The sequence below is a fragment of the Phyllostomus discolor genome, chromosome 6 (assembly GCF_004126475.2).
Source record: "Phyllostomus discolor isolate MPI-MPIP mPhyDis1 chromosome 6, mPhyDis1.pri.v3, whole genome shotgun sequence".
NCBI lineage: Eukaryota > Metazoa > Chordata > Mammalia > Chiroptera > Phyllostomidae > Phyllostomus > Phyllostomus discolor.
The window spans coordinates 160,021,394-160,161,659 of NC_040908.2; the positions used below are offsets into that span (position 1 = coordinate 160,021,394).

General features: G+C 52.5%; 5 protein-coding genes and 1 long non-coding RNA gene across 13 annotated transcripts in view; 2 read left to right on the top strand and 4 right to left on the bottom strand.

The window, feature by feature from the left end:
• The window catches only part of LOC114499091 (proteoglycan 3-like), a 6,129-nt gene extending 556 nt beyond the window's left edge, over positions 1-5,573 (bottom strand). The window contains exons 1-5 of the mRNA XM_028515044.2: positions 5,523-5,573; positions 5,026-5,165; positions 4,285-4,598; positions 1,436-1,567; positions 309-420 (exon numbers count right to left, since the gene is read on the bottom strand). Of these exons, the coding sequence (XP_028370845.1) occupies positions 309-420; positions 1,436-1,567; positions 4,285-4,598; positions 5,026-5,086 (619 nt within the window). The 5' untranslated portion in view covers positions 5,087-5,165; positions 5,523-5,573. The remainder of the gene's footprint in view (positions 1-308; positions 421-1,435; positions 1,568-4,284; positions 4,599-5,025; positions 5,166-5,522) is intronic.
• A 13,581-nt stretch (positions 5,574-19,154) lies between these two features.
• On the bottom strand, positions 19,155-42,773 carry LOC114499093 (proteoglycan 3-like). Of its 2 annotated transcripts, none has more exons than XM_036029448.1 (6): positions 42,730-42,773; positions 42,233-42,372; positions 41,491-41,804; positions 39,126-39,257; positions 20,060-20,171; positions 19,155-19,337 (listed from the first exon to the last, which is right to left on the bottom strand). In XM_036029448.1, the coding sequence occupies exons 2-6, from the start codon at positions 42,291-42,293 to the stop codon at positions 19,279-19,281; spliced, it is 678 nt and encodes a 225-aa protein (XP_035885341.1). In that variant the 5' UTR covers positions 42,294-42,372; positions 42,730-42,773; the 3' UTR covers positions 19,155-19,278. The 2 variants fall into 2 exon arrangements, with proteins under 2 accessions (XP_035885341.1, XP_028370847.1); XM_028515046.2 differs by lacking the exons at positions 19,155-19,337; positions 20,060-20,171 and adding exons at positions 37,324-37,506; positions 38,228-38,339.
• Positions 42,774-54,115: 11,342 nt separating this feature from the next.
• Positions 54,116-70,163, bottom strand: SLC43A3 (solute carrier family 43 member 3). The gene is given in 10 exon segments (XM_036030011.1): positions 54,116-54,338; positions 54,340-54,378; positions 54,890-55,013; positions 55,675-55,767; positions 55,769-55,841; positions 59,941-60,060; positions 60,282-60,553; positions 68,386-68,518; positions 68,816-69,179; positions 70,068-70,163. Coding segments are annotated over 9 exon segments (1,107 nt in total). The 5' UTR covers positions 69,000-69,179; positions 70,068-70,163; the 3' UTR covers positions 54,116-54,269.
• Positions 70,164-92,564: 22,401 nt separating this feature from the next.
• RTN4RL2 (reticulon 4 receptor like 2) lies at positions 92,565-108,026 on the top strand. The gene is made up of 3 exons (XM_028517737.2): positions 92,565-92,967; positions 98,630-99,111; positions 106,697-108,026. Exons 1-3 carry the CDS (start codon positions 92,937-92,939, stop codon positions 107,444-107,446), a joined length of 1,263 nt encoding a protein of 420 aa, XP_028373538.1. The 5' UTR covers positions 92,565-92,936; the 3' UTR covers positions 107,447-108,026.
• Positions 108,027-114,557: 6,531 nt separating this feature from the next.
• On the bottom strand, positions 114,558-138,705 carry SLC43A1 (solute carrier family 43 member 1). Of its 7 annotated transcripts, XM_036029451.1 has the most exons (16): positions 138,466-138,705; positions 136,982-137,148; positions 128,504-128,681; positions 128,329-128,384; positions 128,122-128,198; positions 125,080-125,172; positions 123,292-123,425; positions 122,214-122,380; positions 120,954-121,100; positions 120,826-120,861; positions 120,502-120,640; positions 118,513-118,654; positions 118,166-118,239; positions 116,365-116,488; positions 115,425-115,587; positions 115,203-115,275 (listed from the first exon to the last, which is right to left on the bottom strand). In XM_036029451.1, exons 2-15 carry the CDS (start codon positions 137,133-137,135, stop codon positions 115,453-115,455), a joined length of 1,656 nt encoding a protein of 551 aa, XP_035885344.1. In that variant the 5' UTR covers positions 137,136-137,148; positions 138,466-138,705; the 3' UTR covers positions 115,203-115,275; positions 115,425-115,452. The 7 variants fall into 7 exon arrangements, with proteins under 7 accessions (XP_035885342.1, XP_035885343.1, XP_035885346.1 ...); XM_036029449.1 differs by lacking the exon at positions 115,425-115,587 and having other exon boundaries at positions 114,558-115,275; positions 138,466-138,702; XM_036029450.1 differs by lacking the exons at positions 115,425-115,587; positions 138,466-138,705 and adding an exon at positions 138,161-138,322 and having other exon boundaries at positions 114,558-115,275.
• A 1-nt stretch (position 138,706) lies between these two features.
• On the top strand, positions 138,707-140,111 carry LOC118501360. Its single transcript, XR_004904000.1, has 2 exons — positions 138,707-138,791; positions 139,448-140,111. It is a non-coding gene; the product is annotated as an uncharacterized LOC118501360 (long non-coding RNA).
• The last annotated feature ends 155 nt before the right edge of the window (positions 140,112-140,266 follow it).

The following is a 140,266-nucleotide window of genomic DNA, read 5'->3' on the forward strand; positions in this document are numbered from 1 at the left end:
CCTCATCCACACCTTTCATTTGCACCTGTCACTCCCATGTGTCAATGGGTGGCTTCCTCTTACAGAGGAGAGAAGGGAGCCCCCAGGCTCTGAACCAAGTTTTGTGAGAATGGAGAGCCCCTACCCAACCCACACCCAGGGCAACCCCTCACCCTCCAACTCAGCCGTCCTCACAGACTGGACATTGGTTCTCCAGTTGTGGGGAGGCTGTGGGTTTGGGAAGGTGTGTTCAGGCAGCTCAAAGGGACAGTATGTAAGAGTCCATCTTGCCATCCCTTCCCTTTACCCTGGTGCCCAATCCCCCTCACCTCTGGTGCTTAGAGCTATGCAGTGGCCAAGCCCCCAGGTAGGCTGTCCTGCAGCCCAGTTTGTATAATTCCAGCAGCTTCCATCAATCCAGAGATATCTCCTCCAAAACAACTAGAGAAGAAATAGCTGAGTCAGAGTCAGAGAAGTTCAGGAAGACAGATTCAGGGGTTTCAGAAAATGCCTACTAATATCCCTTTCTGGATACTGCTCACCCAGCTAGGAGCCAGAAATCCTAGAGACCCACCCCTGAGGCTGTGCAGGCAAGGACAACAGAGCCATCACACAGAGCAGGCTTCTCATGCTTTTCTGTGAATATGAATCTCCTGTGGGTCTTTTCTTTAAAGCTTATTCTTCTCTTTTTAAAGATTTGATTTATTTATTTTTAGAGAGGGAAGGGAGGGAGAATGAGAGAGAGAGAGAAACGTTAATGTGCGGTTGCTGGGGGCCATGGCCTGCAACCCAGGAATGATCCCTGACTGGGAATCGAACCTGTGATGCTTTAGTTCGCAGCCCACACTCAATCCACTCAGCTATGCCAGCCAACAGTTCCTGTGGGTCTTCTTATCAGGCACATCTTGATTCAGGATTCACAGATGGGACCCAAGATAGTGTCTTTCTAACAAGCTACTAGAAGATGCTAATAACTGCTTGGTCCATGGACCACACTTGAGGAGCAAATACAATGGCACTTATTTACCCACTAGGCCAAAGCGACTCGGAGAGAAGAAGGACCCCATTTAGACATGAGGAAGCCATTCACCCTGAAAGTGACCAAGCTGGGCATGGAACCTATCTCCTGATTCCAGGGGTATGCTGGCAAGTGTTTAACAATCAGCTCTGGGGGAAGATGAGAGGGCAGAGAGTGGGAGGAATGCTGATTTGTAACAATTGCCAATTTCCTTGGTGTGAACACACCCGCCATGGCACATTTCATACTGCAAGCATGAAGTCACTGAACAGAGGAGTTGAGAGGAGATGTGTACAATCACTGGTTCTCCTGATCCAGCCAAGCCAGCGCCCACACAAGGTCACCTCAGCTGCTGAAATGAGGCCTGATTCCAGGCCAGTGCTCCCTTGAGGCAATGGGAGAGACCTTCCTGTATCTGGGAGTTGGCCCCTCACTTACCCAGCCCCTGACGACACCTCCAATCCAGACCTGGCCTTGGTTGATTCCACTGGTCAAGCGCTGGAGACGAGTGTTGGTTCTGCGATTGTGAATGGAGGCGAGATTGCCTCCAAAGCACTTCTTGCAGGTTCTCTACAGATATAAGAAGGGGTGGGGTAGAGAATTCAGTTTTTTCTCAAGTCCTAGAGTCTCCAGAAAAGAGCTCTGCCTCCCTTGTCCAATCAGAAATCAGGGATCTACTAGCCACCTCATTCCCATCTCCTGTTCCTTTATCTGTCATCAGAATCTTTTTGCAGAAAATAATAATAATACTTAGAAAAATCATAGCCAACATTTATTGACAGTTTCCATCAACCCAGGGACTATATTACAAATACTTTCATGTATTATTTCATTTAACGATCACCACAACTCTAAGAGGTTGGTGCTATAGATCTCCACTGTCCAAGTGAAAATACTGAAAGTCTCAGCACCACCCCCCTGCCCCTGCACAGCTGATCCTCCTTGAAAGGCTGTGTTTGGTGGTCAGTGGTCACACCCAGTCCTTGCAGCTGACTGACCTGGAAAAGTCACTCCCATTGACCTGCAAAAACCAATCATGTTTCGACTACAAGAGGAGGGTGTACTCAGCCCACCTGAAGGACACAGCTCCAGTACCCAGCATGGATGATATGGGAGGCTGTGCCCTGGACTCTACAGGATATCTACTATCTTAGGCCACACTACCAAGGCATGAATTCAAAGCACACTACCTAACAAACAGAAACAAACGGGGGGAGGAGGGGCTGCCAAAATGAAGAGAAAAGGAAACATGGCCCAAATGAAAGAACAGATCAAAATTCCAGAAAAAGTTCTAAGTAAAGTGGAAATGAACAATATATCATATGCAGAGACAGGAAAATGATCATAAGGATGCTCAAGGAACTTGGTGAGGACCTCAACAGCATAAAAAGACCCCGTCAGAAACAAAGCATACACTAGTTGGAATAAAGATCAATATACAGGGAAATAGCACTAAAGTGCATGAAGTTGAGAATCAAATCAAATTTGGAAAAACAACCAATCAGAACAACAAGAAGAAAAGAGAATCCAAAAAAAAATAATGATAGTATAAGCAGCCTGTGGGACAACTTCAAGAGGTCCAACATTTGTATTATAAGGGTGCCAGAAAGAGAAGAGAAAGAGCAACAAATTGGAAATCTATTTAAAAAATAATGAAAGAAAATTTCCTTAATTTGGTGAAGGAAATAGACATGAAAGTCCAGAAAGCACAGATTCCCAAACAAGATGGATGCAAAGATGCCCACTCCAAGGTCCATGGTAATTAAATTACCCAAAAAAATAACAATAAAGCAAGAATCTTAACAGCAGCAAGAGAACAGAAGTTATTTACCTAAGAAGAGGACCCATAAGACTCTCAGCTGATTTTGCAAAAGAAACTTTGCAAGCAGAAGGGACTAGCAAAAAAATATTCAAAGTCATGAAAAGCAGGAACCTACAACCAAGATTGCTCTACCCAGCAAAGCTATCATTTAGAATCAAGGGGCAGAGAAACAGCTTCCAGGCAAGAAAAAACTAAAGGAGTTCATCATCACCAGAGTATTATTTTATAAAATGTTACAGGGAATTATTTGAGAAAAAGAAAAAGATCAAAAGTATGAACAATGAAAGGCAAAAAATATGTATCTATCAACAGTTATATCTAAAAAACAAACTAAGAAAATAAGAAAAGAGACAGAATCATGGATATGGAGAGCATTTGGATGGTTTCCAGATGGAATGCAGTATGGGGGAATGGATGAAGAGGTGAAGGGATTAAGAAATACAAATAAATATTTACAGAATATCCCATGGTAATTTCAGTATAAGAAATGAAGTGGTCGAACAGAGAGCCCAGAAATAAACCCAAGTCTCTATGGGTACATTTACACAATGGAATTCTATGCAGCAGAAAGAAAGAAGGAGCTCCTACCCTTTGCAACAGACTGGATGGAGCTGGAAAGCATTATGCTAAGTGAAACAAGCCAGGCAGTGAAAGACAAATACCACATGATCTCACCTTTAACAGGATCCTAATCAACAAAACAAAGAAACAAGCAAAATATAACCAAAGACACTAAAATAGAGGACAGGCTAACAGTGACCAGAGGGGAGAGAAGAGGGAATTTCAGGGGAAAATCGGAAGGGTTTATAGGAATAAATTTAAAGGACACATGGACAAAAACTGGGGGTGTGGGGTGGTAATGGGAGGGAAGTGGGGAGAGTTGTGTGGGTGGGCTGGAATGGGAGTGAAAGGGAAACAACTGTACTTGAGCAATGATTAAAATGAAAATTTAAAAAAAAGAAATGCAGTAGTCAAAGAACTTATATGCATGAACCATAAACTTGAACAATGGTGGGGGGGTTGCTGGAGGGAGTAGGCAGGGCTGGGTGGAGAGGGGCAAAGGGGGGAAAATCAAGACAACTGTAATGGCATAATCAATAAAATATAGTTTTTCAAAAAAGAAATGACTGAAGCTCTGAAAGCTGAAGCGAATTGCCTAGGTAACACAGCTAATGGCAGGCATAGCCAGGTTTTAACACAAGTATATCTAATACCAAAGCTCTTTGTCCAAGTCAGTGATTCAAAGTGCTGTCCCCAGACCAACAATATTATTATCCTCTGGCACTTTGCTATCAATGCAAACTCTTGGGCACCAAAAATCTATCTCTCCACCAGACCTCTAGGAATGTCTGATGCACCTAGACTTTGGGGACCACTAGTCTGGATGAATAGGGAACAGAAGTTTGAATCCACTCACATTCCCTCCTCATGGTCCTCCTTCCACAGTAGCCACACTGACACTTACCCGAGCTACACGAAACCTTCGGAGATTCCGCACCAAGATGTAGCGGCAGGTCTTGCACCCAGGACTGCCCACTATTTCAACTGTGTCCTCTGTCCTGGGGCACTCCACATCGTTGTCTAGGTCACTTGGATCCGACTCCATGTCCTCATCATCATCAAAGTCATTTTCATAGCCAGAAGCCTCCACCTGCTCTTCTTCTGACTGAATCTCCTTTTCAGTTAGGGCCATCTGTCCCTCCTGATTCCCTGAACCTTCCAGATCCTGGCTCAGGTCTGCATGTGTGTCTTGGCTGTCCAGGTGGGGAGCATGATTCTCTGGGAAGAAGAGATAACTTACCATTAGGTGGAGTTCTGCCTTTCTCCAGGACCATGGACAGCTCTGGACAGCCCCCCTGGGGCCTTCCTAGTGCTGCTGTCTGGAGCCAAGACTGGAAGGATCTCCTCCATGTGGGGTGAGGTGAGAACTCACACAAGGGCATGAGACCCTGACACTGGCTGACACACGTGTGTATTTTGGGGAGGTGAGATATGAACCCTTTCATCTTCACAAGTGAGTGGTTGTTACCTTCTGAAGGAGCCTGACAAGAATTAGGGTCACAGTTCTGAGTCTAGGAGAAATCTTACCAGAGAAGAGCTGGGTCAGCTGAAGAAGAAAAGCTGTGACCTGGCCCCAAGACAGCCACAAAGGTGCAGGAAAGAGGAGGAAAGATAATCTGGATGAGAAGGGAAGGGGAGGACTTACCCAGATGACAAGCAGCAACAGTCCCCAGCAGGAGAAGGGGCAGGAGCAGGGGGTGTTTCATATCCACTCAGTCTTGTGACAGGGACACAGCACCACTTTCCCTCCTTGAGGATGTCCTGTGTGTCCGTGCAGGCCTGTCACTTAACAGAGATGCAAATGTTTGTTTAATTAGTGGATTAAAGGACAACCTAGAGAGCTTCCTTCTCCCCCAATGAACAGAACCTAACCTGGAGACTTGGAAAAGATTGTGGGGGAGTCACCTCAAGTACTGAAGTCCTTTGTACATGAGAGCTCCATCACTGTCCCTGGGACAGCACTTAGTCCATACTATTGTCCCTGCAGGGGCAGGTCTGCTAGGGATCAGAGCCACCTTCACTCACACTGGGGGAGGTTGGGAAGGACAGTAGCCACCACAGTCCTAAGGACAAGCCATATAGGCTTCTGCCCTCTCCCAAGCTGTGGACCCAACCTGCCTGGGAAACAGGAGGACCACTTACCTTGCAAGAGTCTGTGCCTCCACTCTCAGTGCCTCTGGCTCCTGAGCATCCAAGGCAGCCCTTATACTAGGCTTTTGGGGAAGTGGGAAGACACTAGAATGATTGCCCCAGGCTGGGGTGCTGGCCAGTGGAGCTGATAAGAAGACATTTGCTCAATTCACATGCTCTCTGCTGGGACTGCAGGGACCTGCCTCCCAGACCATACTGATACACATGGGTGTCCAAACACCCAGGTGCTGGAGAAGACCCCACATGTCTACTTCAACACTTACTTACTATTGGCACCCCAAATGGGCCCCAGCCTTTACCCCCCGGAAGCCTGCCTCTGGTCGATATCCAAGCAAGTGAAGTGGAGGACCCCAGGATGCTGAAAGACCCTGAGGCAGGGAGGCAGGGGGCCAAGGGGGCCTCATTCTCCTGAGTGGTTGTCTAGATCAGGAATTTTATATGCATTCCATCCCTGAATCCTACCTTCACCCTCACTCCCATGAGCATGCATGAGATCCTCACTTCACAGGTGTGAAAAATGACATTCTGTTAAAGGAAGCCACTTGCCAACGTTGCACAGGAAGTGAGGGGCCTCAGATTTCCAAGTCTTTTTAGCCTCCCAAACCTCCCCTCACTCATCTCCCCCTTCTCCCATTCTTCCCACGCCCTCCTTCCTGTCCTCCCTCTTCCTCTTTCTCACTCTTCTTCTCACTCTTTTTTCATCTTGAGTGTGTGAAAACTTATGCTCTTTCTTCCATGCTATGGGTCAGGATCAAGGTTCCTGGCCTTTGCATTTTTACCATTTGCAGTCAAATAGGTCTTTGATGAGGGAGCTGTCTTCTGCACTATAGAAAGTGTGGCAGCGTCCATGGTCTTTACCCAATAGGGGTCAGGGGCACCTCCACCCAGTCAAACCCATTGTAACGCAATGACAATTGAAAACATCTCTACACATTTCCAGATACCCTCTGAGGAGCAAAGTTGCGACACTGAGGATCACTGATCTAAAATATGCCATTTTGTTCAACCACAAGGCAAATCTCTGGGCCAAAAGGCCACAGCTGGACTGGAAATCTTTGTACAGAATCACTCACACACCCTGTGGGCCACTTGCCCCCCCTCACCACCACTCCCCAGCTCCCACCAGCCCTCCATCACCACCAGGATCAGGACTGGGGGAGGAGAGTGAGGCATTCATTTTAGGCACAATTCTAAGAGGACACTAAAGAATTCAGTAGTCAAGATAAGTAGTTTAATGCAATCTTTCTGAAAAATCAAAATAAATGCAAAAAATCGGTGATGAACAAAATATCAAAACTTGAATCAACCAAGCTCCACACAAGTGCACTGTAGCCCCAAAACACCCCTGCAACTGTGGAGCCCTGACTTAACTGGATATCCCTGCCAGGAGCTAGTGACCTTGCCAGGGTGGGTGTCTCAACTCTGTGACATTCTCGCTGGCCAGTGCCTACTTCTTCTTAAAACCCAGCCCAGCCCTCCAGGATCAGGGCACCAGGGACAGGTATCCCATGGGTGGAAGAGGCTTGGGCTTCTTTCTATCCTTGCTCTCTAAGGACACCTGCAAATGGAGAAGTATCTGAGAGGTCACTGCTGGGCCTCATTGCAAAGTAACTAACGGTCTGAGCTGTTATCTCTCTGACCCAACTGACAAGACCCTCAGCTTATCAACCTGACATGGGTGGTGGGAGTTGGGGTTGGCCAATTCTGGGGTCCAAATTCTTGGTCTGAAATTTAAAACTTGAGGCCACCCTGGTGGAAGAGAGGGAAGGGCCAGACCCCTCCCCCTTCATCTCCTCCCTCCTGGGGCCCAGACTAGGGGCACCCCATCATTCCTAGTTCTGAGACCAACAGGGTCAGTGGCTCTCAAGAGCAAGCCCCACAATGAGCTTTACAGACACTGTTTCATTTCAACAACCTGTGTTACATGTGAGGAATTGGGCATCTCAGAGAGCCTGAACAAGTTGCCCAAATCACACAGCAAGTCAGAGACAGGCCTCAGTGCAGGTTCCAGCTCCTCAGCACCCATCCCCATACTTACCCTTCTTCTGTCCCCTCTCACTCATCTCCCTTTCTCTACAAGCCTTTCCCTTCCCCCCTGCTTTCTTTACACTCAAACCCCAGGCAAAAATATTTCAATGGCTTTGAAGACCACAGTGATGTCTGAGTTAAAACTGGAAATAACATTTTTGAAGGTCCTCCATAGACCAAACACTACATTCCATGGAGGCTTTGACATTCATTAACCTTCATCTTTACAATCATCCTACGAACTACGTAATGCCTTCACTGGTCTGCATACCTTCCAGAGAAGGTCAGAGAGGTTAAATGACTTGCCCAAGTTCATACAATTAGAAAGGAATAGCAGTTACTACGATATTCTGACTCCTATGAACCTGATTCTTTGATTGGTCCCACAGTCCACATTACCCACAGGCAGTCTTTGCAAGCATGCCGAAGTTTCAGCATCAGTGAACCTCCAACTGCCTGGCTTACTCTTTGTGTTTATGTTCATAGGGTTGCAAACTCTGCCTCTTGTCTCAGAATTCAGTCCAGTCCCACATGAAGGAGGGGATGCTTCCCACTCACTGTCTTGAGAGGCAGTGTACTGTGATGCAAATGAAGGACAAGTCCCAGAGTCAGCCCCTCCATGTCTCAGTTTTCCATCTGTGAACTGAGGCTAAGGACAGATCCTACCTCTAAGGAGATTATTTCCAGGAATGTTCTTAAGACAGAGCCTGGCCAGGGGGCTGGGGTGGAAAGCAGGACTGGAAATGTGACCCTTCTCCACAAATGAGCACTGAGTCTTGAGTGCCCTCCTGCAGTGTGCTTGCACGGTGCCAGAAGCCCCAGGGCTTCCATGGTAAAGACACGAGCTAGTTTCACAAAGCTTAGTTATCCCCTTGTTGAAGAAGGGGAAAGTCAGTTTTTTGAGATGTGAGGCCAGTCCTCTTATTTCATTAATTTTACATTTTAAATCTTTTTCTGTGGATGTGTGATATGTGTCCAGTAAAGCTCATAAGTGCTTGGGGAAGTTTTACAGAATGAATGCACCCCAGTAACCATGCCCAGGTCGGGATACAGAATATTACCTGCAGACTCCTCCTTCATGCCCCCTTCTTCCCATTAATGCCCCAAAGGGAATTCTTACCGATTGGAAGTCACCCTTCTGTCACAACAAAGACACCAAACAGAGGATTTATGAGGTATAAAACAAAGCCTACCTAACACTTAATACTTAGCCTGGCACCGGATAATGCTTAATAAATGCAATGTTTTCTTGTTCATGATTATCAACAACCAAATAAAGGGAAACATTGTCTTCCTCCTTCAGGACATGAAGTCCACTAGGGCTGGAGCAACAGGTGGACACATCTACTTTGGCTGCACCCTGCACAGCATTTCAGAACTCCACCAACTCTGCCATGGCAGAGCTACAGTCGGCCTCAGCTTGATTCCTATCTCTTCCCCAACTGAATGTGCAGCCATGAGCAAGTAGCTTCTCAGACCTGGGCCACACTCACAACACTAAAATTCTTTACTTGCCTTCCTCTATAGCCCTGGTCCCATCTTTAATCTCAGAATTTTCAGAATTTGAGGAGTCCAGGCAACGGACCCCAGACTTTCTACCCACCTCCCTGGTGGGGAAAGGGTCCAGAATGCCCTCTTCCTTCCCTACAGGAAGGGAAGTTGGAGATTGGGAATCCCTCATGTCCAACTGGGTTGCAGTCCTATGCCTCACAATGAACCCAGGAATATGCCTGCCTCCCCAAGATACCCCATCCTCACAGGATCATGGACGAGAGGCAGCCAGCATTTTTTCGTCTGCGGGATCCCAGTGGTGAAAAGAACATGCTCTGAAATCTCATAGATAATGAATGATGGAAGAAAGTGATTCTTAGTTAAGATTGCTACAGACTGAGCTGGGCAAATACACCCTGAAACAGGTCACAGGCTGCAATTTTCATACAATAACAGAAGCAGCTGATACTGAAGAAGAACTTTCTACATGCTCAGAATTTGTGGTGCTCCTCAACAACTCCAGGTTGTCATCTGTTAATTGGAGACAGAAACACTGAGGCTCAGACTGGTTATGTTACTGCCAGGTAAGCATCAAACCAGGATTTGAGTGGAGAGCCTGCATTCTAACCCTCCACAGCTCCCTTTCAATGTGCAGAATCCATGCACAGAGTTCTCGTGGGAACCCTAGAAGCTACTGGGGCAGGTGACAAGTTGGGAGGCATGAAGAGTGTCCTTCTTGGAATTAAAAGGACCTTGGATCCATTCCTGGCTCTGTTACTCAGGAGTGGGCTGACTAGGCAGACATCTCAGCTCCCAGGCTCTATTGACCAGTTTGAGAGTTTGGTTAAGGATGATGCCTCACAGTGTTTGGCCAGGGTGAACTGAGAAGCTGGTTGTTCAACAATCTACTAAATGCCTGGCACATGGTAGGTCCTCAGTAAGCAAACACTTCTCAATGTTTTCCCCATTCAGGGACCAGAAAGAGGGAGGCTCAGAAGAGTTAAGTGATGCTCAAAATTTCACATTCTAGCAATTGGTGGAGCTTGAAATTCATCTGTCACCCATGAGGAGAGATTTTCTGATCATTCTCTACATACCCATCCCTGCATGGGACAACTCTCAGCCCCCACCAAGGGGAGCCAAGTCATGAGCACTTGGAGTTATAGCCCTGCTCCCCTCAGCTGGAAACTCAGAGATGAGATTGGAGGTTCCATCAGTGGGAAGAACCAGGCATGGGGCACACACAGACACAGCAGGGAGGTTTGTGCCCATGCCCTTCAGCTGACTCACCCAGTTGGCAGAGGCTGGTGGAATGAATGGGAAAGGCAGGCTGGCCATGGTTAGTGGTGATGGGCTTTCTGCTATGTTGCTGTCAGCACCAGGCTGGCCACACACATCACCCCTGACACAGCTTCTGCCAGACACAGGAAGACTCCTCCAGAGGGCGCTGGGTAGCTCGGGCTCTCCCACCTACATAGTCCATTCTCTGTTGGCCAGGTGTGAGGGGACAGCATTCTGACTCAAACTGTCCATCCTTCCATCCCTTCCCCAACACCACACCCCAGAAATACCAACCTTCTGCAAGGCCTCCTGGCTCAGGCCAGCCTGCAATTTCTGCAATCAAGCCTCTGTGAGTGGGCGACCAGGAATCTCAGGGTGGGGGCAGGTTAAAGAGGCTCTTTCCTCCCTTCCTTCCTTCTTTTCTCTCTCCCTCCTTCCTTCTTTCCTTCCTTCCCTCCTTCCTTCCTTCCTTTCTTCCTTCCTTCCTTCTTTCCTTCCTTCCTCTTTATTCCCTTTTTTCTTCTTCCTTCTCTCTCTCTCTTTCTTCTTCTTCCTTTCATGTAACCTCTTTACTTTTTCCTTTTCTTCCTTCTCTCTCTCTGTATCCCTGCCTGTCCCCCTACTCCGCCTTTTCTATACCCAGTACTTCTTCAGCCACCATTCTGTGCCAAATCCACTGAAAAGCCCTGGAGATACAATGGGTGATAAAGGATACAGCCCACATGGAGTCCCCAGCGTAATGGAAGACACTGATTTGTTGAAATCATATGTAAACTGCCACGGTGACAAGCTCCCTCAGGGAGAGGTACCTGGTGCTTTGAAACCCTGTTACCAGGTTAACAGGCCAGAAGGAAGAAAAATCTGAGCTGGGAGCAGAAGGACTCTAGGAGTTGCCTAGCGGTTGGGAAGGACACATTTCAGGCAAGGAAAATAAAACCAGTTCACTTTAAATAGCACTCTAACCTTTAATGTGATTTTGTTTATAATAAATATTAATAGCTGCTGTTAATTACGGACATACTGTGTGCCAGGACCAAGCACTCTTCATGTGGGGACTCATTTTTCCTCACCACTCTCAGAGGTGGGCACCCTGACCCCCATTTCAGGTGAGGGAACATGGCACTGAGAAGCTAGACTCATTCAAGGGTGTGCAGCCTGAGAAGGTGAGAACCAAGGTGCCCCAGACCTCTGTGCACCCAAGTCCCTGGCTCCACCAGGAACACACAGCCCTGGCCCTGGTGATTGGCATGTCTGTGCTCATGGACTGTCTACATGGACTGCTGGGAAAGCAAAGAGTGGCACTAAAACTGAACAGGAAGATTGATGTCTATCACTGACTTTGGCTTAAGACTGGGTAATTTTGCCTTTGAACATTTCTCATTCTAAACAGCACAAGACAACCTCTGCCACTTTTTCAGGCAGAAGCAAGCTTGGGCAAATGCTTGCAGGCTGGTTTCTGTCTTGAACCAAAGCCACAGCATGGCACCGGGAGCAAAAGGTGGGCACACCTCTCTCTGCTCTCTCCCCAGGCCATCACAGCTGTTCCCGACAACATGTGCAGCCACATCCACCCACACACATTCCTGCTGCCTGCCCCGGGAATGATGTGTCAGGTTTGTGGTGCCTTAGGTTCATTAACTCATCCAGTCCTCACAGCTCCATGATGTAACCCTGTTATTCCCATTTTACAGATGAGGAGACTGAGGTACCTGAGTGCCACAGCCTGCATGGGGAAGAGCTGGGAGTTGGTGTTGGACAGGCCAACGTCAGAGCCCAAGCTGCCTCTACCTTTTATTCTTAAGCTACTCTCTGATCCTCCCCACAGCCCTGTGGTACTTCTTACCTCTGTTCCATGAGAGGAAACTGAGGCTGCGCAGAGCTGGTCACTGCCTGCAAAGCCCAGAGCCTTTTCAGCACCTGCTGCTGGAGTCCATGTTCATGCCTGAGAGGTAACACAAGGGGCCAAGAAGCCGCTCTTCATGGTTAGAAAATACATAGTCCAACCTCCTGGCATCAGGTCAGAGCCACCTGGAAGACCTGGGGAGGTGGTCCTGGGTGTAATCACCCTGCCTGCTGGTGAGTACCTGCACTGTGGGCAGCAACCTGCCAGGTGCCCAGTAGCCACCAGACATGTCCTATCTGGGACCTCCCCATGACTGAACAAAGGATCAGAGCCTGTGCTTTGGAGCTGCTTGGAAGTGTCCTTCCCTAAGAATACTAGAGCATGTGCTCCCTGCTGTGCCTGAGACACACCTGATGCACCTGGAATCCTCTGGCCTCTGAGGGGCTGGCAGAAAATGGGGCTCCAGGAATACCCACTGGAGTCCTTGCCCAAGCTTCCAACTTGGGGACAAGAGTCCAGAGACCCTAGGAAGCCAGCAGCCAACACCTTCAGCTAAAGACTAGATTAACCAACAATGATTAATGGATGCATCGTCAGTCCCTACAAACTCCTAAAGTGGCTCTTTGGCAGCAGCTGGCCCCTGGACTCTATTATCTCTGATGTTCTCCCATCTGCTGACCTCGCTGGCTCTCCTGGCTACTGTCATCTGGGAGCACTGCTTAGGCAGCAGAGGGGGTGAGCAGAAGAGGGGGGCACAGTGTTCCAACTCCTATGTGAAGGGGACCTCCCACCAGGACGGGTGGGTAGGTGATAAACTGGCTGTGATATGGCTGTGGGATGGGTTGTGAGCAGCTGTTTACAATCATGATCTTAGCAACTCTTGGATGCCACCCAGAAAAGCTTACAGGATTATTTCCAGTGTCACCTGCACACGTTCACGTGATTATGGGGGACACGTGCCAACTTGTGAACCATGGCTATTTCTCCGTAGTGGGACTTCTTCTTCACCTAGTTCTGTATTTTCCGATCTGTCTTTCGGCCCCCATGTGTTTCTTATGTAAGGGTGAATGTGAAGAGAAGGGACACCTGCGGCGCACCTGACCTTAGGAGTCAGACAAACCTGAGTTCCAACACCAGCCGCACAACCTGCGAGTAAGATGATCTTGGACACCATGGGCCGCTCGCAGCCTGACTTGCCTCATCTGCAAACGGGGCATGAGGACCGAGACTGTCACACAAAGTCCCTAACTCATGCTGTCAGCTGTCCTTGAAAGGACCGGCGCCCTCCAGCTCATGAAGTGTCCTCTGTCCCCCAGCGATGTCCCTGCCTGGCAGGCAGCCTCCTGCAGAGGGGACAGCTTTGCTCCCGCCAGTCTCTGCTGAGGCTGGTAGGGGAGAGGAGGGTTGTGCTGGGAGCCTGTTGCAGAGGGAGGTCAAGACTTGTGAAACTCCTGGTTGCTTCCTTCCTCCTTTGAAAGAGCAGTTGGTCCCAGTCATGGAAGGGGTTAGAGCAGGCAGGCTCTTCAGACTGCAGGTGGGCGGCTGCTCTCCTCCCCTAGTCATCTTGGCCAGAAGTCATCTCTGGCTCTGGATGTGTGCTCCCTGCCCTTCCTGAGGAATCCCGGCACCTTCTTTGTTTTAAGGAACATCTCTATTGAGATATAATGCACAAACCACACAAGTCACCCATTTAAAGTGTTAATTCAGTAGATTTTAATATACTTCAGAATGGTATGACCACTATCAATTTTAGAAAATTTTCATCTTGCTGAAAAAGAAGCCCCTGCCCCATTGGCAATCATTAGCTGCCCCCTCAGCCCCGGGAAATCCCTACTCTACATTCTGCCTCTAGAGGTGTGCCTACTCTGGACACTTCACAAGCAAAGGCAACCATACCATGTGCAGACTCTTGTGACTGGCCTCTGTCATTCAGCCTCAAGTGTTCAAGGCTGATGCATGTCATAGCTCGTGTCAGGGCTCCATTACCTTTGTACTGCTGCCTAATGCTCCCCTGGGTGCATCGACCACACTCTGACTCTCCATCCGCCACTAGGTGGACATTCAGCATCCTTTCTGAATTTAATATACTAACTGTAAGGACAGCTGTGACCTGCTGAGTACCTACCCCGTGCAGGTACTTGACCTAATTTCTAACTCTAACAACAGTCCTGACAAAGAAACTGCTGTGTAGAGGTGAAGTGGCCCATGCAAGGTCACACTGGTGATGGGGCAGGATGACAAAAAAATTGATCAGGTCCCTCCCTGTCCTTCCCCCCATAGCACCTCACTACCCTGCCACCCCATGTGCTCTGCTCCTTCCTTCCACATGGCTCTGAGCCCAGAATAGGAACCCACTTGCCCAGTGACTGTTCCTGAACAGGCTCCAGCTGGTGCCAAGCTGGTGGCAAATACACGTTAATCACCAAGTCAGACCCTAATGCCTCCTCCAGGACCTGGCACCTTCTTTTACTTAAGTTAGGCTAAACCAGGTTTTGCTTCAGTGACAAGTAAACTGCAAAATCTCAAGGTTTAATAGGACAAAGCAGGTCAGGCCACCCCCTCCTTCTGGTGGCTGTGCCACCAAGCCACATGGACGCCTAGGTCACTGTGGCAAGGAGAGTGAGAGGGCTGGGTCATAGGGGAATGTTTAAAGGCCAGGCCTGGAAGGGCTTGCATCACTTCCAACTAAATGTCACTGGCCACACTCAGTAGTGTGGTGCAGAGCCCAGCTTTATTACAAGGAGTCCCAGGAAGTAGGGTCTCCCAGGGTGGCCATGCAGAGAGTAGGATGCACATAGCACTCCCTGCCTTGTCATCTCCTTTTAATGGACTTTCTTCTCCACAACCCACCCCCATGCCCACTGACAGTTCCATGTACCCCGCCCTCTGTGTTCCGTCTCACAAAACCTTGTTCTCGGCAGGTAACCAAGCAGTCTCCCAGAATAATTAACAAATACTACAGTGAAGAGTTTCTTCTTCTAAGAGTGTTTGCTTTTTAATCAAGGGTTATTCAACACTGGAAGAACTTAAACATCCAAAGCAATGAATATATAATGGTGGAAGTTGAGGCCCATAACAACAGCACTAGATATTTGAGAGATATCTACCCTGTTCCCTCAGACATGCTTCAGACTGAAGGGGTCTGAGCCAGCTCCTGCTCTCCCCTTTCTCCCTCTACCTTGGTCTTGCTGGCAGGATACTGGACTCCTGGGATTGGCTAAAGCCCATTTTCCATCAAGGATGTGAATGGAGGCTGTAAAATGGGGCTTACCCTTTGTTGAATTACCAGTCCCAGAGCTCCCTATGCAGGGCTTCCTGGACAGTGTACCCTTCCCACCCCCCACAGCCACGCTCTGCTGTCCTTTTGGAGGCAGAGCATCAAGAATTAGCTGTGACAGTACTCAATGCAGGGACCTGGGGATGGGATCTGACCCCCCAGGCAGCTCCCCTTCCATGCCACTGGGGAGACTGACATGCTCTGATTAGGAGCTTCTGGACCCAATCTCCATCCAAGGCAGAAAGACGGACCTCTCTACACAGGACAGGTGCCTCCACTCAGAGGCAGCCCCTGGGGCCCAGCATTGGGGAGGTTCATGGTGATGCCAAGGCCCATTGCCCTGTTGCTAGAGGCCTGCTCCTGTTCCAGGGGCTCATCCCTGCTGCTCCTTCACCAGCCTCTTTCCCTGGGCTGCCCCAGTCTTGTTCTGTTGCATCAACTCCAGCGTCTTTACAAACAAAGCATACCTGTCTTTTGTTCCTTTTTGCTCTTTTTATTCCTGAAACTCCATGGCCCATCACATGCCCATATGGATACACACACATGCACACGCAAACACAGGACTGTACACAGGTGTGCTGAGGCACACACTGCCAAAAATGCACAACTCCCAAATATACTGGCCTAAGACACCAGGTACACGCAGATGCAGAACACAGAGGTTCAGGTACAAAGCCACACAGACATGCACATTCACAGATGTACATGGACACACTGGCCTATCCACAGATAACCAGGAATGTAGACAATATACACACACTCAAGCAACACACAGATACACACCCACACACAGGTTGTGCACATTCACCCTTAGATTCCCATATACACAGATATACACAGGTATACGAAGACAACTTGTGGACACACCAAGATACATATACACGCATGTGCACATGAGCACCCACAGAAATACGTGTACACTCTCCCTGGTCCCCATGCAGAACCACAACCCAGGCCTCTCTGCCCTCTGAAAACTCAGGGTCAGGTCAAGCTTCCTGCTTCACCAACTCCAGATCCTTCCTGGACCCCAGCACCCCACCTGGCACAGGTAGCAGCCACAGTGTTCTGTCTCAGTGTCCCCAGGGTCTGAGAAAGTGCGAGGAGGGGCAGAAGTGGGGGCATGAGGCGACAGAACTGGGGTGGGACCCACACTGCTACCAGATGCCCTGCCTTATACTCCAGGGCTCTCCTGGGGGGAGGTAGCTCCCTCCTGAGAAAGTGGTCCCTTCAGGGACCTAGACTGGAGATTGAGGAGAGGGAAAAGGATTGGGGGAAGGAGCCACCCTCCTGGGAATAGGGAATATATATCAGAAGAAGATGGGGCTTTTGAACTCACCCAAAGGTGACTGGGAATTGGGAAATAAGGGCCATTGTTAGGCCAAAAAGACACAGGGCCACACAAGGCTATTCTCTCTTCCCTCCCATGTGGTTACCACAGGTGGGATCTCACTGCTGAGAGAGAGACAGAAACAGAGAGAGAGAGAGGGAGAGAGGTGTTGGGAGCTGACCCACAGCTGACTTTTGACACTGTCAGGTCGGATGAGACACATCTGCACAGCAGAGGTGACTGTGGCCGGATCTCCTGTCTGTCTCCTCCTGTATACCTTTCCCTGCTAGCAATATGTGGTGGGATTTTTGGATACCTGTGCATTATAACAAAAAATCTGCACAATGCCTCTGATTCTGCATGAAATGACTTGCTGACCACAGAATAGAGACCCCTAGTAACCCTAATGTTGCCTGCTTCCCCCACCTGGGAAGTTAAGGACAAAAATTAAAGTATAGGCAGACCCACTGCCAGAATGCTGAAGGAAGCTCTTGCTAGGAATGTTTCTTAGGGAGTCACCACTTGAGAGCTTAAGATTTATTAGAGCCACTACCCCTCCCATACCCTGGACAGGAGTGTAAAGAAGCAAGGGGTTCTAGTTGAAAATAATAATCTCAATACATGGAAACGAACACAAAACGTGCCCCCCCCCAAGATGTATAAATCAAAAATCCTAGGCAAAAGACCAGTTACCTAACTGAAATAAATTTCACCTTAACGGATAACAGTCGATTTCTATATGCCTATAAATCATCCCTTGCACCCTTTTCATTTAGACCAATCCCTAGAATTTTAATAGATACCTACTTACTAATTGGCACCTGAAAGTTTGTGCCTGTATAGCTTTGTTGGGTATCTAATTAATGACCCTCTTGGTCAAAATAACCTTTGTTTAACAAGATTGACTTGTAGGACCTCCTGTAATTTTCGCTTATTTCTTTGTTTAATATGACTGATCTGTAAAACCTTCTGTGTTTTTAGAAATTATTTCTGTGGTTTCTGTTTTAATAATCACACTATGCATTGAATGTTGTATAACCTCCCCTATAAAAATAAAGATTGATTTTTCTCAGTGAGGCAGTCGGGCCCAAAAAGCCTGACTGTCCTCTGGCGCCCCCCGGGTGTCTCAGTTCAGTCTCTTCACCTTAGCCGTGCATCCTTCAGGGACTCTGAGACCCCTCTGAGGCTGGACCCCAGCAGGAAGGAGGAGAGAGAAGAAGAAAGAGAGAGAGAGAGAAAGGGAAAAAAAGAAAAAGAAAAGAAAAGGAAAGAAAAAATATACCAGGCCCAGGCAAGTGTGGCTCAGTTGGTTGGCATGTTGTCCCACAGACAAAAGGTTGTCAGCTAGAGTTCCCATCAGGGCACACGACTAGGCTGTGGGTCTGGTCCCCACACCTGGGCGCATATGAGGGCAATCTGATCAATGCTCCTCTCTCTGTCTCTCTCTCATCAAAGTTTGTCTCTCTTTCCTTCCCTTCCTGTCTCTACAATCAACAAGCATGTTCCTGAGTGAGGATAAGAAAGGAAAAAAAGGAAGGAAGGAAGGAAGGAAGGAAGGAAGGAAGGAAGGAAGGAAGGAAGGAAGGAAGGAAGGAAGTTAGTTCGGTCACAGGCCCCAAACAGAGTCACCTGTGCTAAGCCCACCCAAACCAAGACTCAACCTAACCTAACTGCAGTCTCAGCCTCTCCCAGGAATGTTACCTTTAACCAACCAATGTGCAACTATCTGGTCAGAACTAATGAGGTAATCCTCTTGATAGACCACTGCCAAAGGGAGGTGGCCTCACCTCAACCATCTGTTCTTTGCTAGAACATTCCATCTGATCCCTTCTACCTATAAAAGCCTTCTGTTTGTGCAGCTCCTCAGAGCTCCTTTCTCTTTGCTGCATGGGACGCTGCCTGATTCATGGATCCTTGAATAAAGCCAATTTCCTCTTAAAATGCACTCAGCTGAATTGTGTTTTTTAAACACTCTTCCAACTCTCAAATCAGTGACATCAGCCTCCTTTTGGATAGCCGCCCCACTCCCACCCCACCCGAAGCCCATAGAGAAGCAAACAAAGCAGGGGCCACTTCAGCGACGCCCACCCCATGAGAACCTTCCCCCAGTGGGGAGGGGGTGGGGTGGAAGCCCCAGCCAGGGCTGACAGGGGAACCAGGAGAGCCACCTAATCCGGGCTCCGCCCCCAGGTGGCGCTGCAGTCAAACACCTCAGCACCCTACCCCTTGCACCCACCCCCCCTTACTCTCCACTGGGGGGGAGGGGATGGGCATTCTGCCCTCTTTTACTTCCCTCCAAGTCCCACCCTGCAGGAGCGAGCTTTTCCAACCCCGGGAGTCCTCCAAAGGAGCAATGAAGAGACAAGAGTCAGGAAATGCGGTGAGCAGTCTGGCTTTATGAGCAGGGGAGGCTGGAGGCCCAGCCAGGGCCCAGGGTGGGTAGGGGCAGCCAGGAGGGGTGCAGGCAGCAGGTCCAGGGCAGGATCTCCAGACCACTGGCTTAGGCATAGCAGATGAAGGGCAGACGCCTGTAGCAACTCGCACGCCGCCACTGACCGCCTGGGGGTGGAGAGCACAGAGATGTCAGCTGCCCATCCCAGTGTGGCCAGTGACCCCATCCCTCCTCCTATGTCTTTCTTGTCTGTCACCACTCATCAGGACACATTGGCCACATATCCCCACGAGTTGCAGGCACTGGAACTTCATCCCAGAAGACAGTGTGCTAAGTGCGTGTCTGGGCCCCTGGTGAATCCTCACAACCTTTCAAGGGGGTGGGCCAGTCACCAACCCCTTTCACAGGGGAGGGGCCTGAGGCTCTGAGGCAAGTGCACAGCTGGGATGGGAATGGACTGTGGACACCATACTCCCCCACACATGGCCTCAGCACTGAGCTCCACATGTCCCACAACCAGGCAGGGGAAGCTGGCACACTGACTGTCAGCCATCCCCAGTTCCCACACCTCTCCTTCATCCCTCATCCACACCTTTCATTTGCACCTGTCACTCCCATGTGTCAATGGGTGGCTTCCTCTTAACAGAGGAAAGAAGGGAGCCCCCAGGCTCTGAACCAAGTTTTGTGAGAATGGAGAGCCCCCACCCAACCCACACCCAAGGCAACCCCTCACCCTCCAACTCAGCCCTCCCCACAGACTAGACATTGGTTCTCCAGTTGTGGGGAGACTGTGGGTTTGGGAAGGTGTGTTCAGGCAGCTCAAAGGGACAGTATGTAAGAATGCATCTTGCCATCCCTTCCCTTTACCCGGGTACCCAGTCCCCCTCACCTCTGGTGCTTAGAGCTATGCAGTGGCCGCCGGCAGAGTTAGGCTGTCCTGCAGCCCAGTTTGCATAATTCCAGCGGCTCCGATCAACCCAGAGAAACCTCCTGAAACGGCGCTAGAGAAGAAATTGCTGGGTCAGAGGCAGAGGTCCGGGAGACAAATTCAGGGGTTTCAGAAAATGCCTACTAAGATCCCTTTCTGGATACTGCTCACCCAGCTAGGAGCCAGAAATCCTAGTGACCCGCCCCTGAAGCTGCGCAGGCAAGGACAACAGAGCCATCACACAGAGCAGGCTTCTCAGGCTTTTCTGTGAATATGAATCTCTTGTGGGTCTTTTTAACAGGCACATCCTGATTCAGGATTCACAGATGGGACCCAAGATAGTGTCTTTCTAACAAGCTTCCAGAAGATGCTAATAACTGCTTGGTCCATGGACCACACTTGAGGAGCAAATACAATGGCACTTATTTACCCACTAGGTCAGAGCCACTCAGAGAGAAAAGCACCCCATTTAGACATGAGGAAGCCATTCAGCCTGAAAGTGACCAACTGGGCATGGAACCTATCTCCTGATTCCAGGGGTATGCTGGCAAATGTTTAACAATCAGCTCTGGGGGAAGATGAGAGGGCAGAGAGTGGGAGGAATGCTGATTTGTAACAATTGCCAATTTTCTTGGTGTGAACACACCCACCGTGGCACATTTCATACTGCATGCATGAAGCCACTGAACAGAGGAGTTGAGAGGAGATGTGTACAATCACTGGTTCTCCTGATCCAGCCAAGCCAGCACCCACACAAGGTCACCTCAAATGCTGAAATGAGGACTGATGCCAGGCACGTGCTCCCTTGAGGCAATGGGAGAGACCTTCCTGTATCTGGGAGTTGGCCCCTCACTTACACAGTCCCTGACGACACCTCCAATCCAGACCTGGCCTTGGTTGATTCCTCTGGTCAAGCGCAGGAGACGAGTGTTGGTTCTGCGATTGTGAATGGAGGCGAGATTGCCTCCAAAGCACCTCCTGCAGATGCTCTGCAGAAAGAAGAAGGGGTGGGGTAGAGAATTCAGTTTTTTCTCAAGTCCTAGAGTCTCCAGAAAAGAGCTCTGCCTCCCTTGTCCAATCAGAAATCAGGGATCTACTAGCCACCTCATTCCCATCTCCCGTTCCTTTATCTGTCATCAGAATCTTTTTGCAGAAAATAATAATAATACTTAGAAAAATCATAGCCAACATTTATTGACAGTTTCCATCAACCCAGGGACTATATTACAAATACTTTCATGTATTATTTCATTTAATGATCACCACAACTTTAAGAGGTTGGTACTATAGATCTCCACTGTCCAAGTGAAAACACTGAAAGTCTCAGCACCACCCCCCTGCCCCTGCACAGCTGATCCTCCTTGAAAGGCTGTGTTTGGTGGTCAGTGGTCACACCCAGTCCTTGCAGCTGACTGACCTGGAAAAGTCACTCCCATTGACCTGCAAAAACCAATCATGGTTTGACTACAAGAGGAGGGTGTACTCAGCCCACCTGAAGGATACAGCTCCAGTACCCAGCGTGGATGATATGGGAGGCTGTGCCCTGGACTCTACAGGATATCTACTATATTAGGCCACACTACCAAGGCGTGGATTCAAAGCACTCTACCTAACAAACAGAAACAAACAGAGGGGGGCTGCCAAAATGAAGAGAAAAAGAAACATGGCCCAAATGAAAGAACAGATCAAAATTCCAGAAAAAGTTCTAAGTAAAGTGGAAATGAACAATATATCATATGCAGAGACAGGAAAATGATCATAAGGATGCTCAAGGAACTTGGTGAGGACCTCAACAGCATAAAAAGACCCAGTCAGAAACAAAGCATACACTAGTTGGAATAAAGATCAATATACAGGGAAATAGCACTAGAGTGCATGATGTTGAGAATCAAATCAATGATTTGGAAAAATGACCAATCAGAACAAGAAGAAAAGAGAATCCAAAAAAATAATGATAGTATAAGCAGCCTGTGGGACAACTTCAAGAGGTCCAACATTTGCATTATAGGGGTGCCAGAGGGAGAAGAGAAAGAGCAACAAATTAGAAATCTATTTAAAAAATAATGAGAGAAAAATTCCTTAATTTGGTGAAGGAAATAGACATGAAAGTCCAGGAAGCACAGTGTTCCAAACAAGATGGATGCAAAGATGCTGTCTCCAAGGTCCATGGTAATTAAAATACCCCCCAAAAAAAAACAAACAATAAAGCAAGAATCCTAAAAGCAGCAAGAGAACAGAAGTCATTTACCCAAGAAGAGGACCCATAAGACTCTCAGCTGATTTTGCAAAAGAAACTTTGCAAGCAGAACAGGCTGACAAAAAAATATATTCAAAGTTATGAAGAGCAGGGACCTACAACCAAGACTGCTCTACCCAGCAAAGCTATCATTTAGAATCAAGGGGCAGAGAAACAGCTTCCAGGCAAGAAAAAACTAAAGGAGTTCATCATCACCAGAGTATTATTTTATAAAATGTTACAGGGAATTATTTTAGAAAAACAAGATCAAAAGTATGAACAATGAAAGGCAAAAAATATGTATCTATCAACAATTATACCTAAAAACAAAGTAAGAAAATAAGAACAGAGACGGAATCATGGATATGGGGAGCATTTTGATGGTTTCCAGGTGGAATGCAGTATGGGGGAAGAGATGAGGGGATTAAGAAATACAAATAAATATTTACAGAATATCCCATGGTAATTAAAGTTCAGCATAAGAAACGCAGTAGTCAAAGAACTTATATGCATGAACCATAAACTTGAACAATGGTGGGGGGATTGCTGGGGGAAGTAGGCAGGGCTGGGTGGAGAGGGACAAAGGGGGAAAAATCAAGACAACTGTAATAGCATAATCAATAAAATATACTTTTTTCAAAAAGGAAAAGACTGAAGCTCTGTAAGCTGAAGTGAATTGCCTAGGTAACACAGCTAATGGCAGGCATAGCCAGGTTTTAACACAAGTATATCTAATACCAAAGCTCTTTGTCCAAGTCAGTGATTCAAAGTGCTGTCCCCAGACCAACAATATAATTATCATCTGGCACTTTGCTATCAATGCAAACTCTTGGGCACCAAAAATCTATCTCTCCACCAGACCTCTGGGAATGTCTCATGTACCTAGACTTTGAGGACCACTAGTCTGGATGAATAGGGAACAGAAGTTTGAATCCACTCTCATTCCCTCCCCATGGTCCTCCTTCCACACTGACACTTACGAAAGCTTGAATAAACCTTCGGAGATTCCGCACCAAGATGTAGTGGCAGGTCTTGCACCCAGGACTGCCCACTATTTCAACTGTGTCCTCTGTCCTGGGGCACTGCAAGTCGTTGTCTAGGTCACTTGGATCCGACTCCATGTCCTCATCATCATCAAAGTCATTTTCATAGCCAGAAGCCTCCACCTGCTCTTCTGACTGAATCTCCTTTTCAGTTAGGGCCATCTGTCCCTCCTGATCTCCTGAACCTTCCAGATCCTGGCTCAGGTCTGCCTGTGTGTCTTGGCTGTCCAGGTGGGGAGCATGATTCTCTGGGAAGAAGAGATAACTTACCATCAGGTGGAGTTCTGCCTTTTTCCAGGACCATGGACAGCTCTGGGCAGCCCCCCTGGGGCCTTCCTAGTGCTGCTGTCTGGAGCCAAGACTGGAAGGATCTCCTCCTTGTGGGGTGAGGTGAGAACTCACACAAGGGCATGAGACCCTGACACTGGCTGACATACGTGTGTATTTTGGGGGGTCGGATATGAAGCCCTTCATCTTCACAGGTGAGTGGTTGTTACCTTCTGAAGGAGCCTGACAAGAATTAGGGTCACAGTTCTGAGTCCAGGAGAAATCTTACCAGAGAAGAGCTGGGTCATCTGAAGAAGAAAAGCTGTGACCTGGCCCCAAGACAGCCACAAAGGTGCAGGAAAGAGGAGGAAAGATAAATCTGGATGAGAAGGGAAGGGGAGGACTTACCCAGATGACAAGCTGCAACAGTCCCCAGCAGGAGAAGGGGCAGGAGCAGGGGGTGTTTCATATCCACTCAGTCTTGTGACAGGGACACAGCACCACTTTCCCTCCTTGAGGATGTCCTGTGTGTCTGTGCAGGCCTGTCACTTAAGAGAGATGCAACTGTTTGTTTAATTAGTTGATTAAAGGACAATCTGGAGAGCTTCCTTCTCCCCCAATGAACAGAACCTAACCTGGAGACTTGGAAAAGATTGTGGGGGAGTCACCTCAAGTACAGAAGTCCTTTGTACATGAGAGCTCCATCACTGTCACTGGGACAGCACTTAGTCCAGACCATTGTCCCTTCAGGGGCAGGTCTGCTAGGGATCAGAGCCACCTTCACTCACACTGGGGAAGGATGGGAAAGACAGTGGCCACCAGAGTCCTAAACACAAGCCATAAAGGCTTCTGCCCTCTCCCAAGCTGTGGACCCACGCTGCCTGGGAAACAGGAGGACCACTCACCTTACAAGAGTCTGTGCCTCCACTCTCAGTGCCTCTGGCTCCTGAGCATCCAAGGCAGCCCTTATACTAGGCTTTTGGGGAAGTGGGAAGACACTAGAATGATTGCTCCAGGCTGGGGTGCTGGCCAGTGGAGCTGATAAGAAGACATTTGCTCAATTCACATGCTCTCTGCTGGGACTGCAGGGACCTGCCTCCCAGACCATACTGATACACATGGGTGTCCAAACACCCAGGTGCTGGAGAAGACCCCACATGTCTACTTCCACACTTACTATTGGCACCCCAAATGGGCCCCAGCCTTTACCCCCCAGCAGCCTGCCTCTGGTCCATATCCAAGCAAGTAAAGTAGAGGACCCAAAGATGGTGAAGGACCCTGAGGCAAGGAGGCAGGGGGCCAAGGGGGCCTCATTCTCCTGAGTGGTTGTCTACACCAGGGATTTTACACGCATCCAATCCCAGAATCCTACCTTCACCCTCACTCCCATGAGCATGCATGAGGCCCTCACTCTACAGGTGTGAAAATGAGATTCTGAGAGGGAAGCCACTTGCCAAGGTTGCACAGGAAGTGAGCGGCCTCAGGTTTCCAAGTCTTTTTAGGCTCCCAAACCTCCCCTCACTCATCTCCCCCTTCTCCCATTCTTCCCACACCCTCCTTCCTGTTCTCCCTCTCTTTCTCTTTCTCATTCTTCTCCTCCCTCTTTTTTCATCTTGAGTGTGTGAAAACTTATGCTCTTTCTTCCATGCTATGGGTCAGGATCAAGGTTCCTGGCCTTTGCACTATTACCACTTGCAGTCAAATAGGTCTTTGATGAGGGAGCTGTCCTCTGCACTGTAGAAAGTGGGGCAGCGTCCATGGTCTTGACCCAATAGGGGTCAGGGGCACCTCCACCCAGTCAAACCCATTGTCCCCCAAAGACAATTGAAAACATTTCCACACATTTCCAGATACCCTGTGGGGAGCAAAGTTGCCACACTGAGGATCACTGATCTAAAATATGCCATTTTGTTCAACCACAAGGCAAATCTCTGGGCCAAAAGGCCACAGCTGCACTGGAAATCTTTGTACAGAATCACTCACACACCCTGTGGGCCACTTGCCCCCCCTCACCACCACTCCCCAGCTCGCACCAGCCCTCCAACACCACCAGGATCAGGACTGGGGGAAGAGACTGAGGCACTCCTTTTAGGTGCAAGTTTTAAGAGGGCACTAAAGAATTCAGTAGTCAAGATAAGTACTTTAATGCAACCTTTCTAAAACATCAAAATAAATGCAAAAAATCTGTGATGAACAAAATATCAAAACTTGAATCAAACAAGCTCCATACAAGTGCACTGTAGCCCCAAAACACCCCTGCAACTGTGGAGCCCTGACTTAACTGGTTATCCCTGCTAGGAGCTAGTGGCCTTGCCAGGGTGGGTGACTCAACTCTGTGACTTTCTCGCTGGGCAGTGCCTACTTCTTCTTAAAACCCAGCCCAGCCCTCCAGGATCAGGGCACCAGGGACAGGTATCCCATCAGTGGAAGAGGCTTGGGCTTCTTTCCATCCTTGCTCTCTAAGGACACCTGCAAATGGAGAAGTATCTGAGAGGTCACTGCTGGGCCTCATTGCAGAGTAACTAACGGTCTCGGCTGTTATCTCTCTGGCCCAACTGACAAGACCCTCAGCTTATCAACCTGACATGGGGGGTAGGCGGCGGGGATTGACCAATTCTGGGGCCCAAATTCTTGATCTGAAATTTAAAACTTGAGGCCACCCTGGTGGAAGAGAGGGAAGGGCCAGACCCCCTCCCCATCCTTTTTCTCCCTCCTGGGGCCCAGACCAGGGGTACCCCATCTTTCCTAGTTGTGAGACCAACAGGGTCAGTGGCTCTCAAGAGCAAGCCCCACTATGAGTTTTACACACACTGTTTCATTTGAACAACCTGTGTTACACGTGAAAAAATGGGCATCTCAGAGAGCCTGAACAAGTTGCCCAGATCACGTAGCAAGTCAGAGACAGGTCTCAAAGCAGATCTTCCAGCTCCTAAGCCCCCATCCCCATGGCTGCTTTTCCTCTGTCCCCTCTCACTCACCTCCCTTCTCTACAGCCATTCCCTTCCCCGCTATTTTCTTTGCACTCAAACCCCAGGCAAAGATATTTCAATGGCTTTGATGACCACAGTGATGTCTGAATTAAAACTGGAAATAACATTATTGAAGGGCCTCCACAGACCAAACACTACGTTCCATGGAGGCTTTGACATCCATTAACCTTCTTCTTTTCTTTTATGATTTTATTTATATATTTTTAGAGACATGGGAAGGGAAAGAGTAAGAGAGGGAGAGAAACATCAATATGTGGTTGATTTTAGCACACCCCCCAGTCGGGAACTGGCCTGCAACCCAGGCATGTGCCTTCACTGGGAATCAAACAGGTGACTCTCTGGATCACAGGCCTGCACTCTAACTGCTGAGCTACACCAGCCAGGACAACCTTCTTAAACTTTACAATCATCCTACAAATTGGGTATTGTCATCACTCCTCCGTGTACCTACCACAGAAGCTCGGAGAAATTACATGACTTGCCCAATTCATACAATTAGTAAGGAATAGCAAGTCTAACCCTAGTCTGGCTCCTATGAACCTGCTTCTTTGATTGGTCCCACAGTCCACATTACCCTCAACTGTGAACCTCCAACTGTCTGGCTTACTCTTTGTGTTTATGTTCATAGGGTTGCAAACTCTGCCTCTTGTCTCAGAATTCAGTCCAGTCCCACATGAAGGAGGGGATGCTTCCCACTCACTGTCTTGAGAGGCAGTGTACTGTGATGCAAATGAAGGACAAGTCCCAGAGTCAGCCCCTCCATGTCTCAGTTTTCCATCTGTGAACTGAGGCTAAGGACAGATCCTACCTCTAAGGAGATTGTTTCCAGGAATGTTCTTAAGACAGAGCCTGGCCAGGGGGCTGGGGTGGAAAGCAGGACTGGAAATGTGACCCTTCTCCACAAATGAGCACTGAGTCTAGAGTGCCCTCCTGCAGTGTGCTTGCACGGTGCCAGGAGCCCCAGCGATTCCATTGTAAAGACACGAGCTAGTTTCACAAAGCTTAGTTATCCCCTTGTTGAAGAAGGGGAAAGTCAGTTTTTTGAGATGTGAGGCCAGTCGTCTTATTTCATTAATTTTACATTTTAAATCTTTTTCTGTGGATGTGTAATATGTGTCCAGTAAAGCTCATGAGCTGCTTGGGGAACTTTTACAGAGTGAATGCACCCCAGTAACCATGCCCAGGTCAGGATACAGAATGTTACCTGCAGATTCCTCCTTCATGCCTCCTTCTTGGCACTAATCCCCCAAAGGGAATTCTTACAGATAGAAAGTCACACTTCTGTCACACACACACCTTCCAACAGATTTATGAGGGACAAGATAAAGTCCACCCACCACTTGGCACAGAGTCTGGCACCTGGTAAATGCTTCATAGATGCATAGTTTTCTTGCTCACTATTATCAATAACCAAATAAAGGGAAGCAATGCCCTCCTCCCTCAGGACGTGAAGTCCACTAGGGCTGGGGCAGCAGGTGGACACATCCACTTTGGCTGCACCCCGCACTGCCTCCAGCACGAGGCTAACGCCGCACCACATTTCAGGGATGACTCCACTATCTGTGCTATCGGCAGCCTGTTGTGGCACAGCTACAGTTGGCCTCAGCTTGATTGCAATCTCTTCCCCAACTGAATGTGCAGCCTTGAGCAAGTAGCTTCTCTGAGCTGGGCCACACTCAAAACATTAAAATTCTTTACTTGCCTCCCTCTATGACCCTGGTCCCATCTTTAATTCTCAGAATTTGAGGAGTCCAGGAAAAAGAGCTTTGGCCATGGACCCTGGACTTTCTACTCACTTTCCTGGCGGGGAAAGGATCCAGAATGCCCTTTTCCTTCCCTGTGATTGGGAATCCCTCCTGTCCAACTGGGTTGCAGTCCTATGCCCCACAATCAACCCAAGAGTAAGGGAGTTTGCCTGCCTCCCCACAGGATCCCAGTGGTGAAAAGAACATGCTCTGAAATCCTGCAGATGATTGAATGATGGAAGAAAGGGATTCTTATTTTAGATTGCCACAGGTGGAGCTGAGCAAATACACCCTGAAATGAGATCTGAGGCAAGAATTTTCATAACAATAACAGCAGCAGATAATACTGAGGAAGCATTTACTATTTGCTCAATATTTGTGGTGCTCCATGTCATTTAATCTCCTCAACAGCTCCAGGTGGCAAGTACCATTGTCATCTGTAAATTAGAGACAAAAACACTGAGGCTCTGACTGGTTATGTTACTGCCAGGTAAGCATCAAACCAGGATTTGAGTGGAGAGCCTGCATTCTAACCCTCCACAGCTCCCTTTCAATGTGCAGAATCAATGCACAGAGTGCTCATGGGAACCCTAGAAGCTACTGGGGCAGGTGACAACTTGGGAGGCATGAAGAGTGTCCTTCTTGGAATTAAAAGGACCTTGGATCCATTCCTGGCTCTGTTACTCAGGAGTGGGCTGACTAGGCAGACATCTCAGCTCCCAGGCTCTATTGACCAGCCTGTGAGTTTGGTTAAGGATGATGTCTCACAGTGTTTGGCCAGGGTGAACTGAGAAGCTGGTTGTTCAACAATCTACTAAATGCCTGGCACATGGTAGGTCCTCAGTAAACAAACACTTCTCAATGTTTTCCCCATTCTGGGACCAGAAAGAGGGAGGCTCAGAAGAGTTAAGTGATGCTCAAAATTTCACATTCTAGCAATTGGTGGAGCTTGAAATTCATCTTTCACCCAAGAGAAGAGATTTTCTGATCATTCTCTACATACCCATCCCTGCATGGGACAAGTCTCAGCCCCCACCAAGGGGAGCCAAGTCATGAGCACTTGGAGTTATAACGCTGCTCCCCTCAGCTGGAAACTCAGTGATGAGAATGGAGGTTCCATCAGTGGGAAGAACCAGGCATGGGGCACACACAGACACTGCAGGGAGGTTTGTGCCCATGCCCTTCAGCTGACTCACCCAGTTGGCAGAGGCTGGTGGAATGAATGGGAAAGGCAGGCTGGCCATGGTTAGTGGTGATGGGCTTTCTGCTATGCAGCTGTCAGCACCAGGCTGGCCACACACATCACCCCTGAGACAGCTTCTGCCAGACACAGGAAGACTCCTCCAGAGGGCGCTGGGTAGCTCGGGCTCTCCCACCTACATAGTCCATTCTCTGTTGGCCAGGTGTGAGGGGACAGCATTCTGACTCAAACTGTCCATCCTTCCATCCCTTCCCCAACACCACACCCCAGAAATATCAACCTTCTGCAAGGCCTCCTGGCTCAGGCCAGCCCACAATTTCTGCAATGAAGCCACTGTGAGTGGCGACCAGGAATCTCTGGGTGGGGGCAGGTTAAAGAGGCTCTTTCCTCCCTTCCTTCCTTCTTTTCTCTCTCCCTCCTTCCTTCTTTCCTTCCTTCCTTCCTTCCTCTTTCTTTCTTTCTTTCTTTCTTTCTTTCTTTCTTTCTTTCTTTCTTTCTTTCTTTCTTTCTTCCTTTCTTTCTTTCTTGTTCCCTCTTTCCCTTTTTCTTTTTCCTCCCTCTTTCTCTCTATATCCCTATTTGTCTCCCTACCCGTCCTTTCTATACCCAGTACTTCTTCAGCCTCCATTCTGTGCCAAGTGGGGTGGAAAGCCCTGGGGATACAGTGGGTGATAAAGGATACAGTCACTGCCCACATGGAGTTCCCAGCCTAATGGAAGACATTGATTTGTTGAAATCATATGTAAACTGTCACTGTGACTAGCCTATTGGGGAGAGGTGCCTGGTGCTTTGAAACCCTGTTACTAGTTTAACAGACCAGAAGGAGAGACAAAGAGATCCAAACTGGGAGCAGAAGGAACTGCAGGAGTCACCTAGGGGTTGGGAACCACACATTCCAGGCAAGGAAAATAAAACCGGTTCACTTTAAATAGCACACTTCACTTTTAATGTGATTTTGTTTATAATAAATATTAATAGCTGCTTAAATAGCATACTTGACCTTTAATGTGATTTTGTGTTTATAATAAATAATTAATAGCTGCTGTTAATCAAGGACCTACTGTGTGCCAGGACCAAGCACTCTTCATGTGGGGACTCATTTTTCCTCACCACTCTCAGAGGTGGGCACCCTGACCCCCATTTCAGGTGAGGGAACATGGCACTGAGAAGCTAGACTCATTCAAGGGCATGCAGCCTGAGAAGGTGGGAACCAAGGTGCCCCAGACCTCTGTGCACCCAAGTCCCTGGCTCCACCAGGAACACACAGCCCTGGCCCTGGTGATTGACATGTCTGTGCTCGTGGACTGTCTGCATGGACTGCTGGGGAAGCAAAGAGTGGCACTAAAACTGAACAGGAAGATTGATGTCTATCACTGACTTTGGCTTAAGACTGGGTAATTTTACCTCTGAACATTTCTCATTCTAAACAGCACAAGACAACCTCTGCCAATTTTACAGGCAGAAGCAAGCTTGGGCAAATGCTTGCAGGCTGGTTTCTGTCTTGAACCAAAGCCACAGCATGGCACCGGGAGCAAAAGGTGGGCACACCTCTCTCTGCTCTCCCCCCAGGCCATCACAGCTGTTCCCGACAACATGTGCAGCCACATCCACCCACACACATTCCTGCTGCCTGCCCCGGGAATGATGTGTCAGGTTTGTGGTGCCTTAGGTTCATTAACTCATCCAGTCCTCACAGCTCCATGATGTAACCCTGTTATTCCCATTTTACAGATGAGGAAACTGAGGCACCTGAGTGCCAGAGCCTGCATGGGGAAGAGTTGAGAGTTGGTGTTGGACAGCCCAACGTCAGAGCCCATGCTGCCTCCACCTTTTATTCCTAAGCTTCTCTCTGGTCCTCCCCACAGCCCTGTTGTACTTCTTACCTCTGTTCTAGGAAAGGAAACTGAGGCTGCCCAGAATTAAGGGTTCTTCAAGGTCAGAGAGCTGGTCAGTGCCTGCAAAGCCCAGAGCCTTTTCAGCACTTGCTACTGCAGTCCATGTTCAGGCCTGGGAGGTAACACAAGGGGTCAGAAAATAGTCCAACCTCCTGGCAGCAGGTCAGAGCCGCTTGGAAGACCTGGGAAGGTGGTCCTGGGTGTAATCACCCTGCCTGCTGGTGAGTACCTGCACTGTGGGCAGCAACCTGCCAGGTGCCCAGTAGCCACCAGATATGTGCTACCTGGGACCTCCCCATGACTGAACAAAGAACCAGAGCCTGTGCTTTGGAGCTGCTTGCAAGTGTCCTTCCCAAAGAATACTAGAGCATGTGGTCCCTGCTGTGCCTGAGCCACACCCGATGCACCTGGAATCCTCTGGCCTCTGAGGGGCTGGCAGAAAATGGGGCTCCAGGAATACCCACTGGAGTCCTTGCCCAAGCTTCCAACTTGGGGACAAGAGTCCAGGGACCCTGGGAAGCCAGCAGCCAACACCTTCAGCTAAAGACTAGATTAACCAACAATGATTAATGGATGCATCATCAGTCCCTAGAAACTTCTAAAGTGGCTCTTTGGCAGCCGCTGGCCCCTGGACTCTATTATCTCTGATGTTTTCCCATCTGCTGACCTCGCTGGCTCTCCTGGCTACTGTCATCTGGGACCCCTGCTCAGGCAGCAGAGGGGGTCAGCAGAAGAGGGGGGCACAGTGTCCCAACTCCTATGTGAATGTGACCACCTGCCAGGACAGGTGGGTGGGCGATAAACTGTCACCCACTGTGATGTGGCCCTGGGATCGGTTGTGAGCAGCTGTTTACAATCACGTTTTTGGCAACTCTTGGATGCCACCCAGAAAAGCTTACAGGATTATTTCCAGTGTCACCTGCACACCTTCACGTGATTGTGGGAGACACTGCCAACATGTGAACCATGGTTGTTTCTCCGTAGTGGGACTTCTTCTTCACCTAGTTCTGTATTTTCCAATCTGTCTTACGACCCCCGGGTGTTTCTTATGTAAGGGTGAATGTGAAGAGAAGGGACACCTGCAGCGCACCTGACCTTAGGAGTGAGACAAACCTGAGTTCCAACAACAGCCGCACAACCTGCTAGTAGGATGATCTTGGACACCATGGGCCGCTCGCAGCCTGACTTGCCTCATCTGCAAACAGGGCATGAGGACCGAGACTGTCACACAAAGTCCCTAACTCATGCTGTCAGCTGTCCTTGAAAGGACAGGGGCCCTCCAGCTCATGAAGTGTCCTCTGCCCCCTGGGGATGTCCCTGCCTGGCAGGCAGCCTCCTGCAGAGGGGACAGCTTTGCTCCAGCCAGTCTCTGCTGAGGCTGGTAGGGGAGAGGAGGGTTGTGCTGGGAGCCTGTTGCAGAGGGAGGTCAAGACTTGTGAAACTCCTGGTTGCCTCCTTCCTCCTTTGAAAGAGCAGTTGGTCCCAGTCATGGAAGAGGTTACAGCAGGCAGGCTCTCCAGACTGTGCACGTGGGCAGCTGCTCTCCTCCCCTACTCGCCTAGGCCAGAAGTTCCTCTCACTCTGGATGTGTGCTCCCTGCCCTTCCTGAGGAATCCAGGCATCTTCTTTGTCTTAAGGAACATCTCTACTGAGATATAATGCACATCCACACAAGTCACCCATTTAAAGTGTTAATTCAGTAGTTTTTAGTATATTTCAGAATGATATGACCAATATCAATTTTAGAAAATTTTCATCTTGTTGATAAAGAAGCCCCTGAACCATTGGCAATCATTAGCTGCCCCCTTAACCTCGGGAAATCCCTACTCTACATTCTGCCTCTAGAGGTGTGCCTACTCTGGACACTTCACAAGCAAAGGCAACCATACCATGTGCAGACTCTTGTGACTGGCCTCTGTCATTCAGCCTCAAGTGTTCAAGGCTGATGCATGTCATAGCTCGTGTCAGGGCTCCATTACCTTTGTACTGCTGCCTAATGCTCCCCTGGGTGCATCGACCACACTCTGACTCTCCATCCGCCACTAGGTGGACATTGGGCACCCTTTCTGACTTTAATATACTAACTGTAAGGACAGCTGTGACCTGCTGAGTACCTACCCCGTGCAGGTGCTTGACCTAATTTCTAACTCTAACAAACAGTCCTGACAAAGAAACTGCTGTGTAGAGGTGAAGTGGCCCATGCAAGGTCACACTGGTAATGGGGCAGGATGACAAAAAAATTGATCAGGCCCCTCCCTGTCCTTCCCCCCATAGCACCTCACTACCCTGCCACCCCATGTGCTCTGCTCCTTCCTTCCACATGGCTCTGAGCCCAGAATAGGAACCCACTTGCCCAGTGACTGTTCCTGAACAGGCCCCAGCTGGTGCCAAGCTGGTGGCAAATACACGCTAATCACCGAGCCAGACCCTAATGCCTCCTCCAGGACCTGGCACCTTCTTTTACTTAAGTTAGGCTAAACCAGGTTTTGTTCCAGTGACAAGTAAACTGCAAAATCTCAAGGTTTAATATGACAGAGCAGGTCAGGCCACCCCCTCCTTCTGGTGGCTGTGCCACCAAGCCACATGGACGCCTAGGTCACTGTGGCAAGGAGAGTGAGAGGGCTGGGTCATAGAGGAATGTTTAAAGGCCAGGCCTGGAAGGGCTTGCATCACATTCAACCAAATGTCACTGGCCACACTCAGTAGTGTGGTGCAGAGCCCGGATTTACTACAAGGAGTCCCAGGAAGTAGGGTCTCCCAGGGTGGCCATGCAGAGAGTAGGATGCACATAGCACTCCCTGCCTTGTCATCTCCTTTTAATGGACTTTCTTCTCCACAACCCACCCCCATGCCCACTGACAGTTCCATGTACCCCGCCCTCTGGTGTTCCTTCTCACAAAACCTTGTTCTTGGCAAGTATCCATTAAGTCTCCCAGAATAATTAACAAATACTACAGTGAAGAGTTTCTTCTTCTAAGAGTGTTTGCTTTTTAATCAAAGGTTATTCAACACTGGAAGGCCTTAAACATCCAAAGCAATGAATATATAATGGTGGAAGTTGAGGCCCATAACAACAGTACTAGATATTTGAGAGACATCTACCCTGTTCCCTCAGACATGCTTCAGACTGAAGGGGTCTGAGCCAGCTCCTGCTCTCCGCTTTCTCCCTCTACCTTGGTCTTGCTGGCAGGATACTGGACTCCTGGGATTGGTTAAAGCCCATCTTCCAGCAAGGATGTGAGTGGAGGCTGTAAAAGGGGGCTTATGCTTCAGTTGAATTACCAGTCCCAGAGCTCCCTAGGCAGGGCTTCCTGGATTGTGTACCCTCCCCACACCCCACAGCCAGGCTCTGCTGTCCTTTTGGAGGCAGAGCATCAAGAATTAGCTGTGACAGTACTCAATGCAGGGACCTGGGGGTGGGACCTGACCCCCCAGGCGCTCCCCTTCCATGCCATTGGGGAGACTGACATGCTCTGATTAGGAGCTTCTGGACCCAATCTCCATCCAAGGCAAAAGGACAGACCCCTCTACACAGGACAGGTGCCTCCACCCAGAGGCAGCCCCTGGGGCCCAGCATTGGGGAGGTTCATGGTGATGCCAAGGCCCATTGCCCTGTTGCCAGAGGCCTGCTCCTGTTCCAGGGGCTCATCCCTGCTGCTCCTTCACCAGCCTCTTTCCCTGGGCTGCCCCACTCTTGTCCTGTTGCATCAACTCCAGCGTCTTTACAAACAAAGCACACCTGTCTTTTCTTCCTTTTTGCTGTTTTTATTCCTGAAACTCCATGGACCATCACATGCCCATATGGATACACACACATGCACACGCAAACACAGGCCTGTACACAGGTGTGCTGAGGCACACACTGCCAAAAATGCACACTCCCAAATATACTGGCCTAAGACACCAGGTACACGCAGATGCAGAACACAGAGGTTCAGGTACAAAGCCACACAGACATGCACATTCACAGATGTACATGGACACACTGGCCTATCCACAGATAACCAGGAATGTAGACAATATACACACACTCAAGCAACACACAGATACACACCCACACACAGGTTGTGCACATTCACCCTTAGATTCCCATATACACAGATATACACAGGTATATGAAGACAACATGTGGACACACCAAGATACATATACACACATGTGCACATGAGCACCCACAGAAATACGTGTACACTCTCCCTGGTCCCCATGCAGAACCACAACCCAGGGCTCTCTGCCCTCTGAAAACCCAGGGTCAGGTCAAGCTTCCTGCTTCACCAACTCCAGATCCTTCCTGGACCCCAGCACCCCACCTGGCACAAGCAGCAGCCACAGTGTTCTGTCTCAGTGTCCCCAGGGTCTGAGAAAGTGGGAGGAGGGGCAGAAGTGGGGGCATGAGGCGACAGAACTGGGGTGGGACCCACACTGCTACCAGATGCCCTAAATTTTACCCCAGGGCTCTCCTGGGGGCAGGTAGCTCCCACCTGAGAAAGTGGCCTATTCAGGGAGGCAGATTGGAGATTGAGGAGAGGGAAAAGGATTGGGGGTAGGAGCCACCCTCTTGGGATTGGGAACATATATCAGAAGAAGATGGGGCCTTTGAACTCACCCAAAGGTGACTGTGAATTGGGAAATAAGGGCCACGGTTAGGCCAAAAAGGCACAGGGCCACACAAGGCTATTCTCTCTTCCCTCCCATGTGGTTACCACAGGTGGGATCTCACTACTGACAGAGAGAGAGAGACAGAGAGTGACAGAGAGAGAGAGAAAAGGAAAAAAAGAAAAAGAAAAGGAAAGAAAAGAAAAAAATATACCAGGCCCTGGCAGTTGTGGCTCAGTTGGTTGGCATGTTATCCCACAGACAAAAGGTTGTCAGGTAGATTTCCCATGAGGGCACACGACTAGGCTGTGGGTCTGGTCCCCACACCTGGGTGCATATGAGGGCAATCTGATCAATGCTCCTCTCTCTGTCTCTCTCTCATCAAAGTTTGTGTCTCTTTCCCTCCCTTCCTCTCTCTACAATCAATAAGCTTGTCCTTGAGTGAGGATAAGAAAGGAAAAAAGGAAGGAAGGGAGGGAGGGAGGGAGGGAGTAACAGGCCCCAAACAGAGTCACCTGTGCTACGCCCACCCAAACCAAGACTCACTACCTAACCTAACTGCAGTCCCAGCCTCTCCCAGGAATGTTACCTTTAACCAGCCAATGTGCAACTATCTGGTCAGAGCTAGTGAGGTAATCCTCTTGATAGACCACTTCCAAAGGGAGGTGGCCTCACCTCAACCATCTGTTCTTTGCTAGAACATTCCATCTGATCCCTTCTACCTATAGAAGCCTTCTGTTTGTGCAGCTCCTCAGAGCTCCTTTCTCTTTGCTGGATGGGACGCTGCCTGATTCATGGATCCTTGAATCAAGCCAATTTCCTCTTAAAATGCACTCAGCTGAATTTTGTTTTTTAACACTCCTCCAATTCTCAAATCAGTGACATCACCCTCCTTTTGGATAGCTGCCCCACTCCCACCCCACCCCAAAGCCCATAGAGAAGCAAACAAAGCAGGGGCCACTTCAGCAACGCCCACCCCATGAGAACCTTCCCCCAGTGGGGAGGTGGTGGGGTGGAAGCCCCAGCCAGGGCTGACAGGGGAACCAGGAGAGCCACCTAATCCGGGCTCCGCCCCCAGGTGGCGCTGCAGTCAAACACCTCAGCACCCTACCCCTTGCAGCCACCCACCTCACTCACCACTGGGGAGCATTCTGCCATCTTTTACTTCCCTCCAAGTCCCACCCTGCAGGAGCGAGCTTTTCCAACCCCGGGAGTCCTCCAAAGGAGCAATGAAGAGACAAGAGTCAGGAAATGCGGTGGGCAGTCTGGCTTTATGAGCAGGGGAGGCTGGAGGCCCAGCCAGGGCCCAGGGTGGGTAGGGGCAGCCAGGAGGGGTGCAGGCATCAGGTCCAGGGCAGGATCTCCAGACCACTGGCTTAGGCAGAGCAGATGAAGGGCAGACGCCAGAAGCATCGCAATCGCCGCCACTGACCCCCTGAGGGTGGAGAGCACAGAGATGTCAGCTGCCCATCCCAGTGTGTCCAGTGACCCCATCCCTCCTCCTATGTCTTTCTTGTCTGTCACCATTCATCAGGACACATTGGCCACATATCCCCACGAGTTCCAGGCACAGGGACTTCATCCCAGAAGGCAGTGTGCTAAGTGCATGTCTGGACCGCTGGTGAATCCTCACAACCTTTCAAGGGGGTGGGCCAGTCACCAACCCCTTTCATAGGGGAGGGGCCTGAGGCTCTGAGGCAAGTGCAGAGCTGGGATGGGAATGGACTGTGGACACCATACTCCCCCACACATGGCCTCAGCACTGAGCTCCACATGTCCCACAACCAGGCAGGGGAAGCTGGCACACTGACTGTCAGCCATCCCCAGTTCCCACACCTCTCCTTCATCCCTCATCCACACCTTTCATTTGCACCTGTCACTCCCATGTGTCAATGGGTGGCTTCCTCTTAACAGAGGAAAGAAGGGAGCCCCCAGGCTCTGAACCAAGTTTTTTGAGAATGGAGAGCCCCTACTCAACCCACACACAAGCAACCCCTCACCCTCCAATTCAGCCCTCCTCACAGACTGGACATTGGTTCTCCAGTTGTGGGGAGACTGTGGGTTTGGGAAGGTGTGTTCAGGCAGCTCAAAGGGACAGTATGTAAGAATCCATCTTGCCATCCTTTCCCTTTACCCGGGTACCCAGTCCCCCTCACCTCTGGTGCATAGAGCTATGCAGCAGCCGCCTGCAGGGTTAGGCTGTCCTGCAGCCCAGTTTGCATAATTCCAACAGCTCCCATCAAGCCAGAGAAACCTCGGGCAATGGTGCTAGAGAAGAAATTGCTGGGTCAGAGGCAGAAGTCCAGGGACAAATTCAGGGATTTCAGAAAATGCCTACTAAGAATCCTTTCTGGATACTGCTCACCCAGCTAGGAGCCAGAGATCCTAGTGACCCGCCACTGAAGCTGCGCAGGCAAGAACAACAGAGCCATCACACAGAGCAGGCTTCTCAGGCTTTTCCGTGAATATGAATCTCTTGTGGGTCTTTTTAACAGGCACATCCTGATTCAGGATTCACAGATGGGACCCAAGATAGTGTCTTTCTAACAAGCTTCCAGAAGATGCTAATAACTGCTTGGTCCATGGACCACACTTGAGGAGCAAATACAATGGCACTTATTTACCCACTAGGCCAAAGCCACTGGGAGAGAAGAAGGACCCCATTTAGACATGAGGAAGCCATTCACCCTGAAAGTGGCCAAGCTGGGCATGGAACCTATCTCCTGATTCCAGGGGTATGCTGGCAAGTGTTAAACAATCAGCTCTGGGGGAAGATGAGTGGGCAGAGAGTGGGAGGAATGCTGATTTGTAACAATTGCCAATTTCCTTGGTGTGAACACACCCACCGTGGCACATTTCATACTGCAAGCATGAAGCCACTGAACAGAGGAGTTGAGAGGAGATGTGTACAATCACTGGTTCTCCTGATCCAGCCAAGCCAGCGCCCACATCAAGGTCACCTCAAATGCTGAAATGAAGCCTGATGCCAGGCAGGTGCTCCCTTGAGGCAATGGGAGAGACCTTCCTGTATTTGGGAGTTGGCCCCTCACTTACCCAGTACCTGACGACACCTCCAATCCAGACCTGGCCTTGGTTGATTCCCCTGGTCAAACACTGGAGATGATGGTTAACCCTGTAATTGTGGATGGAGGCGAGATGGCCTCTATAGCACCTCCTGCAGATTCTCTGCAGAAATACAAGGGATGGGGTAGAGAATTCAGTTTTTTCTCAAGTCCTAGAGTCTCCAGAAAAGAGCTCTGCCTCCCTTGTCCAATCAGAAATCAGGGATCTACTAGCCACCTCATTCCCATCTCCTGTTCCTTTATCTGTCATCAGAATCTTTTTGCAGAAAATAATAATAATACTTAGAAAAATCATAGCCAACATTTATTGACAGTTTCCATCAACACAGGGACTATTACAAATACTTTCATGTATTATTTCATTTAACGATCACCACAACTCTAAGAGTTTGGTGCTATAGATCTCCACTGTCCAAGTGAACACACTGAAAGTCCCAGCACCACCCCCCTGCCCCTGCACAGCTGATCCTCCTTGAAAGGCTGTGTTTGGTGGTCAGTGGTCACACCCAGTCCTTGCAGCTGACTGACCTGGAAAAGTCACTCCCATTGACCTGCAAAAACCAATCATGGTTTGACTACAAGAGGAGGGTGTACTCAGCCCACCTGAAGGACACAGCTCCAGTACCCAGCATGGATGATAGGGAAGGCTGTGCCCTGGACTCTACAGGATATCTACTATATTAGGCCACACTACCAAGGCATGGATTCAAAGCACTCTACCTAACAAACAGAAACAAACAGAGGGTGGGGGGGGCTGCCAAAATGAAGGGAAAAGGAAACATGGCCCAAATGAAAGAACAGATCAAAATTCCAGAAAAAGTTCTAAGTAAAGTGGAAATGAACAATATATCATATGCAGAGACAGGAAAATGATCATAAGGATGCTCAAGGAACTTGGTGAGGACCTCAACAGCATAAAAAGACCCAGTCAGAAACAAAGCATACACTAGTTGGAATAAAGATCAATATACAGGGAAATAGAACTAGAGAGCATGAAGTTGAAAATCAAATCAATGATTTGGAAAAACAACCAATCAGAACAACAACAAGAAAAGGGAATCCAAAAAAATGATAGTATAAGCAGCCTGTGGGACAACTTCAAGAGGTCCAACATTTGCATTATAGGGGTGCCAGAAGGAGAAGAGAAAGAGCAATAAATTGGAAATCTATTTTTAAAAAATGAAAGAAAACTTCCTTAATTTGGTGAAGGAAATAGACATGAAAGTCCAGGAAGCACAGAGTTCCAAACAAGATGGATGCAAAGATGCCCACTCCAAGGTCCATGGTAATTAAAATACCCAAAAATAACAATAAAGCAAGAATCCTAAAAGCAGCAAGAGAACAGAAGTTATTTACCCAAGAAGAGGACCCATAAGACTCTCAGCTGATTTTGCAAAAGAAACTTTGGAAGCAGAAGAGGCTGACAAAAAAATATATTCAAAGTCATGAAGAGCAGGGACCTACAACCAAGATTGCTCTACCCAGCAAAGCTATCATTTAGAATCAAGGGGCAGAGAAACAGCTTCTAGGCAAGAAAAAACTAAAGGAGTTCATCATCACCACAGTATTATTTTATAAAATGTTAAAAGGAATTATTTAGAAAAAGATCAAAAGTATGAACAATGAAAGGCAAAAAAATATGTATCTATCAAGTTATATCTAAAAAACAAACTAAGAAAATAAGAACAGAGACAGAATCATGGATATGGAGAGCATTTTGATGGTTTCCAGATGGAATGCAGTATGGGGGAATAGATGAAGAGGTGAGGGGATTAAGAAAAACAAATAAATATTTATAGAATATCCCATGGTAATTAAAGTTCAGCATAAGAAATGCAGTAGTCAAAGAACTTATACGCATGAACCATAAACTTGAACAATGGTGAGGGGATTGTTGGAGGGAGTAGGCAGGGCTGGGTGGAGAGGGACAAAGGGGGAAAAATCAAGACAACTGTAATAGCATAATCAATAAAATATAGTTTTTCAAAAAAGAAATGACTGAAGCTCTGAAAGCTGAAGTGAATTGCCTGGGTAACACAGCTAATGGCAGGCATAGCCAGGTTTTAACACAAGTATATCTAATACCAAAGCTCTTTGTCCAAGTCAGTGATTCAAAGTGCTGTCTCCAGACCAACAATATAATTATCATCTGGCACTTTGCTATCAATGCAAACTCTTAGGCACCAAAAATCTATCTCTCCACCAGACCTCTGGGAATGTCTCATGCACCTAGACTTTGGGGACCACTAGTCTGGATGAATAGGGAACAGAAGTTTGAATCCACTCACATTCCCTCCCCATGGTCCTCCTTCCACAGTAGCCACACTGACACTTACCCGAGCTACACGAAACCTTCGGAGTTTCCGTACCAAGATGTAGCGGCAGGTCTTGCACCCAGGACTGCCCACTATTTCAACTGTGTCCTCTGTCCTGGGGCACTCCACATCGTTGTCTAGGTCACTTGGATCCGACTCCATGTCCTCATCATCATCAAAGTCATTTTCATAGCCAGAAGCCTCCACCTGCTCTTCTTCTGACTGAATCTCCTTTTCAGTTAGGGCCATCTGTCCCTCCTGATCCCCTGAACCTTCCAGATCCTGGCTCAGGTCTGCATGTGTGTCTTGGCTGTCCAGGTGGGGAGCATGATTCTCTGGGAAGAAGAGATAACTTACCATCACCTGGAGTTTTGCCTTCTTCCAGGACCATGGACAGCTCTGGACAGCCCCCCCTGGGGCCTTCCTAGTGCTGCTGTCTGGAGCCAAGACTGGAAGGATCTCCTCCTTGTGGGGTGAGGTGAGAACTCACATAAGGGCATGAGACCCTGACACTGGCTGACACACGTGTCTATTTTGGGGAGGTGAGATATGAAGCCCTTCATCTTCACAGGTGAGTGGTTGTTACCTTCTGAAGGAGCCTGACAAGAATTAGGGTCACAGTTCTGAGTCCAGGAGAAATCTTACCAGAGAAGAGCTGGGTCATCTGCAGAAGGAAAGCTGTGACCTGGCTCCAAGATAGCCACAAAGGTGCAGGAAAGAGGAGGAAAGATAATCTAGATGAGAAGGGAATGGGAGGACTTACCCAGATGACAAGCTGCAACAGTCCCCAGCAGGAGAAGGGGCAGGAGCAGGGGGTGTTTCATATCCACTCAGTCTTGTGACAGGGACACAGCACCACTTTCCCTCCTTGAGGATGTCCTGTGTGTCTCTGCAGGCCTGTCACTTAACAGACATGCAACTGTTTGTTTAATTAGTGGATTAAAGGACAATCTGGAGAGCTTCCTTCTCCCCCAATGAACAGAACCTAACCTGGAGACTTGGAAAAGATTGTGAGGGAGTCAGCTCAAGTACAGAAGTCCCTTGTACATGAGAGCTCCATCACTGTCCCTGGGATAGCACTTAGCCCAGACTATTGTCCCTTCAGGGGCAGGTCTGCTAGGGATCAGAGCCACCTTCACTCACACTGGGGAAGGAGGAAAAGAGCACCTGCCACCACAGTCCTAAGGACAAGCCATAAAGGCTTCTGCCCTCTCCCAAGCTGTGGACCCACCCTGCCTGGGAAACTGGAGGACCACTCACCTTGCAAGAGTCTGTGCCTCCACTCTCAGTGCCTCTGGCTCCTGAGCATCCAAGGCAGCCCTTATACTAGGCTTTTGGGGAAGTGGGAAGACACTAGAATGATTGCCAAGGCTGGGGTGCTGGCCAGTGGAGCTGATAAGAAGACTTTTGCTCAGTTCACATGCTCTCTGCTGGGACTGCAGGGACCTGCCTCCCAGACCATACTGACACACTTGGGTGTCCAAACACCCAGGTGCTGGAGAAGACCCCACATGTCTACTTCCACACTTACTTACTATTGGCACCCCAAATGGGCCCCAGCCTTTACCCCCCAGCAGCCTGCCTCTGGTCCATATCCAAGCAAATAAAGTAGAGGACCCCAGGATGGTGAAGGACCCTGAGGCAAGGAGGCAGGGGGCCAAGGGGGCCTCATTCTCCTGAGTGGTTGTCTACACCAGGGATTTTACATGCATCCAATCCCAGAATCCTACCTTCACCCTCACTCCCATGAGCATGCATGAGGCCCTCACTCTACAGGTGTGAAAATGAGATTCTGAGAGGGAAGCCACTTGCCAAGGTTGCACAGGAAGTGAGGGGCCTCAGGTTTCCAAGTCTTTTTAGGCTCCCAAACCTCCCCTCACTCATCTCCCCCTTCTCCCATTCTTCCCACACCCTCCTTCCTGTTCTCCCTCTCTTTCTCTTTCTCATTCTTCTCCTCCCTCTTTTTTCATCTTGAGTGTGTGAAACGTATGCTCTTTCTTCCATGCTATGGGTCAGGATCAAGGTTCCTGGCCTTTGCATTATTACCACTTGCAGTCAAATAGGTCTTTGATGAGGGAGCTGTCCTCTGCACTGTAGAAAGTGGGGCAGCGTCCATGGTCTTGACCCAATAGGCATCAGGGGCACCTCCACCCAGTCAAATCCATTGTCCCCCAAAGACAATTGAAAACATTTCCACACATTTTCAAATACCCTCTGGGGAGCAAAGTTGCCACACTGAGGATCACTGATGTACAATATGCCATTTTGTTCAACCACAAGGCAAATCTCTGGGCCAAAAGGCCACAGCTGCACTGGAAATCTTTGTACAGAATCACTCACACACCCTGTGGGCCACTTGCGCCCCCTCACCACCACTCCCCAGCTCACACCAGCCCTCCATCACCACCAGGATCAGGACTGGGGGAAGAGACTGAGGCACTCCTTTTAGGTGCAAGTTTTAAGAGGGCACTAAAGAATTCAGTAGTCAAGATAAATATTTTAATGCAACCTTTCTAAAAAATCAAAATAAATGCAAAATATCTGTGATTAACAGAATATCAAAACTTGAATCAAACAAGCTCCACACAAGTGCACTGTAGCCTCCAAACACCCCTGCAACTGTGGAGCCCTGACTTAACTGGATATCCCTGCCAGGAGCTAGTGGCCTTGCCAGGGTGGGTGTCTCAGCTCTGTGACATTCTTGCTGGGCAGTGCCTACTTCTTCTTAAAACCCAGCCCAGCCCTCCAGGATCAGGGCACCAGGGACAGGTATCCCATGGGTGGAAGAGGCTTGGGCTTCTTTCTATCCTTGCTCTCTAAGGACACCTGCAAATGGAGAAATATCTGAGAGGTCACTGCTGGGCCTCATTGCAGAGTAACTAACGGTCTGAGCTGTTATCTCTCTAGCCCAACTGACAAGACCCTCAGCTTATCAACCTGACATGGGTGGTGGGGATTGACCAATTCTGGGGCCCAAATTCGTAGTTGGGGATTTAAAACTTGAGGCCACCCTGGTGGAAAAAGGGAGAGGGGCAGGCCCCCTCCCCATCCTTCTCTTCCCTCCTGGGGCTCAGACCAGGGGCACCCCATCATTCCTAGTTGTGAGACCAATAGGGTCAGTGGCTCTCAAGAGCAAGCCCCACTATGAGCTTTACAGACACTGTTTCATTTGAACAACCTGTGTTACATGTGAGGAAATGGGCATCTGAGAGCCTGAACAAGTTGCCCAGATCACACAGCAAGTCAGAGACAGGCCTCAGTGCAGGTTCCAGCTCCTCAGCCCGATCCCCATGGCTGCTTTTCCTCTGCCCCCTCTCACTCATCTCCCTTCTCTACAAGCCTTTCCCTTCCCCCCTGTTTTCTTTGCACTCAAACTCCAGGCAAAGATATTTCAATGGCTTTGATGACCACAGTGATGTCTGAGTTAAAACTAGAAATAACATTTTTGAAGGTCCTCCACATACCAAACACTACGTTCCATGGAGGCTTTGACATCCATTAACCTTTTTCTTTTCTTTTAAGATTTTATTTATTTATTTTTAGAGACATGGGAAGGGAAAGAGTAAGAAATGGAGAGAAACATCAATATGTGGTTGCTTCTAGCACACCCCCCAGTGGGAAACTGGCCTGCAACCCAGGCTGTGCCTTCACTGGGAATCAAACAGGTGATCCTCTGGATCACAGGCCTGCACTCTAACTGCTGAGCTACACCATCCAGGACAACCTTCTTAAATTTTACAATCACTCTACAAATTGGGTATTGCCTTCACTTGTCTTCATGCCTACCAGAGAAGCTCAGATGAATTAAATGACTTGCCCAATTCATACAATTAGAAAGGAATAGCAAGTCTGACCCTAGTCTGGCTCCTATGAACTTGCTTCTTTGATTGGTCCCACAGTCCACTCAACCCACAAGCAGTCTATGCAAGCATGCCGATGTTTCAGCATCCATGAACCTCCAACTGTCTGGCTTACTCTTTGTGTTTATGTTCATAGGGTTGCACACTCTGCCTCCTGTCTCAGGATTCAGTCCAGTCCCACATGGAGGAGGGGATGCTTCCCACTCACTGTCTTGAGAGGCAGTGTACTGTGATGCAAATAAAGGACAGCCCCAGAGTCAGCCCCTCCATGTCTCAGTTTTCCATCTGTGAACTGAGGCTAAGGACAGATCCTACCTCTAAGGAGATTGTTTCCAGGAATGTTCTTAAGACAGAGCCTGGCCAGGGGGCTGGGGTGGAAAGCAGGACTGGAAATGTGACCCTTCTCCACAAATGAGCACTGAGTCTTAAGTGCCCTCCTGCAGTGTGCTTGCACGGTGCCAGAAGCCCCAGGGCTTCCATTGTAAAGACACGAGCTAGTTTCACAAAGCTTAGTTATCCCCTTGTTGAAGAAGGGGAAAGTCAGTTTTTTGAGATGTGAGGCCAGTCGTCTTATTTCATTAATTTTACATTTTAAATCTTTTTCTGTGGATGTGTAATATGTGTCCAGTAAAGCTCATGAGCTGTTTGGGGAAGTTTTACAGAATGAATGCACCCCAGTGACCATGCCCAGGTCAGGATACAGAATATTACCTGCAGATTCCTCCTTCATGCCTCCTTCTTCCCATTAATGCCCCAAAGGGAATTCTTACAGATTGGAAGTCACACTTGTGTCACACACACACCTTCCAACAGATTTATGAGGGACAAGATAAAGTCCAACCACCACTTAGCACAGAGCCTGGCACCTGGTAAATGATGCAAAGTTTTCTTGCTCACTATTATCAATAACCAAATAAAGGGAAGCAATGCTCTCCTCCCTCAGGATGTGAAGTCCACTAGGGCTGGGGCAGCAGGTGGACACATCCACTTTGGCTGCACCCCGCACTGCCTCCAGCACGAGGCTGACCCCAGCCCAGTGTTTCAGGGATGACTCCACCATCTCTGTGATCGGCAGCCTGCTGTGGCACAGCTACAGTTGGCCTCAGCTTGATTGCAATCTCTTCCCCAACTGAATGTGCAGCCTTGAGCAAGTAGCTTCTCTGAGCTGGGCCACACTCACATTAAAATTCTTTACTTGCCTCCCTCTGTGACCCTGGTCCCTTCTTTAATTCTCAGAATCTGAGGAGTCCAGGCAAAAGGGGATTTGGCCATGGACCCCGGACTTTCTACTCACTTTCCTGGTGGGGAAAGGGTCCAGAATGCCCTTTTCCTTCCCTGTGATTGTGAATCCCTCATGTCCAACTGGGTTGCAGTCCTATGCCCCACAATCAACCCAAGAGTAAGGGAGTTTGCCTGCCTCCCCACCGTGCCCCATCCCCACAGGATCATGGACCAGAGGCAGCCAGCATTTCCTCTGCAGGATCCCAGTGGTGAAAAGAACATGCTCTGAAATCCTGCAGATGATTGAATGATGGAAGAAAGGGATTCTTATTTTAGATTGCCACAGGTGGAGCTGAGCAAATACACCCTGAAATGAGATCTGTGGCAAGAATTTTCATAACAATAACAGCAGCAGATAATACTGAGGAAGCATTTACTATTTGCTCAATATTTGTGGTGCTCCATGTCATTTAATCTCCTCAACAGCTCCAGGTGGCAAGTAGCATTGTCATCTGTAAACTGGAGACAAAAACACTGAGGCTCAGACTGGTTATGTTACTGCCAGGTAAGCATCAAACGAGGATTTGAGGGGAGAGCCTGCATTCTAACCCTCCACACCTCCCTTTCAATGTGCAGAATCAATGCACAGAGTGCTCATGGGAACCCTAGAAGCTACTGGGGCAGGTGACAAGTTGGGAGGCATGAAGAGTGTCCTTCTTGGAATTAAAAGGACCCTGGTTCCATTCCTGGCTCTGTTACTCAGGAGTGGGCTCACTAGGCAGACATCTCAGCTCCCAGGCTCTATTGACCAGTTTGAGAGTTTGGTTAAGGATGATGCCTCACAGTGTTTGGCCAGGGTGAACTGAGAAGCTGGTTGTTCAACAATCTACTAAATGCCTGGCACATGGTAGGTCCTCAGTAAACAAACACTTCTCAATGTTTTCCCCATTCTGGGACCAGAAAGAGGGAGGCTCAGAAGAGTTAAGTGATGCTCAAAATTTCACATTCTAGCAATTGGTGGAACTTGAAATTCATCTGTCACCCATGAGGAGAGATTTTCTGATCATTCTCTACATACCCATCCCTTCATGGGACAACTCTCAGCCCCCACCAAGGGGAGCCAAGTCATGAGCACTTGGAGTTATAACGCTGCTCCCCTCAGCTGGAAACTCAGTGATGAGAATGGAGGTTCCATCAGTGGGAAGAACCAGGCATGGGGCACACACAGACACTGCAGGGAGGTTTGTGCCCATGCCCTTCAGCTGACTCACCCAGCTGGCAGAGGCTGGTGGAATGAATGGGAAAGGCAGGCTGGCCATGGTTAGTGGTGATGGGCTTTCTGCTATGCAGCTCTCAGCACCAGGCTGGCCACACACATCACCCCTGACACAGCTTCTGCCAGACACAGGAAGACTCCTCCAGAGGGCGCTGGGTAGCTCGGGCTCTCCCACCTACATAGTCCATTCTCTGTTGGCCAGGTGTGAGGGGACAGCATTCTGACTCAAACTGTCCATCTTTCCATCCCTTCCCCAACACCACACCCCAGAAATACCAACCTTCTGCAAGGCCTCCTGGCTCAGGCCAGCCCACAATTTCTGCAATCAAGCCTCTGTGAGTGGGCGACCAGGAATCTCAGGGTGGGGGCAGGTTAAAGAGGCTCTTTCCTCCCTTCCTTCCTTCCTTCCTTCCTTCCTTCCTTCCTTCCTTCCTTCCTTCCTTTCTTTTCTTTCTTTCTTTCTCTTTCTTTCTTTCTTTCTTTCTTTCTTTCTTTCTTTCTTTCTTTCTTTCTTCTTTCTTTTTTCGTCTTTCTTTCTTGTTCCCTCTTTCTCTCTGTATCCCTGCCTGTCTCTCTACCCTCCTTTTCTATACCCAGTACTTCTTCAGCCTCCATTCTGTGCCAAGTGGGGTGGAAAGCCCTGGGGATACAGTGGGTGATAAAGGATACAGTCACTGCCCACATGGAGTTCCCAGCCTAATGGAAGACATTGATTTGTTGAAATCATATGTAAACTGTCACTGTGACTAGCCTATTGGGGAGAGGTGCCTGGTGCTTTGAAACCCTGTTACTAGTTTAACAGACCAGAAGGAGAGACAAAGAGATCCAAACTGGGAGCAGAAGGAACTGCAGGAGTCACCTAGGGGTTGGGAACCACACATTCCAGGCAAGGAAAATAAAACCGGTTCACTTTAAATAGCACACTTCACTTTTAATGTGATTTTGTTTATAATAATATTAATAGCTGCTTAAATAGCATACTTGACCTTTAATGTGATTTTGTGTTTATAATAAATAATTAATAGCTGCTGTTAATCAAGGACCTACTGTGTGCCAGGACCGAGCACTCTTCATGTGGGGACTCATTCTTCCTCACCACTCCCAGAGGTGGGCACCCTGATCCCCATTTCAGGTGAGGGAACATGGCACTGAGAAGCTAGACTCATTCAAGGGCGTGCAGCCTGAGAAGGTGGGAACCAAGGTGCCCCAGACCTCTGTGCACCCAAGTCCCTGGCTCCACCAGGAACACACAGCCCTGGCCCAGGTGATTGGCGTGTCTGTGCTCATGGACTGTCTGCATGGACTGCTGGGGAAGCAAAGAGTGGCACTAAAACTGAACAGGAAGATTGATGTCTATCACTAACTTTGGCTTAAGACTAGGTAATTTTACCTCTGAACATTTCTCATTCTAAACAGCACAAGACAACCTCTGCCACTTTTTCAGGCAGAAGCAAGCTTGGGCAAATGCTTGCAGGCTGGTTTCTGTCTTGAACCAAAGCCACAGCATGACACCGGGAGCAAAAGGTGGGCACACCTCTCTCTGCTCTCCCCCCAGGCCATCACAGCTGTTCCCGACAACATGTGCAGCCACATCCACCCACACACATTCCTGCTGCCTGCCCCGGGAATGGTGTGTCAGGTTTGTGGTGCCTTAGGTTCATTAACTCACCCAGTCCTCACAGCTCCATGATGTATCCCTGTTATTCCCATTTTGCAAATGAGGAAACTGAGGCACCTGAGTGCCAGAGCCTGCATAGGGAAGAGTTGGGACTTAGTGTTGGACAGGCCAACGTCAGAGCCCAAGCTGCCTCTACCTTTTATTCCTAAGCTTCTCTCTGGTCCTCCCCACAGCCCTGTGGTACTTCTTACCTCTGTTCCAGGAGAGGAAACTGAGGCTGCCCAAAATTAAGGGTTTCTCAAGGTCACAGAGCTGGTCCGTGCCTGCAAAGCCCAGGGCTTTTTCAGCACTTGCTACTGCAGTCCATGTTCAGGCCTGGGAGGTAACACAAGGGGTCAAGAAGCTGCTGTTTGTGGTTAGAAAATAGTCCAACCTCCTGGCAGCAGGTCAGAGCCACCTGGAGGACCTGGGAAGGTGGTCCTGGGTGTAATCACCCTGCCTGCTGGTGAGTACCTGCACTGTGGGCAGCAACCTGCCAGGCGCCCAGTAGCCACCAGACATGTCCCACATGGGGCCTCCCCATGACTGAACAAAGAACCAGAGCCTGTGCTTTGGAGCTTCTTGGAAGTGTCCTTCACAAAGAACACTGGAGCATGTGGTCCCTGCTGTGCCCGAGCCACACCTGATGCACCAGGAATCCTCTGGCCTCTGAGGGGCTGGCAGAAAATGGGGCTCCAGGAATACCCACTGGAGTCCTTGCCCAAGCTTCCAACCTGGGGACGAGGGTCCAGGGACCCTGGGAAGCCAGCAGCCAACACCTTCAGCTAAAGACTAGATTAACCAACAATGATTAATGGATGCATCATCAGTCCCTACAAACTTCTAAAGTGGCTCTTTGGCAGTAGCTGGCCCCTGGACTCTATTATCTCTGATGTTCTCCCGTCTGCTGACCTCGCTGGCTCTCCTGGCTACTGTCATCTGGGAGCCCTGCTCCGGCAGCAGAGGGGGTCAGCAGAAGAGGGGGGCACAGTGTCCCAACTCCTATGTGAAAGGGACCTCATGCCAGGATGGGTGAGTGAGTGATAAACTGGCTGTGATGTGGCCATTGGATGGGTTGTGAGCAGCTGTTCACAATCACGTTTTTGGCAACTCCTGGATGCCACCCAGAAAAGCTTACAGAATTATTTCCAGTGTCACCCACCCACGTTCACATGACTGTGGGGGACACATGCCAATGTGTGAACCTCGGTTGTTTCTCCGTGGTGGGACTTCTTCTTCACCTAGTTCTGTATTTTCCAATCTGTCTTACGACCCCCGGGTGTTTCTTATGTAAGGGTGAATGTGAAGAGAAGGGACACCTGCAGCGCACCTGACCTTAGGAGTCAGACAAACCTGAGTTCCAACACCAGCCACACAACCTGCTAGTAGGATGATCTTGGACACCATGGGCCGCTCGCAGCCTGACTTGCCTCATCTGCAAACGGGGCATGAGGACCGAGGCTGTCACACAAAGTCCCTAACTCATGCTGTCAGCTGTCCTTGAAAGGACAGGGGCCCTCCAGCTCATGAAGTGTCCTCTGCCCCCTGGGGATGTCCCTGCCTGGCAGGCAGCCTCCTGCAGAGGGGACAGCTTTGCTCCAGCCAGTCTCTGCTGAGGCTGGTAGGGGAGAGGAGGGTTGTGCTGGGAGCCTGTTGCAGAGGGAGGTCAAGACTTGTGAAACTCCTGGTTGCCTCCTTCCTCCTTTGAAAGAGCAGTTGGTCCCAGTTGTGGAAGTGGTTACAGGAGCCAGGCTCTCCAGACTGCACGTGGGCGGCTGCTCGCCTCCCCTACTCGTCTTGGCCAGAAGTTCCTCTCACTCTGGATGTGTGCTCCCTGCCCTTCCTGAGGAATCCCGGCACCTTCTTTGTCTTAAGGAACATCTCTACTGAGATATAATACACATCCACACAAGTCACCCATTTAAAGTGTTAATTCAGTAGTTTTTAGTATATTTCAGAATTGTATGACCACTGTCAATTTTAGAAAATTTTCATCTCCCTAAAATGAAACCCCTGCCCCATTGGCATCCATTAGCTCCTCCCTCTGCCCAGTAAATCCCTAGTCTATTTTCTGCCTCTAGGGGTGTGCTTCCTCTGGACATTTCAGAAGCAGGGGCAACCATACCATGTGCAGACTCTTGTGACTGGCCTCTATCATTCAGCCTCAAGTGTTCAAGGCTGACGCATGTCATAGCTCGTGTCAGGGCTCCATTACCTTTGTACTGCTGCCTAATGCTCCCCTGGGTGCATCGACCACACTCTGACCCTTCATCCGCCACTAGGTGGACATTGAGCACCCTTTCTGACTTTAATATACTAACTGTAAGGACAGCTGTGACCTGCTGAGTACCTACCCCGTGCAGGTACTTGACCTAATTTCTAACTCTAACAACAGTCCTGACAAAGAAACTGCTGTGTAGAGGTGAAGTGGCCCATGCAAGGTCACACTGGTGATGGGGTAGGATGACAAAAGGGTTGGTCTGGTTCCTCCCTGTTCTCCCCACCCTTTGCACCTCACTGCCCTGCCACTCCATGTGCTCTGCTCCTTCCTTCCACATGGCTCTGAGCCCAGAACAGGAACCCACTTGCCCAGTGACTGTTCCTGAGCAGGCCCCAGCTGGTGCCGAGCCGGTGGCAAGCACACGTTAGTCACCGAGCGGGACCCCAATGCTGTCTCCTGGACCTGGCTGTCCAGGTTAGGAGAGGTTGCCATTCAAGCAGGCAGATGCTGTCACCAGGAAGGTTGTGAACAAGTGCCAGGAACTCAGAGCTGCTAGAAAGCCCAAGATCAGATTTCTAAGAGGAAATGGCATTTTGAACAGGACCCCTGAGGACCAGGCAGGTGTCCCTAGCAGAGGTGGGGCAAGCGCCCAGTGCAGGGGAACTGGTATATTTGCAGACCCACAGACCAGGCCCTGGGCCCTTGCGGGTGAGTTCTGGCCCCCTGGGGGTGGGAGGTGAAGAGGGCTGGGAAGAGGAAGAGGTTGGCCTCACATTGTTAAGACCCCTGAATGTCAGGCCAGGATCTAGACTCTTTGTTGGGCAGCAGGGAGCCTTCTTGAAGACAAAACATGGAAGTTTTTGAGCGAGATTAGATGGAAGACATCCATTAGCACTCTGGTGTCTGTCTTCAGACCCAGGATCCTAGACCCTTGGAAATCACCCTTTGGCAGTCAGAGAACAGGTGGCTTCAGACCCTGTGCATCTCACATTCCCAGCATTAGAACCACGCCTGGCCCCTGTAGGGGCTCAATAAGCATTTGCTGAATGAATAACAGTGAATGAATGAATGCACCTCCCCTTCACTGCCTTATCCCAGCCCCTCTCCTGCCTAAGTGGAATGTGACACCTAATGTGTTCCAGGCTCTTCCATCTCACCCAGCTACCATCTCTCTCCCTCCTGATCCCTCAGCTCCTCCCTCTTTTCTACCCTCTCCTCTCTGGCCATGCATAAATAAAGGAACACTCCTGTGAGCCTGCCACGTGCTAAGCAGTAGCAATTACTTAAATTCTCGCCAGTGCCCTCAGAGATAGAAATGATTAACTGAACTTTGCAGGTGAGGGACTTGTGATTCCGAGGGGTGAAGGGACTTGCCTGTCTGCAGAGTGGCAGAAGTGACACTCACACGGGGACCTTCTGATTCTACCTAGTGCTTCCAGCAGGAGTGTGCCGTGTGGAGGTGGCGGTGGGGTGGGGAGGAAGAGGAGGCAAAGGAAGAGATTCCCCAGGAGAAAGCATCTCAAGCCCTTGTCCCAGGACCAGTGGGCGGCCCCAGTCTCAGGGTTTCTGTCCCACCTCTGGGTGCAGCTGCCGCACCAGAATGCTGCAGCCAGACTCCTCCACTGCCATTTGAGCGTTCACTCCCCCAAGCAGGGACACCGGGCAGGCTCACACACGCATGCATGCCCATGCACGCCCATGCACACACATGCACCCACAGTCCCAAAGCTCGGAGAGGCAGAGCACTGGTTGCCTTAGGCAGAGATGCTTTATTTATCTCAAAATTATCCCCCAGAGAAATTTTTTATTTAACACCCAAAATAAGTAATCACCACCCCCTTCTTGGAGATGAAAATATGCTCAAAAGTCTTCGTCAGAAATCCTTCAATCAAGTAGGCCAGCCGGTTCCCAAGGCTCTTTGGGTGGCCTGACCCTGTCGGTGTTCCTCAAGTCTTCCAGGATATTAGAAAAAAACCTTCAGCTCCAGAACCCTCCCGTTTTACAGATGGGAAAACTGATGCTCAGACCAGACAAGGTCTGCGTACAGCTGTCCAGCATCAGTGGCAGAGCTGGGACTTAGGCCCAGGGACCACACCCCTACCCCATCTGCTCCTCTTTCTCCCCAAGACTCATTGCTGTCCTTCACCAAGGTTGCGCCTGTGAGGGCAAACTGGGCACCACCTCCAGATGCCGAGCAGCATGGTCAAGGCCATGACGACCTTACCCTTCACCTGGGAGGTCACCCCAGCAGCACAGAGCCCAGGCGCCCAAGGGCTTCAGTGCCAAACCTCACATCACCTCCCCTCAGGCCAAGTCTGCTCAGGCCTTGGGCTTCCTGCTCCGGACCACGTGCCTTTGCTGCGGGTCTGTATGAAGTCAATCAGCTTGGCCACGGATCAAAAAGTCTTGGCTGGCAGTTAGATACATCTTTTTTTTATTTCAGAGAAAACACTGGCCACTTAACACAGGTACCCTGAGTGGACACAGTCTTTCTGGAAACAGGGTCGGTCCTCCAAGAAAGACAAGCAAAAGCATTGGAAGGGCTGACAAGCGAGGGTTTCTGAACTAAGCGGTTGTGCCAGGAGTTGCTTCTTGCCGGCAGCACTCCCGGTGCACCAGGAAGGGGTGGACGAGCGAGCGTCAGGAGAGTGACAAGCACCAGCATCACATTCACCTGGAGGGGGGAGGGGAGGAGTGAGGCGAAGCCCAGGGACGCGGACACACCCACCACCAACAGAGGGACCAGTACGCTGCCTGGTTTATCTCCCGTTTCCACGCAGACATGAGGGTGCCCCTGCAGAAGCACCCTCGGTTATTCTTCACTCCGCCGGGTGGAGCCGGGTGGGGGAGGGGTACTATGCCCGTTTCTCAGGTGAGCAAACAGAGGCCTCGAGGGCACTCAACGACCTACTCAAAGTCGTGCAGGAACACACAGCTCCTGAGTATCAAGTGAGGCTTGTCCAATGTCACAATCCAGCAGTTCTCCTCGGCTTGTACGTTCAGTCCTTTTTCTTTCCTCCTAATGGCTGATTTGAACTCCTGTTCTAACACTCTGCTGACCTTTTCTTAAATGAGGCCAACAAAGCTGTGCCGGGGTCAGGACACTGCCGTGTTTGGGGGTGCCTTCTGCTGGGTTCCCCCAGAGCTGGATGACCCACCCCCCGCCCCCCCACTCCAGTACTCACGTAGAAGGGGTTGTTCTGAAGGGGGCCTTTGATGAGAGTGAAGATGGGGAACTGGAGCAGGGACACGATGGCTGACAGGGTCATCACCAGCCCAAAGAGCTTCCCAAAGTGCTCTGCAGGGAAACTGGGGACAGACAAGGAGGTTCCGGTGAGCTCCGGGCCCTCTCCCACCAGGTATGGTCCTGGCCTCCGTGGGCCTTTGTCAGCCACTCGCTCCCGACTCCCCTATCCTAGGCCTGCCTTCATCCGCCCACCTTCACACAGCCCTTCCCCCTCTGCCTTGGCTCAACCCTTCAAACTTCGGAACACTGAGAAGACATTTTACTGGGCCCTGGGGAGACAGCAGGGACCCAGACACAGGCTGTGCCCTGGGGAGGTCTCAAGGCAAAGACAGACACAGAAACAGATCACTCTAGGCCAGGCGGTACGTGCCCTGAGGAGGCAAGGCTACAGTGATTGCCAAGGGTGCAAAGGAGGGAACACTCTTTCCTGGGGGATGTGGAAGAGAAGTGAGTGCTGCAGGGCAACTAGGAGTTCACCAGACAGATCACAGAGGCGGAGGGGGAAGCTGATGAGAAGGCTTAAGTCAGCGCTCGCTCTATCCCTCCCACCAGCCCTCCCCCCCCCCCCACCCCCTGCACATCACCCCCTACCCCTGCTCCAGGGCCTTGTCTGCCACACCTGACCACCTCCAGGGATGCCCTCACCTCCGGATTTCTTACCTCCAGCATGCTGCCTTCTGCCCCCGTGTCCTCCATTGTGTAATGCACCCCGAGCCCACTTACGCCAGGGTGAGGAAGGCGGCGTTGCCCCCGTAGAGGAAGGAGCGGCTGATCACTTGCAGGATGAAAGTGGCGTACTGGAGGGGGAGGACAGGGACCGAGGCACAGCAGAGATGTCAGGGTCAGTGAAGGCACGGCTGAGGAAAGGGCCGCGGCTGAGGCTGAAGAACCTGGTTCAAGGGGGAGGAGGAGAGGCTGCCTGGAGGGGGCACCAGGGAGGGCAGGGAGGGGCAAGAAAATGGGGAGAAAATGAGGAGCCACTATGCACACAACCATCCAGCCAGAAGCCTGGGGTCATTCCTGAATCCTCCTTGTCCCACATGCCCCATCTCCGATCCATCAATAAATGTTGATAATCCACTTCTTGAATAACATTCAAATATATCCACGACTCTCCATTTCCATGGACTCAGCTTGGCTGTAGACCATGGATTAGACCATCCATCGCTCATGGATTAGTACAACGGCCCCCGACAGAGCTCCGCATCTGCTCTGGCCCCTCCAGCCCAGAGCCAGGTACTCTCAGGGGCTCCACTGGTAACAGCCAGAGCTGGAAGCCACCCAACTAGCCACCAGGAGGGGAATGCTGTATCCACTGTGCTGCAGCCACATACTAGGGAAGCAGGCAGCAGCTAAGGAAGGAGGACAGACCCCAGACCCCTATGGAGCAGGACAGTGGAGGGGGGGGCCCGCAGGCGTGGAGGGGGTGAGGAAAGAGTGAAGAAACACAACGGAGTCACCACAGTCACCAGACAAAAGTCAGTGTGGGCCAAAACATGAAGAAAACGACTTTATCTAACTTTAGCCCGGAAACTTAAATTAACGTCTGAATTTTTCAGTTCTGCATCAATGCCTGGAGGTACGTAAATCTTTTAGATAATCCTCTGAAGAACTTAGGAAAGAATGTTGACATGTCCAGACACCTGGGCGCCCAGAAGATCTCCAGTTCAAAAGAATGCAAGAAGAATTCTCCTCAAGAATGTGCTTTCTGCCATAAAAACTCTCCACCCTTTTTCCTTCTGTGCAACACTCTAGGTATTGCCTGGTAGCATTTCCAGAACTGTAATGCGCTCACTTAAAACCCTTGAATAGAACTTTGTCATTTCATTCTAGCCAAGTCTCCTGATTCGTTTGCACTCGGTCAACAGAGTTACACAGAAAGAAATCTGCAGAGAATGCTGTGCACTGTGCTGCACTTTCTCTAAGAAAGAGAGAAATTGTATGTACATAGTCTTTCTTTAAGAAAAAAAATAAAATAAAAATAATTACCAAAGGGAGAGGAAAGGAATGGAGCACAGGGAACAGAGGGAAACTAAATGTCTTTGAATATATCTTGTTTCACAGTTTGGGCTTGAGAAAAATGGATATGTTTGACATGTAAATGTTTTTCAAATAAAATTAAATAAAAGTAATAGGGAGGAAACAAGCAAAGTAATCCCCCAAAAATCAGAAAGAAAATGAAACCAATGAACGTAAGTTTATATCAAGTTGGTGACTTGTAACACAGTAATTTGACTATAGGTCTCTTGTGGGAAATAGCCTAGGGATGAGAAAGGAAGGAAGGAGGAAGGAAGGAAGGAAGGAAGGAAGGAAGGAAGGAGCAGTAATTATATTATTACCATATTTGCCATGTATAATGTGCATTTTTTTGCCCAAATTTTGGAGGGAAAAGTAAGGGTGTGCAATATACATGGGTACAATGATTACGTACCACAGGTGCAATAGTCTCGTGTAGAATGTGTGCAAAAATGTAGCTGTGCCTTATACACAGGAAAATACAGTAGTAATACAGGGTCCAGCAGAAGTAACACCTGCTTGAGTGTGGTTAGTGGGGTAGTAATATGGGTGTAATAATTCATAGTTTTAATTTGAACATTTCACCTAAAATGTCATATGGTATGCTTGTGTGTGATATTGTTATGTTACAGAATTACATGCTTATGATTTTGTAGTAAAAAGAGGCATTATTTGTGCTGGACCCTGTATTATGAGGTACACCTGAGACTAACATATTTACTATTGGCTGTAACTGGAAAATTAAAATTTAAAAAATGTTGATATTACTAAACCAGCAATTGCATATAAAATATATATTTAAAATATTATATATGTATATAGTGTATACTATGTGTATATAGTATATGCATATAGATAGGACTGTTCGGAAGCACGGTTTTCAGAAGAAAAGACACACAGATGCAAACTCCATGAAGTACAGTTTAAATTAAAATACCAACACTAGCTATTCATGTATTTTTTCATCCAAAAAATTATGGATATCTTACCTCTGCCCAAGGCCTAAAAGCCATGAGAACCCAGGACAGTGAGACACAGTGGCACCCAGAATGTAGCTTTTAAACACCGTTTCCCATTAGGGGGACCCAGGGCTCCTGGGAAAGATGGCTGCTTCCAGGCCTGGGGCGGGAAACAGGCCCACTGAAACGGACCTGAACCTCCAACTATGCTGGACAGTGAAGACACCGTCTAAAACAAATAGGATAGCATCGGAAGGTCACAGACACTGGACTGGTCAAGTCCAAAAACGAGACAATGTGAGCGTCAAGAATTTTGATGGAAACAGATGGAAACACATTCAAATATATTCCAAATGAAACTTTTAAAGACAAACAAGTAGTCACCCTAGGGGTTGCTATGGCAACCTCATTATTATGAAATGTAAATAGAGGAAAAGCCAAGCATTTACTTCAGGGTAACAAATAGACCATAAGGAAAAGTTTTGTTTTGTTTTTTTTTCTAGAGGAATTCTAGCTATTAAAAGCAGAAGGGAAGATACAAATAGAAAATCACCATTTTATAACCCTAATAAAATAATGGGTCTCAGCACTGATCATCAATGGCTGCTGAGATCACAAGGCAGGCAGCTGATGGGAAACTTTATAATGAGCCATCAGGATGACAGCATTGGAAGCTGCTGATCAATCTTAACATCATAAAACAGGGACAAAGGATACCAGGGGCCTATTGAGCCCTCCGCCCCACCACTGAATCATTCTCACCAAAAAATATTACACCGAGTCCCCTCAGCCTCCAATCTGCCTGTTTACAGGAAATACCCAATTAAAGAGACATTTTTCAATGACATGAAAAGGATGCCAGATCTGAGATTGGGAAATCGACAGACTAAAAGACCCAGTTTCTTCAACAAATAAACAACCGGAGGGGGGAAAAAAGTGAGAGAGGGACACAGATGTTAAAAGAAAAGGTGCCTCAAACAGAAATACACTGTGTGGACCCTACTTTGAACAAACCAACTGTAACAAGACATATTTGCAGCAACTAGGGAAATCTGGACAGAACTACATATTACATGAGAGTAAGAAACTATCGGGGCTGTTTTAGGGGTGATAATATTACAGTGATGCTTAAGTAAAAGAGGCCTTAGTTGTTACAGATACTCACTGAAGTGTTTACGGATGAAATGATTTGATGTCTGAGATTGGCTTTGGAAGGCTCCAGCAGGAGCAGGAGAAGCAGTGCCAGGAAGTGGAGGAGGGCTATGCATGACTCCCCCACCCACACCCCCACCCTCTACTTTACTCTCTACTTTAGTCCCCCCCCCCACACCCCCAGAGGTTGCAAGGCCGCAGTGCCCCTGGTTCCTCCAACCCAAGGATCCTGTCCGCGCTCCTCAGCACTGTGAGCTGCCCGCCCCTTCTGACTTCTTTGTCGCCAGCCCCTTCCCACCACTCCCTAGCACTCGGTGCCCTGGCACGTCTGAATCGCTTTCTGGAATTCCCCAGATTCTTCAATGTTTTGCTCCTTCCTTCATCATCTCAACCCCACTGTATTGCTGTGCCACTCCCTCTTCCAGGGTTCTCCTCTTCATCTCCTCACTTCTTACTCATCCTTCAGCTCTCAGCTCAGATGCCACTTCCTCCAGGGAGCCTTCCCTGACACCAATCCCATCCTCTCTCGGAGCAGGATACGTGCCATTTTTCATGTCCCCATAGCCAACCCCCCATGATTTACTTCATGGACTGCAATGACTGACACTTGCCTTTCTCCAACCTCTAGACTGAGGACAGCTTGAGAACAAGGTTCTATCTGCCTTGTCCATTGTTGAATCTGGAACTGTGGCTGGCACATCATTGGTACTCAAAGACTAGTGGGTAGGTGGGTGGGTGGGTGGATGGATGGGTGGACGGGTACAAGTACAAAAAGATTAAGAACAAAAAAGAAGACACGCATAGAGCTGTATGAAGACCTCTCCCCCTCCTGGTTCCCTCATCCTCGGGAGCCAGGTCTCACTCATCTTTCTCGCCTCCTTCTGGTACTTCTGTTTAAGCCGGTCCATGAGCAGGCCGTTCCAGGGGGCACACAGCACTCCAAAGAACTGAGTGATGGCAAAGGCATTTGTGTAGCTGCTGACTGCAGAGGACAGAGGGGGCTCGGTGGGTCATTCCCAGGCCTTCCCCACAGGAGAGGGCTTTCCCACCCTGCCCTTGCCTGGCCTGACCCTCCTCCCCAAATCCAGACTCAGACCTCCCATTGGAGCACAGAGCCCTGAGGATCTTAGCACCCCACGCCCTCGAGGTTCCGAGCCCCCAGCGGGATGTACAGCTGGGCTGCCTCCCAGCCCCACCACATACCCAGCGCCCTGTCCCCACCGGCCAGGTTGGTGAGCAGAGAGTTGAGGGTGCCGATGAAGAGGTAGTGCCACAGCTGTATCACAGAAAGCCACACCAGGTCCCAGGCAAAGCGCCGAGAGGAAACACAGCTCCGGAAAGAACACAGTTCCTCTGGCTGTGCTGGTCCTGGGGTTTCTGTTGGGGAAAGGAGGGTCTGGGTGTGAATTACAAGGCAAGTGGAGGGCTGGGATAGACAAGGATGAGAGGCCTTAGTGGGACAGCCTGAGGTCCAAGTTCACTTCTGTCCTGGCCCTCTAGAACTCATCCGGGGGGTGCTCTCAAGGCTGACGACAACTCACAAGCCCCTCCCCTACGCCTTTGTCATCTGGCTCTACCACCTTGAATGGCCCACCCCTATGTTTTCTGTCTGCTGAAATCTCATCCGTCTTTCGCAGCTCAGATCCAACACAGATTCTCACACTAATACTTTACCCTGATCTTTCTTAGCCAGGACGGTGAAAAGAATGACAAGGAGAGGAGAACGGAAGAGATGAGCCAAGAGTTCATGGAAGACAACTGCTGTTTCGGCTGCTCCACACACCCTCCCTTTCGTTTGGTCCCAGGATCCTGGTTCCTTCTGGAAATCCCCGCCCTATCCCTCATGGGGGGGGGGGGGGAGGCAGGAGAGGGACAGGACTGTGAATCAGGTGTTCTGTGCCCCACCCAAGGTGGACCAATCAATCATTCTTCCTGGAGAGGCAGGCTGGCTGTGACTTTGGACCGGGACCCCTCATTTTACTGTTCCTGGAACTTGACAAGTTCATTTTCCCTTGATTTTGTGAGCTTCCCAGAATCCTCTTCTTGTTTCTACCTTAGCCAGCAGGGGTTGGTGATGTTTGTAACCAAAGACCCAAAACAGACAGAGTGAGGAAAGGAGGCAGCAATGGAGATGGATGGTGGGGATGGAGAACCTCTGATTCCTGGGTGACCACGTGGTCCCCCACGGTGTGGCCCAGCAGCTGTGTTACAATCAGTCACTAAAGGTGTAATTACCAATACAATTTAGGGACAGACCCACTCTTGGGGAATTGGTTCACTGGATGCATAAGAAAATGCAAACTAATAAGGAAAAGGTAAAATACACAGTCTCTTGGTCATTGTAATGTGTAGTATAGGTCAAATGAAATTAAAAGAGAGGGCTGGTTCAGACCTTGAGGCTACACCAAGTTCAGAGTTGGGTCGGCCTGAGCTGCAGCCATCAGCCCCAAAGCCGCCCTGCCGAGGGAAAAATTATGCGGGAACAACAGAAAGGACCTCTAAGTCCTGCAGGCACGAAGAAGGCAGTCCGTGCGGGAGGAGAGCAGAACCAAGAGACAACCGAAACCAGAGGGCACAGTGTGAAGGCGTCGTTTCATTTCGTGGACCTGTATCATCAGGGTTCCCCAGGACCCTTCACTGAAGTCCACCGCGAGAGGAACGTATCTGGGGCTGCGTCTGGAGTTTGAATGTCTCGGAGTGGAATAGCACCTTTGGGTGGATCCGGGACCCACAGCTCACCACGGAACAATCACAGGTGGCGGTGAGTGACACCAACATGCAGGAGACTGTTCCTAAGGCAGTGGCCAGCCAGGTGGACTGGATAAAAGCCACTGCCGGGTCCGTGTTCCCGTCTATGCCCAGTGGAGCACCCAGATGGAGATGCTGCTACGCTCTGCGTGGGAGTCAGGGGAGCGTGACTTCAGTGATGACCAGGATAGTCGCCCGCCGAGCACGCCTGTCACCCAGGTCACGGCGGATGCTGCGGTTAAGGGCCCCTTCCACGTGGGCACCCCGCACAACCTCAGTGCTGCGGAACCCAAAAAACAGTTCTGGAAGCCTGGCTGTGTTTGCTGTCCCTGCTTCCCTCCTGGGTCTTACAGATGTTAGTAACTATATTCGCATAATTAACAAGAGAATGGGGGAAGGGAGAGGAGAGCACGAAGGGGCTGGTAGAAATGCTAAATTGTTACTAAGGACTGAGGTGAATAAAGCAAACAGCGCAATGTTTTCACCATCAAAACCTAGATCTATGGCCTGTCCAAGGCCACAGAGACACTGGCCACTCTGACCACCTTAAAGCAGACTCCGGAAATGTCACCAACAACACGACCTTTGCAACCGAATCCAACAACCAGAACTTCATCATTTCCCTCGGTAAAATTCCAACAACCGTTACTTGTTACTTCGGGGTGGCAGAATGGAGCTGTCTGGCTTCCACCCCGACTCTTCCTGCACAATGCCCTTTGCCTGGGAAGGGGCTCCCAAGGGGCGGCTGACAGGGCTGAGCCCTGATGGGCTTCCTGGAGCTGCTCCTCCGCCCCCCCTCCCCCATCTCCTTGTGGCCGAGAAGCGTCCTGGCCTTGCAAAAGCCCAACACCTGCCCATCCGGCTAGTGCCATGGGGCCGTACAACAGAGGTTTTGATGCAGCACTGCAGGCAGCTGGGTGGGCCAAGGGGACCCCCTGCTGGTCGCTCCACCTTAAAGGAACCCCAAACCAGCCCAGCTTACTTTTCAGAGGACAATAAGAAACCAGACCAGCAATTGCTGGAGGCAGATTAATCAAGCTAGAGATAGACACAAGGGCCAGAGTCCCTTGACCCCTCGCTGGGGACCCAACACCCGCTGCACAAGAGTGGGTAAACGTTGGCAGGGGTGGAAAAGACGTTTTCAGGGCTCCTTGCGATAGCAGCCTCACGTACCACAGTGCCAAAACCCACCAGGGAGGCCCTTGACAAGGAGGTTTTTCATGGGAGGAGCTGAACGTGTAAGAGTTGATAAGATTACGAAAGGTGGAATGTTTCAACAGCTTTATATGAAGAAGTGTGTTTCCTTTAACCGAATGTTTTTATGAGAATGGCTGATATGTCATAAGGGGAACACTGCCTTTGCCTGCCTGGTAAGACCAAAACCTGATAACATCCCAAGGAGGCTACAGTTAGGAATGTCAGGGTTGGTGAAGTTAAGGTACAAGTGTGCAGGAAGCCTTGGCCACGTGGCTCTGTTGGCTGGAGTGTTGTCCTATACACCCAAAGGTTGAGGGTTCAATTCCTGGTCGGGGCACACACAGGAAGCAACCAATTGATGTTTCTCTCTCACATCGATGTTATGTCTGTCTCTCTCCCTTCCTCTCTGTCTAAGATCAATGAATATATCCTCAGGTAAGGATTTTTAAAGAGTGTGTAGGAAAGTTGGTATGTTTGAGCAGGATTTGTGTGAAGTGGTGGGGCCTCCTCCACCTGATTGCATTATGCGGGTGGACACTGTGTCTGACTGGGGACCAGGGCCCCTACCTGCATGGTCAAACAGAGGCATGGGAATCCACCCGTCAAGCCAGGCTCCCTGGTGCCAGTAAGAACGCCTGAGTTCGCACTGTGAAGTACGAGTGAGAGGGCTGGTAGGGACAAGTTCTCTACACCACAGCCACTTGGAGCCCAGACCGGTGCGTTGGCAAAGCCTGTGGGCACCTCCCAGGGATGACAACTGGGCTTTGAACCAGAGAACTTCCATTGGAGGGCGTCTATGATTTTGTTATCCGACATTAGTGGAAGCTACACTGATGACTAAAGAACATCAAACGATCTTTGAACACAAAATGCCCACAATGTCTGGGCTGTTGTTGGAGACACGTTCTAAAGAGTGTGGCTGTGCCCAGAAGAGTTGCATAAGAGAGGGTTCACACCGGTTCATGCTGCTAGGGAACCCAAGGAGGAGACATCCCCCCAGCAGGGAGCCTCCTCTCTGGTGGGTCCAACTCAAGAACTGTGTGAGAGCTGCTGGATTCCACTGTCACTTGGACACCACCTGATGAAGGACCCTTAACTGGCCCACACAGAGCTGCTGGGCTTGCGGACGGCAGTTTCATGGTAAATGGACAACGTCCCGTTTGGAAAGCCACCACTTTGATCAAAGGAGGTAAGAACGGCCCAGCTTCTTGGCTGAGTTGCAGGAGCAAAGATGGAAAAGCGTTTGAGTTTTTACTGGCTGGTGGGCAGAGGCCAATGGCCTGGCCATATGGTCAGACAGAGAATTATGGACACTTGGTTTATTAAAGGGATGCCCATATGGGGGAATGGCCCTGTGGAAATCACTATGGTATTTGAGGGGTGCATTAAAGTAGGGCATGTCGATGTCTACCCAAAGAACCCCTTTCCAAGTTCAGATAATGACTGAAATGAACAAGCATATGTCCCTATGTGCTCGCTTGATGTGGCCACCTCAGTCCATCATCCGAGTGGACCTGGGACTACTGCAGTAGTGCAGAGAGGGGCTGGACCTACACATGGTCCTCTCGCAGCCTCTGGGGCAGAGCAGTCCAGTGAGAGCTCTTCTGCCTGCCAGCAAAAAGGGCAGAGACCGCAGATGGCCACATGGCAGATCCCCTGGGGGGAAGTCCCTGAACGGAGCTGGCAAGAGGAACAGCTGCTGGAAGCACCAGGCAGCTATGCATGGGTCCTAGCGGGAATTGACACTGACTCTGGCCTGGGCTGTGCTCACTAGGGGTAGACGCGATAAAAGAACCGATACTGTGCCAATCTGTATGGCTGGCCACCATCGCTTCCCACCAAGGAACACCCTTGACAGCCCAAGTGTCCGACAATGGACAGTGATGTTCTCAGAGCACTAGTTCGACAGAGAATCGGAACAGGCAACTGAAGCACTGGTTGCTGGAAATGGAGAAGGAGGAGGGTGGGAAGGGATGGATTGCACACCTTCACAAGTGTGTGCTCACACTCAGCATCAGAGGGACTTAAAGGAGTGTCCCCACTGGATACGTGCCCCTGTTTTTTAAGTGGACTGGGGAAGAGGAGATAGGGGAGATTGTGGTACTCTTTCTGCTCTGCGTCAACTCAACTTTCTTTTTCCTTACCAGCGCAGTGGGTACAAGAGATGGAGACAGGGAGGATTCCTGAGAGAGAAACTGGAACTGTGTTTAACCTTTATGCTACAATTCCTGACAGCTCCATGGGCAAGGACGTGCCTTCAGCCCGTCTGGCAAAATTCAGGGCCAGTAGTGAATGTGGCTAGACTGCCCACACGGTGCTGAAGACAGCCTAGTAGTTCTGCACCTGTGTGACCTGCATAGAAGTGGGCTGAGGTGGGGCAGGGGCATTTGCCCGCAATCCAGACCAGCATCACGGAAACATTTGGGTAAAAATGAAGAGAAGGAGGAGTAGTAACTAAAGGTGAGGGAATGAGTAAGTGCGTTATGCAGTGAAGGAAATCCAATATTACATTAACACCTCGAAAGAGGCTCAGAGCAAGAGACGATGTTGTCTCTTAGCTCAATTATCCCATATGCCTAAAAGGGTAAAGACATAAATTGCTGACACCACTCCTACTTTTGGAACTAGGCAAGATCGAACAAGAAGCCTGCAGACCTGAGTGGCCCTGGGAGACACTTTCATGTGATATGATGATGGCCCAGATAGTTATTAGTGACTGAAGGGGATTAGTAATGTGTCGTGTCTTTTGAACTCTATGATTGCTTTGCTATAAGGAATCCATGCTGCTGCACCAGGGGGCGAACTGTGATACTCTGATTTTATAATAAGAAATATTTATTTGGTCTTTGTTCCCAGCCTCTGTGGCACAGGGCTCCTAAAACCCTCACAAACTCCTAAGTAAAGTGATAAGAGCACTGGAGCATCTTTTGTTTTGATGAAGCAACCCTGGGTGTCTCCCAGATGTGGGGCTGGTCACCAGGAAGCCTGAGCCATGTTTAGAAGCTTGGAGTTTTCAGCCCTGTCCCCCACACACTGGTCTGGAGAGTGGAGAGGGATTAGAAATGGAGCTCATAGCCCTGGCTAGCGTAGCTTAGTGGATTAAGCGCGGGCTGCGAACCAAAGTGTCGCAGGTTCGATTCCCAGCCAGGGTACATGCCTGGATTGCAGGCACGGGCCCCAGCAACTGCACATTGATGTTTCTTTCTTTCTCTCTCTCTCTCTATATATATATATATCTCTCTCTCCCCCTCTCCTTTTCCTCTCTAAAAATAAATAAATAAAATCTTAAAAAAAAAAAAGAAATGGAGCTCATAATTGATTGTGCCTACCTGAGGAAGCCTCCACAGAATCCCAGTACCAGGAGGGCGAGGCACCCAGCTCCGTGGGGACAGAAGCTTTATGTACAGAAGCTGTGTTTCCTTTATCTGCGTGTTTTCTGAGAACGGCTAATATGTATCTCTTCATCTGGCTGTTTCTCTGTATGCTTTATCACGTCCTTTCAGAAACTAGTACGCATAAGGGTTTCCACGAGTTCTATAAGCTGCTTTATCAAATAATGAAATCTGGAGGAGACCATGGGAACCTCTGATCCGTAGCCAGGTTGGACAAAAAAAGTTGTGGGTGACCTGGTGAAAGGGAACAAAGTTTGCCACCCAAAATGTGCCTCTTTAGGACATTGATTTTTTAAAAGAATTTTTTTAAAGATTTTATTTACTTACTCTTAGAGAGAGGAGAAGGGAGGGAGAAAGAAGAAGAGAAACATCGATTGGTTGTCTCTCATACACACCCCAGCCGGGGAGTGGGCCTGCAACCCAGGCACGTGCCCTGACTGGGAATCGAACCGGTGACCTTTCACTTTTCTTGACAGATGCCCAACCACTGAGCCCCGCCAGTCAGGGAAGATCTGTGATTATTTGAAGCTGGTTATTTTTAAGAAACAAAAAAACTCAGAAAGAAGCTTTGACCTTCCCCCTAATTCCCCCTCAAAATTTAGAGGACCTGCTGCAGGATGTACCATCACAGACAGCGACAGTTTAATCTGAACTAGTGAGTGAGAGGGAGGGACCTAGCAAGTCAGTCAGTGGAAGTCCCTCCGGGTGCCATGGTTAAAGATGGTCCAGCAGACATGTGATGACCAAACATCTGCTTGTCCACCTCCCTGTGAACTGCCTTCCTCCCCTTTGAAGTCCCAAACCACTACCTGTCCTCCTTTCTCCTTAGCTCCAGGTGACAGATAAGCCTCACCTGCCTGATCTTGGGCTCCATATTCTCATGGAGCCCCTGTATGTACACATGTAATTAAATATGGTGTTTTCTCCTATTAATCTGCCCTGTGCCGGTTTGATCATTAGACCATCCAGAAGAACTAAGAATGGAAAGAGGGGGATTTTTCTCCTCCCTCCACACAGGGGACCTACCCCCTGGGACATCTGAAATGGGGGCAGTCTCATGGGACTGAACCCTTAACCCGTGAGATCTGACACTGTCTCCCCGCAGAAAATGTCGGCATTGGTGCCAATGCCGGTGTCACAGAATTGCTTGGTGTGGAAGAAACAGCTCACACGTGTGGTGACAGGAGCATCAAACATTGAAGTGTTCTGTGTGAAAGTAAAGAAGAAACCCAGAAAGGAAGACTGAGATTTTCTTAACATGCTGAGGAAGGCTGGGAAGAGGAAGGGGCAAAGGGAGGGGAGGACAGAGGAGGGGACAGGGAGCCAAACACCAAGGAACTGACATAAAGCCCTCGTGCATCTAAAGGCTTAAAGAACAAGGGACTTACTTGCTCTCTGGCTGTTTCCTGGCCCAGCCTGCCCTCCAGTCCCACTATCTGACAAGTAATGTCTCACATGCCCACCAGGAGGCGCTCGCTTCAGGTCCTACCAGCCCCCAGCAGGCCAGTGCTTGTGGCTGAACACGGCCAGCTGCAGGGACATTCTGTGTGAGCAAGATCAAGTCCCCGACCCTCCCCGACTCATCTACTCAGCCTTTGGGGAATGACGGAGGGTAAGGAGGAGGAGGATGAAGCCTGAGCCCCTTGGTGTGAGGCCTTGTAAGAGATTCAGATCCCCAGGGTGAAGGCAGAGTGGCAATTTCAGGTATTGCTAGTTTGGTGACCCTGGCCCCAGGCCTGCCCTCCCAGGAAGTAGGCCTAGGCTCTTGTTCAGTTCAGCCTCCAGATGAACACACGTGCACAGGGAGGTAGAAGGTGAGGAAAGGCAAGGAGGGGTGCAGGGTGTGTTCACTCCCTGGGGCTGTTTCCCACAGAGCTGCCCTGCCGTCTGCCCTGGGTTTCCCTGCAGCCAAGGCTGCTGCCAGAGGGATTCCTCCTGCCCCCCTGTGCCCAGGCTGGGCCTTTGGGACTTACATGGCTATGAGGCGGGCCACGGTGGTCTTGAAACGGTCAAAGATGTAGCCAGTGGGGAAGGTCATGAAGTTGTTCGTGAAGGACGCCAGGGTGAAGATGAGGGAGAACCTCTCATCCTGGGCTCTGCAGTCTAGAGGAGAGAAGGGAGGAGCTCAGAAGCCCAGGGCAGATGGGCCAACAGCGTGCCTGGTGGAAAGGTTTCCCTTAGGTGAGTCGAAGCATGGCTGCCCCTCATTACCTCTCAGAAGCTGGTTCTTCCCTCCCCGGGCACCCCTTAGACTGAGGCTGGGGCAGCGAGGAAGGCTGGCTGACAATCCCTTCCACCACAGAAAGGCTGGCAGGGTGGGCGGGAGGTAAAGTCCTCCCTACCCTTCCCCACCACCTAGGAGCCAGGCTCAGCTTCCTAGAGAAGTCACCACTCCCTTACCATCGTGGCCCATGGCATTGCTCATCAGCCCAGTGCTCGGTTCACAGAGGTCCTCAAAGTAATGCTCTGTTTTGAAGACAAATACCAGGGGTGCCCAGCCAAGGAGGACACGGGCAAAGCCAAGGCATTCCAGCAGCCCCGTCAGCAGGGTGGCCACGTGCAGGGACAGTCCCTGGCTTGGCATGGCCTGAAGTACAGCAGACCCTCCAACCCCACTGGCACCCGTGGCGGATCTCAGAAGTGGCGAAGCCTGGCGCTGGAGCACTTGGAAAATTGCCCTGGCAGGCACTTCCGTTCACGTAGCTCTCTGGTCCTGGCTGTTTCCAGCTTGGGTAGAAAACATTGGTGTTTGCATCTCTGGATCCTATAAAAGAAGGCAGAGATGCCCTGGCCGGTCTGGCTCAGTGGATTGAGCGCAGGCCTGCAAACCAAAAGGTCACCAGTTTGATTCCCAGTCAGAGCACACGCCTGGGTTGCAGGCCAGGTCCCCAGTAGGGGGTGCTCAAGAGGCAACCACACATTAATGTTTCTCTCCCTCTTTCTCTCTCCCTTCCCTTCTCTCTAAAAATAAACAAAAAATCTTTTTAAAAAAAGAAAAGAAAAAGAAGAAGGCAGAGGCTGCTGGGTACAAGGGGCTCATGGGAAAGCCAGAGGTGGCCAAAGTCTTTTCTGTGGGTTGGAGAGCCGGGCCAGCTGTTGGAAACAGCTGCAAAATGCCTCTCCATTCCATCACAGTTGGCAGCAGGTGGGGAAGGGGGACTGAGCCCAATTCTGGGGACTGTCCACGAAAATAATGACAGCAGCAGCGCTGCACCAGTCAGCGGGGTGAGGGGTCTTTGTGTATGTGCTCACAGATCCTCACGGCAACCCGGCAAACTTGGTGTAGAGTTGGCTTCCCTTTACTGCCAGGGAAGCCACAGCTCCAGGAGATTTATGTCAACCTGTCCTAGGTCACCTGGGTCAGTCAGTCACAACCTAGGCCAGGCCAATGCTCGAAATATTCCAACTCCAAAATATCCCTTCCTCCCTGGACTCCCCATGTCCCCTGCTCTGGTTACCATGTGCCAGGAAAGCAGCCGAGAGGCCCAGCCTGCCGCCACCCCCAGCCCGCACCCCTACAGCGCAGGTCTGTCTGCCACGCCCCCTGCGTAGCTACCCCAGTGGCCTCACTGTCCCCCGCTCCCCCCACCCTCGTGGTCTCCTGTCCCCCTGGTCTCCTGGCCGCACAGCCAGCGCCTCCCCAGCACCCTACCGCCTGCCTCCTCCCAGGCTCTCTGGGCAGTCTCTGTGCTCTCTGAGGTTCTGAGTTTCAGGTTCACGCCTTTTCTCACCGCCAATGATGTCCCCTTCCTCCCCCTTCCCACCCCGCCCCCTCCGGAAGGGCCAGGATGGGGCGGGGCCGGGGGGGGGGGGCGGCAGGCAGTGTCTAGGAGGTCCAACACCTCCCACTCTCCATCACTTCCTTCCCTTCCACTGGGGCTGGAAGGCTCTCTCTCACCTTCTGTGATCCAGCCGTTGGATTCCCTCCTGTCTCCCCCTCTAACCCCAGCAGCGGCCCCTTTCATCTCTCCTGCTGCTCTTTCAGCCTCCCAGCTCCCTGGCCTCTCCTCCCTCCCCAACCAAGTGAGTTCTGATACCATGGCACACACAGGCAGACCCAGGGGACCGAAGAGACCACAAACACATCACACACGGAGGACACACAACCACCTGCAGACGCACGCGCGCACACACACCTTATTCCCTGTGCTTTTCTTTGACCATGTGGGTGGGCACGGAATACATTTTCCCCCACTTGCCCACCAGCCCAACTCTCTCTCATCTCATGCCCCCAGCATGTCCAGCAAATCCCAAGCACAGCGGACCCACCAGCACAGAACCCATCAGAGACCCAAGGACCAGGACTGGAGAGCTTTCCAGAACCACCCCCTGTAGCTGCCCTGCCTTTTCACCTCCCAGGGCCCCTTTGATTACTCCCTGCCTCACCCCCCAGCCCAGGATCTGAAAGAGCCTCCCCACCAGACTGCGTTGATTAAGTATTCATTCATTGCCCCATTTTTTATTAATCAAAGACATGTATAATTGCCCATCGGAGCCCGTGATCAGCCTGAGATAGCCAGCGAACCAGCTGCATTGCTCTCATTCTGGCTCAGAGCAAGTGAGCTGCCAGCTTCCTTGGCCTGTGTGGCCATTTCCTCCTCAAGAGCTGAAATGGGGAGAGTGTCTTGCATATTCATGCAGTCGGTAGGACCCCCCACCCCCACCCCAAGCACTGCCTCCTGGATCCCCACCTTGGCTTCCGGGATCCCAGGGACTCAAGCTATGCCAAGTCCACGCTTCTTTTTAATGCAGAAGAAATAAGAGACTAGGGCAGTGGAAGGCCAGAGGAGGGAGTGCTTTCCAGATCGCTACCAAAACGCAAAGGATGGAGAAAGTGCAACCACCGGACTGCATGGGGTAGGGGCAACCCTGGTCCTATGCCTTTATGAGTTACATGGTTCTGAGCAAGCTCTCTGCCTGCCCCACCAGTGAAATGAAAACTATGGTGCTTTAATTACAGTAATTGTCATAAAAGAAATATGAGGTGGGTTTGTTGCTGCAGGTATGAAAGGCAGTAGCCAGACTTTAGATGGCACTGGGTTCTCCAGTTTCCAGGAACGTCCGTAGAGCCAGCTTTGGGAGGGGACTTCAAAGGAACTTGCCCAAGGTCACGCTGCAAAGTTGCAATATCTGCCTGACTCCCAAACCCGTGTGCTGATGCTACCAGACTTAACATAGGATATTTGGACATGAGAGAAGACAAGTCTTTTTCTTTTCCAAAATTAACTGATGGGGAAATAAATAAGAAAATATAGCATGCCAAGACAAACAGGACATAAGATGCAAGATTTTCTATTTTACCGCAAGACACAAAGATGCTGAAATTAATTCAAGCCCTGTCTCCTGCTCTGGCTTACATTTTGGTCTCCTGAGGACCTGGGGGATCAGTTAAGTGTGGAAGTAGCAAGGAAGGAACAGAAAAAAAGTCAAAGCAAACAGAGAGAGATTCTATAATGTAAATCACCAGGAACCATCAGAAAGGCCCAGCTCACCGGCTACCTGTGCATCCAGGACTGGAGCTCAGGACATGGGACAGGTTGTCAGGGCCCTGTCCACCTTGTCTTGTTACCCCTCTCTTGGCTCTGTGCCCCCAGCCCACACCCACATCAATGTCTGCAGCAAGCACTACCTCTAGTGGAAACTGTTGGGACAGGATGTTAGACTATCCTCTGAACCATTCCCATTTCATGCGGCCTGAGTTCCAGCAGCTGGCAGAGGCCTGTGCCATTAGGATCACTCTCACGCCTCACTCCGATGAGGTTTAATACGTAACATCAGAGAGCAGTGATCATCATAAGGTCAGATGGCTCACCCTATGTCTTCATTCTTTCTCCCTTTACTTCCTTTCTTCCTCTTCATCCTGCATCTTTTTAAATTTATTGACCTGCTCTCAACACACATTCCTGGTGCCTGAGGCTTTCTGCCAGAGACTGGGATTTTGAGAAAAGAGATTTAGCACCTTCCTTCATGGAGCTCATTGTCTAGTTAGGGGAGACAGACAAAGAAACCCAAGACTTCTGGAGTGACAAAATGGTCTTCCCAGGCAGGAAGAAGCCAGTGCAACACGTTCAAAGGCATGGAGGCTGGACAGAGCAAGGACATTTAGGAACCGGCTGGAGCAGATGTGACAAAGGGAATGGCAACACTTGAGGCTGAAGTGGCCGCCCAAGTGAAGGCGTTGAACCACAGCCCACGCCAGTCAGTCACGTCTATGGGCTCCACCCCTTCTCCTCTGTCTCCCCTGCCCATCCTCGGCCCCTGCCCTGTTCAGCCATCACCACCTCTCACCATTGCATTCTGCTGCTGGTTTCCATGGTTCCCATTTGATACAGGACTTAGATTTCGGATATGCCGAGCAAACAGACAAATGAAACAGAAACGTGAACTTTTTGTCCTTGCAAAATCTGGGCTCGTGCAAATCAAAATGTCTGGTTTTTCCAGGTTTGGTCTTCAATGAGGTTACAAGAATTTGTTTTGGAAGATAAAAGGTAGACGCAAATATTTTCCATTTCAACTGGGAAGAAAAATACTCATCATGTTGAGGTGATGCCAAAAACACACACACACACACAGATTTTTGGGCCAATTACTGATTTTACAGATTCCTCTGAGCTCCAGTCTCCTCATCTATAAAACTGGAATCAGTTGTTGTATAGATTAAAGATAATGCAAGCAAATCACCCAATTAGTACACTCACTCATTAATAAATGCAGCTATTGTTAACAAAAAGTATTTAATTACTGAAAAACAAAAGAAATTATGAAGTCATATTTGAGGAGGATTGCAAAGTGCTCGCAACCTAAAAAAGAAATCAGTGGGGGGTGGGGGGGATCGCTGTATGATGTGTGAGCCCAGTCACCTGCATTAGAAGTCCCACCCCAGAGAACTGATCTCTGCGTAGCACCCAGACGAACATGAGTGTGACCAGGGTGACCTCCCCACTTGAGCAGGCTTGTCCAAAGCGGAGTGCCGTTTGCCTGCACTGTGAGCTGTGGGAAGGAAGGACATCTGTTCATGGGCCAGAGAGGACAGAAGGGGCGGGAGTCTGACAGCTGGGCCTTCAGGGTGTCTCCCGCTGTGCTCAGCAGTTCTGACAGGGCTAGCCAAGCCTCTACATGGCCCTGAATGAAGATGAGGCCTCCTTATTCTGGGAAGATGTTTCTCTGACCAAGGGTGAATCCAAAAGGACACCCAAAAGCTGCTGGAAAGAGGGGGTGGCTCCAACCAGTCAGGCCAAACAGCTCAGGCCTGGGGGATGTTGGAGTCAGCAGATGATCAGGCCTCCCTTCTACGTGCAGGGGAGCAGGGCTCCTGGACCAGCCACGGGGGGCTTCTGGGCCAGGTCCTGGGAGAGAAAGGAGGCCATATGAGCTCCTGCTGCCCATTGTCCCCCCACAGCCCTAAGTCCACGTTCACCAAGAAACCGCTTATCGGTAACTTGACTTCTCATGCAAACTTTGCTAGAACACCATACCCTGGGTGCACTGACAACTTGTCAATCTCCAAAGCTAAGGACCAGATTGAGGAAGGCTGTCACTGTGGAGGCAGGCCCCACCCCCGAGAGGTACAACACCTGTAAGTAGGACCCGAGATTTGTTGAGTGCTGGCCACCTATCAGGCACCATTGTGAGTGCTTTATGCTGATTCTTTCACTAAATCTCACAATAGTCCTGGGGGGACAGGTGTTGTCATTAGCCTCCATTATCTGGGCCACGTGAGGCCCGGAGGGATTAAGTGACTCCCCCAGGTTCCTAGAGGTAGGAAGTGACAGGGCTGGGACATAAACCCGGATGTCCTGAACCAGTGCCCAACCAGCCTCCCTGAGCCTCACCCTCGGCCCCGCCAGGCCCTGGATGGAGCATGACTTCTGAATTAGGCTTTGGGCTAATATGGGCAGCAATTATTTGTAATAGGAATTGGCGTGTGTACTCCTTTCAGAAGTGTCATTGGTTAAAACGAGGGAGGAACAGTGCCTCTCATTCAGCCACGGGGCTATGTCTCCCAGCTCAATTTTCCCGACAACCCACCCTCTCCCACACACACTCATGAAAAGAGGAAGTGGATCCAGGTGGAGGAGACAGGACGCCTGAGTGAAAACAACAGGGTTTTTTAGACGCACTGCAACCCCAAGATAAAAAGAACAAGAAACCACTGGGGCCAGTGGAACGCTCCCCTTTGCTCTGGGGAAAGGCCGAGGGAAGCAGGACAGAGCTGGAACAGTACCCCTGGTGCAGAAGGAGGGGAACGTTGGGAAGAAGGGGGAAGCTCTCCGGGAAAACTTCCCCCTTCTTCCCAGTTTGACTGAAACCCAACACTCCTCTAGCAGGTCTTTTTGACCCTCTCTTTCCTTCCTCCTTGCATTGGCCAAATCAAGTTCATGGTGACACTACAGCAGCCCCCACCAGGATCTGTAGTCAGGACACTGGACAGAGATGCGGACGTGGGTCTGGAGCACCCCAGCTGGGCAATCTTGAGCATCCTTCCCTTTGGGGTTGGCTGTGATGCTGGGGCTCCGGGCAGAGACTGAAGGGGTGCCAGGGTCTGCTGTGGGGTGCCATGTCTCCCCCTCCCTCTTCAGAGGAGGCCAGCAAAGGCCCAGATGGTGAGTCCTCCCTGGGAGCCTCTGCTTGGAAGCTGAAATGTCCTGACAGTGACTCAGAAACCACGGAAGTTCTCGAGGCTGATGGGTTCCTATAGATTGTACAGGCAGCTCTCCTCACGGGCTGCAAAACCACAGGACAGGCTGTGACCACGCTCAAGGAAAGAGCCTTCCGTGACAAAGAGCTTTCTGCTCTCTGAGTCTTAAAGCAAACACAGGCTCAGCTTTCACTCCTTTGGAGACAACACTGCCTCTGGGGATACAGCAGGCCTCCAAGGTGTCTCCTTCCCCTAGAATTCTCCTCAATGAAACATCACTTGGGGCACTAATAATGGCAATAATAACGACAACCATTTACTGCGTGTAGCTTGCAGGTCAAGTACTGTGCTGAGAGAATTGTTTCATCCCATTACGTGCCCCCCCACCCCATAAGGTGGCTCCCACCATTATGCCCACTTTAAAGGTGAAGACCGTGAGGCCTGGAGAGAGGAAGGAACCTGGCCAAGGCTGGGAAGTGGAAAGGGAGGGACTTCTGACACAGGTAGGCATGCAGACTCCAGAGCCTTTGTTTGAACCCTCTTCTGGTGCCACCCTCATCCTCCTCCAGGAAGCCTTGGTTGACACTCCCTCCACCCCCCTCCCCCACACAGCAATCCTCTCTGTCCTCTTCGTCTTGGTATCGAACAGAAAGTGCTGGTCCACCCGGCACTCGCAGAGCCAAACACCGAGAACTGCAGTGGAAAATACGGGCTGTTTTGTTATGAATGGTGCCACCCAGGAAAATGGAAGGCAACGCTCCAAAGCCAAGCCCCCCTAGGCATATAGGTTACAGATGATACAGGGCTAAATCACAAGACACCATGGGGGAGGGGTCTGGGGTTGTGCCAGGAGCGATGGTGAGGTAAGGGTAATGAATCCTTTCTTCAGGTCTTGAGGACAGTTCTAAGGTCTTTTCCAGTATCTCCCTGGTTTCATGGAAAAGTAGCCAGTGGGCCATTCCACCCAAGGACTCTGGAGCTGAAACCTAACTTAAGGGAAAGGTGTTATCCCCAGTCTGCCAGAGGCCCTGGCCGTGTGACCATCAGTCAGGTGCAGGCTCCTGTCTTCTGCTGTCTCGTTGCCTGCTGATTATCCAGGAAAAAGGCTAATTCTCTGAGAGCTATATATAAAGACATATGATCTCTGGAGCTAGGATCTAAAGCTATATTTAATCAAAGTCGTGAAGGTCCTTGCTTTCGGTCTCATGGCATACCTTTTTATACCATTCTTTAGACATCCTGCTTCTACTACCCCCCTGATATCTCTCTGCCGGCCTTCCTGTGAGAGCTCAGTTGTTGTGAGTAGGTGTGAGGGAAATGACCTACACTAAACGAACTCACAACAGACTGACTGCTAAACCTGGAATGCAATTTATTATTGACACTGAGAAATGAAACCACCCAGCAGACAAGAATCCTGAAGTTGACTGGTCAGCACAATCTCTTTCAGGAATGATAGACTTTTGGGAAAGCAAATCAATACTAGAAGGTTCTTGGTTGAGCACAAAGTCAGAGTGAAGGAAGTTGATGGGTTGACATTTAGGGGAAGCCTGACACGTCCTTCTAAAGCCTCCTACCTGCCCAGGGGCCAATGTGTCCAAGGCAGGGAGTTCAGTGGGTGTCTTCTTCTCTGCACGATGCTGGATTCTTCTGGATCCTATGAAGAGCCGACCTTTCCGGCTGCGTGCATTGTGATCACGGCTGACGGGTCGGTTGCTTATTTGTTTGGATTCATTTCTGCATATTTGATAAGACCGAAAGGCAATTTCCTATTGAGACTTGCTAAGGAAGAGTCAATACGTACCAGCTGTACTGCCCTGTGCAAGGCCTTCACCCCCGAGTTATGATTTCATCCTCATGCTGCTTTGCAGAGAAAGAATGGCAGGTGGAGGAAACCATGGAAGCCAGACAGCCTGGGTTTCCATCCCAGTAAGCAGTGTCCCCATCTCTAAATTAGAGATGAAATTAGCACCTACCTCATCATTTGTCGAGAGAATTCAATGAGTTAATACACATACAGGGCTTAGAACAGTGCCTAGCATCTGGTAAGCACTCACTGCTTGTTAGCCATGATTAATAATTCATTTTATAGATGAAAAACCTGAAGCCCACAAAGATGAAAAGTCAACTAAGATCACACAGCCAGTGAGTGGTGAAGATATAATTCCAAATCAAACTGACTTCCTTCAAGTGCCAAGGTCTTTCCCTGAACCAGCTCCTTATCCTGGATCCTTCATAAAAATCCAAAGGAGAGCTTGTTGGGGAATGGAGCTACCCCACCCCCGCTCCCCTGGATGGGTAAAATTTTAAAGGATAAAAATAAGTAGGTCTGGCAAGGATGCAGAACAACTGGAGGCAGTAAGTAGGAATAGCCACTTTGGAAATGTGTTTGGCAGCTTCTAATTGATTTAAACAAACACCTACAATATCAACCAGGTTCAGCCCGGGGAAGCAGATCCACTGTGTGTCTATGGGTTTGCCCTGGGGATTGGGCCTCCTCAATGTGGGAGCTGCTTTGGCAAATTTGCGAGGATGTTGTCTCTGTATCTCATATCAGAGCTTGAATTCCACAGGTCAGGCAGTTCGAACAGAAGATGGACGGAACATGGGGGACGTAGAGAACAGGCTTGGCCCTCGCTGCGTGACTCAATGGGTTGGGGCATGTTCCATGCACCAAAGGGCTGCCAGTGCAATTCCCAGTCAGAGAACATATCTAGGTTGCAGCTTGGATCCCTGGTTAGGGTGTGCACAGAAAGCACCCAATCATTGTTTCTCTCTCACATTGATGTTCTCCCTACCCCTCTCTCTTTCATCAATGGAAACATGACCTTGGATGAGAGTGAAAAGAACAGGCTGGACCCTGTAAGTCCTAACTGGAACGACACAAGGATAAACTGAACCCCTGAAATTCACATCAGGGTTTGTTTGTTTGGGTGTTTTGTTTTGGTTTGTTTTTTTGTCCTCTGTCATTGACAGTGTGGATATTTTGCAGAAGCCAGGATTTTTACCTTTAAGCTAAACAAACACACACCTGGCTCATCAGGAAAAGAAGCCAAAGAATGCACCAGCTGCTGCTTCCTGCCAACAGGGTGGGTCAGCAGATCAGCCATACCCTGTACGAGCCACAGCACCGCTTCTTGCTTCCCTTCTGCCCTCGAAACCCCCCCTAGAATCTCCCACGTGGCCAACCCTAACCAGAAACATGCAAGACATGGAATTCAGCCTAGCAAAGTTGGCACATTCCTACAACCACACCTGCCCTATGATCAGGCGATTCTACTCTGGATATTTCCTCAAGAGAAATGAGTGCATCTCTTAACCAGCACCCACGTACAAACATACTCATAGCAGCTCTATTCATAATAGCCAAAAACTGGAAGCAACTCAAGTGCCACCAGTAAGAATATGGAGAAGCAAAGTCTCCCATATTCACAGTGGAAAACTGCTCCACAATAAAAAAGAACAAACCAATGCTACACACAACACATTTAACTTCACAGACGTGATGTTGAGGGGGAAAAAAACCCCACACGTGCCGAACATACTCAGAAAGAGTCAGGAGGCTTTGCATAGGAATAAATGATAAAGATTGATTCAAGGGTCTTAGGGTTACAAATCAGGAACCCAACTAGGCAATACCCACAGTGATCAGAAGAAGATAGAAAAGCTGAGTGTTCTTAGAGTAACAAGTACATTCTTGAGAAATTACCAGTCTTGGCCTCTGGGTTGGTCGGAGGTGTTTCCTCCACGTGACCGATGGTCTGGATAACAGCAGCCAGGAGGTATGGTGGAGCGAACATTCTTTCCTCATTCCTTCAGGTGCGGGGGGTGGTTAACCAGAGGGTTATCTGGAGGTCTGATCTATATCCAGGCATCAACTCAGGACTGGAAGGGTCAAGAGCTGAAGTTGTAGGCTAGTTAAAACAAGAATAGAATTGGGGGCGGGGGAAGGATAGAATTGTTTCCTCCCACCTCAACCTACTTGATTTTAGTACTTTAGCAGCTTGGCTAAAGTGAATCCATTTTATTTCTTCACTCTATTTCTCACAAGACACAAAAATTGTATATGTACATATATGTGTATGGATGATGCATGTATATGATTACACATACATAAAACACAAATCTATGTGTGTGAAGTTCAAGAACAGCCAAAACAAGCTGATAGTGATAAAAATCAGAACAGTGGCTGATGACCGCCCAAAGGGAAGAGGTGAGCCCATCGCCTCTATTGAGAAGAGGTCCCGGGTGGAGCCTCCAGGGCACCGGGAAGTGGCCTCTGTCTGGATCTGAGTGATGGCTCTGCAGCTCCATTCACACGTGAAAATTCATGGGCTATTCACTCTTGAGGTTGACGTCCTTTTCTGCACGGGTGATGCAGCTTCCTGGGTCCCAGCCCCAGACGCACCTGACTATTCTGATGAGGCTCTGGGGAAGACTCCGCCCTGCCCCTGAGTTCTTCTTGGGTGTGCTCCCCATCTGTACAGTCAGGTGTTTCTGAATCCCCCCTAAAACCAACATTTTCCAGGACAGAGAACATCCAACGTTAAGCCTTCATCTCTGGGATTTGAAAAAAGGAAATTCCTGGTGAAAAATGTTACCTCAGCATGGGACTTTAGACAAAGCTCCTTCCTGCTAATGGTGTTGGGGGGGGGGGGGGTTGTTAAAAATCTCTGAAGTTGAATCGCCCTTGGCTTTAAGATACCAAGTGGCTTCATGGTCCCCCGCTTTCACGGACCATTCCTTTGGGAACTGCTAGGAATTGGAGTTTCTTTGTTTTCATAATTCTGTCCCACATCCCAGACACCACTCAGCCACCCTCTCCCGTGTGACCTGGGCCAGGGCAGCTGGGTCTGGTGGGCACTGGAGTCTCTTGCTGTCTAAGCGGAGGGAAGCCTCCAAAAAGCTCTTGAAGGTCATAAGGCTCCTGAACACACATGGCCCGAGTTTCTAAATAGCTCAACAGGAGCGTAATTCCCTTTCCTTGCACTGAGGACACAGACGTACCTGGGGAGGAGATGATGGCACCACTGTGACTCAAAGCCCCTGCCCCTCTGTCTCCCCTTCCCAGCCTGCTTTCACCCTTGTTAGCTGAGCAAGGACTTGCTGATAGAGAGAAAGGAAGAGACAGAATAATCATGCACTCATATGGACACCCTTCTCTACAATTTGCCAAACAAAGCACTTCTCCAGGCCCGCCCCGAGCACCTGGCCCACAAGCCAGAAGGGATCCAGGCTGAGACCTTGTGGAAGGGTTTGGTTTCACAGTCCCCAGTGAGAAGAAGAAGAAGATACCTCCCAGAGGTAACTGTGCAGACACGATCAGCTGTTCATCAGCGCACACCTGATAGGTATCTGGGCTCAGATTAAGTGATTGGGCTCAGGCCAAGCACCTGAGTAGGTGAGAGAGGCGGGGGGTGGGGTGGTGATGCCCAGGCTGCATTTCGTAGCTGGTGGCCTGAGACTTCTGCAAGAGCAGACCAGGCTAAGTTTAGTTTCTCTGCAACCTCCCCCTGCCACCCACAAGTCAGCCACAGAGCCTCCCTTTCACCTTCCCAAGCCAGGCAGCCAGGGCAACCAGAGAGCCTGGACTGAGGCAGGAAGGGCGCCTCTCCCACTCTCACCTCTCCCACCTGTCTTCCTCCAGCTCACATCGCTCTCCCTCCCCTGGGGCTGCTGGGGCTAGTCGTAGCTGACCTGCCGCACCCTACAACGTATGTACCTCGAAATCAGGGATCACCAGAGTCCCCCACGTAGGGTCAGTCTTTAAGTCATACTGAGGTGCAGAGGAGAGACCTCAGGTCAAATCTGGAAACAGAGAGGTCCAGAGCAAGTGATGGGCCTGGAGGAATGCTGATAAATGGGATCCGAGAAACCGGGCTGGCAGGTGGAGCCAGGAAGGGCAACTGGAGGGGACTGATCCCCACTGAGCTCGGCGCATGGCCCAGTCTGGACCTGGTCATGCTGCCTGATCAGGTCTGTTCAGGATCTGGGATGTCTGTGGGGTTCCTGGGACTAGGGACTGGACAGGCCCAGAGCCGTGAAGAATCCAGGTCAGGCCACAAGACTCTGGAGTTAAAACAATCATAAAGAAGATGGAGCCAAGACTGCCCAGGTGTGTTTGGCGGGGCCTTGCCCCAGAGGCGCTCAGAACAGGCCTCCCCACGATGTGCCAACTTGACACATGGATTATTTCAAGCCAAAGACAATCAAGACGCTGCAGGCTCACAAGACACGTTTACCTCTCCCTGAATGAATTTAAATTTGGGGCCTTGCCCATAATGAGTTATTACCAGAAATAACTTTTTATGGCCTATCTACACAGCAGAGCAAACATCTAATTACTGAATACCTGCTCTTCTTATTGTCCTGCAATGCTCCTCCTTCCCTCTGGAGCACCAAGGCGCCTTACCCATCCTTAGTGCAGAATTTTTAAGTTGGCATCTCTGAACCTCTCATGTGTGAAGGGTTCCTGTATATACATTGGTGATTCAATTTGGTCATTTCCTCTTGTTAATCTGCCTCATGTGAATTAGGCCAGCCAGGAGAACCTAGAAGGGCACATAAAAATGCCTTCCTTCCCCACAGTCCCCACGAATTCTACAGAATTGAGGCTTAGGAGTCAAAGGTCACTGTGATCTCTGCCCAAGCCCCTGATGGCTGCCCCTCATCCACCAGCCTTCCTTGGGCTCTGAGACACTCCCCGCCGTGTGTCCTTGAATGAGTCCTTCCTCCTCTGAGCACCCTCCTCCACTGGGAAAGAGGGGTGAAACCACACTGAGCTCCCTCGCAGCGCTGTGTGAGCATTGCACGAGAGTGGAAACCCTTGCTCCTCCAGGCCCTCCATCACCATCGTTATCCATCATCATCATCGTCATCGCTGTGGGAGGCAGGTCCGAGAACTGCGGCGCTGAGTGAGGCTTCTGGCTGGGAGCAGCACGGGTCTGAGACGCTGGGGCACAGAGAGGGCCGGGAAGTGGCCACTGCCAGGGAGAGCCACTTGTTGACCCCGAGACAGGCTGCCTGGGCGCAGCACCTCATGGCTTCCTGGGCATCCATGCTGAGCTCCCATGGCTCCAGAAAGAGCTGTTACTCTCCCTTCGTTTACGTGATCTGAAACCTTGGATGGGGGGTGGTGCTCCTGGGCCCCCTTCTCCTCACCACCCTCCGTGTACAGCCACCTCTGGCATGAAACCCCTGCTCTGTCCTTCACTGCCTCGCTCCCAGCCAACTCCTACTCACCCCTCAAAGCCTGACTCAGATGTCCCTTCCTGAAGGACACTCTCCCCAGTCCCCAGGACTGGTGTAAGTTCTCTCATCGTGGCCCATACTCTTTCGTCATAGAATTTATCCCTGCTTGTACCTACCTATCTGTGTTTGGGGATTACTTGATGTCTGAGTTCTCTCCCTTCCTACCACACACATGGAAACACTCAAAGGCACAGGGTGGGGGCAGGGACTTTTGTAGTTATTTACCCAACAACCATTATTGAGTGACTGCTGGGTGCTAGAAACTGCTCCAGGGGCTGCAGGTCCATCTGTGAATAAAATGACAAAAATCCCTGTTCTCTTGGAGTCTACATTCTATTTAGTAGGAAGAGACGGACAATAAACAATAAACAGAATAAATAAGCAACTCACACAGTGTGTTGGAAGATGGTGAGTGCTTTGGGGGAAAAGAGAAAATAGAACCGAGTGTGGGAGACGTGAGAGCAAGTGAGGTCATGAGGTGCAGGGCAGCAGGGAGGCCTCGAGGAAAGGGGCGGGGCATGAGCAACACGACGAAGAAAGGAAGCACTTGGCAGAGAGCTGCAGTCACTGCTCAACCTCCAGCCCCCAGCCCTGTGCACAGCACCCAGTAGTCATTTAATAAGTTACTAAAGAGTCCTGGCTGGTGTGGCTCAGTGGATTTAGCACCAGCCTGCAAACTGAAGGGTCACTGGTTCGATTCCCAGTCAGGGCACATGTCTGGGTTTCAGGCCAAGTCCCCAGTAGGGGGCGTGTGAGAGGCAACCGATGGCTATATCTCTTGCACAATGATGTTTCTCTCCCTTTCTTTCTCCCTCCCTTCCCCTCTCTAATAGTAAATAAAATATTTTTAAAAATGAATCACTAAAGAGATAAATGGGTAAATGAATGGATGTATGGTTGGTAACTTTATTTAGCTATGTCTAATGTGCAGCTAAGATACCATTACCTGGACCTAGGGGGGCTGGGGTGGTCACTGCGGTTGACCCCTTCCCCAAACACCGCTGGCCCTTTCCCCCCTGCTCAGCAGCAATGTGGCTCCCGTCTGATCTGATCCCATCTGCAGGGCTGCCCTGATGAGTCTGATAGAATCATGGAGCTATCACGCTCTTGCCAGACTGACGCGGGAACCCCCAACTTAAGTCGATCAGGGTGTGTTATGCTCTGGGTGACAATGATTTGTCTCAGGTGCGGTTTGACCTCACATTGCCCAGAGAGAAGGAAAAGCCTTTTTTGCCCCATGACTGGGCAAAAAAGAGACAGCTTTCTCCTGGAGATGGACAAAGAGGCATGCTTAAGCCAGTCTGGGTGAGGGTTTCTATACCTTGCACCCCACAATGCTGTAAGTGGTGGGGTGCAAGTTACAGAAACCCTCCCACTCCCACTGTGTGTTGGTTTGGACTCTCCTGGGTCAACTTCTCCCTTTGCCCCAAGGTCCTAGAGGCCCCCCACCCTGCCCTCTGCTGTCTCTATGCACCACCTGGCACCGGCTCCTTCGCTCTCACCGCCACCCCGGGAGGTGCATGCTTCCCCATCTCTCGGACAAGGAGACACAGTCCTAGAACGGGGACGCCACTCAGGCTAAGTGAAGGTGCTGAAGCACCACACCTCGACCAAAAACCTGCCTCTGAAGCCATCACCAGCCGCGGCCAGGGAAAGGAGAGGATAAGAGCTTCCACTGAAAAGAGACCAAGAGACAAGAGAGAGGGTCCCCAGGTCCCGCAGGAGAGGCTGTCAGGCCCTGACAACTCAGCGCCTCCGCCTGGGTCCACCTGCAGCCCAGACAGTCCCCATTCTTTAGGTGGGTTTTGCCTCAGGCAGGACATTCCTCTTTTTTTAATTTTAAATATTAAATTATTAAAGAGGTGATGCATGCACAGGGTTTTTGTTTTTAAATAAACAGTATAAAAGGTTACAGAGTAAAAAATAAGTCTCCCAGGATCCGGGGCAGAGCCTGGGGTGGCTGTTGGGGGGCACGGAGGTGGGGAAATCTCTGTTACTCACACCCCCCAAGTCCCTCAAATTACCCCGAGACTCAAGTGCCGTCTGCTGGCTGGACAAACACTGTGGCGGAGCCAGCCGCTGCCTCTCATCTCGACCAGAGTCTTCCCATCCCCAAATTCTGGGCAGCTGCTGTTACCTGTTTGGCTTATGTCCTTTCAGAGAGCCTATGCATGTTATCTGCATGTGTGTGTGTGTGTGTGATTATATGGATGTGACCCCACAGGCTTTTGACACAAATGGTAATGTACTATTACACTGCTCTGTGTCTTGCTCTGTTTTCTTAGTGTCTTCAAGATTGTCCATGTAAGAACACATAGGCCTTCATTCTTTCTGATGGCTGTACTGACATTCATGTAACCACCCCCCACTGACAATATCTAGGTTGCATGTACAGCATCATATGCTACCGTGAGCAAGGCCGCATTGACTATCAATCTAAGGTGTCTTTGTGCACAGGGACAATTGCAGATCATTTCCTAGAAAGGGGGCCCACCTGGCAGGATCTCAGATTCCTAGTCCGTAAAATGAGTATGATACGCGTTTTTCCTCCCAGCGTCGTTTGTCATGGAGATCCAGTGAAATCGCGTCTGTACGTGACTCACCTCGCTGCCTGGAAAGCAATGAACACTTGCAAATGCAGTCATCATAACTATCACAGCGAACGCAGGCTAGGAAGGTTTGACTATATCCCGCAGACAATAAAAGAAGCTTTGTTTTTATCGAACTCATTCTATCGTGAAAATAACACTTCAACAACATTAACGAGGAAGATTCTTAAACAAAAAGGGAAACCACTCAGCATTCTCCCAACTTTCAATAATCTTCGTTCTTGCATATTCTTCTCTGGACTTTGTCAACTCGAATACTTGACTGTTCGTGGTTGCAGTCACAGTATTCACACAGATTTTGCATTCTGCTTTTTCTCCACAAATGTGATGCGGTACCCAGCTTGCATGCTTCTGCATGGCCTCCATAATTATTATTTTTGTGGCTGCATAATACTGCATGGACTAGACTAGCCGTGGTTGCCTCAGCCGCCTCACTGCCTGGAGACGCGTAAAAAAGGAACACACCAGCAGCACCCCTGAGGCTCTTCTCGTATTGAATTATGTTCTTACGATCAATTCCTGGAGGTGAGCTTAAGGGATCAAAAGGTAATATTTTCAAGGCTCTTGTTACACTTCCCTAGATGGTTTTCCAGAGTTTTGCACGTTGTTTCCAGAAATGTAAGGAGCACCGATTTCATCCAGCCTTGCCAGTGCAGGGGTCATGGTGTTTACAAAGTCTGCTAATTCAGTAAGTATGAAACACTGGCCCCATACTGCTTACATGTTCATCTCCTTGACCATGAGTGGGGAGAACTATTTTCCAAGTATTTGCTGAATCTCTGCTTATCCTCCTGGGCAAAGTGGTTGCCCATGTCTCTTACCTGGTTTTCTGTTGAACCATTTTCTGTTGAACTCCCTCTTATCCTGTCAAGTGAAGTACCTGTCCACAGCTCACCCCTGTATATCTGTGGACGTCTGAAGGCTCTTCTTCAGTCTGAGTGAGCACTTGAGAGCCGGCAGATATTGACCATTTGCCAGCCAGATTCGGCCATGGGGGCCTTGTGAGCAAGGAGGCACAGGATCAAAACTACACCTTGGAAAGATTAATTTTGAGATGAATTAAGGAAAATGGGCTGAGCGACAGAAATCTGTCAGTGGGCTACTGTGACTGGTCCCCTAGTGAGGTCTGAGCTGTACAGCTGTGGTGGGAATGGGCAGGAGGGTCCGTGTGCCCCGAAATAGAGCTTGTGAATCTCCGCCTTGCCTCTCACCCACCACGCCCCTCACACCAGTACTCACTCTCCCTTGCAAACTCAGTGGCTTCATTCAGTCCATAGACTTTGAGGGGAAAGGAATTGTTCTCTCTTGTCCATCCACTATATGCATGAAAGGAACGCTGCCCATAAAGGGTCCTGCCATGAGGGGCTGCCACAAGTACCCCCTCCTCACCCGAGGGGCTTTAACTGGGTACTTCTTCCTCTGGGGGGTGGAGAATTCGTGCAGCAGTGAAGGGGGAATCACCAGTCTTTCACTCTGTGGGGGAGGGAGAAACTTTCCCCTGCTCCTCAAGGAGCTCTTGTCTGGTCTAATAACTAGGTGTACACGAGAGATTAGCACGAGAAAATAACAAGTGTAGTTACATGTGTACATATGGGAATTCCACATACAGGAGAGCTTCAGAGACGGGAATTATTTAGCCCTGGCTGGGTGGCTCAGTTGGTTGGAACATCATCCCATACAACAAAAGGGGTGTGGGTTCCATTCCTGGTCAGGACACATGCCTGGGTTGTGGGTTCAGTCCCCAGCTGGGGTGTGTGCAGGAGGCCACCGATTGACGTTTCTCTCTTACATTGATGTTTCTCTCCTCTCCCTTCCCCTCTCTCTGAAATTAATAAGTATACCCTCAGGTGAGGATTTTAAAATAACAATAATAATCTGTAGGCCACTGAGACACATCTTGAGGTGACTCATTCTGCATCCTTACAACCCCATAAAATGGGCTCCCAAATGAATAGAGTCAAAGGCAGCTCATTTAATAGGCACCCATGGGCCTATAGTTCTGCACACCCACCCCCCAGTCCAGACTTTCCACATCTGTTGGACATCAACGTGACCCCAGCACCTGGCGCCATGATTGTTTGATTAGCATCTTCCTTTCTAGACCGTGGGTCCAACAGGTCAGCATCATTTGCCAAGTGCCTACTCTGGGTCAAGGCTGGACCAGATGCGTAAAACAAAACAAAACAAAAAAGTCAAAGAAAACATGGGCTCTGTACTCAGTGAACTCACAGTCCAGGGAGGAAAGGAGGCTCTCTTCTCTGGGAAGGAAACTTTAGCAGGTACAATGTGACCCAACTTTCTCAATGACAGACCTCCAGGGAGTCAAAGTGCTGACTTTTGGTCAAGACTGGCATGGACCCTCATAAAAGAAGGAAATAGTCACAGAGACCCGGACTCAGAGCCTGGCTGTACAGCCTCCTGGTCGTGTCACCTGTGATGAAGTCATTTGCATGGCTGGAGTGCAAACAGAGGTGCTGGTACCAAAGGCCGGGCAGTTTCCCCTCACCCCACCAGTCCACAGGGTGCCCCTCACTGCCTGCCACCCCTGCATTGCCCTTTTGTATTCCTCAGAGAAACCTGACACTGAAAAGCTAGGTTCAGTTGTACTGTGGTGGTGCTCCTTGGAGTTCTCTACAGAAATACAGCCACCTCCTCGTCTCTTAACAAACGCAGCTCCATTCCAAACAACAAGGGGTCTCATGTACATGCACGGGAATGGCTCACCCCCGTGTCCAAGCTTCAACCACACCCTCTCCAAGCAGCTGCCCCTCCGCCACCCTTTGGCCAGGGGTGCCCACACTGGCTGACGATGTCCACACGACTCCTGGAAGTAGACTTGGGCCATTTGAGCTGGAGATTGCCATGTGCTGGCTACCCACAGTGGGGCCTAGAAGAGGAGTGCAGACTCCCAGAGGGCACATCCCCTTCGTCTCGGGACTCCTCACCCCAAGGAGGGATGCTGGCTGAAGGAGGATCAGAGCATGGGACCCAGGCCAAGACCCTCCTTGTCCAATTCTAAGCATAGAAATGCCTCTCTGAGTTTGTCTCTCCATCTGTAAAAAGGGAATACGAATAGACCTTCCTCCACAGAGCTACTCTGTTAAACGAGTCAACGCATAGAAGTTCATGACATAAAGTAAGTGGTTAATAAATGCCAGTTATTATTGTAAAGAATATAAATGGACAGAGACCTAGGAACCAAGCCAGAAGGAGAAAACATTTCTGACACCCTTGACCTTTAAACTAATCTACGTTTAGGTTTGCTTCCCTGTTTTAGAAATAACCTGGAAAGGATCCATGTTCCCATCAGGCTGGGCAAAGTAGGACACGGAACTCACTGAGGGAAGGGTTCTGGGCGACAGGTACAGGCCTTTCCCCCAGAGTAGGGGTCACTGACAAGCCCAGGGGCAGGCCTGTGGGGCACTGGGAGGACTGTGGAACCCAGAGCGGGGGTCTAGGAGGTCCCTAGAAATCCTGATCTCCCCAAAGAACTCTCACCACACCCTTAGAGCTGGGAAGGTAGGGACATCAGACCTGGCTGAGAGGTTCTATTTTTCGGTAGCTTCCAGTTCTGGGCAGAGAACAAGGATGTCATAAAGTCATGATTTTAGGAGACTTTCAGAGAGCATCAAGTGCAAGGTGTTCCTTTCAATTAGGGGGAGCCCGAAACCCAGAGAGGGCAGAGATCTCCCCCGGGGTTACCCAGCCATTCAAAGGCAGAGAGTCCAGGCTGAAACTCAAGACTTCTAACTCAGGCGGAGATGGCTCTCATCACACTGGGCAGCCTGGTCTGAGCCAGGGGAAGGCAGAGGAGTGGAGGCCGGCGAAGGGGTCAGACGCACAGAGGGTGGGAGGTTATAACTAGGAACTGACTCCCAGGCCCGGCTCTGCCACTCACAGCTTACGAACTTTCGGGTCATAACTGTGCTTTCTTCCCCCAAACTGCAACAGCTGTTTCCGTGGGTGCCGTTGGGCCACAGGAGAAAATCAGTAACATTATCATTAGTGTTTACTGAGCACAGAGTCAGGCACTCTGTTGGGTTCTCCCATGTTTTACCTCATTTAATCCTCAAGCAACTCTGCGGGGTGGGAACTAGTATTGCCTGCTGCCCATTTTCTGGATGAGAAAGTTGGGCCTCAGAAAAGTTAAACTATCTTGCCCAAGGTCATCTAGTAAGTGAGCAGCAGACCCAGGGCATGAACCCATCAAAGACTCTGCTCTTGACCTTTGAGCCACCCCACCTCGTACACTCACTGTCAAGTGTCATGCACAGGGAGGTTTCCAAATAGGTGGAGGAAAGGACCGAGAGAGTTCTATGGACTCACTAGATGGGGTCCCCAGAGGGAAGAGGGGCCTCCGTGTCTCACTGAGAGCAGGGTGCTGTTCATAAGTGCAAACTCAGGGGAGGACGGGACTCCTCTACTTTGTGCCAATATCCTGCTTCTGCTACATGACTTTCTTTCCACAGTTCTCCACACAGCAGGTCCTCCCCCTTCTCAGGGAAAATCGATCCATTTAGCCCAGTTCTGGAGATCCTTGCCTTTCTGTGGGGCTGCAGATCCACCTACAGCCACCAGAGGGCGGGCCAGCTCTGCGGCCAAGTCTTAAGGACCCAGTACTCCTCAGGAGGTGGCAAGGCATCCAGCCAGGGGTGGACCTAGATGCCCTATGGCACAGCCCTCTGTTATCAGCTTTGCCATCAGCTTACTCCCGCAGGTCTCAAAACGTCTAACAGAAGTTCAACTCATGTTCAGACATGGTGCCTGGTTCTACAGGGATAAGGATCTGAAGAGTCAACACTAAAAAAGTAATGACAACAGCCACCAGAGACAGTGGTCGGAAGTTCATTTTACTGAGCACTCCCTCATACTTTGAGCGACTGGAGATTCATGAAAGCCTTATGAGTGAGCGGCGTATTCGCACTAACAGAGAAGGAAACTGAGGAACTCATCGGGAAGGGGAGGGACTTGTTTAGGGTGACGGACAGAACTCTGGTCTTCAGACTCCAGGGAGAGCCGTTTCCAATCCCCTGCCTGTCGGGAGGTGGCGGTGATGAGGGGGGGCCTGCAAACGTGGGTAGAAAGAGGAACGAGGGGTCAGAACATTCCACCAGGAAGACCAAACGCATTGTGGTATTTCCTGCGGACAGATCAGCCACCCAGCCGCCCAACCACCACCAATTCGTCCCCAGGTACGCACTGAGCCCCTGCTGGGGACACAAAGATGAATAAGAGGAGGCTCCTGCCCTCAAAAAGCTGGCAGTCTAGTGGGGGAAAGTGGTGAGTCAGCAGATAATTACAGGAAACCGACGCCTGTACAGTGGTATATGAGCAGAGGGCTTGATAAATGTCAGCAGCATACTCGAGTTGGGGGTGTCCCCAGGGGTACCCAGGCCTGAAGGAGAGGCCTAGAGTCAAGGACTATTGGCAGGTGCACCCCTATCCCTGGAGCTCAACGGGGATGGGGGCTCCCCTCTCGGCTTCTTGTTCCCACCTGTGTTGGGGACCCGGGGTCCCCTCACCCCTCTCAGAGGAGAGCGGGCCCGGGAGCTGATGACAGCGCACCTGAGTCAGCCCGCCGCCCACCCGCCCCTCAGCGTCTGTCTACGCATCTTGTGATATTTCGCTACCCGGGAGCCAGCCCCACTGCGCTCCGGAGGCAGCTCGGCAAACAAACGCAGCGACAGATTGTGCCGCGGCTCATACCGGGGAAGGACGCCAGATCCCACCCTGCTACCCCCAACACTCCCTCCCCGCCTCCCCCTCCAGGCCCTCTTCCCTGGCGCGGGCCCTCCGCTGGGTGGGTCCAGGGAAACGCAGGAGCCGATTCCTTCTAGAGATGGGAGGGGGAGTAGAGCCCCAGAGATCCCCTTTCTTCGCCTACGAGACCTGATCCAGGGAGGGTGGGAGAGGAAATGAGGTGCCCGGAGCGCCTGGGAGCCCGGGAAGAGCAAAGGATGGGACCAGCAGGGGGAGCCAGAGCGTCAAGGTGCAAGTGGACCAGGAGCCAGTTAAAGAACTGGGCTGGGAAGGAGATCGACGGCAGAGGCAGAGACACACAAGACACAGAGATGGAGAGAGAGGGGGGGACAGGGCGCCACAAGGACCGGAGGGAGGTGACAGAGACACGGAGAGACAATGAGAGAGACAGATGCATAAAGGGAGGAAATGACACGGAGGGCGGGAAGGAGGGAACAGAAGGACGGAGACCATAAAGTATGAGTAAGAGTGGGGGGAGACAATGGGAAGAATCGAATGAGAACGAGGGAGGAATGAGACCGTGCACGGAGAAGAGAATGAATGGGAAAATGAGACCAGCATTTATACAGCGCCGACTGTTTGCCGGGCGCTGCGTGGGAGGCGGACACAGACAGGAGGGGAGGAGCCAGCGAGAGGCGGCAGGGCGAGGGGTCCCTCTCTTGGCTGCCGGGAGGGGCCGCCCGGGTTCCCGCGCACCCGCCGGCCCGGCTGGGCTGCGCGCAGATGGCTCCGGCCCCGGCTGTACGCGCCGCTCCGGCAGCCCCAGCCCCGCCAGCGCCATTTGGCCAGGATCCCCGAAGCGATTCCCCCAACGCCCCCACGCCTATCCCGTACCGGGAAGGCTTCCAAGGGCCGGATGCCGGGCCCTCCGGGCCGGGTCAAAGCCGGGACCGTGGACAACGCCGCCTTTGTCAGGAAATGTTAGGTTAGGTCACTGGCTGGCAGGTATCGCCCGGAACACGCCCTCCAAAAGCATAAGGGACCCCCGTGAGATCAGAACGCACCTCTCTCTAAGAGGAAGTAGAAGCAGCTTGCGTGAAGCCAACGCTCCCCTCCCCACCCTTGAGCCGGCTCCTCTTCCCCCGCGGGAAATGAGCTATCCCCTTTGGTACACACTATAACAAACACAAAAAATGCACACAGTCACACGCGCACCCAAACTTGCACCGACCGGCTCGCCAAATGCATCCAGACACACACACACCCGGACTCAGGTACCCTAGCCACCCATCATCCCCAAGTTCGCTCCGCCAAACTCTCGAACAGCCTCAGGTTTCCTACCGGCGCAGGCACGCTCGCGGGCGGCCACTCAGCAGCTCACCCGTTGGCACACTCACGTGCCCCCCGCTTCCCCGAGCCCATATAAAATGTAGCGTGCAAGCACTCAAGAATCACACCTGCACAAGCGTCTGCGTGCGCGCACGCACGTTCCTCTGCACTCGATCGAGCAGCACGCAAACTCTTGCCTATATTATTCTTATACACAGTTGCACACTCCCAGGGCTTGGGGTCCAAGAGACGCAGGGAATGTGGAGCCTTGACGCGCTCCCAGGGAAGAGAAATTTGGGAGGCCTGGACCTTGGCACCAGGGACGCCGCGAGGAGGTGGGGGTGGCCCGGGAGCCCAGCCCATCTCCTCCGAGACAACTGGGAGGGGGGAACCCGACAAGTCCACGGGGTTCCCATGCACTACTGCACCCCCTCTGTAAGGGATTTCCCTGGAAGCTCGGCGCCGCGAAGGCAATCGAACACACTCCTCGGGGTCCTCCAAGGAGGGGAGGGGTCCGGGAGGGAGGGGGTAGAAGAGCCGCTCCCGCCTCCTAGTGGCCAGGAAAGGGTTAAATCGGCAAGCTAAGAAGCGAGGGAGGAGCCAGCGAGTGCGGGAAGGAGTGGGGGTGGTTGGGAAGAGCATCCTCGCTGTCCCCACTCTCCCTCGGCTCGCAGCCGGGGCGCGCGGACCCGAGGACCGGCGGACTCGCACGCCGCCTGCGCTGCTGGGGGGCGCCGGCGCCCGGCGTCGTCGACGGCCAGCTCCAGCCCTCCCCGCCCAGTCGCGCCCCGCCCCGTCCCGTCGGGGCCGATGGCTCCTCCCGAGGCCCGCAGCCCGGGGGGCGCAGGGTAGAGTGCCGCGGCCTGGCCTCGCCGCCCGGGGTCTCCCGGGCCCTCCCGGAGCCCCGCGGAGTCCCCGCCGTCCGTCTGGCGGGCTCAGGGAGCGAGTGGGAGCGCCCCCCACCGCCGCCCCCTCCCCCGAGCGTGGAGACAAGATGCTGCCCGGGCTCAGGTGCTTGCTGCAAGGTAGGGACCCCAGCCCGCTGGAGAGCGGAGGCCAACCGGAGGAGGGGAGCGGGGCACCCCCGCCCTCAGGGCTCGAGGGTGGGGCAGTGGCGGAAGGTGGGGGGTAGCCTGGCGAGGAGGAAAAAGGCTTAATCCCGGGGCCCCGCCCCCGCACCCAGGGCTGCCGGCTGGAGGAGCGCACCCGACTCGGAGACTGCCCGGCCGTGCGGGGAGCTCGTGACCGTAGGGGGACGCAGGGGCCAGGCGGACCGGGCCTGCGCGGGGGGAGGGAGGCTCAGGTTCCGCTGTCCCAGCTCCACCTGCTCCTGGGGACGCTGAGGACTCCGGCCGGCTGGGGAAGCGCCGACTCAGCAACTTCTCGTGCCCCGTGCCTCAGCACTTTCCAGTCACCTGAGAGGACGAGGGATGTGGGTAGGGGGCAGTCTGTGAGGGTGGGGGTGCCGGGGGAAATCCAAGTGCCTCCCCCCCACCCCCATAGGACAGATGGAGGGCGCTGGAGAGGGGATAGTTCCAAGGATTGAGTGACAGCCAAGGGTGCGGGCCAGAGACTGGGGGCGGGCGCGGGGCGGGGGAGGGGGCGGTTATCGATGCGAGAAAGTCCTTAGGGGAGGAGGGAGACGGGGAGGAGTAGGAGGAATAAAGGTTAGACGGGAAAAGCGCCCAGGGAAGTGGGACCCAGGTTAGGGCCAGGAAGAGGGAAGGAGAAAGGACACCAGATGAAGGGAGGCGTGAAGGGAAGACCCGAGAGGAGCCCCCAGAATCTGGGGATGGGCGCCATGGGAAAGAGCCTGGGGCCCTCTGGACCTGGAAGGCGAGGGGAGTGGGGAGATCAGAAACCTGAGGATGCGGATGGGGGTGGAGATGGAGTCTCAGGAACGGGAGAGAGGGTCAAGGATGAGCACTGGGGCTGCAGACAGGGAACCACAGCTGGAAGAGGGGCTAGGCGTTGAGGCCGGGGTGGGGGTGAGGGCTGGAAAGGAAGGAGGGGGAGGAGGAAGAGAAAGGGATGGAGGAGAGGGATGGGGTGGGGGTGGGGAAAGTTGCCAGAGACGAGACAAAGACGCTTCTGGTAACCACTTCCACGTGGGAAGCCCTCCCTTCCCAAAGCTCTTCTTTCAGGGAGTGGTCGGTGGGGCGGGCCCGGGGCTTGGGGCTCAGGGCTTCCAGGGGTGGCTGTGAGGAAGAACAGAGAGGACATTTTAATGGAGCGGCAGCCTCCCAGGGTGGGCTTCCTGGCTGCCATTTATATCTGCGGGCCTCACGTCGGATCCTGCAGCCGGGCGGCCGCTGCTGCTGCCGCGGTGACTGCTTATTTTGGGGTGTCACATTCTGGCAGAGTGAGAAGCCGCTTGCAGCAGTCTAAACCTCCATCGCCGCACCAGTGCCTCCCCAGGCCCCTGCGTCACTGGCTTCGCCGCCACCCCCTCGGGCCCTGCACCCTCGGGCCCCCAGCCTGTGGGGTGTGGAGCTGTTGCTTCTCACCCGGGACCTTCGGACCATCCTTCAGAGTCAAACACCTTGACTCCAGAGAGCACCTTTCCTGAGGCCACTGTGCCCTGGGGGTTGGCACCCTGGCTCCGGCCCTCTAGTCTCGGGGTCCCTCAGGCTCCTCTCCAAGGGTGCCCCTTCACTGAGGCCTCTGCACCGCAGGGTGGCTCCGGGGGTGAGAACTTCGTTTCTGAGCTTGGTGTTCCAGGGTGATGGCCCAGAGTCCTTGACAGTGGCCCCTCAATGAATGGATACTTTTGGCTCTGGGCACCTCAGCCTTCTGGGATCAATACCATGTTCTGGCCTCTCTCCATCCCTCCCCTGGTCAGCTCTGGCCATATCTCCTGGACACTGGTCATCTCTCCTTGACTCCCAAGAGCGTCCCCCTAGGGTAGCCCCAACCTGGAACCCAGGAGAGGAAAGTTGCAGAGGGAGCCTGGGTTCCTTCTCTGCCTTGACCCTGGACAGCCAAACAGACCCAGGGTCATGGCTGGCCCAGCCCTGCGCACCTGAGCACAACTCCTTCCCTCCCTTTACCTGGAGGGCAATGTCTCTTGCACTCAGGGGTGCTTTCCTTAGATGATGTGAAATCTCCCGAAGAAAGACCGGAAATCCCTTTGGACACGCGCGTGTCCATTCTGGGTCCCTCCTGTACTCGCTGCATGACCTGAGGCCACTCATTTCATGTCTCTGAGCCTCCTGCCCCTTTCCCGCAAACTGGGGGCCGTAAGATTGATCTCACAGGGTCATGTTGCATGCTATGGACATAAAGACGTACAGATCCAGTGCCTGGCACACAGTAGGTGCTTAGTAACAGATGCTTTCTGCCCATCCTGGCTCTACACTCTCCTGCAACTCTCGCCATCACTTGCTAACTTTAGGAGAAAAGGAAACGAGGGAAGGGAAGGGATGGGGTGAGTGGAGAGGGCGGGGACACTGTTAGAAAGGGCCTTCCTTGGGCCCCCATAGAGAAGCAGGGAGGTGGCGTGAAGCCTTGGTGAAAGGTACAGGAGGCAGCCTGTGGGAGATTCCGGTCAGGAGACCCCGGGCTCACTCAGAAACTGAGCCTTCTCCTCTTCAGCCTTCGGGCGTGTGACCTGGGAAATAAGGGGTTTGCTCCGGTGGTGTCCTAGGTGCCCCCTCCCAGCTCTGACACCCTGTGCGTCTCGCACGCCCGTCTTTGCCCGGGATTCACAAAAAGAGGGCCGGAAGTGGGACCATGGTCCTGGAGAGAGAGGAGGACACAGGCCAGGAGGGAAGGCGTGACAGGGAAGAGCCGTGAGAAGCAGAGGGTAGGAAGGAGGGGACTGTGGGGAGAAGGAAAAGGGCACACGCTGGGCAGGGACCGGACCAGAGGGTGAGAGTGGAGGAGGGAGAGAGAGGCACGGCTCACCAGCCCCCACTGCCTCAGCCAGGGAGCATCCAGCCAGGCCTGGGGGCAGAGAAACCCCGTGCCCCCCACCTTCCCCTCCTCCTAGCCTCCAGTGAGAGCTGCAGCCTGAATTATGGATGAGGCTCCTTGGGTTACAGCTGCTTTGCATGGCTGCGAGGGCCAGAAATGGCAACAGAGTCACTGCTACGCAGCAGCTGTCATGGAGGGGCCGTGCTCAGGGCCCCTGCTCAGAGAGCCTGCCAGGAACAGGTCTCAGGCTTGGGGAGGTGGGCCAGGATGGGGGAGATACGGGGGACAAGAGGGAGGGAGTGCAGGGAAAGAAGAGGGGAGCCCCTCATGGGGGCAGATAGGGGGCCAGTTGTGAGTAGTGGGAGGCAGGCCCTGCTGAGGGGCTGAGCAGCCTCCAGGGAGGAAGAGACCCTGGAAACCGGGGAGGGGCCCCCTGACTCTGAGGTGCTCTGGGATTGCACATCCTTCCTTCCCTGGCTCTGGGCTGCCAGTCAGCCCTAGAGGCTGGGGGAAGAGCTCCCGTCCTCCCCAGGACTGGCGGCCTTCGGCGCTCCCATTCTTGGGAGTGTGTGGATAAGGGGTGGCATTGAGGGACCAGAGAAGGATCTGGCTTTCTCTGGTGTCGAGCCCTTGGGGAAGCGAGCTCAGAAGGTGACTCTGCCAGGAAGGGAAGTGCCCTGGCCAGGCATCCGGAGACTGCTTTCTGGTTCTTACCCTGCCAACCACTTTGCTGTGTGACCTTGGGCAAGTCGCTTGTCCTCTCTGAACCCCGATTGATTGGGACCTCGGTTGAACAAGAATTTGAACCAGGTGAACCTGGAAAAATCTTTCCGGCTTTGTAATCTCCTGTTCTAGGCCCCAAACCTCAGCCCCGGCTGAAAGACCCACCCAAGGTTCCCCACCTGCTCCCGCACCCCACCCCTGCCAGGTTCAGATGAGGGGTGAGAGACATGCTCCTCCATCCCACGTGGCTCTGAAAAACTCAGGAGGAGAAAGTAATCGTGAAACGCCGCACGGGGGAGGGGTGAGAAGGGCCGAGAAACGCGGAGGCGGTGTGAACGAATGGCACAGCAGCGCTGTGTCACTGAGTATTACATCACACCCAGCCTACACACGCAGGGGGCTGGCACTCTCACACACACACACACGCGAGGACAGCCAGCACACGCTCTCACACGCACACCCTGCACGGTGGCCGCGGGAAGAGGCGAGGGTGCACAAGGTGGGTGGGGCCCCAAACTGAGGAGCAGCGGGAGCACCACACACATCGGGCATGGGGTCCCCCACCCTCGCCTGCATGTTCCCCCACGAGAGGAGGCTCACCAGAGCCTCCGTGATGTCCACACCACACTGGGGGCCTGTGGGGGCCACGTGAACCCTGAGGCTCAGACACAGGCATTCATACACAGCACTTACGGGGCACCAGGCACCAGTCCTCCCCAGGGCCTCTGCACCTCAGAGAGGCCCGGAGACGGAGAGGAGGGCTTTGGGTCCAAGGCCCCGTCATCCTCCCCTCAACCTTGGGAGGCCTAGCACACTGCCTGGAGCAGAAGGTGCTCACTGGAGGTGTGCCCAGGGAGTGACTTTCTAGCTTTTGGGGTGCTGGCTCCCCTTCTCCCCAGGCAAACCTCCCAGCAGAAAATCCCAGGAGTCCGGTGGAAGTCATGATAAAGAGCAGAGGTCAAGCCAGTTCCAGCCGAGACCTTCACCAGCTACAGTGAGGGCGGGAAGTGGCTGAGCTCCCCAGGCAAGGCCCCGCACTAAATGCTGGGGCTCAGACACACCCCTCCAGCCCCCAGGCTTTGGAGCCTTCCTCGACCTGCTTCTCCATCTGCATCTTAAGAAGGGTGGACCATATCCAACCTTCAAAAGTTATTTTGGAAAAAAAAAAATTTAAGTGACTTTAAATGAAAAGAGCCTGGGGTGTGAAATGTAGATTCCCTGGCTCTCACCCAGAAATTCTGATTCTGCACAGGCAGGCCAAGGAAGCCGCATTCTTTCTGAACCTCCCGCTGAATCTGTTGCAGGAGGCCGGGGCCCCCAGTCATAGACCCATCATCGCCCCGGTCCCTGAGGCCCTTCCCACAGGAAGAGACCCAGGTTCTTCCCAGGTGAGAGCTGCAGGAAGGCAGGGGCTGTGGCCACCGGTGGGCTCAGCGAGGCCAGCCCCCCCCCACCCAGGGCAGCCAGGGGGCCCTTTTACACCAGCCCGAGACTCACAACAAGAGTCTCACAATTTAGTCCCAGCCAGTCTCCAGTGGGGGCGACTTTGCTCCGCAGGGGACATTTGGTAATGTCTGGAGACATTTTGGTTGTCACAGTCAGGGGGAAGGTGTTACTGGCATCTAGTGGGTAGAGGACAGGGAGGCTGCTAAACACCCTAAATAGGACACCACACAGGACTGTGCCCCACAACAAAGAGCGGTCGGCCCGACTCTCAACACTGAGGTTAGGAAGCCTGACAGGTAGCCGGTCAGACCCACCACCGTGGAAACAAGGAAAAGATGACCACTCAGGAAACGACTCTCAACAGAGCGCCGTGCTTTCTGAAGGGTCCTTTCGGCATTTCTTCGTTTCTTTATTTTTTTAATATGCCAGGGGTCTCAAAGAGTGGGAGCGGCCAGGCCCTCTGGCAACTAGGTTACTTGCTCCCAGAACCCTCCCACCTGGGAGCGGCGGGCTTCTCGCCATTAGGGGTGGGTGGGCTGGCCCCTGGCAGGCACTCCTGCCTTCACAGCCTGCCCAGAAAGGCCTGCCCCCCTCTCCCTGCAGGTCCCGCCTCGGCCTGCCTCCTGCTGATGCTCCTGGCCCTGCCCCCAGCGGCCCCCAGCTGCCCCATGCTCTGTACCTGCTACGCGTCCCCGCCCACCGTGAGCTGCCAGGCCAACAACTTCTCCTCCGTGCCGCTGTCCCTGCCGCCCAGCACCCAGCGACTCTTCCTCCAGAACAACCTCATCCGCACGCTGCGGCCGGGCACCTTCGGGCCCAACCTGCTCACCCTGTGGCTATTCTCCAACAACCTCTCCACCATCTACCCGGGCACCTTCCGCCACCTGCAGGCCTTGGAGGAGCTGGACCTCGGTGACAACCGGCACCTGCGCTCTCTGGAGCCCGACACCTTCCAAGGCCTGGAGCGGCTGCAGTCGCTGCACCTGTACCGCTGCCAGCTCAGCAGCCTGCCCGGCAACATCTTCCGCGGCCTGGTCAGCCTGCAGTACCTCTACCTCCAGGAAAACAGCCTGCTCCACCTCCAGGTGAGCCGCCCCACCCAGCGCGCGCAGGGCGCAGGCGCGCGCGCCCACACACGCACGCACACACCCCTGTTTCCCCCCTCTGTTCCTCTGTCCCTGTGTGTGTCCCTCCTCTCCCCCAGGACACCCTTCCCGCCTCAGCATCTCAGCATCGCTGCATCTCTCCCCATGTCTGCTCCTTTTCTAAGTGTGTCCCTCTCGCTTGCTCCGGGGGCTATTCTGCATGTCGTTCTGCACGTTGGTCAGTCAGTCTGTCTAAACTGTTTGGTTCGCTTGCTGCCCCCTACTCTCTGACTCTTCTAACCACCCCCACCCCGTGTGTCCCCCTCTGCCTTTCCGTCTGTCCCCCTCTGCCCCCTCTGCCTCTCTCACTAACTGGCCTCCCCCATCTGTCTTCTGCGTCTTCTGTCTGTCTTCCTTCACACGCCCACTCCACACGCACCCCCACGTCTGTCTGGGTGATGCGTCTCTTTCTGTGATCTCTCCTTTCCCCCTTGTTTGACTTGGGCGGGGGCTGCCTCTCCCCAGGCACCAGGCCTGAAGGTCTTCATGGCTGCCTTTCTCCCCGCCCCCAGCCCTTCCCACTGCCTAGGCCTCCCATAGAAGGTTCCACCTCCCGGCAACACACTGGGTAATGGGACCAGGGGAAACTCTACCACCCGGTCTAGATTCCCATCGTCAAGCCTGCCGTCTCTCTCTCTCTCTCTCGCTGAAAGGGAAGAAGGGGAAAAAAGGGTAAAGAGCCGTTAAGTAGCCGAAAGATGGATGCTCTGAAAACGGAAGGAATAACAGTAATTGCTATTTATTGTTATTATTATTGATCTAAATATTGTTTATTGTTGTTGTTAAGCTGACTGTTTGACAGTCAAATCCTCCCATTCTATTTCCCCAGGAAGTAATAACACGCCCTCCAAACCACTCTGGGAGAAAGCCCTCCCTGGGCGCCACAGCCCCTGGCTGGACGGGGCAAGAATCTCCCGCGTCTCCCTTCTCCCCAGGCAGACCTGGAAGGCGGGTCCTCCGCCCACCCAGCTTGGTGCCTAACTGGTCACCAGTATGCTGATTTTTTTTAAGATTTTATTTTCAGAGAGGGAGTGGAGGGAGAAAGAGAGAGAGAAACATCAATGTGCGGTTGCTGGGGGTCATGGCCTGCAACCCAGGCATGTACCCTGACTGGGAATCGAACCTGCGACACTTTGGTTCGCAGCCCACGCTCAATTCACTGAGCTACGCCAGCCAGGGCACCAGTGTGCTGACTTAAAAGTCAGGTCAGGTGGATGCTGATAAAGATAATAACAGAAGCAATAATAATTTAACCAGGTATTGTGCACCCACTAGGTGCGAGGGGCTGAGGACACAGCATTTAACAAAGCAGACAACTCTTCCCTGCCTTCACAGAGATAGCATTCTAGGTGGGGTGGGGGGAGAGACAGAAAAACACAGTAGCGCCCCCACCCACCCCCGCTTTTCTGCAAGAGGTACCGAACCTTATACGTACTATGTTTTAGCCTCTACATATACACCTATGATAAAGTTAATTTATAAAATAGGCACAAGAAAAGATTAACAACAATAACTAACAATAGAACAGTCATAATAGTGACGCTGTAATAATAGTGACGTGAGTGGCTTTGGGGCCATAAGTAAGCAAAGAAAGGGTGACTGGCACACAAGCTTGACGGTACCGCCGTCCTTGCTCTGACGAGCGTGGCGGCTGCGGAGTGAGCGGCAGGCAGGAAACCAAGGCAGTGAGGAGATACTGGACCAACGGCTGACTCACCTCCAGGCGGGCGGGCGGATGAGACGTTTTGCCACGCTCATTAGAACAGCGCACAATTTAAAATTATGGAATCATTTATTTCTGGAATTTTCTATTTCGTATTTTTGGACCGTGGTTGACCGTGGGTAACTGAAACCATGAAAGCAAAGCCGTGAGTCAGGGTGAGGGGGGAAGACTGCTCTGTGTAGCACATTGGAAAAAATATGTTGTGGTTATTTTTTTAAGAGTTCAGTTGTTCATTTTTAGAGAGAGAGGAAGGGAAGGAGAAAGCAAAGGAGAGAAACGTCAATGTGTGGTTGCCTCTCACATACCCCTTACTGGTGACCTGGCCCAAAACCCAGGCATGTGTCCTGACTGGGAATGGAACCAACGACCCTTTGGTTCGCAGGCTGTCGCTCAACCCACTGAGCCACACCAGCCAGGGCTGTTGTGGTTATGATGATTGCATCAACAATGATAATGGCACCCACTATCATTTAGCAGACACGCTAAGCATGGGGTGCTGTGCGAAAGACTTTATGGGTATCAACTCTGCACTTTGCAAGTGTGTGACATTTTTAAATCCCTCTGGGCCTCAGTTTGTCTATCTGTAAAACGGAGGGAGCACCAGCACCCATGTCCTAGGGATTTCATGAATGTAAGTGCATGAATAATTTGTAAAGCGCTTAGAATAGTGTTTGGCACACGATAAGCACTATATAAATGCTTGTTAAAATACTATTTTGAAAGAGTGGCAAGCCTCATTGAACATTGATCTTGGAGAGATGGCCCATCTTGGACCTCATCCTGGAGATGTGAGTCAACTTCAAGCATGACACTGAGGCCGCGGGTGGGCCCCAGAACACACCTCTCTTTTCTCTCCGTCCGCAACTGGCCTAGCACCTCACAGTTGCCAAAGCGTGCTCAGCCACCTCATCTCATTTTTACAGCCCTTTTGGGAGATGTTTGCACCTCCTCACAGGTGAGGAAGCTGAGGCCCAGGTCCCAAGACTTTGCAGATATAAGGCCTCTACACACAAATCCCTTAAACCGCTGCCTGTGTGATTGGGGCTCACGCATTCTCACCAGCATGCTTCACCTCCCAACAGCCTGGCCGCAGGGACAGGGAGGGGCAGTAGGGACGTGGAATGAAGTACCTGAGGCCGGCCAGCCAGGCAGAGCTGGGGATGCTTGAGCCTACATGGGCTGACCACATTTCAGTCCACTTCCATCATGTACAACTCTCCACTAGGGTCTGTCTGGGTGGAGGTGTGGGGGGGTACCCTGAAGTACGGCAGCGTGGACTCATTTTTGAAGGCGCTTGTTTTGGAGTCTACCAGATGTAGGTTCAGATCCCAGCTCCTAAGACTTTGGAGAGATTACTAACCCTCCTTCAGTCTCCATTTCCTCATCTGTAAAGTGGCGATCATGAGAGCTTTAGTACAGGGCCACACTTGGGTACGACCATGGAAACCCTGGCCTCCTCCATATTTATCAGCTGTTCACAACGAGAAATCTGGAGTCAGAGGGCCTGAGTTTGAATCCCTGCTCTGCTACTTTCTGATGTGTTTGACTTTAGGTATGATGCCTCTCCTCTCTGGACCTCAGTTTCCTTATTCTTAAAAGTGGAAATAATAAAAAGAATGCCTTCCACAAAGAACGGCTGTAAAGAGTAAATGAGTTAGTGTTTATACGGCACATAGTTCAGTGCTGAATAAATCGTGTCATTAGAACCTGACCCTCCATTGACTCTCAGGCCAGGACCCGGAGACAGGTCCTGGGAAAGACCCGAACAAAGGGGACTTTGAGTAGACACTGGGATCTCCCAAGATGGGAAGTGTTTGTTTTGCACATCCCTGGCATGAATGGTACAGGCACCATGGGAAAGAGGCATCTTCATAACTGGTCCTCTATAGAGGAGAAAGCAAGAGACAGCCCTGCCTGTGAAATGCCGGGAGAAACTAGGCTGGGAGAGGCCACAGACGGGTGAGGAAATGGGGACCAAGATAATGCAGGTGTGGCCCAAGATAAAGATGGGCCTGCCCCAAGGGGTGAGCTTTGGAGGAGGCGAGAGGACCACAGCTTTTAAAGATGAGGAAGGTGGCAGTGGAAATGGGCTGGGTTAGAGGTTCTCAGAGACTGTCTTCCGCACGCCAGCTACTGTGCCAGGCGGGCTCATTCATCAGTGGATGTGTGTTGAGCACCTACTACATGGCAGGCGGCATTCTGGGCACCAGAGACTCAGGAGTGAACAACAATAGTGTCCCTGCACTCCTGGAGCGTAGTTCCCACTTGAATGGAGCCAGATGATAAGGACATCCATTCTCTTAATCATCACAGCAGCCTACATGGTGTATAAGAGCAGCCTGTGTACTCAGGCAAATCTGGCTTTGAATGCCAGCCCCACCTCCGACTCGCTGTGTGGCTTTGAGCAAATTGCTTCACCACTTTAATCCTGAATGGACCCATCTGCAGCAGGGGGGAAATACCTACCTCTACCTCAGGGGTTTCTGGTGAGGATTAACGGAGAGGCTGCTGGAAAAGGGCTCAGCACCATGTGTGGGCTGAGTGAGCATCATTTCCCCATTTCATAGCGAAGGACGCTGGGACTCAGTGAAGTCGAGGTGCCGGTCCAAGGTCACCCAGTTAGTAAAGGGCACAGCCTAGAACTGGCCCAGGTCTGACTCAAGTGCAGCTCTTCAGAGCCCCGCCCCGTCTACAGAGCTCACATCTGCATTCCACTACCTGATAGCTGTTGAACCCCAGGCAAGTCGCTTGCCTTCTCTGAATCCCCCTTTCCTGATCTCCAAAGGTACAGGGGTTGGGGGCGGGGATAATAACACTACCTGCTTCACAGGGTTGTGCAGGTTACTACGTGGCCCATGCGCAGCACTGAGCTTGGCTCACAGTTGAAGCTCAGCTGCTTGCCCAGACAATGACACCAGACGTAGACTGGTGAGCACGAGGAGGGGGGTTGCCTGGCACAGCGTAGACACTCAATAGAGCTTTGCTGAATGAATGAGGTGCCGTCCAGGACTCACTCATTAATATCAGATGAGGATGGATCTTAATGATCATCTATCTCAAGTCCCTTGTTTCACAGATAAAAAGACCGAGACTCAGAGAGGTACCTGGAGCTGCCCAAGGTCACACAGCTCAGCCACTAGTGCCAAAGACTGGAGCTTGGGAGGCTGGAAGGAGGCAAGGTTAAGAACAGGATGCTGTCCAGAGAAGGGGGGCAGGGATGCTGCGTTGAGATTCCATATGGATGCAGAGAGCTGTGAACTGGCTGGGGGAGGTGAGGGAAATGTGGTTTTGGAAATGGAAGATGACTTTAGCAGCCGCTCTCAGCCCAGGGTGGGGGGGGGGGGCGATAGGGAGGGCGGTGGGGGAGGGCGAGGGCTGTGAAAGTCAAGAGCTTATTAATGCACAGAGAACGGTTTTAACGATGGAGAGAGGAGGACCGGATTTGAGAGCTGCAGCGGGATTTGGCAACAGCTTGGATGGGGGGGAGGGGAAATGGACCCCCTGGCTGAGGCTCAGAGAGGGAAGGGGCAGGGCGTGTGCAAATGGAAAAAAGGGAAAGAGAGGTGGTTAGAATCAAGGAACTTTGTAGCCTAGAAATTGGAACTGTGGGCCAAAGGCGCCTGAATTCCCTAGGGGCCCTGACCTTTGGTCATCCCTTCCTAACCTCCCCAAGTCCCAAAGGTCCATCACCCATGCTCCCTCTGCCCAGCTCCCACACACATACATTGATCCTCTGACCAGGTATCTCTGGGCGTGTCCCGCTCTTACTGACACTCCCTAACTAGGTGTTTGAGTGGAAGGGACTCAGAGCCCACTCCCTGCTGGGCCAGCCCAAGGCCACAGAGGTTCGGGGAGCCCACTGGAGGCCTGACCTGAGCATGGGCAGTGGCACGGGGTTTGAAGAACACTAGTGTCAGAGGCAGCCGAGAAGGTTGAGGGGGACGGATCTCAGTGTGGCCAAGAGGAGGGTTCTTGGCAAGCTCAGTTCCTGTAGCGGAGAGGGCGGAAGCCAGATGGGAGGGGGCGAGAACACGCAGGAGCACAGGAAGGTGGAGGCTGTGGGTGTGGGCTGGGAGTCAGTGCCCTCCCCCCACCTGAGAGCCTGTGACCAGGCTCCTGGGGCGGGGGGGGGGGGGGGGGGGGGGGGAATCATCTCCCCAGACAGGGAAGGGTGGGAGAGCCACAGCCCAGAAACAGGCCCCCCAGGGTGCACGGGCTTGCACATGGAGGATGTCGTGTCCCTGAGAGCCAGGCCTCCTGGACCTGCCGGCCACAGTAATGTCCTGCATCACTGGGGGAGGACCTCAGTCCCAGGGCTCTGGTCCCTGCTCTGGCAAGCCTTCCATCTCCCTGGGTGTCAGTGCTCTTCCCTGTAAAAAGCAGGCTGGGCTGGTGGACCCTGGAGCTGATCATCACCGATACCTTAGTGAGCTGGTTAAAATGCAGAATCCAGCCCTGGCCCCTTCCCACCTCCCACCCATGGAGCGTATCCACTCCCCACACCCACACCCGCATTCATTCTGAACCACAGTCCAAGATCCTCCCAAAAGGAACATGGCCTGCTGGGGCACCTCCAGCCCGGACAAGCAGAAGCGGGGCAGCCCCTCTAAGGGGGGTCAGTGATGCAGGACACGGGGCAGCAGCCTCCCTTCCCCTCCCCTGCTGCCTGTGGGGAGGGGCAGGCGGACACATGGTCCCCTTAATACCTTGGCCTCTTGGCAGACCTTCTGGACCCCCAAGAGCTCCTCTGTTGTCAGGAAAGGGACATTAGTTACCTAACTGAGCCCCTATTGTCACAGTGACCATCAGTTCTTGATGGTGGTCCATGTGCCTACCAGGTGCTGTGCCCTTACAGCATGATGTCATCCAACTCTCCCTCTGGTCTGGGCGGGGGTGGGGGCGGGGGCAGGGGGCTGTTCTCCCAGTTACACACACTGAGGAAACAGAGGCTCTGTGAGGCTAAATAAGTCGCCCAGAGTCCCACAGCTGGGAAGAGCGCAAGCCGGGCTGGCGCCAGGGGCCACGACTTCTGAGCCTGTGGGCTTCGTCAAGGACCGGATACCGCTGTGCCAGACCCGGTGCCCAGCACCTCACCGTCTGAGCTTTCCATGGATCCTCTTCTTTAATCCTCAGAACAAAACTGTGAGGAGGTACCTTCAACCCCTCTTTACAGATGAGGCCACAGGCTTAGAGAGATTACTGGCGTGGCCAAGTTAACAGTCACGGCCAACTCGTAGAACACCTTCCACGGGGAAGCCTCTTTCTAAGCGCGTTAATACATGCCGCTCAATTTAATCTCCACCTCATACAGATGGAGAAACTGAGGCACAGAGACGCTGGGGCTCGCCCAAGGTAGTAGCACAGTCAGGTAATGACAGACCCGGGATTTGAAGTCAGGAAATCGGCTCCCCCTAGTCTGGATGCCTAACCAGAGCTTCTTATTCGCCAAGTGTGTGTGATCTTCCGACCTACAGAGTGAGCGCCCCCTGGGAACTTGTGGAGACGGGCAGATCCTCAGGCCAGGCCGCACGGGCTAAATCACAAACTCTGGGGGCAGCGTTTCGGGATCCACAGGGATTCTGGTGCACCCAAAAGTTGAAGAACCACCGGCCTCGACTATAGCACTTTTCCCACGTTAACCTCTATCTCGCTTAGAGGAGTCAGGATTCAAACCCAGGACTCTGAAAGGAAAGGTCAAATTCTTTCCCAGGGCGCTCCCCTTCCTTCCCCTCCTCCAGACCCGGGGGAGAAATCTCCACCTGTCTCAGGACCACTGTCTTCTTCTCCACCCCTAACCCACAGGATGACCTGTTCGCCGACCTGGCCAACTTGAGCCATCTCTTCCTGCACGGGAACCGCCTGCGGCTGCTGACGGAGCACGTGTTCCGCGGCCTGGGCGGCCTGGACCGGCTGCTGCTGCACGGGAACCGGCTGCAGGGCGTGCACCGCGCCGCCTTCCGTGGCCTCAGCCGCCTCACCATCCTCTACCTGTTCAACAACAGCCTGGCCTCCCTGCCCGGCGAGGCGCTGGCCGACCTGCCGGCGCTCGAGTTCCTGCGGCTCAACGCCAACCCCTGGGCGTGCGACTGCCGCGCGCGGCCGCTCTGGGCCTGGTTCCAGCGCGCTCGCGTGTCCAGCTCCGACGTGACCTGCGCCACCCCGCCGGAGCGCCAGGGCCGGGACCTGCGCGAGCTCCGCGAGGCCGACTTCCAGTCCTGCCCGCCCGCGGCGCCCACGCGGCCCGGCAGCCGCGCCCGCGGCAACAGTTCCTCCAACCACCTGTACGGGGTGGCGGAGGCTGGCGCGCCCCCCGCCGACCCCTCCACCCTCTACCGAGACCTGCCTGCCGAAGACCCGCGGGGGCGCCCGGGCGGGGACTCACCCACCGAGGACGACTACTGGGGGGGTTACGGGGGCGAGGACCAGCGGGGGGAGCAGACGTGCCCGGGCGCAGCCTGCCAGGTGCCCCCGGACTCCCGCGGCCCCGCGCTCTCGGCCGGGCTCCCCACCCCTCTGCTTTGTGTCCTGCTCTTGGCGCCCCACCACCTCTGACTGCGGTGCTGAAACTGCAGAGGCTGGGGTGGCCCCCAGCCCCAGCCCTCAGCTGCGGCTCTGGCCCAGTCCCCGCCCCCGGCCTTGCTGCCTCTCTTTCCACTCCCTGCTCCTCTCTCCCCTAGGACCAGGCCACCTGGGATGCTGGCTTAAGGCAACCCCAAGAGGCCGTGTCTGGCGGCTCAGCCCGATTCTCCCCAACTCTGGCCATTAACTCGTCCCCATCCCCAGGCTGGGGTGGGGCATCCCAGGCAGGCGCTGACCCCTTCTCCCAGTGCCCACGGCGGACTCGAAAGGAGCTTTTGTCTGCAGAGCATCTTCCACCAGCAGAGCCTTCGGAAGCTCGGGGAAGGAAGCCCCACCGAGAAGCCCCCCGGAGGGCCAGGCTGCCCCTCGGCCCCTGCTTCTCTTCGCCCCCCTCAGCCTCCCGACACTGGAGGAATACTTTTCTCCTAAGTCTACCCTGGACACTTTTTAAGGTGCCTGGAGAGAACTTGCCTCTCCACCATGGCCCCTGTGTGGTGAAGATCAACAGAAGTTGTTTGGGAAAAAAGATTTATTAAAAAATTCTATTATTTTATCTTTTTCTGTAAGGTTTGTTGGCTCAGGGCCTCAGAAGTGGGAGGAGGGCTTAGAACCACCCAGATTGCAGGGCCAGGAGGGCTAGAGAAAGGGGACCCGATCACGCCATTGAAGAGCTTCTTGCTCGCCCCGGGACAAGAAGCGCGGCCTGAGGAAGAGGGATGTGTCAGGCCAAGACAGGTGTCCGTAGCAGCTCCAAGGAGAGCACCTCAGCTCCTCATTTGCCCAGGAGAGGCGGCTACAGCCGACCCTGAGTTGTCTGGCACCCCAGGAGCTAAGCCAGGGCGAGGCCTGCAGCTGACTCCCTCCCAGCTCCCACCTTCCCCTGCAGGGAGGAGTCCCATCGCCATCCGTGGTCCCAGCCAGCCCAAACTCGGCTTTGAGCAAATCAGGAAAAGGCAGCTCTTCCTCAGGGGAGCCCAGCCCCGACACCAGAGCAAAGGCTCAGCGAGCAGAGCCCGAGGCTGGATTTCAGCTCCCACTTGCTGCACCCCTGGACCCACAACCTTGTGGACAGACGGTCTCTTGCCCTTGGCTCCTGTGAAGTAGAATCAGCGATGGATCACATCAGAGAAACAGTTCTTCAGGTTAGAGGAGCGAGCAAGGGGCGGGGGTGACCAGAGAGACAAGACTCCCATGTTGGGGTGTCTTGCTGGCTTGAGGTATGATCAGAAGCTGCATCTTCCCAGTGTGTGGAGGAGAGGTGGGGGGGAGGGTCGGGGGAGCCTGGGCTAAGAAGGACCTAGGATGGAGGTTAGGGGTGAGTCTCATCCGACAGAAGCAGTTGGGGAGAGGTTTGATGGTTTCAATTTAGGGTTAGGAATCCAACTTGGGAGGTGGAAATGGAAAGAGAGGGGACCTGGATGCCAGGGTTCACGGAGGAGGGAGGCTGAGATTCTGTGACTTTTCCCAGGCAAGTCAGAAGGATGGTGAGAAGGAGGCAGAAACAGAAGGCGTTAACAGCCAAGGCCTGAGGCAGGTGGACTTTGAGGAAGGGTGTGGGGTGGGTATGGGGATAATGACAGCAACCAGCTAGTCAGGAGGCAGCGGGGCTCAGGGGCTGGGGTCTCAACCAACCGGGGCCTGTGTCAGTCTGGCTTTGTGAGGCTAATGGGTGGGACTGAGGAGCCAGCCAGGGGAGAGCTCTGATGGAGGAGGGGCTGCTGGGTCCTGGGCAGGAGGGGAGGGAGGATGCTGGTAAATCAGCAGCAGGCTGTCCAGGTCACAGAATTATCGTTGTGAAATATTCATGGGCCTTCGGTCCAGATGCTATTTCAGAACAGCGAAAGCCAGAGGAGTGTGTGAGCCTCAGGAAGAAGCCTACAGCGATGCCACTTCCCCCCAGCTCCCACCCCCACCAGCCCAGACAGACCGACGGACGCCTCTCACGTGCACACCCACGTTCGCACGCTCTTTCACACACATTCCCACAAAGCGGAGCCACAGAGCACGTGCAGGCCTGCCAACACCCACGGGTTCTACCAAGGGGCAGATGCACCCCCGAGACTGACATGCACACATCACCGCGCAAACAGGACCCCACGCAGAGACCACCCACCCACAGAAATCTCACACACACAGGCCCCCAGCCTCTCCAAACCACCCAGATTCACCGCCTTCAGCCTCGCGCCCTGAAATGGGAAGGACTTTCAAGGCCAACCAGTCCAATGCTCCGATGGGGAAACTGAGGCCCAGGAAGGGGAAGGGCCTTGCCCAAGACTCCCCAGCCATCCCCAGAAACAAAACATCCACCTCCCGCATTCTGTGGGTGTGCCCACAGTCTGCATTCTCCTGCCTGCCCGACACCTAGGCTAGATGCAATTAGCTCTCCCCTTCTCTAATCCCTTGTGTCTCCTCCCGGGATCCCTCTCCAGCCCCTGTCTATCCCTTCCTTTCCATTCCCCCTGCCACCTCCCTGCCCCATCTTCTCATTACCTCATGTCTAGAATGCAGGAGAAAATAGCACTAACCTCCTCTCCAGTTTTCCTACATTCAGTCTCTCCCTCCCACCCAGCCTGCCCATGGTGGCCAGATTCAGACTCACCAAAATTTGCATTTATGTCGGTTTCTCACACAGGAACCTACCACTGCCCCCTGTTGCCTACAGGTTAACGATAAAACACCAGAGCAAAGCATCAGCGATCCTTCAGAATCTGGTATCAATGGCCTTTCTTGTTTTTTCTCTCATGGCTGTGTCCCAAACCCCCTAAGCCTCCACCCCAGCTACAATGATTGTACCATGCTGACCGTCTGTTATTAGGCACTTGAAACCTATAACTTACCTTGAACTCTCCCTTAAATCCCTCACTCTCCCCCAAACTAGGAACCCTCTCCCATTCTTCTCAGACCACAGACTCCAGAGCCCTTCCCCAAGGCCAACACTGCATTTCTCTAACCTTATCCATAGGGATTCTTGCACTGTCCTTCAAGGAACAGGTACAGGCTAATGCTCAGGCTGCCTCCCACTGGCCACCTTGGGAATCGCAGCCAGGCCGCAGCCATCCTAACCTGAGATGAGCATCTATCTCTCTGGGGAGATGAACACGAGGACGCCAGATGACAAGGTTTATAAGCCCTTAAGCCTCTAAGGTTCTTACACTGGGAGTGGGAGGAGGGTTCTCAGCGCTGCTTTCTGAGCTACTGGCTCCTGACTTAAGCTCCCTGATCCGTGAGAGAGAGCCCCTTTCCTATGCAATACAAAGACTCGGAGCTCCCAGGGCACTGCTGAAAGGAAACTCGCCCACCAGGCTCGGAGAGGCCACGAGGCCAGCGACAGTCCAGGTGGCAGGCCCAAGGTCCAGCTGGGGTCAAGTTTCTACATGAATTTTTAATGCTTCCAGCCAGACCTGTCAGATGTTCCGAAACCTGAGCATCTCCTTTCATCTCTGTACATGATGCTCTTCCCCATCCATTGCCCCTGGGGAGGGTCAGGGAGGGCAGGCCTGGGACAGCTACCCAGTGGCCTCTGGGGAAAAGATTCAAGGGAAGCAGAAGGGTGAATGACCTAGTTACTCTCCCATTTACTGTGTGACCTTGGCCACGTTACTGAACCTCTCTGAACATCCCTCGTGTTTTTTAATTTTTTTTTTTTATTTGTAACCTGGGGGCAATAGTGCCTGTCTAAATTGAGTTGCCGTGTTAACTAAGGTGACCCACATGTTTGCTGTCATTATCTTTCCCTCCTGCCTCCCTCCTTCTGTTTTCCCCCCAACCCCAGGGGTGCCTCTGCCCTTTTCTTTTGGAGGTGCAGACTTTGGTTAGCTCTGCCACTCTGTGCTAGATCCAAACTACTCATGCTGAGATCCTTTGGCCTTGTTAGAAACTTTGGAGGAGGAGGAGGAGGAGAAAGGCATGTGAACAGAAGCAAGGCTGCTGGAGTGAGAGAGGAAGATGGCAAAGCTGAGGCCAAGGACAGGAGAGCAGGCAGCCAGACAGAGGAAGGGTAAGACCCTGCTCAGAGAAACAAGAGCTAGGTGCACACTCTTCCTTTCTTTCTCCTCACTTCCTGTCCTCCCTTCCTTCCCTCCTTCCTGGCGGCTTCTCCACGCCTTGTCCTGTCACACCAGAAGCAGAGATGGCCACTCTGGGCAAAGGTGAAGTCGCAGGGAGGAAGGAGAGGGGGTCGGGGGCAGGGCTGTCGAAGGAAGTGTGCCCAGTCTTTGCAGCCCACCAGTTCCCTGCACCATGCTTCAAAGAGCCAGAGCCTTTTACTCCTGAGGTGGGAAGCTGCTAAATGCAGATTCCTGAGCCCCTCAGACCTGCTGAGTCCCATCTCTCAAGGGGGCCTGGAAACTGCATTTTAACAAGTGGGGGTGGGTTACAAAGCACTAAAGACAGAAATATCTCCTCAAATGTAGGTGGTCCTTGGCGGGGTGGGGGTGGGGGTATACAGGAGAGAACAAAGGAAGAAATGTTAGATCCCCCCCCCCCCCCCCCCCCACACAGACTTCTTGGGAAGTTACAAACAATACTCCTGCGTGGAGAGGTGATACCAGTGATGGGGAAGAGAGAATGGAGAGGCAGAGAGGCCACAGAGACAGAAGGGGGATGGGGGACACGCAGAATAAGCATCCACGGAGGAAACAGACTCGCGGGGCGCACCCCCCTCCTCCCGAACCTCTGAGAGACTGCCCTTCTGGTCGCGGGATGTGGACACCCTGGAAGAGCCCCACACTCCGTTTCTGGGCGAAGTGTCAGGGAGGAAACCTCCCAACCGCAAGTCCCGGCGCCCTCGCTGGAAGTTCAACGCACGGATGAACGGAGACACATCTGCCACTCCCGGGTCCGAGCCCTGGAGTCCTGCACCCGAACTGGCTCAGGCGCGGCGCGCGGGTCTGACCTCCTCCCTCTATCCCCAGCCCCAGATCCCAGCTCATCTGCATAAAGTTCCCAGTAACACTTGAATTTCCTACAGCTATTTACAATCCCTGAACACGCTCCAAGCTCAGGAGCCCTCCTCCCGCCTCCCCCTCGCCCCCCGGATTGCCGCCCCATTAACCCACGCGACCCAGCCGCTCCCCGCGGCCTTGACCCCGCCGGCCTGGCCAGCGCCGGGGGTAGGGGGTTGGGGGTCTAGGGAGTCAGGGGCGCGCCCCGGGGCGAGCGACTGCACAGCGGGGTCTGTCACAGGCCAGAGGCCACGCTCTCCGGGAAAAAGACAGGTGCTGCTGCCCTCCCTCTTTCTGGGAAGAGATGGGGAGGGGGCTTCTCCCGGGAGACTCGGGGCGTCGAAATTCTTGGTTCCTCATCCGCCGGCCCCCGCACCCCTCCTCCTCCTGCCACGTACCCTCTCCCTTCCCCAGCCATCTGTTCCACTCGGCAGCGCCGCGACAAACACGGCTCCAGCTCGCTTCCGCCCCTGCCCAGCCCCCTCCCCAAGCTCCCCACCCGGGTGGGGGGAGTGAGAAGACACCCTCCCCCAAGAGGCCGAGGTTTCTGCCTGCGCTGCCCACCGGGTCCCAAGCCCAGCCCGGCAGGGGCCAGCGCCCAGGTCCCCTCCTCCGGTCTCGAGGGTCGGTGGGGCTGGAGGTGCCGCTCGAAAGGGTGGGGAACAGGCAGGGGGAGGGGAGATCTCAAAGGAGGGCCGAGCCAGCCAGGGCAGGGGCTGGATGACGGGACCCCGGGGAGCAGACTGGTGGGCAGGGTGTGCGTGTGCAGGGGTGCGGCGGTTCACTTCCCGGCTCCCTAGCCCCTCCACCGCGCCCAACCCCGCCCCTCCCCCACGCAGTCCCAGCTGCAGCCGCGCAGCGCCACCTGCCGGGCACCCCGCGTGCCGGCGCACAGGCCGGGCTTCCTCCTGCACAGGCAGGAGCCCAGTGGGCTCCCACTGCTCCAGCAGTCAGCCTCCACCAGACTCCGGCGAGTCAAGGACCGGGACAGAAAGTGCAGTGAGACCCGAGAAGCCCTCTGGGAACCCGCGGCAGCCATTGGTGGGTGCTGTCCAATTCTCATTTGGTACTTTGCCAAAAGGGCAGTGTTGGAATCCAGGAGGCTGGGCTCAGATGTGCTATGTGATTGATTTTGCCAAGTCTCCAGACCCCTCTGGACGTTTTCTCGTCTGTAAAATGGGTGGGTGAGTCTTTTCCATGAATGTCTGAAGACAGTCAGAGACAAAGGGATGGCTTATCTGTAATACAGTCTGCTAGGTTCTAACATAGGGGTTCTTTCTCCAAGGTTTTCCGAGGGAGAGGAGGTGGGTGAGGCCTTGAAGGCCACTCTCAGCCCTGAGTGGGCAGCTGCGAGCCGGGCTGGGAAGCCTGAGACCTCCCTTTTGCTGCTGACAGCCCTGGCAGGCCTGTGGTTGGGACTCAGCAGCCAGACTGCCCAGAGGTCCAGGCTCAGCTCCACCACCTGTGTCCTTTGGTTTTGTGCCCCAAACTTTCAGCATGACGTTGAGGACCTCTTGGGCTGTAGTTAGGATGACGTGAGACATCTGTGCAGACAGGCATACCCTCAATAAATGGTAGTGCCCCTTCCTGCCCCCTGCCTCCATTCTGTGACTTAACTCTAGCCTCTAAGACTTGCGTCCCAGGGAGACTAGTGGGATAAATAAGGTGTGTCTTCTGGAATATCACATGTCCTCAAACATGGTATCTTCCTTTGGTGCAGGTAATTTTAAAGCCTCACTTTAATACTAAGAGTAAATATAAATATAGTGTAAAATAAAGCTCAAAATTTGCATGACGTTTTAGCATACTATCAAAAAGTTAGTTTCAACAAGGCCCCCAGGGATGCTTTGGTGGGAAAGTGTGAGAGCCTTCCATTGTTTCCAAAGCATCCTGCCCTGACTCCTGTATGGAGAAAGACCAGCCTCCTGGATGTACCCCAGCTGCTGGGAAGTGGGGGTAGGAGCAGAGGGCAGGGTCTGGATCCAGACTCTAAGGACAGGGCATGACCAAGGACAGGGAAGGGAGCCAGCCAGCTGGCCCTCGGTGGACAGGTTGGCACCTTGGGCGTCCTACTTAATGCCCAGCAAAACCTGGGTGAAGAGGGTGGGTGGGGGTGTGGGAAGACATAGGCACACACCAGCCAGTCTCTCACTTCCCTTTTTATTTCCTCTGAGATCTGCAAGAAGCAGCACCAGGGAGGGAACCTGCCCTCCAACCCCTGAAAGGGAGCTTACTCCCCACCCCCGCCCCCCCACCCCATCCAGGACACAGCCAGCACCTCAGGCCCCTTTCCTCTAGGGAAAGGTTTGTTCATACACACACACACAAGTGCACACACTTGCATGCACGCTCTGAGCCTTGCACAACCAGGGCTTGTTTGCTAATCCCACAAGCCCCAGGAGGCACCAGGAGGCTACGGGCCCAGAGAAAGGGCAGCTCCACACCCTGGTCTCCTCCAGTGTAGGAGGAAGACACCCCATCCTTCTACCACAGGGGCTGTCTTCAGTCAAGGGTGCATTGCTTTGGGGGAATTTTTTTAGGGATTTTTTTTTTCTTTTAGCAAGTCCCTACAAAAATAGAACTTCTCTTGGTATTTATAAATCCACATCCCCTGGCTCTGTGCGGATTACAGGTAGAAAAGCCATACGAGGCATTCCCTTTGGTTGTTCAGGCCTTGGTGGCCCGTCACCCAGGTCCCTTGGCCTCAGAGGTCTATGCTGTCACCTCAGAGCTGCGCAGCGCCTTCTGTGGGCCTTCCCAGTCGGTGGCGTACTCCCTCTGGAGCTGAGCACGGTAGTAGAAGAGGTAGGAAGGTAGCAGGAATCCCAGGAGTGAGAAGAGCAAGAGGCCCAGATTCACCTTGAGGGCAAAGAGAGAGACAGAGTCAAGGACGTTCTCATTCTCCCTCACCTCCCTCAGGGACCCACCACAGCCTCCATAAAGGGAGAAGAAGGCAGCCATTTTGCTCCAGGTCCTGGGCCAGGATGACAAATATAGTTAGCACTTATTGTGTTTAGTCGCTGTTCCAGTAGTATCTCATTTAATGCTGAGCGGCCTTGTAACATAGCAGAGCCTGGTTTGAATCCCGGCTAACCCCAGTGCCCACAGGGTCTGGCGCCCTCCAGGTGGACATGAGGAAGGGCAGTACCTGGCCAGGCTGCTCCTGAACCTCTGAGGACACAACAGTGAGATCATTTGGGGTGGTAAGAGGCTCCCAGGCAGCCAAAGGAGCTGGGGTGCACAGCCTGAAGGACAGAAGGCTCGGGAGGCCCAGCACGGTGGCCTCCTGCAGGCTAGGACTCCATCCATGTCCCACTCTGCATTGCTCTGGGCAAGTCATCTCGACCCTTACGTGCCTCCCTCTCGGCGCTGCTATGGCAGAGATGAAGCAATAAAAAAAGCACATGGTGTGCTGAGCACCTAGAGTGTGCTCCTCCATAAATGGTAGCTGTCACTTCATCTTTGTTCTTGTGGCACATGGGGCAGGGAGATCAGCTTGCAGGGGGCAGGTCTCAGCTCAATGCAAGGAAAAGCCTTTCCAACAGTCCCAGTGGCTGCCTCATGCAGGAGTGGCACCTGTCACTGAGGGGTCTCGAGGGGCCCTGCTGTCAGGGGTGCTGGAGAGGGTCCCTGAACTGGGTGGAACTGGACCAGATCAGGGCTGGGCCACTTCATACATCACCCGGAAGCTTATTAAAAGCAGACTCCTGGGCCCAGGCCAAGAGCCTCTGATTCAGTACGCTGGAGAATGTGTATTCTTAACTCTCTGCAAGGGGTTCTGATGGGCAGCCAGCTTAGGAACCCCCAGATTAGAGACTTCCAAGGCACCTCCTGGCTGAGGTGAGAGGAGCAGGGGGACTCTACCACATACCAGCCCACCATCCCCAACTCCTGGGCTGCACCCAGGAAGGGGGCTCCTGCTTCCCCCATGTCTCCCCCAGTTCTCACCCAGAAGGGGTCCCCTTTCAAGGGTTTCACCATGGCCATGAAGAGCAGCTGCTGGAGCAGGGCAAACAGGGCGCTGATGAGGGACTGCAGACCTGTCAGCGTCCCAAAGTGGTTGGACGGGAACCTGTCAAGGAGAGGGGGGCCGAGCGTGAAGGGTGTGTGGCCTTCTCCTGCCCGGCACCCTCCCCGTCCCCCTCCCCGGACACTGGCCTCTGCTTGCCAGGCAGGGGAGAGCCTCAGAGCTCAGGCTCTGTGTGTGTGTGCTCTTCGGTTCACGAGCTGGAGGGTGTATGCCGTGACTTCAGGGCCACCAAACTGGCCTCTGACACCTCCTGCCCATGTGATAACAGCAAGTAACTCAAGCTCTCTGAGCCTTACTTCCTCCACTGGAGACAAGGCTAGCCCTAACCTCACTGAGATGTTCATTATTCTTTTAACACCTATATATTGAGCTCCTACTATGTGCCAGCTGTCAGTCTAGGCATGTGGGGATTCAGCCACGAACCAAGCCAGTTCCCGTGGAGGCGGGGGGTAGTCAGCCAGAAAGCAAGATATGGCACGATGTGTTAGCCAGTGATACGAGCCAAGGAGAGAAGTTAAGCAGGGAGGCAGGGGAGGGGGCGGAGGGGGCTGTGTCGTAGACAGGATGGCCGGGGGCTATGTGTCTGAGAAGAGGGCGGCTAAGTAGAGACCTGGAGAAAGCGAGACAGCTGTGAGCCTTGGGGGAAGAATGTTCTGGGAAGAGGGAACATGCTTGGGGTTTATGAGGCCATAGGGGGAGGGCGTGTGAGCAAGCAGGGGAGGGGAAGGAGGAGGGCAGCGAGGTCCCAGGGCCAGATCTTGTGGGGCCTTTTAGGCCATAATAAAGCCTTTGGCTTTTTATCTTAGTGAGAGACAAGATGGGAAGCCATGGAGTGCCATGAAGAGACTTATGTCCCAACAGGTGTCTGCAGCTCTTGGGTTAAAAATAGCCCGAGGGCAGCCAGGACAGGAGTGGCAGCGGCTGGGGGTGGGGACCATCAGGACTGGACGTGGAGGGGCAGGATGGCTGGACTGGAGGCGGGGCGCGAGGAAGTGAAGAACCAAGAGTGACCGCACAGCTGTGGCCTGAAACAAGGAAGGAGGACACGGCGCTGAGGCGGCCGTGGGGAGGTTCCCACCAGGGCGTGCCGGTCCAGCGTCCCACAGTGCACCTGCCGGGGCTATACGGGCTCATTAACGGTCACAACCCCACCACCACCGCCGTAAAGTCCTGTATCACTGCATCGCACAGGCATGGGGGCCCCTCGGCAGCGCCTGGCGGTGGGAATCAGAAGAGAAAGAGGGGAACCCAGAGCCGCTTGACGGGAAGCAGGGAAAGTGAAAGGCAAAGGAGGCTGCAGCCTGGGAGTTTCTACGGGGCTGACACGGGGATAGGGGCCCCTGGGAAAACCAGTCCAGAGACAAGACGTAGGACCCAGGTGTCGTCAAGCCGAGTGTTTCAGCTTCCTGTGAGGGAAGACCTTCTGACAGTGCGCTTGTCCTGCAGTGGGGTGGGCTTCCTCGGAGGCAGTGAGCTCCCCGTCATTAGAGGGGCTCAGAAGGGTCAGTGGGCCAGAAAGCCTCAGAGCCCCACCCACCCACTCCATCCATCTCATCCTCGGAGATGCCACCATGACAGGCAGGCTGGGGAGGACATGCATGCCTACCGGGGCTGGGAGGGGTGCCTTAACGGGTGCCTAGGGCCCTTCTGTCTCTGCTCTGGGATCCTCTGGGGACAGGGGGAAAGCTCAGGACGGCAGTCCAGCCCAGGCTGACTCACACAGCAGCGTAGAGGCCGCCACAGGCCGAGTGGTAGAAACCTCGGATCACAGTGTGCAGGACAAAGGTCACAAACTGAAACCAAAAGGGAGAGGGAAGAAGTTATGAGCAGGATGAAAGCAGGACAGGTGGGTGACAGGAGGAGGGAGCCTCACCGGGCCCGCCTGCACCTGCCGGCCTTCTCCACAACCCTACCAACCAGAGACGCTCCCTGGAAAACCCAGAAAATAGACCCAGAAGACCACGAGAACCCTGTCTCCTGGAAGGCAGGGGCCAGGGAACAGTCCAGAACGGTCCCTTTGGAGGTCCCTGGGAGGCAGGGAGAATGGGGAGAGCGGAGAGAGGTACCTGGAGGTGTAAGTTGTGGATCAGGCAGGTGATGCCAAAAGCCACAAGCAGAATGTTGGTCAGGGTGAAGGCATTGATGGCGTTGGTGAGCTTCTGGATCTTGAGGTAGCGCGGCCTGGCGGACTTGGTGGCAACCCCGTCCCTGATGAGGACAGAGTGTCACTGGCCACTGCAGCTGCCTCCATCTCCCCTGAAGCTCTCTGGTGCTCAGCCTGGCCCCTCCCCCTTCTGCTGTGCCTTTGCTGCTCCAGCCCTGGTTTCTCACGGTGCGGCTCCCCCACCGACTGCACCAGCATTACCGGGGGACTTCCTGAAATACAGGGTCCAGGGCCCCGGCCCAGACCTCGGACTCTTGGGAGCGGGGCCCAGGAATCTGCATGTGGACAGAGACTCCAGAGACACTGAAGTCTGAGACTCGAGGATGGGAAGGAACGTGGAGAATGGGGAGCTCTCACGCCATCTCTCATCAGGAAGCCCCCCTCTGTTGCAGGGTCAGGGCTCCAAGACTGGCCCACAGGAGGGCTCAGTAGGTTGGGATGAGGGCGGGCTGGCACGAGGCCTAGACAGAAGGGCCCTCCTAGTGGACCCCGGCTACCAGGAGCAGAGGGCAGAGCAGGAGGGCTGGTGCCAGGCCCAGGGCTCCACTGGTGGGGAGGGAGGCCACTGGATTGCTCCTGAGACACCTTCCCTCCTCGTCTCCCTCTCCCAGCCTCCAAGGACAAACAGGGACTATTGGCTTAATGCAAAGAATGCCGCAGTCAGAAGTCCTCAGTTCAGGACCCAACAGCGGTCTCCAGCCAACAATGGCCCCCAAAACCCCCGCCTCCTGGTATTCACACCCCATGGAGCCCTGCCACACTGCACCGGAGTGACTCTGTGTGACCAGTAGAATGTGACGGGAGTGATGGCAGGTCACCTTTGAGATTACATTACGAAAGACACACTGGCTTCTGTCTTGGTCTCCCCCTACTCAGACCTTGCTCTGGGGAAGCCAGTAGCCCTGTCATGGGCAGTGCTGTGGAGAAGCCCTGGTAGGGGCACGGAGCCCTGTGCCCAATAGCATGTGAGTAAGTGTAGGAGCACACGCTCCAGCCCCAGTAAACCCTTCAGATGACCGCGGGCCTGGCCGACAGCTGGCCTGCAAGCTTATGAGTCTGAATGTTGGTTTTCCCCCTAAAATTCACACATTGAAATCATAGTGCCCAACATGACGATATTAGGAGGTGGGGCCTCTGGAAGCTGATTAAGTCACGAGAGCAGAGACCTCATCATAGGATTGGTGCCCTTAGGAAAGGGACCCCACAGAGCTCCCTAGCGGTCTTCTGCCGTGTGAGGACACCACAGGAAATCCGCAACCCAGAAGAGGGGCCTCACTCAACCACGCTGACACCCTGACCTCGGGCTTTCAGCCTCCAGAACTGTAAAAACGAAATTTGTTTTCCATAAGCTGCCTAGTCTGTGGGACTTCGTTATGGCAGCCCGAACAGACTCCAAGAGACGCTGAGAACCGCTCGGCTAAGTCATTCCTAGATTCCTGACTCCCAGAAACTCGATGAGATCAACGTTTCTTGTTTAAAGATGCCAGGTTTGGAGGTAACCTGTTATCCAGCAATAGGTAACTAATACAACCAGTCTTTAGAGCATATAGGTTCTGGAGTCCGCTACTAACTAAAAGCTGTGTGGCCCTGGGTAAGCTGCTGAACCTTTCTGTGTCTCAGCTTCCTCACCTGTGAAATGAGGGGGATGTTCCTACCTCAGAGAGCTGCAGCAGGGCTAAGTAAGCCAGTGCCTCGTGCACAGTCAGCAGCTGCGCTGACCAAGCAGGCCGTGTCCCTGCTTTGGCCTCAGTCTCCCCAACTGTAAAGTCAGGGAGGTACCTTGCTCTCTCGGGGCTCTTGGGAGAATGACATAAGACGCTGGGCGTGGAAGCACGTGGAGAATGAAAAGCACCGTCTGTCTACTCACTGTCCCCTTCCCGGTGCGGCTCACCTGGCGTCTCCCAGGGCAAGGCCCTCGGCGGGGGTGTCTACGCAGTCCTTGATCCGCCAGTCCATGATGTAGCCGATGAGAGGGCAGGTGAGAAGACACAGCAGCTGCATGGCCCCAAAGATGGAGGAGTAGAACTCAACTGGCAGGGCGGGAAGGCAGTGGGGTCAGGAGCGGGCAGGAGGGACTGCCCGCACGGCCTCCCTAGGACCCCGCATTCTTAGACCTCCCAAATGCCCGGGGTGACGGGGTAGGGCCAGGCTCCCTGCCAAGTGGGCAGTAGAGGGGTGGGTGCAGGCCAGGGTCCCGGCTTTCGCCCCCCCCTACCTGTCTCCGTTGCCCTTTGTTTCAGGTCGGCCGTCTCTGTTGGGGGTAGCAGGAGGAGAAGCCGGGTGAGAGGAGCTCAACCAGGGGGACCCTCCTGTGCCCCCCCAGTGGGCTCAGCAGCACCTCACCATGCTCCTGGCCACCGGTCACGAGGAACTCCAGCATCTTGTTCATTGCAGCCATGTAAAAGATGACGCGCAGCTGGGTTATGCCCATGGTGAGGAGGCTCCACAGGAAAATGGGGGAGCAGAGACTCTTGCAGAAGGGGACAGACTCTGGGGAGACAGCAGGGGGCGCCCCTGAGCCCCAGATCTTCCATTTCCCTCTGAATGTCCCAGCCCATGCAGTTCCAGTGAAGGCTCTGACACCATATGACTATGGAGAGAAACTGGTTTCTTCAAAAGCAAGGGTTCAGGCCCACTGGCTTCCAAGTTCTTATCCAGCTCTGTAACTATCTCAACAGAACATTTTTAGGTGCTCTCTGGCTGTAAAACCATACGCTTGGTGTGGTAATAATAACTCTAGCTGCTATTTATTAAACAGCTACTACGTGCTGCACACTTGGCACATGTTATCCTATTTAATCCAACTGGACAACAGCCCTATCTTTGCCACATACTATAGATGGGGAGGCTGCAGCTCAGGGAGTCCACTGAGCTCACGGGGCCAGGAGCTGCAGGCCAGCCAGACTCAGCTCACGCCCAAAACTCGGCCATGGGAGAACCAGCAATGGGGATTCCCCCCGATAACTGCAGTGTTCTGCATTTTACAAAGGGCTTCTGCATCCATGGCTTCATTCAGTCCTCACAACTAACTTCAGCTTCCCTGGGAGATGGGTGTTACCAGTGCTGGTTTGAGAGACAGGAAAACGAGAGCAGGGCTAAGTGATCTAACCCAAGTCAGGTGTGTAAGTGGGGAGCGGGACTCAAACCCCCGTCTCCTGACTCTAAGGCCAGTGATCCTGCCGCTCATCTGAAGTGACACCTTGGGAAGTAGCCCAGGCAGAAGGCGGGTGGAGACTCCTCCTGAAGCCAGCAGGGGGCGTCGGCCAGCCAGGTGTTGGAGGACCCAGCTCACCTGATGCAAGAGGTTCAGAGGTTGCAGGGAACCCTGATGAAACCAGTTGCCTTACAGACCTGGAGACCCTGCCCTATTCCCTCTCCACCCCCAGGAATCCAGTAGAGTACCCCCAAGTCTGAACTTGACAGAATTCTCTGAGCTCTAATTCCTGCTCCTTCCCATTCTGTAAATGGGGATTGCCCGCCTGCATCATGGGGTGTCGTGAAAACTGAAGAGGGGAGAGATGGGCCCTTGGGCGTGAGTGCTTGCTGAGCACGTGGACCCGCCTTCCCCAGTCCCCCAGGCTGGCACCTTGAGCAGACACTCACTCTCACGAGGGTTTTCTGAGCTGCCAGGAGCGTCCTGAGAGATGTCATCCCCCTCCACGCTGGGACTCCTCTGGCTCAGCCGCTGGCCCACGATGGTCACATGGGTGTAGAAGCGGTCACCTGTCACCTTGTGATCCAGGGCCAGCCCGGTAAGCTTAATCTTCTTCCTGCCGGCAGCCAGGCCGGAGCAAATAGGAACCAGCCCTGCAGAGCCCACCCTCAACACCCTGCCTCCAGGGGCTGCCCCAGTCATCCTTGGGGTGCCCAGCACTAACATGCCCCTTGATGAGCTCCATAGTGCAGGGCTCACTTCCGAGTCCCTCAGAGCCTGGCCCAGGGACCAGCATAGCACCCAGGAAATGAAGATTAGAAGAGTCGTTTTCCACTGGGGCTGTTGCCATGGAGGCTGCATTAAGAATTCAAACTGGAGTCACAAAGCCTGGTTCACAACCCCACCCGCCTTTCAAAGGTATGACCTTGGGAAAGTCATTTTGCTCCCTACACCTTTGTTATTGATGGAGTTAAGGGCTATATGAGAATGGTATGAGCTAAGCACAATGGCTGACTTAGGAGGCACTCAGTATATACCAGCTGTTTGATGGGCACTTTTGTGCTTGGTTGTGGGGCACCACACACACACACACACACACGCACACACACACACATATCCCCTGGTGAACTGACAGGAAGCTGGGAGAAGCTGGCATTCAGGCTACACACAAAGGGTGGTATATTTCTTTTGTGTCCCCTCCTGGGCCTTCATGGCTATTGCTGGGGTCCCCTCTACTCTGATCCTGCCCTCCAAACCAAGAAAGGATAATAATAATAATAATAACAATAACAGTCACCATGTTTTGACTTCCTGTTATGCACCAGGTCTATTCCAAACACTTGGTGTGCAGACTCAGGCCCACGGTAAGGATGAGAAAGCGGAGCTTGGACAGCTCAGGTGATTTGCAAACCCAGGTCTCTCTGACTCCAGAGCTCACTCTATCCATCGCACCACCACACCCCTGGCCCCCCCCCTCTGCAGGCGGGAGGTCCCCCCTCCACCCAGCGCCCCCACAGAGCCACTCACGTGTAGCTGCCTTCCTCAGGAGCGGGAAAGGACTCGCTGGGCCAGTTGAGGGCACAGTTCAGAAAGATGAGGCAGGCCAGGCCCGACCAGGTGAACATGATGACCACAAAGAGCACACCAGCATTACAGAGCAGCTGTGGGAGGAGGGGCCAGACTCATGGGGAGGCCGCCGGGCCCCAGACCCCCCTCTCCAGGCTCAGAGGCCTCAGAGAAGGTCTCTTCTACCCCATTCCCAGCGTCCACTTTGAAGATGAGGAAGCCAAGCCTAGAAGTTGAGAGGCCTAGAAGAGAGTCGGCCCTCCATCCCTTTCTCACTGCTCCACCCTAGAGTGGGGGGGGCAGTAGTTCCCACAAGGTGCTGAAGCTGCTGCCCACAGCCCAGAATGTCTTTGAAATCTCCATTATTATCTTAAAAAGAGACACACTTTGCCAATGACTCCATACATGTTTGTTTTACACAAAACTGTCCTGTCATTGCAGGTACCAAAAAAAAGGAGAAGTGAGCTTCTAGGTTTACAAGGCCTAGCCAGGTTTATCCTGCCCCTTCCTGGCCTGTTTCCTGGGGGAAAGGTAAACCCAAGCTGATAAACCTTATCTCACCTTTCCCAGGTGCCGACAATGAGGGGGAGGGGTAGTGTGCAAGGGCCCTGCCCAAGGCCTCCTAACCCAGGACAAGCAGGTTTTGAATTGACTGGGGTTCTGTACCAATGTGTCAGCCCCTCTGCTGGGGAAGCCAGGTGTGTGGGATGGTGTCACTCCTCTCGTCCCACCAGCCACCCTCTGCCTGGAATTGTGGACCTCTGCCCTCCCCACCCTCAGGCTCCACTGCTGCCCAGGAAAACTGCAGCTGCTGCTCGAGTCCTCCTCCTGGGAGCTCTTTCTTCCCTGAGGGCAGGACAGGACTTCAAAGGGCGGAATCCCAAAGGAGTGGAGATAAGATCTGGCTCCTCAGACCCCACTGCCTCAGCTGAACGGAAGGGAGAGCCACCACCTTCCCTGCCTGCTGCTACCTGACCAACTGGCAGCCGCCTCACCAATGAACACTTTCAAACTCCTTTGGGGACACTGGGCAAGTGCCTTCTAAACTAACAAATTAACTGCCTAAGGCAGAATCTGAGGGGCATACTGTGGCCCATTGGAAAGGGTGCTTTGTTACCATTTGATATCGGAGAGAGAAACGAGGCCTCAAGCTTGCCCAGAACCAGAACTCAGGCCTTCTGACTCTAGATCCACCTTGCTGACCTGTCTAGGATCTGGCCTGGCATAGATTAGCTTTCTGACCTTGCCTCTGAGTCACCCAGCCTCTCCAGGACCGGGGGAGAAGATGTGGCTGGAAAGATTGGGGGAGGGCAGAGAACCAAGAGCTTTGAATGCATGTGAACAGGTTGGACTTGATTCTGCGGGCAAAGCAAGTGGGTGTGTGAGTGAGTTCTCCATCTAAGATCATTCTGTAGGTCATGCGAATGGCAGATGGTAGAGGGAAACAATCACAGGCAAGGGGACCCGCTGAGAAAGCCTACACTGGCCCAGGGAGAGGGTGAGGGCCTGGACTGGGACAATGGTAAAGGAAAAGAGGAGAGAAGAGAAATCAGACCCTCTAGTGGGCAATAGTGCCTGAACTCTTCCCATTATGCCTCTGTGCTTTTCCCAGAGGTGGAGGGAACTGACCTCTGACTGATAGGAACTGGGTCACCAGACACTAGCCACTATGCACCCAGCCCCACCCAATTCTTGTGTAAAGACAAAAAGAAAACAGTGACCTCACCGTCCCCCCAGGCAGTTCCAAACCTTGATTCCTGGGAACGTGATGGCCGAAGAGGCGTAGGAGCCGATCATGAGGGCCATGATGGTGGAGCGCAGGTTCCCAAACATGTTGGGCAGCTGAGGGAGAAGGACAGTGCCCGGTGAGTGGGGGGACCCTGACAGCCGCGCGGGCCTCCCCTCTCCCAGCCCCACCTGAGAAACGTGGAAGCATCCAGCCCCGAGTCCTCACAGTGAGCCCCAAGAACACCAGCCTCACGAGACGCCACACAGAAGTTCTAAGGCAAGTCGATGTCGGAAACTGCTCCGACCCTCTCCCACAGGCTCCCAAGGCACTTCAGCATCTAAAATTCCCCCAAAAGCACCCTCAAGAGAAATACGGTCAATTTTGTTTAACCCCAGGGTTTCCCAAGTTAGTTCCTTATGGAGCCCCTTTATCCTGTGATGCCTCTTAACCCATGAAATGAATGGTTAAGAAACACTGATCTACTTCATGCCCTGGCTGATATGGCTGGTGAGTGCTGGCCTGTGAACCCAAGGGTCACCAGTTTGATTCCCAGTCAGGGCACATGCCTGGACTGCGGGCCAGGTCACCAGTTGTGAAGCATGCAAGAGGCAACCGATCAATGTTTCTCCATTTTTTTTTAATTTTTAAAAAATTTATTTATTTATTTTTTAGAGAGGGAAGGGAGGGAGTTAGAGAGAGAGAGAGAAACATCAACGTGCAGTTGCTGGGGGTTATGGCCTGCAACCCAGTCATGTACCCTGGCTGGGAATTGAACCTGCGACACTTTGGTTCACAACCCGAGCTCAATCCACTGAGCTACGCCAGCCAGGGCAATAAAATATTTTTTAAAAATAAAAAATAAAAATAAATAAACAAAATAAAAAAGAAATACTAATCTACTTCCTAAGTTATATAAATGTCAAATCACTATGGTATACATCTGAAACTAATGTAATATGTCCACTGTAATTGGAAAATAATTTGTTATGTCAACTGTAATTGGAAAAAAAATTTTTAAAGATTTTATTTACTTTTAAAGAGGGGGACAGGGAGTGAGAGAGAGAAAGAGCAATGTGCAAAAGCTACATGGATCGGTTGCCTCTCCCACACCCGCAACTGGGACCTGCCCAGCAACCCAGGGATGTGCCCCGACCGGGAATCAAACCATCGACTTTTTGGTTCTCAGGCCAGCGCTCAATCCACTGAGCAACACCAAATTTTTTTTAAAGGAAAGAAAGAGACAATGATTTAATGCAATTCATTTGACAGATGAGAAAACTGAAGTCCAGAGAGGAAAAAGAATCTACTCAAGTTCACAGAGCAAGTTAATGACATTTTCCTGTCTGGCCATTCTAGTTCTGTTCATTCCAGACCCCAAGGCTGTGACCACGGCTGGCTGGCTCCGTAATAAGATGGTGCCCCTCGACCTTGCCGGTGGCCCCAAAGGCCCGAGTCCACAGTTTCTGCTGAGCCAGGACCAGTCACGGGAAAGGCTCGGGAGGTGAGGGTGGGACCAGGGCAGCCAGGTGTCTGCGTCACAGAACTCCTACCAGTAGGGCATTAACTGCCTGTTCTGCTCCCTGGCCTGAGCCAGGCCCTCAGGGCTGGGGAAAACAAAGTCACACACCACTCTGGCCCCACCACCCTCCCCAGGTCAATAGATCCCACAGCTGGGAAGGGCCTTAAAGGCTTAAACCCTCTCAACAGAGGGGAAAACCAAAGCCCAGAAGGCAACCTCAAATAGCTCCAGAAAGGAAGGTGGATACACACAGAGAATGGAGTCCCCCACCAACCTCCAAGTAGCTATGAGAAGGGTGTGGGGCCAGGCCGACCCCTACTCCCTGGCACCTACCTGTATCCGCAAGGCATACTGCCATGGCCACCAGGGAAAGTGCCAGGACCAGGACCGGCCAGGCCCCTGGCGCCGCCCACAAACCCAAGGGTCCCAGGGCACAGTCTCCACCCAGCACGGCCCAAGGCCAGCCCCGCTAACCCCAGCTGGCCGCACAGGCTGGGCAGCACTAGATGTCCTGGCTGGGATCCGTCCTGGCGGGATCCGAGCTCAGGCGGAGGCCCGGGGGGGGGGGGGGGGGGGGGGGGGGGGGGGTGGGCCGGGCCGGGGGCCGGCCTGCCATTGGCTGGAGATTACGGGTGGCCGGGCCGGGGGAGGAGCGCAGGGAGGTCCGCAGGCAGAGCCCCCGAAAGCCAGCCCCGCTGGAGGGCCAGGGCTGGGTCCAAGGTTAGGATCCCCGCTACGGCCGCGCTGCGCAGGGCGGCAGAAAAGGGATTTAGGGCCCTGAGCCAAGATGCACAGAGTGGAGAAAGGGTACGAAGGGGAGCGGGGCGGAAGAGATTTGCTTCCTTAGAGAATTGTGAAATGTCCCGGGCTGAGGGGAAACGCAGCCAAAAACACCCAGTTTGGTGGTCAGGCAGCTCTCATCCGGAGATAAACAGCCAGCTGCTGCCAGAAACCGCTCCCCTCGCCACACACTCATAAGCCTTGAACCCTTATGCTCGCTCACCCACATACGCAAACATATACACTTAAAGTAACACAAGCAAAACTCACACACACACGTGTAAGAGGTCGAGCCACGTGACGGGGACGTTTTTGTAGGTCGAATGCGGTCAAGTGCCGGCAGTTTCCTACACTTCAGTCAAACACGCGCGCGAATACCTGTGCCTTCTCACACGCTGTCCCAAGGGCAGGCCCCGAGTACACGATGAGGCAAACACCCGCTGTCCCGAGCTGTCCCTCCCCTTGTCACTATCACATTACCTCGTTTTACTTTCCAGCACTTTCGACTACAGACAAAACGTATTCGTTTTCTTGTTTGGGGGTTGCTTGTGTCCCCAACTCTCCCCCACCCCCCGTGCAAGCTCCAGGAAGCTGAGGAAGTTCCTGGAAGTTCCGTTTGGGCTGCAGGCAGGGTGCCTAGAACAGAGCTCAATAGACCGCGACACACACGTCCACTGGCCACTATCCACTGTCACCTTCACTCACTCCTACCCCCACCGTCCCCTGGGTGCCCTGCTGCCAAGCCAGAGCCTGTCATACTCACCGTGAGTGAAGAGAACGTTAGGCAGATGCCACCAAAGCCGTTCAGGGACAGCGCCAGGAATATCAATGGAGACAGAACTGGGAAGGGGAAAGGGGTGAATGAGGGCATCTGGGAGCTGTGGGAGGCCAAAGGCAGAAGCTGGGGTAAACGTCCACCTCCAGCCCACTCATTCTTTCTCGTGGGATCACAAGAGGCTAGACCTCTCACCTTCGGTGTCCCGAGAGGCCAGGGCCATGAGGGTGCAGGATGCAGCAAAGCAGGCGCTGTGGAAATTGACAGGGGAAGGCGGGGCGGGTGATCGGGAATACTCTCAGCCTCCCCTCCCGCTGCAGCACCTGCCCCTGCCCCTCCAGCTCCCCGAGGCCTGGCCTGACCACCTCACCTGCCAAGCAGGCGGGTGAGCCTGGGGCCAAAGCGGTCCATGACGATCCCCAGCGGCAGGGTGGTGGCGCTGAGCACGAAGGAGCCGATGGTGAAGCCCAGGTTGAGCATCTCTTCCTGATCGTCACAGGTGGGCCTCTGGAGCTGTGCACCTTGAGTGGTGTTAGTGGCGTTCTCAACTGAGGAGGAGGAGGAGGAAGGGAGGGCTCAGCACATACCAGCAGGAGCAGCTGGGCACAGGGGAGAGCGGCCTGGGGCCAGGGGCCCTGTGCTCAAGTCCCACGCCTCTGGTTTACTGCCAGCCAGGCGACCTTGGGCGGCCTAGAGTCGTGTCCACGCTGCTGGGGAAGGGACTCCACAAATGGCAGCAACTAGTACCTCACCCAAAGGGAGTCACACACCTAATCGGAGGCCTCGACTAGTTCAAACATGATCATAGACATCACATTATTTACCAAGTCGTAAGATCCACTCAATGTCCAAGCTCAGGGTATGCAGACCCCCAACAGGAGGCACCCCCGAATCTGGGGACAAAGTCAGTAAGTGACGCTTAGTTGATGTAACAAGAATTCACTTAAAACTCAGAGGAAGCTTTCCCCATAAATGACATTCTGATAAAAATAATTGCCGATATTTACAGAACACTTAACTATGTTCTAGGCATTGTTCTCAGCAGCCACTGAATGAACCCAATACAGCCCCCACGAGTCAGCGAATAAAGTATCTCCATTCTCCAGATGCTAAAACTGAGGTGCAAAACCAGGACCACGGCACTGCCCTCCCCACACCCTTTAGGAGTTCACCAGGACTTGTCCCTCCAGGTAAACGGCCAGCTTGGAGTTGTGACAAGTTATGAGAAAAGGCTTGTAATGCTTGTGGTGGGGGAAGGCGGGTGATTTCACTACATTCAGCGCTCAGTGAGCCATGAGGTGGCAGCTCCCCTGCCTATTTGTTACTTAGGCATCACTGCCAAGGGCAAACTCAAGGGGCACCTGGAAGGCAGGCAGACCAGGGCCTGGATTCCCACCACCATCCTTGCTTAGCTGTGCAGCCTTAGACAAGTAACGGCCTGTCTTTGAGCCTCAGGCCCCTTGCCTGTAGGAGGGGGCAGCGAATGCCTAGCCCACAGGCTCCTTAGGAGACCCAGCTGGAGAAGGTGAACGGGACCTACGCACAGGGCCGGGCCCACAGAAGATGCTCCTGAAATAGCTGATGAAAACGGGAAACGATGTCCCCCTGCCCCCGGGAGAGTCACGATGTGGTCAGCCTCTTCTCTAGGTGGGCCCCACGGTGAATAAGACAGGAAGTTCTCAGCTCTCCTGGGGCTTATATTAGATAATGAACAAGAGGATGCTGATTTTTAAAGAGAGACGGGGGTGCTGAGACGGGGGATGTGATAGTAGTGCCTGGTCGCAGGGGGCCGGGGTGGGGGGAGCACCTACTCTCAGTGGTGACAAGGACCCCTGACTTCAGCTATCTGAAGGGCTTGCAGGTGGCAGAAGGGTGAGGTGATCTGAGCGTTAGCGTAAGGAAGCACGTCACGAACTTTCAGATCACGAGTGCTGGCCGACCAGGGGAGGAAGCACCTTGGGCCCCGGGGAGTCAGTTTCCCATGGGTGGGTACCCGCTGCTGAGGAAGCTGGTGCTCAGGCCCCTGGGAGAGCCGGTTGGGGGCTTAGACCACACAGCTTTTGGGGTTCAGGGTGACACCATAGTTTAGTGATTTTTTACAATCACTGTTCGTTTCTCCGCCAGCTTTGTCGGCAACCATTTGCTCAGTCTGCACTCACTGGTGGGACAGCTGTACGGCCGACAGGCACTCTGCTGGGGCAGTGGGTAAAGCAGGAAGAAATGCAACGGTAATTTAGGCTGGAGACTGCTGACAGGGGACCGACAATGGCCCCCCCACACACACACACACACGTTCTGCTTGGCTGGGAAAGTGAATGCCAGTTTAACATCAGGAGTTATCACATAAAAACCCAAAATTCTGGCTTCTCTGTAAGAAGTCAGAAGACCTGGCCACTGCTGGGGCCGAGTGCAGGCTGCCCCCTGCCCAGGTCCACTCGGCCCCAAGTCCTTGCCCTCTCTAAATCACCCAGGTCCTCGCCTCACTGTTAGCTCTCAGCATTAGCCATCTCACACCGGCCCTGATTGGCCGATTATTAACTGGCTGGCCTCTGTTGGCACTTGACACTGTCCCGGCTCCTGAGTCTTTGACAATGAAAAGGCACGTTCTCCAACAACCAGTCCCACTAGCTCCAAATTAACACCAACTTTGTGCCAGGCTTTTTCACGTGGTATTTTTTTAAGACTTTATTTATTTATTTATTTATTAAGATTTTATTTATTTATTTTTAGGGGGGGAAGGGAGGGAGAGAGAGAGAGAGAGACATCAATGTGCGGTTGCTGGGGTTGCTGGGGGTTATGGCCTGCAACCCAGGAATGTACCCTGGCTGGGAATGGAACCTGGGACACTTTGGTTCCCAGCCCGAGCTCAATCCACTGAGCTACGCCAGCCAGGGATGACTTTATTTTTTTTAAGAGGGAAAGAGAGGGAGAGAAACATCAATGTGTGGTTGTCTTTCATGAGCCTCCAACTGGGGACCTAGCCCACAACCCAGTCATGTGCCCTCACTGGAAATTGAACTAGTGACTCTTCGGTTCACAGGCCAGCACTCAATCCACTGAGTCACACCAGCCAGGGCTCACATAGTATTTCATTTAATCCTTACAACAACCATAAAAAAGTGAGTATATGAACCCCATTTTATAGATGAGGGTCTGAGAAGCAAAGCAACTTACAGCCTTGAAGCTTCTTACAGGCAGGCTCAGCTTGAAAGTGAAGACAACCCCCAGAGCCAACGCTTTCCCATTGCACTGCAGGGCCTCTGTGTCCTGAAGAGGGCAGCTTGGTTAGTTGCCCCAGCCCAAGCACCTGCTGCCAAGTGCGGGCATTCTTCCCCTGGTGCTGAGTTCCAGCCCCGTGGGCTGCTAATAGCTCCAGGTCAATTAATGCATTCGTTTCTCTGCTTTATCGATCAGCCTCTTGTGAGTTTGACTAGTACGAGCTAGTTCTTGAGACCTAATCACTCTGCGTGGTTGGAGAGAGCCAGACTTCTGAAGCAAGCGGGAAGCAGGTCAGGATGCAAAGACCTCGTAGACCTCTATCCGTGGCAAGACGACAGAAGAAGTCTTCGAAGTGTAACCCAGCGGTCCACTTTTCCAGACAAGTCAAGTGAGGCATGGGGAGTGGGACAGGAAAAACATACCCACTAAGTCAGTAATGAAGTTGGGCTCAGGAGCCAGGGAAAACAGTGTCTCCCCAAGTGTGGTGTGCGTAGTAGGCGGGGTGCTCACGGTGGGTTTAGGAGGCACATGGAAGCTATTTAAACAGGTACCAAAACACACACATACACACATATGTGATACACATACAAATCTATATATGCATATGTATATAAATGTCTACCAAAAACATATGCATGCACATGCATGTATTAGAAGTATGTGTGTGCAATGCATGTGTGTACATGTGTGTAAGTAACACCAAACCCAAGATTCCAAGGACAGTACACTTTAAAATAAGGCCAGTTACTTTTTTAAGTGGGTTGATTTAAAAGGAAGTATTTAGTAAATAACAGCACCTCTGGCACACAGAACTAGTAAAACCATGATGGTGAGCTACAGATGACTAGGTCTGAGAAGCACTGGAAAAACGGGGTCAAGGTTAAGCATTCTGCCTCTGGAGTCAAGAGCAGAGCTCGATCCGGGCTTCACTAGCTGTGCCGCCGGAACCCAGAGGCCCTGGCATCTCACCTGGGAAAGGCGGATAATGGTGGCGGCCCCCTGCGAGGCTGGCTCTGAGGATTGCCGAGCACACAAACACCCACAAAATGATCCCGTTTTCTTCGTCTCCCAGGCAGCAAGCCCTTCCCACTCTGCTGCTTCACCTTCCTGCAGCCAACAGACACTTTCTCCAAAGCGCCTACAGGACCGGGCTCTAACGGGCCGTCTTGTCTACATCTGGACTCCTGCAGGAGGACGCGAAACTGAAGTTGGTCAGGGACAGATGTCTAGGGCAAAGGTTCCGGAGTCAGAGCTAGGACCGAATCCTCACTCTGCTTCGTATTTATTAGCTGTGTGACCTCAGGCAAGTTCCTCAGCATCTCTGAGCTTCAGTTTTCTCTCCCATCAAGGGGTTAATAGCACATCACACCATACACTTACACCACAGACTTGTTGTGAGGACGATCTAACTAGCAAATAGTAATTGCTTGATGAACTTTAGCCATTGTTCTCTTCTCTGGGCACTTAGGCAGGACACAAAGTAGCCGTAACTGAACTGCTGCTGCCTAAATTCTGAGCAACAAAATCCTCTTTGGCTGTGACACCCCTACAGGTGGGTCAACCACAGGGTACACCTCAACACAGGAACAGCAGAAAGCACCGAGAAGACAGAGGGTGTGGCCAGGGAATGTCAAAGCCGACACTAATGAAGAGCTCAGTAATGAGCTCCACGTTTGTTAAAGCAGGGGTCCCCGACCGGTACTGGTCTGGGCCCATCAGGGACCAGGCCGCACAGCAGGGGGTGAGTGTGAATGTACTGCCCTTGGATCTTCCTGAAACCATCCCCCTGACCACCCCCCCATGGAAAAACTGTCTTCCACGAAACCGGTCCCTGGTGCCAAAAAGGTTGGGGACCACTGTCAGTTAAATGACATCATCTTGTGCTCACATCATTGTATAGACTTAGACATGGAGATCAGGAGAGGGTAGGTGACTTGCCCAAGGTCACACAGCAAATGCTGGCAAAGCAGGGTCCAGAACAGAATAACAACCCCCCACAGGTTGTCTTGAATTTTGCGATCCTGCTCTCATTTCATTCTCACAAGAGCCCTGGAATAAGGAGTGTTGGTGGCTTAGAGTGGCTGAGGTGTTAAGAAGTTAAGTAACTGGCTCCCATCAGCCAACCAGCCCAGAGCAGAGTTGAAAGTGAAGCTGCTGCCTGTTTCCACACACCATGGGGACACAGATTCCTGGGCTGATTCTGTGTTCTCAGGACCCTGTAGAGAGAGAGGCTCAGACCACAGTGAATGTAGCTTCGAGGAGCAGAAAATGGGCATTTTTCATAGGGCAGCAGGTCTACGGCCAAATAGGATACAGCACCCCCAGTCTGATGTCAAGGACTGAGGTGGGAGCCCCTTGAATGAGAGACAGGTGAGGGCAGAGACACATGTGCCGGGCCTTCAGAGAGTAGACAAATGAGTTCTGAGACTAAGAGGAGAGTTCACTTTGGTCACCTCCAGTGACCCCAAATACCCAGGCTCAGATGCACACTCACTCTGGGCAACTCAGCACACCAGGTGGACACCTCGCACCACATACAAAACTTAACTCTGATTGGGCCACAGATCTAAAGGTAAGCGCTGAAACTATAAAACTCCTCGGAGCAAACACAGGCGTAAGTCTTTGTGACCTCCGATCAGGCGACGGTTTCTTAAACATGACACCAGAATACAAATGGCAAAAGAAAAACTACACAGATTGGACTTCACCAATACTGAAGACTTGTGTGCTCCAAAGGACACCATGAAAGTGTGAAGATGACACCCAGTGGGAGAAAGATTTTGCAAATCACTATCTTACAGAGGACTTGTATCTGGAATATCAAGAACTCTTCCAACTCAATAATAAGAAGGCAAATGACGCGATTACAAATGGGCAAAGGATCTGAATAGATGTTTCTCCAAAGAAGATCTGCCCATGACCAAGAAGCACACGAAAAGATCCCCAGCACCACTTGCCATCAGGGAAACGCAGGCCAAAACCACAAACAGTAACGCTTCATGCCCACTAGAATGGAGACAATAAAAAAAGATGAGTAATGGCAAGTGGTGAGGATGTGGAGAACTGAAACCCTCATACACCGCTGGCTGGGAATGTAAGCTCTTGCAGCCACTTCGAAAAACAGTCTAGCAATTCCTCAAAGGGTTAAACAAAGAGCTTCCCAACGGCCCAGCAATTCCACTCCTAGGCATACACCTAAGGGGAAGGAAAGCATATGTTCAAACAAAAACCTGTACACAAATAGGAGCATTATTCCTAAAAGCCGAAAGGCGGAAACAACCCACAAGGCCACCAGCCAAGGAATGGATAAGGATAAGGAACACGTGGCAGATCCATACAATGGAGTATTAGTCATCATGGGAAGAAACCAAGTCCGGCGTGTGCTACAATTAGAGACGAACCTCGAAAACATCATGCCAAGTGAAACAAGCCTATCACCGAAGACCACATACTATGAGAGGCCATTTATAGGGAATGCTCGGAACAGGCAGACCTATGACAAAAGGTAGATGAGTGGTTGTCCAGTGCTTGGGAGCAGAGGGGCGTGAGGAGAGTGGGTCCTGCTAGTGGGCACAGGGTTGCCTTTGGGGTAAAGAAAATGTGCTCAGCTTGGTTGTGATGATGGTTGCACGTCTCCGAATAGACCACAAGCCATTACGTTGTACACTTTATTTTTGGTTGTTGTTGTTTTCCTTGGCAGGCATTAAGTATATTTATTCAACTGCAACTATTTCTTCAAAGATGATTTCTTTCTTTATTTTTAATAGGATTTTTAAAGTTTTATTTTTCAATTTTCCATTAGGGTTGGCAAACAATATTATACTCCTTTCAGGTGCACAATATAGTGATTAGACATTTGTATACCTTATGAAGAAACCACCTGATCTGTCTAGTACCTCTGTGGCACCATACGTGGTTATTACAATATTATTGCCTATATTCCCTGTGCTGTACTTCATATCCCCGTAACTATTATTAAGTTGTATAGTTTAAGTGCGTAAACTGTAAGGTGTGTGACTTATATCTTACCCAAGCTCTTGTCCATATTTTTTAAAAACTTAGGTGGGAGGATGGGCAGCAAAAGAGAAGCAGGAGTTTGTGGGGGGTGATGGGTCTGTTTTAAGTATCGATTATGGTGATGGCTCCTGAGGTGCACGAGTGTGTCAAACCTCATCAAAATGTGTGATGCGATGTCATCTTCAATATAGTTGATTTATAAAAAAAAACGTGGCAAAGGCAGGAAGAAGCTGCTAGGTTGGCAGTGGTGGGCACCAAGGCCATAAGGACAAGTCGTCTCCAGTCTCCACGGTAAACAACTCCAAGGGGACCTGGGCTCCCCCCCCTCCATTTGCCAGTGGGGCTCGGCCAAGCCCTTCTAGCTTTCTGCCTGGTTCTCTCAGCTACCCTGGAACGCCCATCACTTCATCCCAGACCCGCTCCCACTGGCCCAGCTTGCCTTCCCATGACAGGTGTCAGCTCCAGTCTCCACTCTTCCAGCCCCATCATTGTGTAACTGATGCCACACTCCATGCCACCTGCTGCTTCCTTACAGATAACCATGGCAGGGGGGAAGCGGCCCCTGGTAGAGCCTGGGCCGCCCAGAGCAGAGACCAAGACCTCCCCTGCGCCACCCCAAGACCTCAGCCCTCTCCCACAGTCAAGGCTGGTGCCCAGAAGGAACTGAATTGAGGGACCAAGTAAATAAAGCCAAGAAGACACAAACATTTATGAAGCACCACTGACTCTCACAGCACTCCCATGGGATAAACATTACGGCTCTTCCCGTTTTTCAGACCAGGCCATTGAACCTCTCAGTGTTGTAAGGAACTCACTGATGTCACCCAGATGGTAAAGTGGTAGAAGCTGGAATTCAAACCCAAGCTGGTCTTCCTCCAAGAGCCTGTTTCACAATGTGGAGGCTGGAGGAAGAGAACGAGGGCAAGGGCCTAACTCCACGTCCCTCCAGGTCCTTCGGTTGGCCTCATAAGGCACAGCCCTCCTTCTCAGAAAAGGAAAATGCCCTTCCAGCTGTGTTTTCTGAGAAATGGAATGCCAGCATTCCTACTCTCTAGTCACACCAAGTCAAGGTTATGGAAATGGAAAATAGGAACTATCCACAATGCCTCACCTAGAGGAAATACGGCTAGTCTTAACTTGGTACAAACGGGTGATTTGAAGACCTGGGGGCTCAAAGGTCCTGAAAAAGGAGGGCAGGTCCTTTAAGGTCAACCCACTTCGTCGGCTCTGCTGTGCCTGTTTAGCCTACAATAGCCCTAGCCAGAAGTCCCTCACCAGGCAGCTGCAGCACTTCCCCTTCTACAAGTCTCCATCTTGCTCTAGACCTGAGGCTGCTAACGACCTAGGACTCTGCCCGTCAGCCCAGGAGCTGGATGCCCAGCAGGGTATGGCCATTCAGTGAAAACTGAACTAGATGAACCAGGCAGAGTGGGCAGAGAGCCGCCCATTCTCTAGGTGAAGTTCGAACGGGTTCGGGAAGCAGCCGGGCCAACTTGCTGTCCAGTGCTCCAGTTTAAGGAGCCCTCTGCTTTCTGTGCACTCAGCCACCTGGCTACCATCCCCCCTCTGCCGCTCCTCTCTCCCAGCCCGACCGGCTCCTTCTTGAGCATACCTTCGCACAGGCTGGAATAAAATCCCTCGTTCTTGAGCATGATCAGCAGGGAGCCCCAGCCCAGGAGTACGGCAGAGAAGAAGAGATTCTCCAGCACAGCCGTGCAGGCCATCCACCAGCGCCTCCGGTACGCCTGCTGCAGCGTGGGGGCCATGCTGGCCAAGAGCCTGCACAGGAACAGAGCGCAGAATGGAGGGCCCCCCAGCGGCCCCTGGGTGAGGTCCTCCATCGTGGTGGCTCTTGAAACCCCTCGAGCCAGCCCACGAGGGGACCTTCAGGGTGGCCACATGGATCCCTGAGCTTCTCAGAAGGGACAGCCGAGCTGGCTCTGGGCGCGCTGGCGGTGCCAGGGGCGCGCGCAGCACTGAGCTCCCGCCAGGCCACTATCGGAAACAAGAAAGGTCCTGTCTGCGCGCAACAGCTTCCTGGCGCGCTGCCAGGCTCTTCCACCCCGGACAGAACGCTCAGAACCCCGCTCCCAGGGGCCGAGCCCTCACTATCCCAAGTTCCCAAAGGTCAGCAAGAGGCAGAGCGCACTCTGAAGCCACCAGTGACCAGTATCCGGCCTCCCGCGCTAGGAAGGACCCCCCAGAAGCAGCGGAAGGAGGAAGGGGAAATCTGCAGCTGGCCTAAGACACCCCTCTTCCTGTTGCCCCTATAAGATCGCGCGTCTCCTCTGGGACTGGGCGACAGCTAGTCCTCCCCTGCTCCGCACCCCAGGCGATCCGCGTCCCTACATTCTCTCAGTCCAAGCCAACAGCTGCCACGTGGACCGAGACCCAGGGCGGGCCCAACTGCGCCCTTGGCGCCCTGGGGCGCCCCTCACTCACTCAGGGCGCCGAGCCCCACGCTTCGCGCCTCGGAAACCGCCCTCCGGCTCCTGCCCGGGGAGGGGGCTCGGCTCCGGCAGGAAGTCCGGCGCCCGCTGACTTTATAAGGGCAGTGGCGGCTGATGGGCCGGCTGGCGGGCGTGTTTACCAAAGGAAGGAAAGAAGCCCGAGCTCCCCCCGCCTCGACCGCCGCTGCCACCGCGGGAGGAGATGGGACCGGGCGGCGCGGGGGCGGGGAACGGCCAGCGGGATGAGACCAGGACAAGCGGAGAGAAGTGGGACAGGCAAGGGCAAGGGCAAGGGGTTGGGGGGAGGAAAGCACGAGTCGCTTCTCCGGGGACCTCAGTACCTTCATCCGAGAAACGGGACTTTAGATCCGGACGCCCGGGCAGGTCCGTCCAATCCCAAGGGAGTCGCTCGGAGCAGAGGAAGTGCGGCCAGAAGGGGCCCAGAGGAAGCGGGGACTGGGAGGGAGCCAAGCAAAGCGGAGGGCGGGACGCGCTGGAAGAGACTGAACGAGGCGCCGCCAGACCCCAAGGGCTCAGGTAACGGGTTTTTCTTGGCGAGTCTGGGAGCGTCGGCGGCAGCCGACCCCCCCCCGTGGCTCTCAGCGGACGCGCGGCCGGGGACCCCGGAGCGCTCCCCGCTGCTCACCTCAGGTCGCGGGCAAACGCCCCTCCTGCAGCCGCGGACGCCTGCGGGGCGCAGCGCCCTAGCGGCGCGTGCACGTTCTCGGGGTCCCGTGTCCGGCGGGCCCAGCCGGGACCAGCACGAGCGCTCCTCGCTTCTCCGCGTGCCGGGCCCCCGCCGCCTCCGGGGCTCAGCCCGGCACCTGGGTGCGCTCACCCCCTCTGCCCTCTCGGAACAAGTCACGGAGCTGGGAGCCCCCCGCCGACACCGGCCCGTGAAGCCGGGCAGGGACGAAGTAGAGGCACGGCGTCGATACTTGTATTTATACCAGTCCGGGGCTGCACCCTGAGGTAGGGGCGGGGGCTCCCTTCCCTTCCCCTCCTCCTAGGTCAAGTTTCACACACACGTGACTCGCACTCTGGTCCCCGGCACCTAAAATTTCCACCGTCACCTCTCCCCCTCTGCACCGCCTCCCCCAGACCAATCCGGCAGCGCCCTCTCTATCCTTGATCAAAACAAGCAGAGGTTTGGCTGGAGCGGACAGGCCGGGACGCTGGACAGGCTTGGGTGGGGTTTTGAACTGTGCAGCTGGAAGTAATGTTTTTCAAGACGCAGAATGACACCGATTTCTTCGGAGTTAGATGGAGGTCTGAGTTTGGAAACTGATTGGCCTGGGTTACCTTGGGCGGCTTGCTTTACCTGTCTGAGCCTTGGGCTCCTCCCCTGTAAATTGGAATAACAGCATAGCCCTACCTGCCTACCTGCCTACCTGCGGGAAAATGGCAGATGGAATTGGGGGTTCTGGTACAGGTGAAATGCTCAGCACAGCGCTTGGTACCTAGTGGGCATACAAAATGTTCATTGTTGCTCATTGTTGCTGCTGCTGCTGCTGCTGCTGTCATAATTTTCAGAAGGCCTGGTGATGGGATGCTTCTAGACACTTATTAACTGATTGAGTCCTAATACATTTCTCAACTTCCTGGGCCTGTTTCCTCATCTGTAAAAGGGAAGGTGTCACTGCTGGGATGGGCGTGCGCATGGATGAGGTGACAAAGGCAAATCAGTAGAGAGCTGAGCTGCGTGCCGTGTGTCGAAAGCAGCACTGGTGGTAGCCACGGAGCCGCTTGGCCACGTGAGCAAATGCCCAGGGCGTTCCAAGAAGACGTCAGGCAAGAGGGCATCTCTGAACAGCTGCGTCACCAAGCCAAGAGAGGAACTCAGATTTGCTGAGTGACTACCGTAAACCAGGCACCTCCCAAACAAACACTGTCATCAAGTCCTCAAAACATCATGGTCTCACTGAAACCTCACAACTTTCCGCAGACGGAGAAGGCTGGTGGCTGGCAGGTGGAACGTGGTTGGCAGAGGCAGGATGCAGACTCAGACCTCTCCGTCTTCCTCGAGTGGCCCTTGCCACTCCTCCGGGTCAGGAGGACGGCGACCGACAGCTAAGGCCTCGCCTTGGGAAAGGCACAGGGAGTTCTCCCTGGCAAGAGCACAGGGTCCGGCTCTGATGGTTTCAGTTCTTCAAATTCATTGCCGGCTCCCTGAACTTCCAGATCAAGTCCAAACTCCTTAGCTTAGCACCAGGGGCACGAGAATAAAGGTTCTAACCCAAGATGGTCATGGATCCCTTGGAGAAGCAAATAACATGTTATGTGTGAACTTGAGCACACATACACATTTTTCCACTCAGATTTCGCTTTCCACGGGCTCCAGGCATCCACGGACACCCCAGGGCCATCACACTCAACCTTCCCCAACCCACAGGTCCATGTTTTCTCCCAGTACACTGTCAGCTCCCTGAGGACAAGGGCCCGGCCTG

What these genes read in the sequence shown, in the direction of transcription:
- SLC43A1 (XM_028516624.2), bottom strand. Translation starts at nt 137,210, where the DNA reads ATGGAGGACCTCACCCAGGGGCCGCTGGGGGGCCCTCCATTCTGCGCT. An exon ending in TCACGTTCCCAGGAATCAAG is followed by an intron (nt 123,426 to 125,079) that starts GTTTGGAACTGC and finishes CTCCTCCCACAG; the next exon opens with CTGCTCTGTAATGCTGGTGT. An exon ending in TGAAAGGGGACCCCTTCTGG is followed by an intron (nt 115,276 to 116,364) that starts GTGAGAACTGGG and finishes TTTGCCCTCAAG; the next exon opens with GTGAATCTGGGCCTCTTGCT.
- LOC114499093 (XM_036029448.1), bottom strand. Translation starts at nt 42,293, where the DNA reads ATGAAACACCCCCTGCTCCTGCCCCTTCTCCTGCTGGGGACTGTTGCA. An exon ending in GAAGGTTTCGTGTAGCTCGG is followed by an intron (nt 39,258 to 41,490) that starts GTAAGTGTCAGT and finishes GTATTTCTGCAG; the next exon opens with AGAATCTGCAGGAGGTGCTA. An exon ending in CATAGCTCTAAGCACCAGAG is followed by an intron (nt 19,338 to 20,059) that starts GTGAGGGGGACT and finishes CTCCACCCCCAG; the next exon opens with GCGGTCAGTGGCGGCGTGCG.
- RTN4RL2 (XM_028517737.2), top strand. Translation starts at nt 92,937, where the DNA reads ATGCTGCCCGGGCTCAGGTGCTTGCTGCAAG. An exon ending in GCTCAGGTGCTTGCTGCAAG is followed by an intron (nt 92,968 to 98,629) that starts GTAGGGACCCCA and finishes CTCTCCCTGCAG; the next exon opens with GTCCCGCCTCGGCCTGCCTC. An exon ending in ACAGCCTGCTCCACCTCCAG is followed by an intron (nt 99,112 to 106,696) that starts GTGAGCCGCCCC and finishes CCTAACCCACAG; the next exon opens with GATGACCTGTTCGCCGACCT.